At 40.8% G+C, this 144,179-nt stretch overlaps 2 protein-coding genes and 1 pseudogene across 5 annotated transcripts; 1 reads left to right on the forward strand and 2 right to left on the reverse strand.

The window, feature by feature from the left end:
* Positions 1-15,191: 15,191 nt before the first annotated feature.
* On the reverse strand, positions 15,192-16,030 carry LOC113181596 (ATP synthase peripheral stalk subunit OSCP, mitochondrial pseudogene; annotated as a pseudogene).
* Positions 16,031-37,767: 21,737 nt separating this feature from the next.
* On the forward strand, positions 37,768-66,543 carry Cep68 (centrosomal protein 68). 4 transcript variants are annotated; one of them, XM_026387155.2, is made up of 8 exons: positions 37,768-37,864; positions 40,198-40,354; positions 47,923-48,295; positions 49,878-51,398; positions 53,185-53,307; positions 57,550-57,646; positions 63,016-63,187; positions 64,066-66,543. In XM_026387155.2, exons 3-7 carry the CDS (start codon positions 47,966-47,968, stop codon positions 63,171-63,173), a joined length of 2,229 nt encoding a protein of 742 aa, XP_026242940.2. In that variant the 5' UTR covers positions 37,768-37,864; positions 40,198-40,354; positions 47,923-47,965; the 3' UTR covers positions 63,174-63,187; positions 64,066-66,543. The 4 variants fall into 4 exon arrangements, with proteins under 4 accessions (XP_026242940.2, XP_026242942.2, XP_026242939.2 ...); XM_026387157.2 differs by having other exon boundaries at positions 37,768-37,859; XM_026387154.2 differs by lacking the exon at positions 40,198-40,354.
* A 91-nt stretch (positions 66,544-66,634) lies between these two features.
* Rab1a (RAB1A, member RAS oncogene family) lies at positions 66,635-98,343 on the reverse strand. The gene is made up of 6 exons (XM_026387158.2): positions 98,103-98,343; positions 79,981-80,053; positions 76,869-76,964; positions 70,745-70,840; positions 68,724-68,855; positions 66,635-68,470 (listed from the first exon to the last, which is right to left on the reverse strand). Exons 1-6 carry the CDS (start codon positions 98,123-98,125, stop codon positions 68,273-68,275), a joined length of 618 nt encoding a protein of 205 aa, XP_026242943.1. The 5' UTR covers positions 98,126-98,343; the 3' UTR covers positions 66,635-68,272.
* Between the last annotated feature and the right edge of the window lie 45,836 nt (positions 98,344-144,179).

A 144,179-nucleotide genomic window follows, 5' to 3' on the forward strand; every position in this document is an offset into this window, starting at 1 on the left:
CAATAACCTCTCCGCAACTCAGTCTCCTCAGAGTTAAAATGGGGTTAATAAACTGGGCACTGTGGCCCACGCTTGTCATCTTAACGACTCAGGAGGTTGAGTCAGGAGGATCACAAGATCCAGACCAGCTGCTTAGCAAGACCCCCATCTCAAAACAAAACATAAAAAAGGCTGGGGAGGCAGCTCAGGGGAAGAGCGTCCCTGGGTTCAATCCTCAGTACAGCAAAAATAAATAGATGATATAATAAAATGGGGATAATAACTGTAGCAATGATGTAGGCTTTTGTGAGGATTAAATGAGTTAGTATATATTAAGTGCTCAGAAAAGCACCTGGCGCATGAAATGTATTGTCAGTGTTTGCTCTCAAATCGGAGTACATAGAAAGGTTCCCAACCAGCCTGTGTCCCTTAGTGCCTGGGCCCAACAAAAAGCATGTGTGCATTTTTTGGGGGGGCGGGGTGTGTGTGGCAGGGGTACCAGGGATTGAACCTAAGGGCGCTTAACCACTGAGTCACATCCCCAGTCCTTTTTATGTTTTATTTTGAGACAGGGTCTCACTAAGTTGCTTAGGGCCTCGCTAAATTGCTGAGTCTGGCTTTGAACTTGCCATCCTCCTGCCTCAGCCTCCTGAGCCACTGGGATCACAGGCATGCGCCACCACGCCCAGCTCTGCATGTGTGCATTTGACCCTTTTCCCTTTGGAGAGATGGAGAGGAAAATCTGCCCAACTCGTAGGCCTCTCGGCTCATCCATCCTTATGCAATACAAGAGTGAGTCTAACATTTTGTTCTAAAAGCATTTGGACATCTGCTTTAAAGGAACTGGGCCTTGTTAGGATGCACTTGGATGACTCTTCTTCACAAAAGGAGTGTTCCATTCACCATTTCCTCTCTTCAGTTATGTTCTTCCAAGTCGCAACCCAGAATGCAGACAGCTCCCAGCAACACGCTGTCTTCCAGACAGGGATTTGCAATCTTGGCCAGCACTTAGCCCCTTAACCATCACGGAGGGACTCAGGGAAGGGAAAGACAGGCGTGGGTGTTGGGTTCCGATCTGCCTGCCAATCTCAGGGCTCTTGATCTGCAGGCCTCCAACTTGGGGATCTCAATGAGTAAGGCAGCACGTATCAAGAGGGAAGTGATTTAAATAAAATTTCCCCTCTCAAAGGAAAACAGTCATGAGCTCTCATGGTTTTTAACTATATTGAGAATTGGAGCTTAGTGTTTCAAAATTTCTCTGAATTATTTGTCATAGGAGCTGTATTTTTAGCCTGTTTCCTGTTGCTAATCCCACAATGCCACAGACTGAGTTAAAAGATAAAAGGTTTATTTGGGCTCATGGTTCTAGAGATCCAAGGTCAAAGGCCCAAATGATGATGACCTTCTTGCTGGAAGAGTCCTGATGTGGTGCAAGACATCATATGGCCCAGACAGACAGAAACACCCATCACTGGATTAAGTTACCTGCATCTTAATACCTCTCAGTGGGGATTATATTCAACACATGAACCCTTAGGAGTCACACCCAAACTGCATCTCAACCACAGCAGGATCAAGACATAGAAGAACATTGGGGGCTGGGGTTGTAGCTCAGTGGTGGAGCACTTGCCTAGCACGTGAGAGGTGCTGGGTTCGATCCTCAACACCACATAAAAATAAATAAATATATTCCATCTACAACTAAAAATGTTTTAAGAAAAAAATAAAACAAAAAAGAACATTGGGCTGGATTGTTAGCAAATATAAGATTATTTGGAGCAAGATGTGATCTTGGGATTCTTAGGGTGATTTATAACAGGTAAATTTGTTCCAGGACCAAGGGCACATCATGCCCAATATCTGCCTTTAAGGGCAAGAGAAAACCATGCATGAAGTTCAGAAGTGTTCCTTCTTTGAAAAAAAATAGCTCCAGGGATGTCCTAAAGTTAGTAGATCAGTAAGATTCGGCATCTCTCTTTCTTTCTTTCTTTCTTTCTTTCTTTTTTTTTTTTTTTTTTTTTTTTTGCATGCTGGAGATTGAACCTAGGGCCTCTCACACATGCTAGGCAAGCCCTACCACTGAACTATATTCTCAGCCCCCAATTTTTTTTTAATAATAGGGATATAATCCACATGCCATAAAATTCACTCTTGTAAAATGAGCAATGCCATGGTTTTTAGTATATCCACAGAGTTGTGCAATTATCACCATAATTGAATTCCAGAAAGTTGTCATCACCCCAAGAAGAAACCCTGGACCCCTAGAAATAAAAGTAGATTCTACTTTCTCTCTCGTGAATTTGCCTATTCTATACATTTCATATATGTGGGATCATAACATCTCTTCCTTTTATAGATGCATCCCAGGTAAAGAGAATTGATGTTCAGAAGGAACCACTGCCCACCTTCCCACTCACTACAGCCTCCTCCCCACACACTCAAAGGAGGCCTTACAAGAGAAGATCCACTAAAGGTTCAGTCATTTTCACTTGTTCTCTATCTATTCAGAAGAATTTTTTTTTCATCGGGAATTAGACCCAAAAAGTGGGAGGGGGGAGCAACGGGGGAGGTGAAGATTTCTGGTTAATGTATTAACCAGAACACTTAACTGAGAAGATTCTTTGGCCCAAATATGTATAACAGATGTTGGTCTCTGTATCTGAACCACATGCCAAGTTAAAGTGTGGTCTGCATCCAGGCAACTGATTCTGTTAACACTGGCAGGGCTGCCATACTGCGTAGTACCATGGGGGCATAATTCACATGGCATTCTGGGTGAATGATGCTCACAGTTGTGCAGTGTGAAGACTTCCTGTGTGCACATGATAGCCCTGGACTCTAGAGGGCAGCTATAATTTAAAAGTTTGACTCAGCTGACCACAGTGGTGCACGCCTGTAATCTCAGCAACTCAGGAAGCTGAGGCAGGAGGATCACAAGTTAAAGGCCAGCACTCAGCAACCTAGTAAGACCCTGTGTCAAAATTAAAAAGTAGAAAGGCCTGGAGATGTAATTCATTGGTAGAACATCCCTGAGCTCAATCCCCAATGCCACAAAAGAAAAAAGAAAGGTTTGACTCACATTCAAACACAAAGCATGTTGAATATGTGTGCTCTATAAAAATGGTGTTGCTATTCTTGTTTTTCCTTTTAAGAAGTGTGGGCTAATGAGTCTCCAAGGCAAAGGGGTTGTGGTCAAGAGGAACTTCCTTGCCAGACACAGTGGCCCACTCCTGTAATCCCACCTGCTTTGGGGCAGGGGGAGGGCTAAAGCAGGAAGATCACAAGTTTGAGGACAGCCTCAACAACTTCGCAAGTCCCTAACCAACTTAGAGAGACCCTGTCTCAAAATAAAAACTGAAAAGGGCTGGGGATGTAGCTCAGTAGTTGAGCTCCCTGGTTTCAATTCTTGGTACAAAAAAAAAAAAAAAAAAGAGGAACTTCCTTAACCAGCTGCAGGTCATATTGACTTTCCATTTGCATGTGCATCCAGGTTTGTTGCTAGGCACTTATAGAATCAACATACCTTTTATCTCTCTGTTCTCTGAGCACCTGGCTGTCTGGCTGGATTGCCTCCAGCCAAGCCCCTTTAAGACCAATCTCATGACAAAGGGTAGTCTCAAGATCTCAAGACTGGTAGACCCTTTCATTCAGTCTTCTCAGAAACACAGCACAGTAATGGCCAGAACTGAGAGAGGCCAAGTGTCAAAGAGTGCAATAGCATCTTTGGTTTTATTCCATTTATTCCAGGTCAAAATCCAACAGAACTGATCTATGGAGTCAGGAGTCCAATGAGCAGCATCCTATGGGTGAAGGAAGAGGGTAGTGATTGGAAATTGACAAGAGGGCCCACTGAAAGTTCTAGCAGTGTTTTATTTCCAGACCTGGATGAGCGTTTGCTTTGTGATAATTTGTTACATTCACACTTAACGTTTTATGTACTTTTCCAAAATTAAGAAAACGGGGTTTTATGAACTTTTCCATAATTGAGAAATTTTTTTTTAAAAAATGAAAGAGCTGCTAGGTATGGGGGCACACGTCTATAATCCCAGAGACTCAGGAGTCTGAGGCAGGAGGATCACAAGTTCAAAGCCAGTCTCAGCAATTTAGGACCTAAGCAACTTGGCAAAACCCTGTCTCAAAATTTAAAAAAATAAAATACAATAAAAAGGGCTGGAGATGTTGCTCAATGGTTAAGCACCCCTGGGTTTAATATCTGATACCAAAATCAAAAAAATTAAAAAGTAAACCAGTGCAAATAAAAGTTGTCCTTTAGCCACAGATGCTGCTAACTAGGAAAACCCATGTGGTTACTCAGTCTTAAAACCTCAAAGGACACCTGTGAAGAGGGGAGAAAAAGCCACATTCACAGGGATATATAGGGCAGAGCCGACAAACTCTACCCCTGGTTCTCAACCTCGAAGGCTCATTAGGATCACCCAGATTCAAAAACTTGCCAGTGCCACACCCACAAAGATTCTCATTCAATTGGTCTAGGCTTGCACATGGATATTGATATTTTACAAAAAGTTCAAGTGGGACAGGCATGATGACATTTACCTGTAATCCCTGTGACTCAGGAAATGAGGCAGGAGGATCACAAGTTTGAGGCCAGACACACAAAAAGTTAAAAATAAATTAAATTAAATTAAAGAGACTGGGGTAAATTAAAAGAGCTCAGTGGTAGAGCACCCTTGGGTTCAATTCCCAGTACCATAAAAAAAAAAAAAAAAGTCCAGGTGATTCTAATGGGCAGTCAAGGCTGCAAACCAAGGGCTAGGTGTGATACCGCCCTTCCTGACCCAGGTACTTTCTCTCACTGTCTAGTCAGTGCTATTTATATGAAAAGCTCCAGATGGTGTTCCATTTTCCTATATTCACATTTCCTACCATTTGCCCTTTTGTACAATTAAAGGGTGCCACACGCGGTATTGTTGCATGCAAAACTGACAGCCGTGTTCACACGAGAGATGACAGTCCTGAAGAACAGACTTGGCATGACTTTTTCACAATACCACCAGCCGGTACAACAAGCATCTTGTTGGTGACATGCATTATCATATGCATGTCATCAACAAGAGCTCTGGTGGCACTCCATGCAGTGGGGTGGGCTCTGATCAATGTGCACTTGTCCTCAGTTCTTTTGTTTTGAATTATGCAAGTAAGATGTGTTTCATTCCCCAGATGTAATAGCCGTCAAAAAAAAAAAAAAACACATGTAAATGACAAAGGTGGCAAAGGAGCCATAAAAGTGCCGAGGAAGTATATCAGATGGATATCAAAATGAACACAAAGAACTGAATGAGGAAACTGAAGATAAAAATCAACAACTAGGGAGTACAAGGAGCCCTCCCATCAAGAAACATCAGGGCAGCCAGAAGAGAGGTCAAAACTGTGAACAAGATTAGAAGACAAGGTAACAGGACGACTGTCACAACTAGAGATTTGGGGAGAATGATATCAAGACACATTTCCTTGGGCTCATGCCCAAGTCTGTCTTGAAGTCAAGTGTATCTGCCTTGAATAAAGAACGCGCTCTCTGGTAAGGGATTCAAATTGCAAACAACAGAATCCACTAACTACAAAAAGCACAACAGCATTGATGACAGGGCATTACTTAGGAGCATACAGAACTTCCCGGAGGGACAGGAAAACAGATGGGTTACTAACAGTCTGGAACAGTGCAGTTAAGAGCCCTGACTTCTAGAAGAGCTGCTCTAACACCAGTTCCATGGCTGCCACAGCCCACCACTCTACACCTGTGACACCCCCTCCAAAAGCTACTCCAGTGGGATTTTTCCAGGGTACCCCCACTCCATAATGCTCACGGCCACCTTCCCAGGTGCACCTTCACACAGGAGCCACTGCTTGACAAAACTGCTGGGAATTCTGGGAAAGCAATGTCCTGGTTTCGGCCTTTCTAGCTCAGGAAGCACACCTGTGGGACCTGGAATGGCTTTGAGTAGCAGACCTGCAGTGTCCGCCACCATTCCTATTGACAGGGCACATCCCTCTCTTCTGGACAAGGTCTGGACTCTTCTGAATGCCTATTAGATGACAAATGCAGACTTTCGTAAATGATTACTTCAAATCCTCTCATGGTGCTCCTGCCTACCAGCCAATGGATCTATTTCTGCATTGTCACCATGTTTGTTGAGCAATATTTGTTTCATAGCTCTTTGAGTGTTTTATTGTACTTGCCCTTGTTCTCTCCACCCTGCTCTCTCAAGTGGCAAACAGAGAAATGAAAGTAATGATATTTGTAAATAGAAACATACATCCCATAAATTCAATAAAATGGAGATAAAGATTAAAATTACTAGTAGATGCCAGGCACAGTGGTGCACGCTTGTAATCCCAACGGCCCAGGAGGGTGAGGCAGGAGGATCACAAGTTCAAAGCCAGCCTCAGCACCTTGTGAGGCCCTAAGCAACTCATTCAGGCCCTGTCTCTAAATAAAATATTTTAAAAGAGCTGCATGTGTGGCTAAGTGGTTAAGCACCCCTGGGTTCAATCCCTGGTACCAAAAAAAAAAAAAAAATTACCAGTAGAATCAGGCATGGTGGCCCACACTGTAATCCTAGCAACTCAGGAGGCTGAGGCAGGAGATCACAAGTTTGAGGCCAGCCTCAGCAATTTAGCAAGACCCTGTCTCAAAATAAAATGAAGAAGGATTGTGGTTGTAGCTCAGTGGTAGAGCCTTTGCCTAGCATGCATGAAAGCCTGGATTTAATCCCTAATACTGAAAAAAAAAAAAAATACCATAGTACCCAAAGCCTCAATAAGATTTTCATTGGGCTGAACAATTTCTTCACATGTCAAGAGTACATTTCTACTGCTAAGACTGTGTGAATGGAGAACACGGCTTGTGGACAAAGTGTCTTTAAGAATTTCATAGTCTTTCTGAGAGAGGACCCCTCCTCTTATAATATGGAAGACTGTTTTGCAGTTTTGCCCGTCTTTACTTGGATGCATTTTCCAGACTCCGTCCATGTATGAGACGGGGCTTCCCTCTACAGAGAGGAGAAGAGAAGTGGAAGGGGATGAGGAAGGACCCCCAGGTTGGGTCCTCTCCTGTTGGTCACCTGAGACAGCCCCCAGCACCCAGCACCTTGGCCCATCAGCTACCAGCCCAGTTTCCCGTTCTTAGTACCAAGACCCTGCCTGGCCCAACAGTCCAGGAAGGGGACAGCCCAGGCCCTTGGTCCTCCACTTGTTGCCTATTCTTGCTCATCCTGACCCCCTGGTCTGGCTGGCAATGAAATGAAGACACTGAGAACAGCTGGAAGCAGAAGGGAGAGGTCCTCTTTGCCACAGCAGGAAGAGATTCGGAGGAACCTTCCAGGTGAGCTGAGCAGTGCTTGGGAAGTATCCATTGTAGGGCACCAGGCACTACTTGGGGGTGGGTATTTGACCTGGGCATGGCTCCTTCTTAGGTGGCTAAAACGAAATACTTTATTTTCTGATAGAATGTCCTACACTTACAAACATGTCATTTCCATCTGGGTGACAGTAGTGACTTTCAGCAGAGCACAGACCCACATTGCTGAGGGCAACACCAGCATGTCCCATGAGGCTGCTGACCTGTAAACTATAAACTGCTGAACTTAGACTAAATTCACTTTTTTTTTTTCCTAAGAGAAATGGCTTGGAACTTCTCCAAATCACAAAAGATGTTTTAATTGAAGCCCAATGAAATAATTACTGGAGCTAGAGGGCCACCCTGTGGTTAAGTGTTAAAAAATGAGGTCTGGGCTTTTCCTCATCCTTTGCAATTCTGCAATTAGAATAGTTCCCCCTTATCTCTGGTTTTGCTTTCCCAGGTTTCAGTTACCTGAGGTCAAGCACTGTGCAAAATGATTAAATGGAAAATTCCAGAAATAAATTGTCCCAACCGGCAGGACACATCAACGTGGGCAGTGAACCTAGATGGGGAGGAATGAAGGGATAAGAGACATGAAAGGTGACAGCAAGACAGGAGTTCTGATCAAGCTGCAAACTTTTATTATTCACACAGGGGTATTTATGTGCTGGGGATGGGGAAGCTCTCTTATTGGCAGTTGCTGGATGTCTTCACAAGGTGAGATAACGCAGGATGTTTCAGGAAGACAGATGGCCGCAGGATGTCTCAGGGAGATGGATGGCTGCAGGATGTCTCCCAGGCAGGATGTCTCCCAGGGAGCTGTTTCTTGTAACTGTCAGGTTATTCTTTGAAGGAGAACTCCCTTCTAGTCCCTGGCAATAAATAATTTATATTTTTGTTTATTTGTTCCAGTACTAGGGATTGAACCCAGGGGCACTCAGTCACTGAGCTACATCCCCAACCTTTTTTATTTTCTATTTTGACACAGGGTCTCACCAAGTTGCTGAAGCTGGCCTCAAACTTTCATTCCTCCTGCCTCAGCTTCCGTAATCACTGGGATTACAGAGGTGTGACACTATACCTGGCAAATGTATAAGTTTTAACTAACTTTTTATTAGATTATATTGTTATAATTGTTCTATTTTATTATTAGTTATTGTTAACCTCTTACTGAGCCTAATTGATAAATTAAACTTTATCTTAAGTATGTATGTACAGGAAAAAAACATACTATATATGGGTTAGATACTATCTGCAGTTTTGGGTCTTCACTGGAGGTCTTAAAACAAATACCTTGAGGCTACTAATAATCTTTTCACCCAAAGAGGCAAACAGGAACACTAAGCCAATTTTTACCAATTTTCTGCTTAGAATGGTCAATTAGCTTTGCAGACCAAAGTACATTCCTGGACCTCACCTCACACCTGCTCAATCAGATGCTCTGGGATGGATCCCAACCACCTGAGTTTTAACAAGCCTTCCAGGTGCCAGGTTAAGACAGAGGACCGCCAGTTTAGACCAGTTGGGTAACAAAGAATCTTTTGCTCTGGGTTAGCATAACAGCCTGAATTAACTGAAATTGATTGTAATTATTGTAGAATTTGTTCATTCAGCAACTATTGTATTTCATTCTATTGCAGGGTGATCTGTACCCCAACAGGGTAGGTTCCTGCTCAGGAGGTATGAGCTGCCTGGGAAATAAAAAGTCTGAAATAATCAATAAGAAATAAGACAGAGGGCTGGGGTTGTGGCTCTGTGGTAGAGTGCTTTCCTAGCATGTGTGAGGCACTGGGTTCGATTCTCAGCACCACATACCAATAAATAAATAAAATTTTTTAAAAAAGAAAAGAAAAAGAAATAAGACAGAGCCAGAAATTAGATTCAAAGAGGAGCACCAGATGGGTCTTTCAGTCCTGATAGGAGCTGGAACTGAACAAGGGGAAAAGGGCCCCTTATTCTTTATTTCAGGGGTAGTACATCAAAGGCAGGGATAAGGTTTCAGGGGGAGGAGTCTTGGTTCCAGACTTGCTTCTCCATATGGCAGAGGTCTTGCAGGAAACAGGTTGATTGGCATTTTGGCATCTCCAAGAGGTTGTGTGGCTCCAGCAGGTCACCCCATCTCTGGTGCTGTGACGAACTTGATTGGAGTGAGCCAGGACCCCATGTGAACCAGGCATTCTCAAACCAGCAGGGTTGCTACTGGGAGTTCCTGATACCAGGCTTTCCTGCCTGATGGCTTCCACATCACTTTAGTTCATGCACTGTTCATGGATGGCTCCCTTCACCATTCATTTAACAAACGTGTTCTGTGCTCAGCTAGAAGGCCTGCGTGATTGGAGAAAAGTAGCTAGAGGAGAGAGCAGAGGAAATGAGTTCTGAGAGGTAGGCAGGGGCCAGGTTGTGCATACAAGGAGAGCATGATGAGGACTTGTGCGTCACGGGGCACTGGATGGTACTGACCAGGGAGTGGATATGATATGACTGTCCTGCTATAAATAACCAGTCCAGCTACTGCAGAGAGAACAGCCAGCGGTGGAGCAGGAGGCCAGAGAGAGGCCCACACAAAGCTGAGAACTTGGCCTGGGCCTAGCCTGGAAGCACTGAGATGGCTGAATTCTGTGTAGATTTTGAAGATAGAGCCAACTGGACTTACGTGTAAATTGGATATGAGATGAGACCAAGAGGAGCCCACAATGATACCAATGCTTTGAGCCTAACCAAAACTATATTTAGGAAGGATAATGAGATACCCACCACGGATACACTTACAATGTTTCTCCAAACTTAGTAGTTTATGAACATAGTTAAAATGTTTTAGTAAGAAAAAAAAACAACAATGAAATTAAGATTATCGGCCAGGCGTAGTGATGAATGTCTGTAATCCCAGCCATTCAGGAGGCTGAGGCAGGAAGACCACAAGTTCAAAGCCAGCCTCAGCAAATCATTGAGGCCCTGAGCAACTTGGCAAGACCCTGTCTCAAAATAAAAAATACAAAGGGTTGGGGATGTGGCTTAGTGGTTAAGTGTCCCTGGGTTCAAGACTATGGGTCATTTGGGAGTTCCACACTATTTACCTAATTCTTTGTTTTTGTTTCAAACAATAGTTCATCTTCTTTTCTGAAAAGGTGTTTGAACTAAAGATTGCTGAATTTCAGGCAGTACTTTTGTACACCGATACCTATGATGAAGGTAGGGGCTATACTGAAGGTAATCTATAGGTATTCTTCATTATAGATAGAAAAATAGGATTCCTTTATTAGCTTGCTACTTTATTCTTCCTGCTGTACCAATTAGCAGCAATTATGCATGCCGGCAAACATACATTTTAATACATAGCAGATACCTACTGCCTCTTAGCAGCCAGATTCCTTACAACCTCCACCTTTTGGAACTCAGGCATGAATTCCCAAGCCACACTCAAAGTTGAGCACGGTGGCACTCACCTGTAGTCCCAGCTGCTTAGGAGGCTGAGGCAGGAGGATCTTGAGTTCAAAACCAGCCTCAACTTTAGTGAGGCCCTAAGCAATTCAGCAAGACCCTGTCTCTAAATAAAATACAAAAAAAGGGCTGGGGATGTGGCTGTTTTGCTCAGTGGTTAAGCGCCCCTAAATTCACCAGGACCAAAAAACAAAAAACAAAAAACAAAAAAACCCTCCAAGCCACACTCAATAGCTTAAGGGATGCATCTAAAATTAAGGTTAATGATTTAGCAAGTTTCATTATTTGGTTTTCCCTGGCAACCACCCAGACTTCCCCAGGTTGAATCTAATTCAGTCCGTGGTCATTGAGTGCTTACTGTGTACAAATATACAGGATGAAAACAGCAGATGACCACGAACTGCAGCCAGCAGTGAGGAAAAAGAAAGGTCCCCATCTAGAAGAAGACAAAACTCTCTGAGCTTCTGAATTAGCACTGATAACACAAGACAATTAAATAGCCCCTCAGCTGGATTATAGCCTAAATTACAAAATACAACATAATACAATGCCTAAATTACATAATAAATTTTAAAAAGGAAAAAGAAAAAAAAAGTGAAGATGTTAGTAACTGTAGGCAAATATATAAGATATTTTAGAAAAAAGTAATCAAAACAATTAGCACTTCACTTAAAGGGTTTTTCTGTTGGTTTTGTTTTGGTTTTGGTTTACTAGGGCTTGAATTCAGAGGTGTTCTGTCAGTGAACTACATCCCCAGCCCTTTTTGTTCTTTATTTTTAGACAGGTCTCACTATGGCTTTGGGCCTCACTAAAGGTTACAAGTTCAAGGCTGAGGCTGCCCTCGAACTTGCAACCCTCCTGCCTCAGCCACCGGAGTCACTAGGATTACAGGTTTGTGCCACCATGCCCAGCTAAAGGAGTCATTTTTAGTTGTCTCAATGATTAATTAAATTCAAACTATCTCATTTCCATGAGAATTAATATGATGTTATTATAAATGGGCACAGAAGTTTCTATTAAGAAAGAATTTGAAAATTGAATTTTGACTGGCCAAATAGACCCCTAGCCTTTGGATCTTTTTATATGAATGGGCTATCCTGGAGATGAAGGGTTGGAAAGAGACAGAATAATTGCTAGGCCTTTCCTCCCCTTGAATTCTATCCTCTTCCTTTTTTCCTTCTCTTTGTCTTCTTTTGCTTTTTATTTGGAAAATTTAAAAATATACACAAAAGTAAGCAAAATAGCATAATAGAAGCTTTATATATTCATCATCCACTGGTCATTCTACCTTATCTAGACTCATCCAGATCCCTTTCCTGAATTATTTTGAAGCAAATCTCAGACATCATATATTTTTGTACATAAATATTTTACTGTGTATTGTTTAGCAACTAAAGAGTCATTGTTTTGAAAATACCTCAAATTCCATTATTATATCTAAATAATTAATGGGTTTTTTTCAGTACAGGGATTGAATGCAGGACTTTGAGCGTGGTAGGCCAGGATTCTCCTGTAGTGGCACCCCCTTTCTCCACAGAAAAGTCTTAATTGGGCTTTCCAAGAAATCTTCACCATGGCTGATTTTAGAAGTGTCAGCAAGAGTCTCTATAAAAGAGTTCAATGTAGATAAACTTCCAATTTTCATGTTGCCCTGTTTTACTTGGTCACTGGCCAGGAAGAAATCAGCACTCCAGGTGCTGGACACCCCCTTACCAGTTTCTCACAAACATTTATCCAGCATAGTAGTTTGTAAAAATTTGTAAACAAGGCCTCTGGCCTTGAGCTGGGCTTCACAGAGATGTCTACATTTCTGAGATAAGAGAAGTTACCAATTGGGCTCAGTGGTAACAGCTAGCAGGAGGAGGAAAGAAAGGGGAGAAGAAGCTCTCCCCTTCTCAGGTATTGTCCTTGAAGAGTTAACTTGCCCAGAATAGTGAAAGAAAAAGCTGCTTTTATGTGAATTTCTGCAGTCTGTGAACTTCTGAGCCCCTCCTCTTACATGATCTGAAACTACCTGAACTTGAGATTCAGGGGATTGATTGATTACAGCAAAAGCTGTGCCCTCTGAACCTGACTGCAGCCAAAAAAAACTGTTTCCTGCTGTCTTTGGTGCCCTGCCTCATCTGTCCCTACAACACTCCCACTAAGCTACATTCCCAGTGGCTATTGAAAATTCTTTAATCTGATCAAATCTCTACTGAGTTCAGATTTCCAATTGCTTAATAAATTAAGCTATAAAAAAGAGGTTTATTTTGGCTTGTGACAAGTAATAACTTTCTATAAGAATCAGACTCTGCCATTGAGACTTAGTCCCCCTGTTCCCCCAGCCCTTAAAGTTTTTTTTCACTGAAATTAATTGGTTGAACTCATCGGGGCCTTTGGCCTGGAGAATCCGCACAGTCTGGATTTTGCTGATTACAATTCCATGACAACCTCGCCTTATGTGCTCCTCTCTCCTCTCCTTTGAGCACCTATGAATTGCTGGTTGGAATTGATTCAGGTTCAGTGTTTTTTCAAGACTCTTTTGTGGGTGGTGATGTGTTATTTTAGCAGGAGGCTTCTCATGTCTGGTGCTCTCTCTTTTTGGTCTGACAAAACGAAAGGATCATGGGTCCTGAAATACAGACAGGGTTATAACTCAGAGATAGTTTAATACCAAGTCCTTATAACAGCACTTACAGAGGAAAGGCGCTGGGGATGCAGCTCAGTGGTGGGGTGCTTGCCTACCATGCATAAGGCCCTGTGTGGGATCCCAGTAATGCCAAAAAAAAAAAAAAAAGGAAAGGGAGTGGAGAGAGAATGTTCTGCATTTACTATTTGGTTCCCCAGTGATACAGTTCATACAGAAAAACAGGATAAATGATTGAATCTTTTTCTTTTTTCTTTTAATTTGTTATATATGACAGCAGAATATATTATAATTCATATTACACATATAGAGTACAATTTTTCATATCTCTGGTTGTACATAAAGTAGAGTCACACCATTCAGGTCTTCACATATGTACTTAAGGTAATGAAGTCCATCTCATTCCTGAATCTTTTTCTTTATCAATCAGTTTTCAAAATAAATGGGTTGGCTTTCTATCATTTTCAACAGGGAACAATTTATTTCTTCTTAGGAATATCATTAACCGTAGCTTCAACTCTATTTGATGTGTTTTAATTCCTTGCAGTTTTTATCCTCACTGATGCTGAATTCATCCTGCCTTTAGCCAGTGGAGGCTTTCAGTTGGCTTCTGAATTCTTTTGGCATGACCCAAGTCATCTTTGAAAGTTTCCATACTCTCCAGTACGAAAAGACCTTCCAGTCTCATTTCATAATTTCCTGCTAAAGACATGAACAAAGATTTCTCCCAGGCATCCTGGTTTCTTTTGGTGGGAAATAATCATTTGATCCCATAATCTGGAGGTTAGGGGTGCTCAGTGCTATAGGCTGGGTCATTGCTTCCAGGTCTTTTGCAGACAGGGCCAGGAGATACATTCTGAACTCACACTGATGGTCCCCATTTAGAAGCCCCACTATAGGGTTTTGACTTGACCCCTCTCTCTTATATACATCTCTTCTTTCTCCTACACTGAAACTTCTAGTTTTCATTGACTCTTGGAACAACAGAATTATAAGGTCACAATAATGTGTTACCATTGGGCTAAACATTAATCAGTGCCTAGGAAAGCTTGCAGTGAGAATTTTAAAGTCTTTAAAAGAATGTAGTAAGCCAGGCATGGTGGTGTACACCTAATCCAAGCTACTCTGGAGGCCTGAGATAGGAGGATCACAAGTTCAAAGCTAGCCTCAGCAACTTAGTGAGGTCCTAAACAACTTAGCAAAACCCTGTCTTAAAAAAAAATAAAAATAAAAAGGGCTGGGGATGTGGCTCAGAGATACAGCACCCCTCAGTTCAATAAATAAATAAATAAAAGAATGTGATAATGAGGGAAATGGAGAAGGGAAGCTGGCATTCCCCTTTAATCCTTAGGAGAGGATCTGAACAGAGTGACCTTAGTTGTGAAGTAAAGCAATGAACTCAAAACATCTGAAGAAAGTCCCCTGCACAGTGGGATATAAATGCATATTCTCTACATTTTCCCCCAGCTTGTAGACACTGCGGTGCCCTCCATTGTGGCCTGGCCCCCGCAATAATAAAATATCCAAAACCTCTCCGTATGCTTGGGATGTTTACAGCCTGGGGGGGGGAGGAATTGAACAATTTATCACACGGCAATAAAATTTCATAATCACATAACAACATTTCTGAAAACAAAAATATGATCATTTGGTTTTTGTGTGGTTTTTTTGGTTGTTTTTGTTTGTTTGTTTGTTTATTTATTTGTTTGTTTTTGTCTTTTCAGGAAACATTTTTTTGTTGCTCCATGTTTAAGAATTGTCACTGATGATAGAAAATCAACACTTTTAGATGCTCTCCTGCATAGCCCAGCTCAGCTTCTGAATCTTGATTTTTGCAGACATATCAACATATTTCTCTCCAATATGAACAATCATTTAACTCATGATTGCCACATCAGTCTTAACCTCCAATTTCAATACTTGGCCTTGACTTAGAAAGCTCTTCAGGACTGTCCTTAATTCAGAGAAAACAGCTTCAGGTAAAGGAGGCGTGGTGGTCACTGTGCAAGCTACTTCTCCGAGGTACACACTCACAATGGTAGAAAAGGCAGAAATGAAGCTATGGGCATTGCCTAGGCGACTGTTTTTAGCAAGCAAGTCCATCAGGTTAGACCTGATGGGGAAAACCTCCCTTTTGTTGTCATGTCATATAGGTTTTTTGTTTTTGTTTTTGTTTGGGGGCGGGGGGAGGCGGGTGTGCCAGGGATTGAACTCAAAGGCACTTGACCACTGAGCCACATCCCAGCCCTATTTTATATTTTATTTAGAGACAGGATCTCACTGAGTTGCTTAGCGCCTTGCTAAATTGCCGAGGCTGGCTTTGAACTCTGGATCCTCCTGCCTCAGCCTCCAGAGCTGCTGGGATTACAGGCATGTGCCAACCACGCCCAGTCTAAGTTTTTCATTTTGATGGAACGCTTAATATAGGGATTCAGAATAGAAGCTGCCACATTGGGTTCCCTCATGAGTCATGCTACTCTCAACAACTCTTTTCTACTTGTTCTGGTTTATTCTGTTTAGATGCAGTAGAACAAAAAGCATAGCATAGTGGCCTTCAATGCCGTATATCTGAACAGGAGGTCTTCAAGCTTGGTAAATGTTCTGACCACAGATGTGCGGAAGCATCACCTGCCTCAAGAGCCCCGTCAGCCATCTTCTCTCCTGATCATTTGGTTTTTAAAAATGTGTTTTGTTTTGTTTTTCTGTCCTGGTGATTTAACCCAGGGCACTTTTCCACTGAGCTACATCTCCAGAACTTTTTATTCTTTGAGACAGGGTCTCACTAAGTGACTTAGGGCCTCAGTAAATTGCTGAGGCTGGTCTCTGATTTGCAATCCTCCTGCCTCACTCCTGAGTCACTGGGATTATAGACATCTGCCAACACATCCAGCTGTATGTGTGTATTTTTAAAACACAATTGCATATTCTCTCCATTTTTCTCTATCTTGCTTTTTTTACTTCACAATATACCTTAGAGATCAGTCCATGGTGGTATTTAGAGATATTCTTCATGTATTTTTATGTAGACAACTGCCAACTGTGATTGAGTGTTTATTGTACCCTGTGCCAGCATTGTTTCAAATGGTTTATACAAATTATCCCACTTAATTTTCCTAACAACCTAGTGAGATTGAAACTATTATAATTGCCGTTTTTCAAATAGGAAATTGAAGGTTGAGTAATTTGTCCAAAGGAGCCCAACTGAAAAGCAATGAATCAACTTTAAGATAGAAGGAGAAAACTGGGACAGGCAGGATGGCATACATCTGTAATCCCAGCAACTGGGTAGGCTGAGGCAGGAGGATCACAAGGTCAAAGCCAGCCTCAGCAAGAGCAACTTAGCAAGACCTTGTCTCAAAATAAAACATGAAAAGGGCTGGGGATGTGGCTCAGTGGTTAAGTGCCCCTAGGTTCAATCCCTGGTGCCAAAAAAAAAAAAAGGAAAAAATTGGATAAATTTTACATCTTCATTTTTCATATATTTCCTTATCTTTAGTTAGAGGAAATTTACACTAGCATACAATTAGTAGACATCAGTGTCCCAGAATACTCAGAAGCTATGCCTGATCACAAAGATTCCTGGAGAAGTTTCCTTGGATTCAGATGGCTTGCAGAGCAAACAGAACATTTAAATAGACACAGAAGGTAGATTGAAAACCGCTTTTAAAAGCTATTCTAGTATGTGAATAAAAGCAGCCTCGATTAACTATACAAATGATGAGATGACTTGGAATAAATGAAAAATTAAAGTAAGCACAATGTCACAGAAATCATCGACAGGGTGTAAATTCTCTCTCTTTTTTTTAATATTTATTTTTTAGTTTTTGGTGGACACATCATCTTTGTATGTGGTGCTGAGGATCGAACCCAGGCCGCACACATGCCAGGCGAGCGTGCTACCTCTTGAGCCACATCCCCAGCCCCTCTTTTTTTTTTTTTTTTTTTTAAATATTTTAGTGTTTTTTAGTTTTCGGCAGACACAACATCTTTGTTTGTATGTGGTGCTGAGGATCAAACCCGGGCCAGGCCTCACGCATAACAGGTGAGCGCGCTACCGCTTGAGCCACAACCCCAGCCGTAAATTCTTTGGGCACAGACAGAGGGACCTATCTACTGACACGATCCATCTCTTTCCTTATTTTGTTGTTCTTTTTTCTGTTGTGTCTTTTTATAGCAGGATCTTTTTCAGTCATCAGCTTTCCACCCAGGGGAGATGGAAACGTTCTAGAGAGAGGGAGCTAGAGAGTTAGGAGGCAAGCCAAATAGCATCTATTCCAGGCCTTATTTTAATGCTTTGTATTCTAATTGTTTATGTGCCTGGTTTCTCCTATTTATTTATTTATTTATTTATGAGCTGGCAATTGAACCCAGGGGCGCTTAACCACTGAGCCACATCCCCAGTCCTTTTTAATATTTCATTTAGAGACAGGGTCTTGATGAGTTGCTTAGGGCCTCGCCGAGTTGCTGAGATTGGCTTTGAACTGGGGCTTTGAACTATAAAAACAAAAGAAATTCATCTTACTAAAGTAGAGTAACTTGTCCAAATTCGGAAATTTTATAAGGATTGTTTTAGAATGTGAATTTAAAAGGAGGTCAACAGCTAAAAAAGAGATGAAACGGTTTTAGGTATGAAATATATATTTTAATATAGAAAGTAAAAGAAAATTTTTTGGATGAAAAAGTCTTTTGCCTGGTAAAGGAAAAAGTTGTAAAATGTCTAAATAAGTTATAGAAGGTTTATGGAGGGTAAATTTCAAAAAGTTTGTGTGTAACTAAATTGGTTATATATAATTAACACAATTAGGTAAAGTTACATAAGGCTTTTTTTTTTCTTTTTTTATAGTGTGGGGGATTGAACTCAAGGCTTTATACATGTGAGGCAAGCACTTTACCAACTGAACTATATCCCCCACCAGGCTTTTTCCTCTTACAAGAAGATTTCTAATCTACAAGGCTAAAGGTTTATGAAGGGGGAAGGGTGTGTCTGACATGGAGCATGCTTACAGAAACAGATGAAAAGAAAGGGCTCTTTTCAAAGACATCTGATACATTTCAGGAGGGAGTGGTCAGACTCCTAGGACAGTTATTTACAATCCAATATGTAGGGACCCATGGGTTAATTAGGCTTCCTGAAAAAGGGCTGAGAGACTGGAGGGGAACTCACCCTTTCTCCAGACACAAGTCAAATATACTGATATAAACCAAAGTTTGACTCTCTATGTATTAAAGTAATAAGGATTTCTTAAAACTTTAATCTGTTCTTACTTATCAAGTTAATTTCTTATGTCTGTTAAGTTTTGTAATTTAGAAAAACTAATCTTAAAGGAATTATTGTTTGTCTAACTCTGGTTAAACAACAACTATTATTTTAGAATATTCCACTACATTCCAGAGTCTTAAGTTTTTCTTCAAAAGCAAAATTTCGTTAGTATAAGAACATCAGTGTAATTGTCATGTTATTACTAGCTTCTTTGTATACTGGATGTATTTGTATTTTCCAAATGTACAAGCCTTTAAAGTATAAGATTTTTTTTACCTTTATTTTATTTATTTTTATGGGGTGCTGAGGATCGAACCTAGGGCCTCACATGTGCTCTCGGCGAGTGAGCGCTCTACCGCTGAGCCACAACCCCAGCCCCTAAAGTATAAGATTTAAAAGAACATTTTACCGAGCTTGTGTTCTCAAAACTAAAGTTTTTCATAACAGTGGTCTCTTACAGACTTATATAAAAATAACAAATTTAGTTGGGAATTTATTTATGCCATTTAATATCTTATAATTAGATAAAATAACTTGTCATAAGTTATAAAATTTTGTGTTAATCTTTACACCATGATGGTAATTTGAATACATTTTTGAAAGGTGATAGGACAGCCTGGTTTATTTAAAGGTTGACAATTTGGGATAGAAAGACATCTTGCCACTTTCTCATAGAAGGGGGTTAAAAGCTCTTTTAACTTGTTTGATTCATGTTTCAGATGTTGAATTATGTTAATGTTGAATTATGTTAACTGATTCATATTGACTCATAAAATGATATATAAAAACTTTATAAAATCATATTTGAGAGAGAGACAAAGACCAGTTTCAGAAATAAAACACCTTACCTAAGCTTTGTCAAGAGGCCACCTCACCCAAATTAAGACTCTGTGTCTCACTTTATTCTATGTTAAGATAATCATTCAAGTTCATTTAAAATTAGGTTCAAAAGGTAGATTTAGTTATAAGGATTACTGTAATCTTGAACAGGAAATATATAACTAAGTAAAGATTTGAGATTACAAAAATTATATTTCTTGGTTCCTAGCTATGATACAAACTAAATATGTTTTTGCTCTTGTTAATCTCGTATTCTCCTTGTAAACTTTATAACTATTGTTTTCTTAGTGCCTTTCAGAAGTATGACTTCTAGTATAACAACCTAAGTGAATTTGAGATAATTAGGCCATCACCTATAGGACAAACAAGGTGTGAGGCTGACTTCCAGGACTTAATGACCCCATTTCAAAATTTTGTTGCTCATCTTATTATAAAAGGCATAAGTTGAGTTGTACAATTGTGAAAGCTGAGCCTTCTTTCATTGTGATACCCTCTTCAGTTCAACAACAGCATTGGCTTTGACAATTCCTCACCTGCTTGACAGGTGACTTTTGCTAATTTTCCTAGCCAAGTAGAAAATACACATCAAGTCATTTCTCAGTGTTTGGCTACTTCTCCAGTGCTAGGCCATCCTCTATAAACTAAGACTGATAATACTCTCACTGATAGCAGTGCTTCTTTTCAACCGTTTTGTGATCAGTATCATATTGATCACCAAACTGGTATCCCTTATAATCCCCAAGGCCAGGCCATTGTAGAACGGGCTCACTTGTCCCTTAAGTCACAATTACAAAAACAAAAAGGGAAAGATAGAACCCCACAAAATTGGAGGCTGGGGTTGTAGCTCAGTGGTAGAGCTCTTGTCTAGCATGTGCGAGGCCCTGGGTTCGATCCTCAGCATCACATAAAAATAAACAAAATAAAGGTATTGTGTCCAACTACTTCTAAAAAAGAACCCCACAAAATTGTTTGAATCATGCTATCTTTGTTTTAAGATTTTTTTAATTGTGATTTTTTAAAATTTTTTTAATTGTCTCACTGCTCAGAGTGACCCAATGTACCTCCCACTGCAGGAGGCCCTCAGGCCTAGTCTGGTGGACAGACTTACAAACAGGACAATGGAATGGCCCAGATCTGGTAGTGATGTGAGGTAGAGGCCATGCTGTGTCTTTCCAGAAGGTGCAGCTAATCCTATCTGGCTACCTGAGTGTGTTGTTTGTCATCACCATGGAGGATCTCAAGCCACCATTCAGAAAACTGAAGAACCTGACACATCAAGCTGAGCAGATCGTCAAACAGCAGGGAGGTACTAAATCTTCAGCCACCATGATTGTGGCTATGCTGGCTTTGTTGAGCTGTCAGATAAGTAGGGTTCATGGGGCAACTTATTGGATTTATTTCCCAGATCCACCTTTAGTGCACCCAGCAGTGTGGACTGGAGAATCCATTCTAGGATTTACTAATGATACACGCAGAATGGGAGGTTTTTCAGATAAACATATAGCCCTTGTTCATACAATTGGATTTAATTATACTGGATATAGTGGGAGTCTACCTATAGGTTAGTCCTACTATTTAAATGTGACCCCAGAGAAGTCAGAATATGGGGAAGCCAAAGTAGCCATTGTCATTGGCCCCTGGAATTTTAAAGTGTATGTCCAGTTAGAAAAATAGGACTCCCCAATGACATAAAGGTGTTTCCCACAGAACATCCCCCAATAAATTTTTTTTTAAAGAGAGAGTGAGAGAGGGGGGAGAGAGAGAGAGAGAGAGAGAGAGAGAGAGAGAGAGAGAGAGAGAATTTTTTTTAATATTTATTTTTTAGTTCTCGGCAGACACAACATCTTTGTTGGTATGTGGTGCTGAGGATGGAACCCGGGCTGCACGCATGCCAGGCGAGCGCGCTACCGTTTGAGCCACATCCCCAGCCCTCCCCCAATATCTTATTGCCCTAATCACACTACAACAGAATCAGGAGCCTTTTCTAAATGCGTGGAGTGTGCCAATATTTTGCCACTGTGACATAATGTCTCCAGCAGTAGTGGATATATTTTGGACTGGTCTCATAGATTTGATAAGAGGCACCCACATCAGGAACTTTGACTCCTGGAGGATTTGTTAGTAATGTTCTGACCTTCAGTGGTGATGGCATACAAAGAGATCTGTGGCGTTTGATAGCTGCCTTAGATTTCATCTATTATCCTGGCAGCTCCCTAACTGATCTTGTGGACAAGAGCTGTAAAGTGGTTCCCTGTTACAACCTGAGGGCTTGTGTATAATCTCCTTATGTTTTAATTTCTGGGAATATAAAAGTAAATAGAACTGGAGAAAAGTACTATGTAACTTGTCCAAGTTGCAATCTGACTGATTGCATTACTAGGTATAATAGAGGACAAGGAGTGCTTGTGTTACTCCAACCCTCCTTTGTTTAATCCCAGCCAACATTTCAAAGCCCTGGTACTCTCATGCTGGAGTGCAATCCTACAACAGATTCCCATCTAGCTGAATAGACACCAGTGTGCTCTTGGTCTTATTGCATTTGGAGTAGTCATTTTGATATCTGTTTTGGTCTCTGCCGTGACATCCACCCTATCCTTATCCAAAAGCATTCAAAATGCACATTTTCTATGATTTGGCTCAAAATACTTGTAAGTCTCTACAAAATCAGATAAATATTGATGAAAAAACTAAATGATGATTGATGAAAAAACTATTGATGACAAAAACTAAATCAAATATCCTGGAAGCTATGGTGATAAATATGGGTAATGAGCTTATTGCTCTTAAATTCAGACAGTGGCTTTGTTGCCATATTGGCTACCAATCTGTTTGTATTACAGCAACAAGATACAACATTTCTCAATGGGACTGGGAGAAAGTTAAAAATCATTTAATGGGCATTTGGCAGAAAAATAATGACAGTCTAGACCTTATGGAGTTACATCACATCCATGATATTCAGGAGAGCAGGAATGATCTTGTGGATCCCGCATGACTTGCTGAACAAATACTTATTGATTTAAAGGATTTTAATCCTTGGAATATGTTAAAATATCCGATATGGTACATTTTTGGAATTATGTGTTTGCTACTGATACTCTTTTGTGTTATAACATTAGGATGCCTCATCTTCCGAGAAGAAATCCGACAACTCCATATCATAGCTCATCATCAAAGTGGGGGAGATGTTGGGAGTGGTGATCCCAGTCTCTGACTGTCATGCGACAGGAGTATGCCTGCGCTAGGAACTCCTTGTACAAACGCACAAGTTGAGACTGCTCAGTTGCTCTGGTGACACTGTTCAAAGGAGGTTCTGTGCATGGCACAACACTATCAGTCTTGACCATGAATTCAGATACCACCTGCCAGGGGTAAAGAATTATGAGTGCAAGTTGATAATTACAATTGGGGCTGCCCAGAACTTCTTCCTTCATCCTGCATGCTTTGAAGAAACTCCCCCCCCAAAAAATAAAATAAAATAAAAAACACAACAACTTTGATGTTAAAACCTATATAATAAACATGCCAAGCTAGCTCTGGGTCATTATATCTCCATCAGAGTACAAATGATCCACCTGGTCTCAGCTTTTTCTCTCTTTGTCTGTCTGTTTATCTTTTCTAATCCCCCATCACCCCTCACTGGTTTCCTGAATTAATGGCTGCACAGGTCATAGCAAGAGCACCTCTCCTTCCCCTAAGCTCTGTGGTGTGAAGGGGATAAGCTGGCATTGGGGACCTCCTGTGGCACCCCCCAACAGGGATTGATCTTCTGATGCAGGTGAACTTCCCCCTCAAGCTCTGCCAGAGATCCCACGCAGCACCTGAGATGGGTGTGACCTGCCAAGATGTCAATCAACCTGCTGACTCCAAGATATCTTGAAGCAAGACTCCGGCCTTGAAACCTTATCCCTGCCTTTGATGTCCTCCAATATAAGGGCTCCATTTTTCTTTTTCCAGTGTGGAAGCTCCATCCCTAAGATTGGCTAGCCCGTCCTGACCCTGCTTTCTAAAAATATTTCCTGTGTTCTATGGTTTTTTTCATCGCTTTATCTTTCTTAGCCTTTATTTCGCAACCAGCCCATTTCACCCAGGGGAACCCCATTTCTAACAAGCAGAAGTGGGAAAAGAACTTTCCAGGAAAGGGGAGCAGGTCAAGCAAAGACAAAGGTAGGGAAAAGAGGGATATGTCCAGAGATTGATGAGTAATCAGCCCACTGGGACACACAGCCCAAGCACAAAAGCACTGAGAGAAGACACCAGAAGGCTTGGTTGGGTCTGTGGAGTGTCGGCCTAGCACTGCCAGGTCCTGGGGTAGGGAGCTCCTGCATTGGCAATAGGGAGTCGTGAAAAGTTCCATGTGTTATAATTGTTATCTTCTTTATGGCTCTTTCAGACTCCTAGCGGGTAGGAGAGCTGGTGTATGCAATAGTAATTGATAAGATGAAATGTCAGTCACAAGGCAGGAGGACAAGGTTAGACAGACTCACCTGTAGAACTAGACCAAGGGCTCTGAGGCTGCCGTGGGAATCTGATACTGGACCCGGATAAGCCCCTCTTCTGCCCAGGGTAAGCCATTCCCATTTAACATGTCCTTCCACACGGAAAAAAAAAAAAAGTTGCCCCCTGAGGGTAATGGCAACTGTAACCATAACACACCAAGGCCGCCCCCAGTGCTGAGAAAGTGAACAGTCATGAAGTTCCCATCTAACCCTGTCTTACACTCCCTCTCCCAATAGCAACTTGACTACCTACTTCCAGGATTGAGAGGAAATATTCTAATATATATATATATATATATTTCCATCACTTTAGTGACCTTAGGCAAGTCACTTAACCTCTATGTGCCTCAGTTTCCTTGTATGTGAAGTGGGGATAATAAAAGTACATGAATGTCAATAACATTTTATGATAATAATAAAACCGTTGGTGAGATTAACTGAGACTTATTAACATGTAAATTGCTCATTCTGCCTGGTACATATTAAGTGTCCGTTAAATGTTATCTATTGCTACTGTAATGAGTATTTGAAGTTTTAACTGAAGCATCTGGGTGCAATAGACTGTGGATACTACTGTGAGCTGTGAATCCTACTGCAGGCTTTTCATAGCAGAGGACTGAGATCTGTTAGCAAATTACCTAGATTAAGGATCTGAGAGCACTGGCTGCCGGAAACAAAAAAGGCAGAATCACTGGAGCATTTCTTTGGAGAAAAAAACAAGGGGTGTGCTTGTCATTGAACGCTCAGCTTCAAACCCACCCTCCATACACTTCTCTATGGGAACTCCACCAGCCACATTTTTTTCTTTGCCAACTGGGGACAATAGAGGGATATGACAGGGCTGTCTGCTTCACCACAGGGCCACCATCACCCTAGCAAACATGCTCCTCTCCTGCTCCTCTTTGGCAGGAGCCATTGGTTATGGTAGCAGTGGTTAATTCCCACCTCTCACTGATCCAACCTAATCACATCTGCAGGGCTAGACCACAAGCTTCTGTGTTTGTCACTGCAGCTGCTCTGCTTGTGCCCCAGCCCTAGGGGATGCCCTTGCTCCCTGCAGGTGCTATGTCAATGGCAACTTAGTGGGATTTTTTTTTTCCTTTTTAGTTCTTCAATGCCTAGTTAATGACTCTTTATGTTAAATTCTCAGTTAAAATAAATGATTTGGTTTCTGTTTCCTATGGCTTCTGAATGATGGAATGGGGTAGTGCCCACCTTTACCCAGCCTAACAGAGAGGAGTGTCAAGATTTTGTAAGAAGGGCTGGGGTTATGGCTCAGTGGCAGAGTGCTCGCCTAGCATGTGCAAGGCCCTGGGTTCGATCCTCAGTACCACATAAAAAAATAAATAATAAAGTATTGTGTCAACTACAACTAAAATATATTTAAAAAAAAAAAGATTTTGTAAGAAGCCAGGCATGGTGGTCCACGTCTACAGACTCAGCTACTCGGGAGGCTGAGGCAGAAGGATAAATCAAGCCCAGGAGTTCAAGGCCAGCCTGGGGCAACAATAATGAGATGGTCTCAAAAGGAACGAAAGATTTGTTGGAGACCCTGGATTAGGACTGGGCACCTGCCCTGCCCTGGGCCCAACAGACCAAACCACTGTAGTTTTATCTTAGTCACAGCTTTGGCTTGTTGCAGTTGACTATGAACAAATAGTTAAACTTAAAGCAGTGGACTGGTTTACTGACCAGGCTATTGCAAACTAAGGAATCTTCTGTTTCACTTCCATTTTTCTCTCAATGCTGTCTGAACACATGGTTGGTGGGGATTTTCAAACCCTGCTCCAGTTCTGGGAACTGCCTACTTTGTGAGTTGTCTTTGGTTTTGGTTTTGTTCAAATAAACTCTACGAAGTTTAATTGGTCTCAGGAATGTTCCATTTAATGAGTAATTCAGCTAGAGCCCTTGATGAACTTAATAAGTATCCCATACAGTTATTGGGACAAAGCAGACGAGTGGCTTGTCCCCACTGGGGAACTTCAGAGGTCAGAGGTGAGCTGATGAGCTGCTCAGGGGGGAGCGGGAAGAGCTGTTGGCACATTGGGATGGACCTGCACTCCCAGATTCTAAGGTCACAAGGAGTGAGAGTGGCTCACAGACCCAATTCAAGCCACATTTGGTGAGGGGGAGTGGCAGAGATGGAGCCAGTGGGGTTATCTAAGCCAACCAGGGCCAGCTAGAGGAGCCATGCACTCTCTGCCCAAAGGAGGCTGGAGTTGATTCCTAGGTACTGTGGAGGGAGCAAAGAAATGTCTGGAGTGCCAATCAAGGGAATTCAGATGGGACCAGCAGTGTTTAGCTTCTCAAAAGAAAACCCCAAGGGAAAATTGAATTTTTTAACACCTCCAAACTTGGGGAATACAATGCCATCTTACAACAGTATTACTCAGGTAAAAAAAAAAAAGTTGCTGGGCCCCCTCCCATTTTTACCTCCTCAGGGTACAATCCTGAAGGATTAGAAAATTGGGATAGAAACCAGGTGATTTGGGAGGCGAGGCAGGGGGATTGCAAGTTTGAGGCCAGCCTCAGCAACCTAGAGAGACCCTGTTTCAAAAAAAAAAAAAAAAAAGGCTGAGATGTAGTTCAGTGGGAGAGCACCCCTGGGTTCAATCCCTGGGGGCAGGGAGAAAGTCGGGCCGAGGTGGGTAGACTTGAGCTGGGGACAGAAAATAATTACACCTTTCCCCTTATCCCCACATCTCATAGCAGGCTCCTGTAGGGAGAGGGGAGAAGGCTTGAAATTAAGTTAGGAATTCTGATTACTTAGAACTGACAAAAGGGCTGAATTGAGACTGTGTTGATGACTTCAAGTGATGACTTCTTAAAAGTAACCAAAAAAATAATGGGGCTTGCTGAGTTTAATGCAGGCCAAAAAGAAGAATTACTGCTCCTCCCCCAGAGATGAAAGGATTTAAACTAAAGTTAGGATTATAACTCATAAATCCTGCTTGTTCAACATGCACTTGGATTAATAATGCTGATAGTTGTGTAATTTCTGTTAACAAAGCATTTTATTTTTCTCTATAGATTGTTACTGTCCCCCAACACTCTGCAAAAATTTGTGCCTTCTGTCAGCTTTGTCCTTGTTAAATGTGCCCATGAACAGGGTTTGGTGATACAAACCTGTAATCCCATTTACTCAGGAGGCAAGAGATTGCAAGTTCAAGGCCAGCCTGGGCAAATTAGTCAGAGCAGAGTCTTGGAATAAAAAGGCCCAGGGATGTAGCTTGGTGGTAAAGTATGGGCCTAACATGCAGGAGGAGGTCTCCAGTCTTCAACTCTTTAGGGCACAATAGACTCCACCTTGTGGTCATACTGGGGAACTGCACTACTGTTGTCCATGGTCCTACCCATGGTCACCACCCACTCTTTCCTGGTCCCTCTTTAGGTCTCTTTAAAAAAATAAAAATATACCAAGATAAAGTCTATTTAATGGGACCTCATTCATCTTAAACATAATTGACCTCAAAATAAATATATATTTCTTATACATCCTCTTCGATCAATATTATGTTTTCATCGATGTCTTCAAAGCCACATGGGTCAGGTAGGTAAACACATTTTCACACTAAATCCTTATAGTAACTGGGAGACACAAATGTTACTAACCTCATTTCACAAATGAGGAAATTTAGGCCTGCAGGGTCAGTGAGTTTCAAGAACTTACCCAAGGTCACACATCTTAATTTTGGGAGAAGTCAAAATTTGAGTCACATCCTAGTCCTATTTTGTATTTTATTAGAGACAGGATCTCACTGAGTTGCTTGGAGCCTTGCCATTGCTGAGGCTGGCTTTGAACTCACGATCCTCCTGCCTCAGGCTCCCAAGCTGCTAGGATTAAAGGTGTGCGCCACCATGTCTGGCTAAAGTTGGATTTTTTAAATTTGTTCTTTTATTATACATGACAGTAGAATGTATTTTGACATATTGTACATATATGAAGTATAGCTTTCCTTGTGGTTGTACATGATGTGGGTACACTGGTTGGGTATTTATATATATAAACACAGGAACATTATGTCCAATTCATTCTACTCTCTTTCCTATTCCCATCTCTCCTCCCTTCCCTTCATTCCCCTTTGCCTAATCTAGTGAACTTCTATTCTCTGCTCCCTCTGCTCCCCGACACCACCATTTATGTTAGCATCCAGATATCAGAGAGAACATTCAGCCTTTGTTTTTTGTTTGTTTGTTTGTTTGTTTTTGTTTTTTTTTTTTTGGTTTTTTTGTTTTGTTTTGTTTTGGTATTAGCTTATTTCACTTAGCATGGTAGGCTCCTGTTCAGTTCCATCCATTTAGAGGCTGAGTAATATTTCATTGTGTATATATAACACATTTTCTTTATTAATTCATCTGTTAAAGGGCATATAGGTTGATTCCAGAGCTTAGCTATTGTGAATTGAGCTGCTATAAACACTGATGTGGCTGCATCACTGTAGTATGCTGATTTTAAGTGCTCTGGGTATATGCCAAGGAGAAGGATAACTGGGTCAAATGGTGGTTCCATTCCAAGTTTTCTGAGGACTCTCCATACTGCTTTTCAGAGTAGTTGCACCAATTTGCGGTTCCACCAGCAATGGATGAATGTACCTTTTTACCCACATCCTTGCCAACATTTATTGTTGCTTTTATTCTCTCTTTTGGTGGGAAAATATCAGGGTTGAACTCAAGGGCACGTGACCCATATCCTCACCCCTATTTTGTATTTTAAGACAGGGTCTCACTGAGTTGCTTAGCACCTTGCTTTTGTTGAGGCTGGCTTTAATCCTCTTGCCTCAGCCTTCTCAGCTGCTGGGATTACAGGTGTACATCACCACTACCAGCCTTGGAACTTGTATTCTTTTCTTTTTTTTAACATTTATTTTTTAGTTGTAGGTGAACTCAGTACCTTTATTTTATTCTTATGTGGTGCTGAGAATCCAATCCAGTGCCTCATGCATGCTAGGCAAGCAGTCTACCTCTGAGCCACAACCCCAGCCCATACTTGTATTCTTGATAATTGTCATTCTGACTGAAGTTAGATGAAATCTCAGTGTAGTTTTAATTTGCATTTCTGTAATTGCTGGTGATGTTGAACATTTTTTCATATATCTGTTGAGCAATCATATTTCTTCTTCTATGAAGAATCTGTTCAGTTCCTTTGCCCATTTATTGATTGGATTATTAGGCTTTTCAGTATTAAGTTTTTTGAGTTCTTTATCCTAGAGATTAATGCTCCATCTGAAGTGAAGGTGGCAAATATTTTTTCCCATTCTGTAGGCTCTTCTCTTTGCATTCTTGATTGTTTCCTCTGCTGTGAAGAAGGTTTTTAGTTTGGTATCATCCCATTTATTGTTTCTTGATTTTACTTCTTGGGCTTTAGAAGTCTTGTTGAGGAATTCAGTTCCTAAGCCGACAGGATGGAGATTTAGGCACAGAGTCTCTGGTCTAATGCCTCGTCCTTGATCTACTTTGGGTTGATCTTTGTGCAGGGTGAGAGGGGTTCAATTTCAATTTGCCACATATGGATTTTCAGTTTTCCCAGCACCATTTGTTGAAGAAACTGTCTTTTCTCCAATGTATGTTTATGGAGCCTTTGCCTAGAATGAAATAACTGTATTTATGTGGGTTTGTCTCTGGGTCCTCTGTATCTTTTATTCTATACCAGTGGTCTACGAGTCTGTTTTGATGCCGTACTATGCCACATTTGTTACTGTAGCTCTGTAGTATAATTTGAGATCTGGTATTGTAATGCCTTCTGCTTCATTTCTCTTACTGAGGATTGCTTTGGCTAGTCTGGGCCTCTTTTCCATGACTGCCTTTTCTTTGCTATGAAGAATGTCATTGAAATTTTAATGGGAATTGCATTGAATCTATATAATGCTTTTGGTAGTATGGCCATTTTGACAATATTTACTCTGCCTATCCAAAAACATGGGAGATCTTTCCATCTTCTGAGGTCTTCTTCAATTTCTTTCTTTAGTTTTCTGTAGTTTTCATTGTAGAGGTCTTTCAACTCTTTTGTTAGATTGATTCCCAAATATTTTTTTTCAAGTCTATTGTGAATGGTATAGTTTTCCTAACAGTAAAGGTATCTTGATTGTTGCTTCCTCTACCCATAAGCAGAAACGGTTTCTTGATATCACCTCCTGAATGATACTGGAATCTGTGCTTTCCTCCCTTTCTCTAAAGCCTTAATCTTACTTCAGCTATTACATTGCATATGAAATACTACAATAGCCTCCCCACAGGTTTCTATGGCTCCCCAATCCTGCTCCATTAAAGAGAGGAGTCAAGCTCAGTGGGGCACACCTGCCAGTCCCAGATAGATGAAGCAGGAGGACTGCAAGTTTGAGACCAGACACTGCAACTTAGCAAGACCCTGTCACAAAATAAAAAATTATAACAAGGGCGGGGGTTATAGTTCAGTGGTGGAGTGCCTACCTAGAATACATGAGGTCCTAGATTCAATCCCTAGAGCTACAAGAAATAAGTAAACAAATATCCAAACCCGAAGGCACCGTCCATTCAGAGGACATTTAGGCCAGAAGTATCAAGAGCTTTAAAAATGGATACACTCTGGAAGCTGGGGTTGTGGCTCAGTGGTAGCTCACTTGCCTGGCCTGTGTGAGACATTGGGTTCTATTCTCAGAACCACATATAAATAAATAAAATAAAGGTCCATTGACAAAAATATTTTTAAAAAAGAATGGTTACACCCTTTCAGTCAGCAATTAAACAGATTGTTTGTGCTATATGCACAAAGATGGTCAAGGGGTATTACTGACACAATACATCCATCCTTTATAACTTTCTAAATACTCTACATAGAATAAATTATTTAAATCAACTTAATTTCAACTCCAAAACAACAGGATTTTCCATCTCAGGCTATGCTTGGGAAGTCCTCAGAATGCCCTGCAATTATGGGACATTCATTTGTCACTGACAAGGTCATCCATGTCCCAATTTACCTGGTTCCCTCAGTTCTAATAGCCCATTAGTTTTAGTGCCACCCTTGAGAAACATGGCTACTGGTGAGTCAGGAAACAGCTGTGGAGACAGCTGTTTCTCTCTGAGGTCTGGCCACCCCTGGGGTATTGTCAGAAAGCCGGACATGGGCCTCAGCTTTGCAGAACACTGGAACCACCACCTCCCCTTGAAGCAGTGTTTTAGCCTGGGCAGAATCTACCACAGCAGCCTGTTGGGCTTCCCCTGGAGTCCTTTCCCGTCTCTCCACGCACTCAGGGGGTTAGACTTCTGAAAACAAAGCCAGGAAGGGAGGTGTTTTGCTGGCAGCTTTTGCTTTCAGCCTGCCACAAAGCACCCCCGAGGAAAGCCAAACAAAGCTTGCTACCTGCTTGAGGAGGGGAAAGAAATGGGAAAACACAGGGGAGAAATCCCACATTCATAGCTCAAAAAATTACTATACTTAAAGAAGCCCCAGGATGACACAATTTCATAAAACATGAGTTGAGACATGAAGTCTGTGGGTCACACATGGATGCTGACACAGTCTGGCCCTATCAATGAGCAAAATTGTTTATTTTAGTTGTGCATTTCCAAAGTTTTAGTGAAAATGGCTGAATGAATAGATATTACAGTGACTGACCCGGGCTTTCCAGCTTTACCCTCCCGTCCACACCTATGGAAATCGATTTCCTGTCTGTTATTTTATCTATTACATCGACAGGATCGATCTGTCGCTGTGAGGGGAGTCTGAGAAGGTCTGGAGGAGATCTATATTTGAACTTTCCAGGTCCTTGACTCCATTGTAGGAAAGAATTTAAGGGTGACTCAGATTTTAGTAAAGTGAGGAAGAGCTTTATTAGAAATGAAAAGCAATGGTGCATGCTTTCAGAACGGAATGTGGGCAAGCTCAAGACTATGGTGCTGACCCGCTGTGGTGGTGCACACCTGTAATCCCGGCAACTCGGGAGGCTGAGGTAGGAGGATTTGCAAGTTCAAAGCCAGCCTCAGCAACTTAGCGAGACCTTGTCTGAAAATACAACATAAAAAGGACTAGTGAGGTAACTCTCAGTGGATGAGCACCCTTGGCTTCAATCCTCAGTATGTAAAAAAAGGGGGGAGGGTGAGATGTTCCACCAAGGCTTATGGCTTTTACTGGAGTACATCATTAGGTGGACTATGTATGATCCAAAGGGACTGGACTTTCCTCAGAATTGGGAAATATTAAGATCACCTTTCCCCATTAGGGGGCCTGATACATAGATTTCAGCTTACATCAATGTCTGTGGTGGCTCAGTGGTCATTAGGGTGATTGGGTCAGAGGGTCATGGTCCAACTAATATTAGTCAAGAGGTTAATGGTATCTTTCTAATGAGGTCTTGTTCCTGTTTCGCTCCATTCCGGAAAACCTATAGGGAACTAGAGAGTTACAAAATGTTCAGTGCATTCTTACATTTTGATCCTTTTCTGTCCCTTCGGCTTCTTTGTCTGGCTCACAAGTTGTTTAGGAGTTGTTTGCTCTGGATTTGAACAGGGATATTTTTCCTATAGAGACTCAAGTGTTCTCTCCATATCCCTAACTTTCCACCTCAAACCAACCCTTCTCCCTCTGTGGCCCTGCCTTCCCAACTTCATTCTGTGCATCTCACTTTCACTTCACACCCCAAGTCCACACAGTCTTCACTCAGGTCAGCCTCCTGTGCACACATTTCACTTTTTGCCAGTGAAACAGGAGGGGAAGGTCTGAGCAAACTCATTCCTCTTCAACATCCCCTGGTGGAAGTATCCTATACAGAAGTACTTCCTCTACAGAAGTTGCCACTTGCTACTACCATTTAGATGAATGGATTGGAATGAGCCCCAGTCACAAGCACAGCCATGCTATTGGCCAACCAGACCTACTGAAGTAGCTTGGAGTGAAAGTTCCGACCAGCAAGTCCACCTTCTATTAAATAGTGACCAGCTGAATAATCTGATCATTTCTCAGGAGCTTTAAAGACACATAGGTGTTGGTATTGCAGGAGGGTAAAAGCAGAGGTAGAAAGAGATGGTAATTTAGGTACTATAATGGGTCTCATAGATAAAGTCAATCAGGTCATCAGGAACTCTGTTGGTCTCATTCACTCCTATAGCAGGTGAGCGTTCCAGTGGTTGGGGAATAGAAGGAAGTATAGATGTTTTTCTCTATACTTCCTTCCTCCCTTCCTACTGCCCACCCCCTCAACATACTTTTCCTTTTTTTTTTCTTTTTGGTGGTAGTAATGGAGTCTGAATGACCTCCCTATATGAGTTTGAGGTGAATCCCCATGAGTCTTGGCAAAAGGGAAGGCCATAAATCCCACAACAGAAGCTGAGAGGTTCAGGTACTTTCCAGCCCCACATCCTGGAAGTTGGAGCTTGAGCACAAGATGATTGTGATACCGAATCAGAGACTCAAAGTCCATTGAGAAAAACTTTACTGCAGCAGCATCAAATGTAAACAGTGGCCCGAGCTAACAACAGTATGCTAGCCATACTGTTTGTCTTTTTAATAATTCTATTACAGACTTTAATAAAGACAATCCCTGGATACATGTACAGTGCATGTATACATATAATATTTTAAGTATTATCAATCCTTTAAAATACAGAGTATTTGCTTTCTCTAAAAATAATTATAGTAGCACATTTATTGTTTCATTCACAAGCACACTTTAGTCAAATAAAAAGATCTGTGAAAAGTGCCTCTTTGCCGAGATGAATAAAACCCCACACTACACATACACATAAAATCTTAGATATGGATTTCCTCCAAATAAATTTTTTTTTCATTTCACTTTTAGTTATGTTTTAAAAAGTTAAAGTCAATAAGTACTTTAAAATATATATCACATCCAGGGCTGGGGAGTAGCTTAGTGGTAGAGTGTTTGCCTAACATGCACTAGGCTTTGGGTTCAATCCCCAGTACCCTTTGGCTCTGGCATGATCAAGGGTGTGCATTCTCATTAAGGTTCAGCTGGCAACCACCAACATGGAATGTAAGCAAAGACCACAGGGTACTTTTGTCTTCAGGTGACACCTGAGAAAGGCAGGCAGTGATTTAAAAAAAAAAAAAAAATCAGACATGACTCTGGAGAAAAATTTTACTGGCAGAAGAGCTCCACACTATACAAAAAAAATTACCCACGAAGCCTTTAGGACAGGGAAGTCAAAGACTTCTCAAGCTTCTCCAACCAGGGGATCATCCCATTCTCTGAAATTACGTGTGAGGCTAGGGCATTGTAAGAGACCTCCTTGGCTTTTCCAGCCTGAAGAGGCTGAACCTGTGGTTCAATATCACCCACCTCACAGTACTTGACCTAGTGGAGCATCTCCGAAACTTCAGGCACCGGGCCCAACATAGGGGTAGCGGCCTGGATGGCTGCAGTGACCAGCCAGACTATTCTTGTCATGAGAAAAGCTGCAAACCTATAGAAAAGTTGAAAGAGTGCAATGTAGATAGCCTTAGTATGTACATAGTTATTAGTGATTAATTATCTATTGCTGAAAAAAAAATCTCCAAACACCATAGCTAAACAGTACAATGCTCCAGGTGTGTATCTCAGTGATAGAGTGCATGCCCTGAGTTGATAAAGTGCAATCCCCAGTACCAAAATAAAGTGTTTCATGATGGTTAACTTTAAAATTTAGTCTACACATTACAACATTAAAATGGGATGATGTTGAAACTTAGAGGAAGAATAGACCATCACCTACAGATGTTGCACTTAGGTCAAATACAATAAATGATAAGACTTTGAGAGATCCTACTCAGGAAAGTGATAAGTACATTTTGCTGTTGTAGGAGAGATGGTTGATTATGTTGTAAGGGAGTATTTTTATTTAAAATTGAAAGCATAGGGTGAAGCTTGTCTGTGACTATTGGGCAGCCTAAGGGCTAAACTATAGTGGGGTTATTTTTGGCTACCTAGGATCTAACTATTCTTCTAGTTGGAGGGTGAGTCTTAATTAAGTTGGGCCCCTCTTCCCCACACTAGAAGCCAACAGGTTGAATAGAAGCCACAGTAGAAACCAGAACTCCCCTTCCCTACTGGCAGTTAGAACACAGGCATATAATACTAGACTAGACCCAAACTAGACTAGGTCCTTTCCAAAACACGAATCCTGAGTGAAGGCATAATTTCACAGAAAAGGTAAAATATAATTCACGGCCACACCAAGGTGCAGGCATGCACCCTAATCAAGGTTGGAGCAAACGGTTTGGCTAAGTAACTTGCTACTGGATCTCCCTGGGTTTTTATTTCTAGGCCTGGTTCTCTAGCTTTTCTGATGCAAAGAGTATAACCACATACAGCCTCCAGGCTTACTATACCTGCACTTATAAGTACCAGAGGAAAGAGCGAGCCTCTCTCTCCCTTCCTCATTCTCTGATATCCCTGACAAGGGCTCAGACCATGTCAGGTAGGCTCATATACCCATCCCTTGGGAAACCTTTCAGAACAAGAGGAGAGGGATTATAGTTGGCTAAGCCTGGGCTCCATGCTGCCCTTTCTCCACACCATCTTAAAGAATTGTGGTACAAAAGAACCATCTGATTAACTGAATGCAGACAATTTCTCAAAGGAAAGATTACTGTCAGGCAAAAACAAAAGATGCTCACAATATTTCAGAATTTCAGAGCAAAAAGGAAGATGGAACTCATCTATTCTATTCCCTCTCTCACAGGTGAGAAAATCATACAGGGTACAAAATGACAAAGGTCATACAAAAAACAGATGACTACGGGGGGGGGGGGCAAAGGAGAAGAGAAAACACCTTTGGCTGAGGATCTCAAGGAGGGCTGATGAAGGTGGGGAGATTTGACCTGGGTCCTGACATACACAGAGTATAACATGCTTGTCTTATACTTACAGTAGAATTACTAACTTCCTTTCTGGTCACAGTCTATTTATCTCAAGTTCCAACACCCATAACTTCCTTAGCTTTTTTGAGTACTTACTCACTTGGCTTTGATTCTCTTTCAAGTTCCCTTCACTTGATCTAGTGTCCCAACTCTCCGCTGGCCAGACCTGGCTGCCTGTTTGGACTTGTTCCAGTTCTGTGTTCAGCTATGTTGGAAAAGTCCCAAATCTCAAGTTTGTGGGATTAAGTGACTCATCTGGAGGTCTCCTATGAGTACTGAAACAACCAAGGGCCACAAACACAAATGCCTTCAGATGTCAGGTAAGTAACAATAATATGTGAAATCTCTGGCTACTACTTAACATACAAGTGGTACTTGTGGATTCATTTATTTGGTGTTGGGAAATGAACCCAGAGCCTCCCATAGGCTAACAAATTCTTATTTAAAAACAAAAATCAGCTGGGCATGGTGGCACACGCCTGTAATCCCAGCAGCTCAGGAGGCTGAGGCAGGAGGATCGCAAGTTCAAAGCCAGCCTCAGCAAAAGCGAAGCACTAAGCAACTTGGTGAGACCCTATCTCTAAATAAAATACAAAATAGGGCTGGAGATGTGGCTCAGTGGTTGAGTGACTCTGAGTTCAATCCCTGGTACCAAAAAAAAAAAAAAAAAAAAAACGGTTTGCAACTTCAAATCCAGCTTCAGCAACTTAGTGAGTCTCTGAGCAACTTAGACTCTGTCTCAAAATAAAAAATAAAAAGGGTTGGAGATGTGGTTCAGTGGTTAAGCACCACAGGGTTCAATCTATAGTACTAAAAAACAAAAAGCAAACAAATCCATCTGAGGGCTAACTGCCACTGTCCTGATAGGTTCAGGAAAACCTAAGCCCCTTATCGCCTAACTACAATGGGGGTCAAGGAGCTGCAAAGGAATTCAAATCCTGCTCATGGTTCACGTTTACAGACTGTTTTTATGAACTGGGGGGACATTTTGTGGAAATCAGAAAATGTTGATGAGAGAAAATCATAAGGGAGGGTCTGAGATAGGTTACAAAGTGACCCCCTTCCCCATGACTGCCAGGTAATAGTTCCTCAATGATTCAGGGGCTCAGTGGTAAAACGTTTTTGCCTAGCATGCCTGAGCCCCTGGGTTCAATCCCTAGTACCCCCAAAATACAAAAACAAACCCTCTATGTTTCAATATTTTACTCGGTGGTAATTAGGCTCCTAGGCATCTTGGCTCCCACTTCCCCTCGGACTCTATCACCGACTCCCCATTAGACCAGGCTGCTCAGAGTGCCACTAAGCCGCTCCTGGTTCATTTATCCCTTCTCTCCCTCCCAAACCAGCGTGCGTCCCACCTCTTCCTTAATGCTGACACCAGTCGCCGGGCTGAGCGATCGTCCAGCGGCGCCTGCTTCTGACAAACCCTAGCTAGCACCTGTTGCCGCCTGCGTCAGGCCACCAGGTTTAGACGCGAAAGTAAACAGACGCTCCAAGCAAGACAGAGCCCGCCTCCCCGGCAGCGGCGTGTCCAGAGCACGTCCGCGCGCCCAGAGCAAAACAAATGAATGAACGCCTGACTCGCCGCCCCGCCGACAACTAGGAGAACGGGCCTCCTGCCTCGAAGCTCCGGGCAGTCCCCCGGTGCCAGCCCCTGAACCACGCGCCCTCCCACGACCCCGCTACCCGCGAAAAAGTGAACCCGAGCCGCGACCGCCTAAGGCGAGAATGCGGTCCGCCAAAGCAGATCGGGTCTCCCATAGGCCAAGGCGCCGTAAGGGGCGGGGTCTTTTCGTCGGAGCGGGCTGTGTATTGGTGGAGTCTCCACACTGAGGGCTCAGATTGGCTGCTCCGGCCTCCCGGCGCGGACGGAGAGTGGGAGGGCCGAGGGGCGTGGCCGGTGCTCGGTCCCGCCCCAGCGTTCCGGGCGCCAGCGGGAGGGCCACGGTTGTTGCCTGGGATCCCGGGCTCGGGCTGCCGCATGGGACTGCGGGGCTGCCCAGGACGTGCGAAGGTTCGAGGTGCGGTGAGTAGGCAGTATCTGACGTACGTGTCGGGGTGCCGGGCGTTGGAAATAGCGTCCCGGGCAGCCCTGCGCTTGCGGTGCGGCTCCCTCCGCTCCGAGATCTCTCCTGGGCGGCCTGAGAGGCCCGGGGCCGTGCGGGCTGGAGGGCACAAAGGCTTCCTGGGGGTGGGGGCGCCTCGTGCCTTCGCCTCCATCTTGCATACCGAACCGGGCCGAGGTGAGGGGCGGGAGAAGGGCTGAAGAACGGCTGGGAGCGGCAAGGGCCTGCGGAGCGAGCGCGTGTCCACACATCTGGTGGCCCCGCAGCTGCGCCGCGCGTCTGCCTCCACGCGGGGGAACCCTGCTTCTCGATCCGGGGGAACGCAGCCCAGGGTCATTCCCACTGGAAAGATCGAGACGAACGATTCTCTCGCTCGTTTTCTGGATATTGATGCCGGGGCTAGGAAGAACGCTGTCCTATCGCTGTGACCGTAGCAGAGGAAGAAAAGCAAAATGACTCGTTTTTTAACCCAGAAGAGCTATCCTTTCCAGCTGTCATCACTAGAATGGTTCCTAGCAGCCCAGGGGCGCTTGTCCAAAACCTATTCCAGACCCTTTATAATTACTAGGTTGCGTTCAGTGTATTGTTTGTAATAAAATGAGCGGAAACCTGCCAGAGCCAGGGCAGACTGGACTTCACTGGGAGTCCCAGGTGGCAAGGGAGCTAGCTTTGGCATATACCCCATCAGCTCTCAGATCTGGGGTGTAAGGGATCTTGTTAAAGGGCATGACAAAGGGTTTTGTATCAGTTTGCTTTGGGATTGATTAAAAGAAATGCAAGTCACTATTTCTCCCCTTGTCCCCTCCAGGCCCTTTCTTCAACATCTGGGTAAATTCTGTTCCACTCAGTACAGAAAAGAGCAAGGGACTCAGTTTCACCTCTTCTAGGAAGCTTTTTAAAAGTTCTTCCCCATCCTAAAACTGATGATCACTGCCCTCTTTTGGACTGCTTTCTATAACCACTGTTTTTACACACCGCCCTGTGTTGTGGTTTCCCCAGCCCCTAGCCTGATGAAGGCACTCAGTGATGGAAGGAAGCCGGAAGAAAACAAAAAGCAGTAGTGGGGCCAAAAGTTGAAAAAAACAGGAACTTTTATTCTTTTAACTTGTTGGGCCAATTAATTCTCACAGCTGAGCTTAGGCTAAGTCAAATCAGACTAAAGCTCTGCTGAATTAACAACTCTGTGTAAATTAACTTCTCTGAGCCTCAGTTTCCTCATTTGTAAAGTGGAGTTAGTAATAGTACCTATTCCATGGGTTTTGAGGATTGAATAAAATACTGATAATGAAATGCCCAAGATAGTTCCTGGCACAAAGAAAATATTTAGTAGCTGTCAGCAGTTGTTAGGATAAAAATAAACAGATACTTGAACAGAGTCACCAATACTAACTTTCTGTAGAGTACTTGACCCTTCAGATCTGCTTTTTAGTCTTTATATGATCCTTAATTTTAAAAAAGAAAAAAAAATCCCTTAAACCTTTTCTGATTCTCTTCCCATGGTGAAAAGTATTCCATAGATTATCTGTTTATGTTTCTACAGTCTTACCACTTATTAGAGATTGGGTGCCAAATAACAGTTTGACCAAGTATCACAGTAGAATTTTTTTTTTTTTTAGCATTTATTTTTTAGTTGTAGGTGGACACAATTTCTCTATTTTTTATGTGGTGCTGAGGATCGAACTCATTGCTTGCTAGGCAAGCACTGTACCTCTGAGCCACAACCCCAGCTCTAAAAGCATTTTATTTTTATGATTATTGTTATTTTTTAGGTATGGGGGATTGAACCCAACAGGGCTTGACCACTGAACTATTTTGAGACACGTTCTCACTAAGTTGCTGAGCCTGGTCTCAAATTTGTTATCTTCCTGCCTCCAGAGTTGCTGGGATTGCAGGTGCACCACCATGTCTAGCCACTGTAGACTTTTAATGTGATGTATTACTCAGATTGGTCATGTGATAGGGCAGAGGCATGAAATAGATGGTGCCTGATGTGACTGCCAAAAAATATTTAGGATGAGAGACAGAAAAGGTCTTTTTTTAAATTATTTTTGAGACAGGATCTCACTAAATTCTGTAGGTCCTTGATAAATTGCTGAGGCTGGCATTGAACTTGCCATCTTTCTGCCTCAGCCACCTTAGCTGCTAGGATTATAAGAATATGCCACCACATCCAGCAAGAAAAAGTCTTTGGCAAAAGGCGAGTTTGTGTAGGTGAACTTTGAGTGGCTTTTCTCCTTAGAACTAAATCTATTCTCATGAAGAAACTGCTTCCTGTCTTTAAATTTGTTTCTAGACATGTGAAAAGTGGAAGAAGTCTTCCTGTTGTCTTTGGACTGTTTGCTGACCTAGAGGTGCCACGTGCAACCCATGGGGGTTGCTACCTCTCTTCCAGGTTTTCCTGTGCCTCATCTGGTTGCAGGAAACAGACTGAAGTGTATTTCCTTCCAACTGTAAGCCCCCCTTGGCATGTCAACTTCTCTTTAAATTATTTCACATCTCCAAAACAAGTATCTTCGTTCCTCTTCTTACTTGTAATTCACAGGAGAAATTCAAATATGTGATTATGTTTTTAGTATAGCCACAGTACTATTCTTTCTGGGAACATCCTTATAGCTTTGATATTTCATAATTAGCATTAAAAATTTGCCACAAGATGTGAGCTTTTTCAAGTATCTTATTGCAGAAGATTTCAGGACAAGGACCATACATTTCCTTCTGTGTGCCTGGCATGTGTGCGCTTCCTTGCTCAGTGATCATAAAGCCATTGGACAAGACCATCCTACTTACCAGCCTGGTGTTTTCTGAAACATTAGTGTGCCTCGCAAGTCATTAGGAGATTCTGCTAAAATGCAGGTTCTGCTTCCAAGGCTGTAGGTGAGACCTGAGTGTCTGTATTTCCAGAAAGCTCTGAGGGGATATGGATGCTGCTGGTCCTGGATCACATTTTTGAATAGCGAAGTACTAACCTAAGTATCTTTTTGCCTTTTTCGTGTGTTTAAAGATTGATTTTATTTTTTCAATTCTAGAATTGGGCAACATTTCCTTCCATAAAATAAAATAAGTGTTTCTTCTGTGCTTACCTTTTAGAAGGTTCTGTTGATGTGGTGTTAGTGCTGGTGGTGGTGGTGGTGATTTGGTACTGAGGATCAAACCCAGGGCCCGGTGCATGCACCCTGTGAAGCATGCACCCTGCCATCAAGCTACACCCCCAACCCATCACATTTTATTTTCTTAGGTATTGGAATAAAATCTTATATTTAGGAATTTTTTCTCTTTATTCTGTTCTTAGCAAGTCCATTATCTTGTTAAGTGATTTTAGGAATCTGAGGTGCTTGTATTGTAACAAGATTTTTAATAAAAGCAATTGAGGCAGGTAGGTTGAAAGAAAAGAAGAAATCAAGGGTGAGATTAGCACAAAAGTGATATGCCTCTACCCTGTACATTTTAGTTATATGGGACTGCTTTTCTAGCTCTGGCCTTCATAGCAGCCAAAGCACAGAGGGAAGTTTTATAAGTTTTGCTAATACCTATAAAGTAAAAATGGGTTGCTCAATAGAAGCAGCTCTTTCTGTTAGTGAGACCATAGAATTCTTCTTTCATGGGTTCTCCAAAGAGGACATTGTAGTGTACTAAGTGGCATTCTTCATAGTATCTTTTGAGAAAATTGGTAAGATTCTTATCAGTCTTTATGTGTGTAGCCTGATGGCCTCCCAGAAAACTGTCAGTATAGTAAATCCAGTGGCCTGTGAAATGCAGCCATGTGGAGCCAATACAGCTTCCTCTGACAGTAGGAGCAACTTGTGTTCCAGGAAAACTATTTTTCTGCTTGGCTCTTTGGTGGGAAAAATTAATTTGAACACATTTATTTCGCATTTAGACCTCAACATCCTTGTTCTTTGAACTTTGATGCGAACACACTACTGCCTGAGGAGGAGGCCCAAGAACTTGGGATGATGGGAGGGGTGACTGGGCTCAGCCATGCTCCTTGTAGATGTGGCAGTTGCATGTCTCTAAAGCCATTTACAGACCTTGGCTTTGCTGTGAGGCTGGCTGGTGGTTCTAGTACTAGTCAGTCAGCCAAGAGGTGAGTGGGTGAGAAAGCAAGGGGACTATTAGCCTGGCTCATGCACTCCCCAGCATAATGATCTACAGGAACCCACTGTCTCCTCCCATAGCTGGGGGGACTCCTCCTGTTCTGTGAAACCAAAGCAGAACTTTAAGAAGCATCCCAAGAGAGGAAGAGAAGAAGGATATCAATGCCTAAGGGTTCAGGAAAGGCCTTACTCTACCCTTCTGTAGCTTTGAGCCTGGTCTTCATTTTCACTGTGCTTCGATTTCACCTGCAGGGAAGGATGGGCTGGTGGTCCTGAGGACTGAGGGACTCCAGGCAGCCTTCTGCAGCCAGGGAAACAGCAGTTGCTCTGGGCCATTGGCCTGCAGTCACAGTTTTCCCTGCACCAACCCTGCTCTGAGGCGGGCCTCAAAGTCACCTCTTGTTGCCTCCTTTGTGTGCCACCCCAATATGTATCTTTTCCCCCTTTCATGCATCCACCTTGCCTGATTAGCCTCTGCCTTGATATTCTTTTCTCCTATAAATCCAGTTCCCCCCAGGAGTCTTGAACACAGCCACCTGCCCTGTGGGTCCTACCCTCCCACCTTTCCCCTTGCCTTGGTTCATACTTGTGGAGGAGGAGAAGCAGGCAGAGCCGCTTCATATGGCTCATTGGCCACATTCTGCCACTGTGTATTCATCTCTGTGTGCATTTATCTCTATGCCTGTGGCTCCTGTGAAAACAGATTTCACCCATAGGGGCCCAGAACTGGTAATGCTTGCTCTGTGAAGCAGCACCTGGCCCCTGCGCCAGCAAAGGTGGCCATCTGTAGACTTGGATGCAGGGACCAGGCCCCTGCCAGAACGGAACTTCCTGGACACAGTTGGGATAAATGGGATTGTTATAAAGAGAATTCATGATGAAAGAATCTGTATGCTCCCCTACTGGATCATTTTTCTATTTGAATGATTTAGTCAAGAGTGGACAGCCTCCATCCCCCTTTCCCATTCCTCTTTTCTCTGTCCTGGACAGGAATGAGTGGGAGCAAGCCTGGCAGCTGTGACAGGACTGCCTTCGAGTGATAAGCAGATAGCATGAGGGTCAGGTGGCCAGGCTTGTGGAGTTAACGTTACCTCATACGTGGTGCTGAGCATATTTTTACTGTAGGACAAGAGTAAGCCAAGCCTACCTCACTCCTAATTATATCTTGTAGATCATACAGCCTTTGTGGGTCCTGGAAACTATGGAGGATTTTAATAGCAAAGTCCAGGTGGTCCCTAGAATATGCAAAGCTTATGTGGCCTGTCTCGGTTTGGACGGGGACCGAGCAGTTGTAGTTAGTGGGTTCAGACATTCTCAGGCAGTGATGTATTTCATTGCTCATTGTTTATATTCTTTTTTTAATATTTATTTTTTAGTTTTAGGTGTATACAATATCTTTATTTTACATTTATGTGGTGCTGAGGATTTACATTTATCAGTGCCTCATGCATGCTAGGTGAGCACTCTACCACTGAGCCACAACCCCAGCCCCTCATTGTCTATATTCTGATGCCTCCTTTCACTCAGTGCCATCTTCTGATGCTTCCCTACAAGGAAGGAGGCCAGCTAAGGAGGCCATCATGGAGCCGCTGTAGTGCAGCAGCTAAAGTTGATGAACCAGCATAGCAAGTGATGCTCTTCAGTGTGAGCAGTCCTTTCGGCTGTTCTGAGAGGGACACACTGTCTCTAGAAGGAAGGTCCAAGCAGGCGCCCCACCCTCAAGCAACAGTTACTACATCAGGGATTTTTCCCTCGTTATCTCTATCCCTGTCGATTTCTCCCTTTCTTTGTATTTAGTATCATTTCATGTAAGATTTGGAAGGCATAATTGCTTTTATTCTTTTATTTCACATTTATCTAATTCTCAGAAATTATGCAGCGTAGGGGAAGGACATGATTTATTAGGCATATCAATAAAATAAGATTGTGAAGGGACTGCTTAACCACCTGTATTCTGTTTTTTTAATATATATATATATATTTTAGCTGTAGTTGGACACAATACCTTTTATTTATTTATTTATTTATTTATTTATTTATGTGGTGCTGAGGGTCGAACCCAGCACTTCTCATGTGCTAGTCAAGTACTCTACCACTGAGCCACAACCCCAGCCCCTTGAATTCTGTCTTTTTGTAAGTACTGTTTCCATGAAAATTATTGGTTTTCAGACCTCCTTACTCATTTAATGAAGGGCCTCTGGTCATGCTGGTAAACCTAGATTAGGTTTGTGTGTGCCCTTGTGAATTACTCAAGGGTGTCTCCTGAACAGCATAGAATAGTTACTGTAGTTCTCCACACTCCCTTCCCCAGGATAAGAATAATGAAGTCCAGAAAAGACAACGCATCCTCAAAGCAAAATGTTTTCACTTGTCTTCCCTGGCTTCATCTCACTCCAGCACTGACTCAACACTCCTTAGTGAGGGGCATAGGGAACTCTGGCCATTGAGAGAGTTTTTAGGACTGGAGCAAGAAGGAGCAATCAGGGGTTGTGGGTTAGATTCGGCCTTCACCCTAATTTCTCCAGCTCGTGGGCTCAGCTTGTTCCCACAGTTGTGAAATCACAACTTACCCGCAAATGTCTTCATATGCAGTTTCTTAAAGAGCCACAAGGTGAGGATGTGGCTTCATGAAAATCCCTCTCAGCAGGACTTGGTCACTCTGTCCTTCCATCCATCTTCTCCACCAGTCTTCTCCTTCTACTCTGTGCTTTTCTTCTGTCGCTGGTTCCCTGCTTGATCCATAAAGAGCTTGGGTTCTAGAGTCAGACAACCCTTGGACTTGACTCCTGAGCTGTGGTTTCCCCATCTGAAGTGAGAAGGGGCCCTTCCTGCAGTGGGATGCCGCACTGGCACATGCCGGTGGGAGTCTGGATTGACAGCACCCAGAGGCTCCTGGCAACGTGTGCGGGTCCTCTGCACCTCAGGATGCCGGCGTGCGTGCAGATGATGTGCTGTTCTCAGAGTATTATTTGTAGAAGCAAAGATTGGAAATAACCCAACTATCCATTAATATAAGCGACTGGTGATGAAAAAGAAAAAGGAAACCTGTGCGTTGGTAAGGAACAGTTTCCAAGGTAGTTTGTTTTAAAATAGCAGCTAAAATAGATAATCATGTTTGTGTACACATTGGGATGCAGGAGTCATCCACAAAAACTACTAAGGCTGCTTACCTGTGTTTGTGGGAGTATCTGGTGGTAAACGTTTTTGATTTATATGAAAGGTTGACTGCTGTTTCTCCTGTGTAACTCCTTTGTTCCTTCCTTGTAAGGTGACCTGTTAACACTGATTCTGTCAGTGCCCCCATGACACTATTGTTAATAGTTGATGCTTAGTACATGTGCTGTGCCAGCCACTGTTTGAAATGTTCTGCATGCACTGGCTCATTTATTGGAGGAACAGGGGACATGGACAGAGGGAGACTTTCACATCTGTCGTGCATTTTGTATTTGAGCCATATATTACCTGTCCAAAACTTGTTTTTCTAACTCCTGCCCTGTCTGGTGCTTGAGAGAATGAAATGTGCATGCTGGTAAAGTGCATGCTCTTCTGAAGGGTCACCCCTAAAGCAGGGTGGAGCCTCATGTGCCTAAGAAGGACACAGTGAGGACTCTAGTATTCTGGGATCGAGTGGTCTCAGGTGTATGTGGTTCTCTCCCTGGTTGTGTTTCCTGACATGTGAGCCAAGTGTGAGGAGCATGCAGCTGCGGCCTCCTCCCCTTTGGCAGCCTCCCCTGCTGCCAGCAGCGCCTGCTCTTTCATGCTTTGCCTCCAGTCTCTGAGGAAACAAGGCTATTTCTGTCCACATTTGAGCTTTGAGGTTGGCCTGAGTCACTGCAGGTGGCTGCCGACATCCTGGGCATTCATAGTTGCCTTACCTCCTCCCAAGCCCTCCCAGAGCTGCTCTTCTGTCAGCTCTTCAGCCCAGCACCATCCTGCCCTAGCAGCAGCCCCAGCTGACCAGCTCAGGCCCAGGCTTGTCCTAGATCTCTTCCTATTTGCAGGTTCATCTCAAATTCTTTTCCTCTTCTCTGAGTGCCCACCTTGTGTTCTTCTGCCTACCTGGCTCTCCTCACATGGACTAACTCCGGTCCCACCATTACCCACCTGGTTTCCACAGCTTCCCTCAGCCATCAACATCAGCATAAGCCCAGGCTAGTGCCAGGCACAGTGAGTACACACCTGTAATCCCAGTGATTTGGGAGGCTGAGGCAGGAGGACAAGTTTGAGGCCAGTCTCAGCAACTTAGCAAGACCTTTAGTATCTTAGCCAGACCTAATCTAAAATTAAAAAGGTCTGGGGATATAGCTCAGTGGTAAAGTGCTGAATTTAATCCCTAGTAACAATGACAAAAAAGACCAGGTTAGATCCATTGACAACTAAAAAAATAAAAATAAAAATAATTTTTTAAAAAGCCAGGTTAGCCTGAAAAGGTTACTGATTTCTCCTTTAGGTCTCTGACCATCCTTAGAATGAGAGGCCCAGCCTCATCCATACCCTGGGCATAAGGTTCTGTGTGCTGAGAGGGCCCTGCCTCCTCTGCCAGGCAGAGCCAAGTCCCATAAGAAGTATCCTTTCTTGGGCCCAGTGGGAGGCAGGGCATGCCCTGACTTGCTATTCTCCAGGGTAGAAGGGATAGAGATAGGCCCAATCACCTGCCAACAGACAGACAGGCTGTTGTGACACAGAACCACTGTAGGCTGTGCCCAAAGAGGGCCCAGCTGGGCCTCTGGTTCAGTGGGGTTGGGTCAGAGGGACTGTATGAAAAGGTGACATAGGCAGGACCCTAACCTTGACTCTGACTCGGACTTGAGAAGCTGAGCGCTGAGGCAGTATCTCCCCCAGTCTCCCTATTGAACCTCACCTGACCCTAGTCTTCCACAGTCATCAGGTGAAGTGTGTTTTCTTTCTTTGCTGTGAGTTTGGTGCTCAACAAGAGGGCCTGGGGCAGCTGCCCCCTCTATCCTGTCCATTGTGTAAGATGTCAGGAACTGCATGGGGGCAAACCAAGCAGTGACAAAAACAGCCTAAGGAAATAAAAACCTTTGCTCTTTGTTCTTCAAGTTGCAGAACTGAAGAAACACCTAGTGATTAGGATCAGGATTGGGTGATTAGGATCAGGATTGTGTCTTTTGGCCACAAACCTCCACCTGTCAGAAGGCCTACCATCATCCATCTCCTATATAAGTTGTCCCTAACTCAGCCTCACAGGAGTGTGACACTTTAGGACAGAAGGGTCCTAGCTAGCTCACCACCATAGAGTTCCTTCTCTGCCACCGCCTTGCTCCTCCACTAGGCCGGTGCTTTGTGCTGCAGGCCCACCAAGCCTTTTGCACCTTAACACCTGTACTGACCTTCCTGGGTTCCTTCTGCTGGGGGCAGAATCAGCTGCCATAAAAACAGAGGACAAAATGTGCTTCTGTGTTCCCTCTGAAAGTTCTGAAGCCGGGGAAAACCTGGACCTTAGCACTCCCTGTGGACATAGTCGCTGTTTCTTTTTCCCTTTGGCCAAAATGTTTGTCTTAAACATTAAAAACCAAGGTTTCCAGGGCTGGGGTTGTAGCTCAGCAGTAGAATACTCACCTAGCATGTGCGAGGCCCTGGATTTGATCTTCATCACCACATAAAAATAAATAAATAAAGGTATTGTGTCCAACTACAACTAAAATTTAAAGTTAAAAAAAAAAATTAAATTAAAAAAAAAAGAAAGAAACTGGGGCTGGAGTTGTGGCTCAGTGGTTCGGCACTTGCCTGGCATGTATGAGGCCCTGGGTTTGATCCTCAGCACTGCATATACATAAAACAAAAGATCCGTTTACAACTAAAAAATATTTTTAAAAAACCAAATAAAAGAACAACAACAAAACACAAGGTTTCTTGAACACAGATGAAAAAAAAAAATCTTGTTTTTCTCTCCTGTTCTGTAGGGAGTAGAAGGCTTCAGGGGAGCCCTGACCTAGGGACAGCTTGATGGCCCTGGGTGAAGAAAAGGCAGAGCTGGAAGTATCTGCAGATGCAAAGGCCCAGTCCTGTGGGAGATGGAGCCGCGGGGAGCAAAAGGTGGATGTGCCGGGGCCCATGAACCAGGAGCAGCCCCAATGCCTAGAGGCTGAAGGAGGGCCGGCCTCTCCTGTGTGGGGGGCGGAGGGGCTACCTACCCCTGCCGGCACCTGCAGAGCTTACCTGCCACAGGCCAACGCTGCCAGCAGAGCAGCTGTTAGGTCTAGGCCTGCCCCCAGTGACCTGCTTCCTCCTGCCAGCGTGGGAACTGGAGACCTCTTGCACTCTGTGGAAAGCCAGGTAGGTAGGAAGGCAAACAGGACTGTGGGTTGACACAGTGCAGTCCTTTGGGGGTGTGGACGTTTCCTCACCGACTAACATCCTTTCCCTGCCATGGTGCAGGTTGGAGGGTTGGAGGAGCCTGGGAATGAGGATTTCTGTCTCAGGCTTACTTTGAGAGGTAGGCCTCCAGGCCAAGAGGGCACTCTGTCCATGGTGTCTCTTGTTCCTTAAGAGCATAACTGTTGACCTTGAGGACTGGTGAGGGTATGGCCAAGAGCCTGCTGCCCAGAGGGCTAGACCAGGGGACCTTTGACAACTGGAGCCCTATTGTGTTTCTTCTGAGTTGGTGATTTGAAGGATTCAAGAGGATCCTGGGGACATTTTGGGCTTCTGAGGGCCCTGAGACTTGAATTCCCTTGGGACCAGGAGACCTGTCAGAACCCCTGTGGGTGACAGCACTGTCTATGGCTAAGGAGAATTTCTTGGGCATCTGACTGCAAGGAACCCAATGAGAGGGAATCCTACTAGGTTCTGAGAATGTGGCCAAATCACTGCATCTTTCAAGGCCTTTTTATAATTGGAAGGTGACCCTAATGATCTGTCCCTTCCAGTTCTGACATTCTATATTCTGCTTGCCAAAACCTTTCCCGGGAATGGCTTTTGTTTGTTTGTTTCTTTTTTGTGGTGCTGGGAATTGAACCCAGGGCCTTGTACATGGGAGGCAAGCACTCACCCAACTGAGCTATATCCCCAGCCCGCTTTGATGTTCTTGATGTCATTGTGACCTTGGCTGCTGCTTGCTTCTCCATGGGCCCCATCCTGTGGGGAGACTCTTGAGTGTGACTGGGAGCAAGGGGCTGAGCTAATGTGGTGGGGCAGGTAGCAAGTCAGTCAGCACAGAAGTGGGCAGCGTCACTAGAGTGAGTTTGCTTATCGAGGTAGTACCTGGGATCTTCCCAAGTGCTTTGCTCCAAGAGTTCAGTGACCCTTTCCTCTTGAAGGGGCAGTGCTGTTACCCTCCCCACTCTACACACCAGCAAAGTGAGGCTCAATCTTAGTTCTGGAAGGTGGCAGAGCTTAGGAGTTGACTGGTTCAGGTCTGGGTTCCAAAGCCCATCCCTTAACAATTGTGCTGTCCTGCCTCTATGGAGGCTGAGTTTCACTGAGCTGATTAAAAATTCAAAGTGAAGAGGCTGAGGTGAGGGACTATGTTGTCAGAGTTCACCTACCACTGGGGAGCAAGCTGAGCAGGGTGCAGCCTGGTGGGGTTTGGATCTCCTGTCAGCCACATAATGATCAAAGGTAGCCCACCCAGGACTTGCTTCTCAAAGAATGGGCAGTGCTCTCCAGCTGCAGCATGACAGAGCTGGGTTTTGCTTGCTCACAAACTGGCCATCCATAGAGGAAGAACTTCTGAAAGGACTGGGGACAGGGATCTCTGCTGTGGGGGACTGCTGGGGCAGCCTGAATCACTCTGCTTCTTGCCTTAGGCCACAGACTTTTTTACATTTTGAGATTTTCCCTGCCTGCATTGTCGTGGGAAAAGAAATTGGGTTTGATTATTTTTACCCGAGTGCCTCTTTGTCCCTTACTATTGCAGATGGAGGAGACCAAGCCTTCTACCTCCCAGGAGCTACCTCAGAGTGTTGACATGCCCAGAACTACAACTCTTTGCTCAGGACATGAGGCTGATACTGAAGATGACCCTTCCCCAGTTGGTTCCCCCTGGGTGCTCAGCCAACAGCCTCAAATCTCACGTTTCCCTTTCCCATCACCGTGGAAGTCCGTCGTAAGCCCAGGGGCTGCTGCTCCTCAACTGTCCAGCTGCAGTGTCTCTGCCTCCTCCTCAGGCAGCAGTCTCCAGAATCAGCAAGAGAAGGTGGAAACCCAGAATGGCTCCCTTACCAAGATCCCCTCCTCCCTGGAGCTGGCTGTCCCTCAGAATCCCCCTTCTCTGGTGGGGTCAGGGCCTCAGCTCCAGTGGTCATCACAGTCTGCAGCTTCTGGGTGTGATGCTACTGGCTTGGGCCAGAGGCGCCTCTCCTTCCAAGCTGAGTACTGGGCCTGTGTGCTTCCGGATTCCTTGCCTCCTTCCCCTGATCGCCACTCCCCGCTCTGGAACCCAAATAAAGAGTATGAAGACCTGCTGGACTATACTTACCCCCTGAGGCCTGGGCCTCAGCTCCCAAAGCAACTTGATAGCCATGTGCCAGCTGACCCTGTCCTGCAGGACTCAGGTGTAGACCTGGATAGCTTCTCTGTCTCTCCAGCAAGTACTCTGAAATCACCCACTAATGTCTCCCCCAACTGCCCACCAGCACAGGCCCCTACCTTGCCATTTTCTGGGCCTAGAGAGCCAAGCCTTAAGCAGTGTCCCTCTGAAGTGTCCCAGAAGCAGGGCAGCATGAGCCTGGCATCTTGGAGCCAACTTGCATCCACCCCTAAAGTCCCAGGAAGTAGAGATGCCTCTTGGGAGAGCAGAGAGACAGCCTTGAGGGGCGTGAAGAATCGGCTTCCTGTGGGTGAACACCTCGAGGTGGGCGGTTCTCCCCAGCTGAGGACAAGGGACAGAAGGTGTCCTTCACCCAGACCAGAAAGGGAGAAGAGGGCCTGCCACAGTGTCCGGCACCCTGCCTACATGGATTCTAGATGGAAATCGGAAGAAGAGGTGGAGAATGACGATGAGTTTCTTGCCCTGCCCACTCGGCTGACACAGGTTTCTAGTTTGGTTTCCTATCTAGATGCCATTCCCACCTTGGTGACCCTGCCCCCTGGAGTCGCTGAGGGGCAGAGTTCCCTGGAAGTATCAGACACTGATGGGCCAGCTTCCCTTCCATCGGACTCCAGCCAGAGCCAGCTTCCTTCTGGGACTACTGTCCAAGGACCTGGATGCCCCAAGGGACAGAACCACTGCTGCCTGCACAACTTTGTCCAGGCCCGAGACTCGGCAGGGGAAGGCAATCTGGTGAGCAGCCACGTGCTTGGGGTCTCCTCTAGACTGCTGAAAACACACCCCTCCTTGCCAGCTGTGTTGGACAGGTGGCCATTCTTGGACCCAGATGCTGAAAGGCAGGATCCCAGAAAAGAGCAGGGGAAAGCCTCCCTGTTGCAGTGTGTGCAGGTAAGGACCTGGGGCAGGGCGGGGACGGAGGGTTTCTTGTCTTCCCCAGTCCACAAACTTCACAGTAAAACTTGCTGACAATGACTGGTACTTTTCACGTTCCCAGCACTGTGCTGCACCTTATTTAGTTCTTACAATTCCTAAGGCTGGGGTTGTGGCTCAGCGGTAGAGCGCTCGCCTAGCACGTGCAAGGCACTGGGTTCAATCCTCACTACCACATAAAAATAAATAAATTAAATAAAGGTATTGTGTCTAACCACAACTAAAAAAAAAAAAAAAATTTTTTTATTTTTTATTTTTTATTTTTGAAAAAATTCTTGGGCTGAGGCTATAGCTCAGTGGTAAAGCGCTTGCCTCGCATGGGGGAGGCACTGAGTTCTATCCTCAGAACCACATAAAAATAAATAATGATACTGTGTGTTCATCTACAACTAAAAAATATACATAAAAAATATTTTTTAAAAAAATCTTACCCCATAAGTACTATTATCATTTTGCTGTTTGGAGAAGAAGGCAGAGTGTGTGGGACCAATGCCAGGAATCAGACCCAGGTGGACCCTGCAGATCCTGATTCCAAACCACTAGTCCTGGCTGCTTTTCCTCTCAGGTATCCTGCACAAAGGGTTCCTGTGCAGGTGCCCTTAGGAAACACTGGGCTTTACAAAGGTAGCAGCTCTCTCAACTGCAGGACTTTTCAGCGCTTCCTCTACCACAGTGGTGTACTCCACAAAGTAAGAGGTGTTAGATGTCCCATGTCCTAGACTTCTTGGCCACTGAACCTTTTATTGGCTGCCTGTTAGAATCTGAAGATATGGGGCTGGAGATGGAGCTCAGTTGGTAGAGTACTTGCCTTGCATGCTCAAGGCCCTGGGTTCAATCCCCAGTACCACACACACACACACAAAAAAAAAAAAATCTGAAGATGTGATCAATACTGGGTGGAATAGATTGCTAATGGTCAGGCAGATCTGGACTGTAAATCATGGCACTGCTGCCTCTGGGATTTTGGCTTGAGTTTGCTTCTTTGTGAAATGTGGAGCCCTGCCTCTTTGGTATATTGTGTGGATTAAATTAAATAATTCACATCAGGACTTTGTGCAGTTACCGACACCCGGGAAAGGTTCAGGAACGTGCCTTTCCCCACTCTCTGGGCATCCCTCTGCCCTCCTTCCCCACCAGGTGGCAGAAGGATGCTTGCCTGCAGCGTGGCCCTTGGCCTGTGAGCCCATGCTACCCACATGTCCTAGCACATGTGGGGTTTTAACCTGCCTGAAGTCACGTGTGTTATTTTCTTTGTCCTGGGTAGCAGATAGGACTAAGGTTATTGGACATGTTATCTTTTGTGGTAAAAGATGGAGATAGCATGAGGTAAAAGTTGTTTTCAGCAATGGGTTCACGTTGGTCAGGATTTGTTCCCTTAGAAACGGTTTGATGGTAATGGTGCTATCCCAAGAATTGGTTTCCAGGACAGAACTGCTCCTCTCGGCTGTCCAATCCATTGCCTTTACAGTTCACTCCCATTGCAGGGGCTGGGTTTTCTTAGTCTCTCATTTGGTGTCACATCTGACTAAAGGGAGATAGAATCAAGAGGGGCTTCTCATTGCTCTGGCAGAGGAAGGTCTGGCGTCATGGGAAGGGAACAGGCAGGGGAAGGATAGAGAGGAGCCTGAAGGAAAGCTCTGAGAGGTGCACACCATTCCCAGAGCCATCCTGATATTTTTAGCCTTTTGATTACAAATAGGAGTTCAGTCACTAATACCATGTGTTCATTTATTTGTCTCTGCAGACGTTTTGCTGTCAGCTGGAAGAGCTGATCCGCTGGCTGTATGATGTCTCAGATGTCATTAACCTTGGGTCTCCACCCAGGTCTAGTCTTACAGGTCTCAAGTCTTCTCTGCAGCTTTACCGGGTAATGTGTGGTCCTGGCTTCTGGCCTTTTACTTTCGAAGAGTGATTGCAAAAGCACTTAATCACAAAATAAAATCTCAAATAACTGATGCCTAATATGTTGTAGGTCAATTATAGCTGAAACTAATCAGAGGGGCTTTTCAAATTGTAAGTGTAAAACTTTGTAAAATGAACTGGACTGTAATCCCAGCAGCTCCGGAGGCTGAGGCAGGAGGATCTGCTGCCTTAGCAGCAGCGAGGGACTAAGCAATTCACATTCTCTAAATGAAATTCAAAAAAGGGCTGGGGATGTGGCTCAGTAGTCAAATGTCCCTGAGATCAATCCCCAGTACAAAAAAAAAAAAAGAAAAAAAAAAAAACTTTTTAAAATAAATGAATTGATTCCCAGGCCAAATAGAATTAAGAAAATATACACTGTAAATACTTCAGGGTGTTCTGCATTATAATTTTCCAAATATCTCAGGGTTTATAATTATTGGCCTGCACTATTACAGAGCCACCAGTCACAGATGACTGTTGAAATTAAGATTTTTCACTTGCATTAGCTGCATTCCCAGTGCTAGTGGCTACCACTCCAAACAGTACAGATACAGAACATTCCATCTCAGAAGTTCTGATGGGCTTTGTTATTTTTTAAGTATCTGAGCTGAAATTTTCCTGACTTCAGAATGTCAACAGGGCATTCAGATGAAGCAGATTTAAACAAAAATCTGACATCAGTTTGCTTCTGTGTGTCTTTGGGCTTGGGTTTGGCTTTTTTGGGGGGAGGTTACCTCCTTTTCATTAAGATTCCATTCTTTTAAAAATACCTCTTTGTGAGATCCAGTTAACTTGATCCTAGGGTAAGCATATTGAATGAGATTAAGCATATTAAAATTATGTAATTTTTATCCTGAAGCCAGGGAGAAAAGACTTTACTGCTAATCAGGCTCCACTAAAACTCAGGGGGAAGGTTGGTGAGGGAAAAGCAGGTTTTATTCTAAACCAGTTTTGAGTAGGATAAAGGAGATGAGGGTAGAGAAGTCCTTTCTGTCTCAAAGACCATTTGGGGGGCTGGGATTGTGGCTCAGTGGTATTGTGCTCGTCCAGCATGCATGAGGCACTGGGTTCGATCCTCACCAGCACGTAAATGTAAAATAAAGATATTGTGTCCACCTAAAACTAAAAAATAAATATTAAAAAAAAAAAGACCATCTTGGAGAATGAAAATCTTTTGTGAGAGGGGAAAGGGATACAGTAGGACAAAGGTCAGGGATTTCAGGATTTCCCCCTCTTCTAAACAACCTGGCCTTTCTTATCTGAGTCACTGTTACCCTCTTATCACATCAAAGGGAACCTCTACCTCCTGGGGCCAGAATCTCCATCTTATTTAGACAAACCTATTACCTTTTTAACTGAGAGAGGGAGAGGGATCATAGAGGGCTTTCTTTAGAAAGAGAGGTTAAAGACAGAGAAATAGATTCATTTAAGGTAGAGAGTAAGAAGTACTCCAAGAACAAAAAAAAATTTGTGGAAATACTTTGGTTAAAATAAATAACTAAATAAGCAAGCCTCCCAGAATGTTCTATTAAGCAGCTAACACATTTAACCTCTGGTTGGCCAAGCCTTTGTAATTTCTTCCTGAGGGGCAGAGACAGCATTTGTGGTCTGAGTCTGATGACAATCTAGAAGGGGTCTTCTCTAAATCTGTACAACCTTAAAACCTGACATTAACTTCGACAGAAGAGGGCGTGATTTACAAGTTCCTCAGGCTGCACCACACTGACTCAGAGCCTGGCCGGAACCACACCCAGGCTGAAGGGAGGACCTTTGTTTTCTATCTCTGAGCCAACCAAAATCTGGCAGGCAGGCCAGCTGCTCCACCCTCAGGAATGTTATTTACTGCACTGTGGAGAGAGGTAGCCTGAGTTCCAGAAAGAGCTGGAAGAAGGCTGAGTCTCAGGGTCCTCTGTAAGCCGACTCCATGACCCCACGTTGCATATATCTGTAGAGAAGAGGAAATGCCCTGTTAGACCTCAATGGTCTTTGTAGCCTGTCATTAACAGGTACATATAGGCTAACCCCATTTCCTTCATTTTATCCCTCATGCCATTCTCTGCACCTCACTTCCAGCAACTATCTTGCTTTGTGAGTTCAGTTGAGATCTGAGCTAGGAGTTACTCCTGCAAGTCAGTGAGGCCTAAGCCTGTGTCACACAACTGTCACAAAGTGAGATTGCACTGAACCCCTTCCCCACACAGAATACTGCATGGCTCACGTATATGTATGAGTTAACCTTGGCTCCTGCTTAAATCAAGACTTAGTATAAAAGGGGCAAGATGGTGCTCACCTATAATTTTAGCTACTCTGAGGCTGAGGCCTAGAAAAGTTGGAGGCCAAACCAACATGGTGGCACATGCCTATAATCCAAATGTAATGCTAAGGCAGGAGGATCATAAGTTTGAGGCCAGCCTGGGCAACTTAGCAAGACTCTGCCTCAAAACAAAAAATAAAAAGGGCTGGGGATGTAGTTAGGTGATAAAACACCCCTGCTTAAATCCCAGTATTAAAAAAAAAAAATTCCAACTATTATAAGCAAGTGTGCATGCTCACATATTTAATTTACTTACTTTTAAGGTGTTAGCTGTGGGTATGGCTTTTTTGAGGGGGAGCGCCCCGTTGGGGATTGAATCCAGGGATGCTTTCTCACTGAGCTACGTCCCCATCCCTTTTATTTTATTTTTACAATTATAATTACCATAGAATTTTGTGTGATTTGACAAATAAGCCCATTGAGTTCTTGAGGCAGAAAGAGGACAGTGGTATACACAGTCATTAGTATGTTCTTGAGTAAAGCCAAGAATATTTCCCCTAGTACTTCACAGATTCTCCATGTTAAGAGAATAAATCTGAACACTTGCCAAGTTCATTAAAAGAGTCTGGGATCCCAGACCCTGTATGTGTTTCTGGGCTTGCAGGTCACATTTCTTCAGTATGTCACAGAAACAATTTTTGTTGACATTTGGGTTTGTATGAAGTGGCCCAGCCCTTTTATTTTTTTTGAGACACGGTCTTGCCAAGTTGCCCAGGCTGACCTCAAACTTGCAATCCTCCTGCCTCAACCTCCTAAATCACTGGAATTGCAAACACTAGCCATCACACCCAGTTCTGTGTTCACATATTTTAACTGAAGCCTTTTCCATACTCTGCCTATCTTAACTCAGTGGGGTTAAGGCAGCATCTCAACTACATAAGAGTACCAAGGAATAAAATAAGTGTAGATATCAGGGTAGAGGAAGACTGAAACCAGGAAAAAGGTAAATCCAAGAGTGAAATTATGGCTCAAAAAGTTAAGCACCAGGGGCTGGGATTGTGGCTCAGCTGTAGAGCGCTCGCCTAGCACGTGTGAGGCTCTGGGTTCAATCCTCAGCACCACATAAAAATAAATAAAGATATTGTGTCCAACTATAACTAAAAAAGAAATATTAAAAAAAAAAAGTTAAGCACCAAGCTGAGCATGGAGGCTCATGCTTGTAATCCCAGCAATTTCGGAGGCTGAGGCAGAGAATCACAAGTTCAGGACAGCCCCAACAACCTAGTGAGACTCTGTCTTAAAAAATAAAAAGGGCTGGGGATGTGGCTCAGTGGTTAAGAGCTCCTGGACTTAATCTGTAGTACCTAAGGGAAAAAAAAAAGAAAAACAACTAAGCACTGAATTATGCCCCATGGATTAAATGTGGCCATAGTTTTGACCTAATGTTTCTTAGCAACTAAAAAAAGATTAATAAAACAATTGACTACAAAGTTTGGTAGCTATGAGGGCAAAACAGATGGGCCTCTTGGGAAACTTGCCACTTCCCTGGTCGAGGCAGTAACCCTAAGGTGGAGGCCGAAGCTGCCAGAGGTCACTAGCCACATTGCTTATTCTTACTTATCAGGTCCAGTAGAAAAGAGTTTATTTTGGGAAACCCATACTGTTGTGAGTTTATGAGAACCCCATAAAATAGGGCACAACAATAAATCTGTTCATGAGCCAGCCTCAGTCAGGGAAAACTCTTGTCAAACTAAACAGAAGGAAAAAAAAAAATTAGGCTCAAGGAAGATGAACTTAAACTAGTACACTCTTTACTTGAGGAATTCTGCAGACCAAGTGGTATCTTCCATGTTAGAGGACTCAAGCCACTTTGCATGGTGTTCATTTAAGTTCTATAAAACAATAGTAATGAAGTTTTGTTTTCCCTTTTCTTTCCCTATATGTCTTAAGCAATTTAAGAATGATATAGATGAACATCAGTTCCTGACAGACAGTGTCTTACAGAAGGGGGAGATTCTTCTTCAGTGCCTATTAGAGAACACACCAGGTGAGATGCTTGAGAGATTATTGTTTAACCTATTTTTTTTTTAATTTTTGATTGACACACAGTTGTACCTATTTATCGGATACAGTGTGACATTTCAGTACATGTGTACAATGTGGAATGACCAGATCAGGATTGGTATATTGGTTATCTCATTTATCATTTCTTAGTGTTGGGAACATTTAAAATCCTCTGTACAAGCTATTTTGAAATAAACAGTTAATTATTGTCAACCATTGTTATCTTTCTGTCCTGTAGAACACTTCTGAAGTGGGGCTGGGGATATATAGCCTAGTGGCACAGTGAAGCTCTAGGTTTAATTCTTGGCACTGCAAAACCTGAGAAATTATTTCTCCTATCCAGCCGCACTCCAGAACCATTAATCATTCTATGATTAGAGATACCTCCCTTTCTGTAAGATCTGCCTTTTAACTTCTACATAATGAGAACATGCAGAATCAGGTTTTTGTTGTTTGGTTGTTTTTGTTTTCTTTGTGTTTGTGGAGCTGAGGATCCAATCCAGGGTGTCATAAACTCTGGGAAAGCCCTCTAAAACTGAGCCACAACCCCAGCCCCCAGAATTTGTCTGCATCTGACTTATTTCACTTAATATTCTATCCATGAATATGAAATGACATACTTTTGTTCTTTTTTATGCTTTCAATATTCCACTCTGTAAATGTACTTTCCTTACCCATTCATCCACCAGTGGACACCTAGGTTGATTCCATATCTTGGGTATTATGAATGTGTTGAATGTGAACATGTGAGTGCAGGTGTCTCTGACCTGCTGATTTCCTTTCCTTTAGATGTGTATACACAGTAGTAGGGCTGTTGAATTACATAGCAGTTCTGTTTCTAGTTTTTTGAGAACTTCCATACTATTTTCCATAGTGGCTCTGCTGATTTACATTTCCTACCCAGCATTATCTGAGTGTTCCCCCTTTTCCAAATATTCACATTTAATTTTTTTGTCTTTTTGATAGTGGTCATTTAACTACAGTGAAATTTTATTTTATGGTGGTTATGATTTGTATCTCCCTCATGATTAATAATACTGAGCATTTTTTTTATATATTTCTTGCCATTTGTGTATCTTTTTTAAAATGTCAACACTCAGTCTGTTGTTATTATTTGAATTCCTTTTATACTTGAGAGTTAATCCCTTGTCAGATGACTAGTTTACAAATACCTTCTCCATTCTGTAGGTCTCTTCATTCTGTTTTTTCCTTCACTGTGCAGAAAATTTTCAGTCAATGTAATCCTGTTTGTCAGTTTTGCTTTTATTGCCTAGGCTTTTGGGGTCATATCCAAAAATTGTTTGCCCAGACCAATGTCCTGAAGCCTTTCCTCATGTTTTATTCTAGCAGTCTCATAGTGTTAGTAGTTTCATAGTATTCTTGCTGCCTTTGTCAAAAATTGACTGTAGATCTATGTGTAGATTTCTTGAGATCCCAATTCTGTTCCATTGGGTCTATGAGTATGTTTTTGTGCTTGAGGGGTTTTTTTGTTTTGTTTTGTTTTAATGATTTTTTTTTTTTCTATTTTGTTTGCAGTCTTAAGGATTGAACCCAGGGTCTCACACATGCTAGGCAAACATTCTACCACTGATCTATATCCTCAGTCATTTCATTTTAATTTGGCAGGGCTCAAAGTTGGCCAGGCTGGCTTCAAATTTGAAATCCACCTGCCTCAGCATCCAGAATAGCTGGGACTGTAGGCATGTACATCTGTGCCCAGTTTATGTGCTTGAGCTTTTAATTTAGCTAGAGCTTAATCCCTCTCAGCAGCAGGCCTGGTGAGAATACAATGTTGCAGGAACCACCCCCACCTGCCTTAAGAATCACATGGGGACTTCTGCCAGGTCTTTTTGTCATCATTGCCCTGCAAACCCAGGTTGAGGCAGTTGTCATTAAAAGTAAATCTGTCAGAAATCCAGCTTAAGCTTGCAAGAATGGCGCTCATTTGCTTATATAGTTTCTTGGTAGTGTTCTGGGTGGGAATCGTGATTGTATTCTAACAATCCGTAATTGTGGCTGGAGTATTCAGTGGGTAACATTCAGGGGTTCCTCACTTTACTCAGCTTAGGTTGAACTCTAGTTTTTCTGCCTTATTTTCTACTTTAGGGAAGGAATTGTTCCAGAAATCCTTGACCAAAAGGACTTGAGAATAATCTATTCTCATGGATTAGACTGAATGAAGAATTAAACTGATGAAAGGGAATGGGGTTGCAGTGGCATGCAAACCAAGCTCAAACCCATTTTGCAGGATGAGTTCCCAACTGGTGTTGTGAGAATCAGAGACTAAAGAGGACTCCTAGCTGGGAGTGATGGTACACTCCTGCGATTCAGGAGGATCACAAGTCCAGAGCCAGCCTCAGCAACTTACAAGACCCTGTCTCAAAAAGGGATGAGGATGTAGTTCAGTGGTAAAGCACCCCTGGGTTCAATCCCCAGTGCCAAAAAAGAAGAGAAGGTCTGAGTGTACCAGGTGCCTACAGTTTTACACACATCTTTGTCCTTATAGGGGAAGAGGTGTGATATGGAGGTTAAAATCTTGAACTGAGGGAACTCCCCAAAGTAGTCCCTAATTTCCTGTAAGACTATGTACAAACAATTGCTTTAAGATCTCATCTATTTTTTGCTTGAGCTTTGGAGTGAGATGAGATTTATACTGGAATCCAAGAGTACGCAAAGCCGAGCAAGACCTCAGGAGCTTGAGAAGGCACTTTTTTTTTTAAGGCACTTTTAACAGAGTAGTGGGTGTAGACTAGGGAGGTAGTATAGACCTAGGCTCTCAACCCCAGCACAGTTGCTCTATGTTATAGAGGGTTTTCCCTATGCAATTGCAGGATGTTTCACAGCATCCCTGACCCCACTAAATACCAGTAAGCCCTTCTACTCCCACAGTGTGACAACTGGCAGCACTTGCAGATACTCAGTGGTACCCTGGGAAGTACCTGTGAATCAGCAGAGGGGTTCTGATGGACAGTGACCCCTAAAGGGTTTACAGTAGGAAAATGATTATCTCTTGTGAGTTATGCGAACCCTTTGCAATTCTCTGCCCCTTTAAAGCCTTTGGCTCTTCCCTGGTTCCCTTAGACTAGGATCTTTAGGTTTTATATTGGGGCACAAACTCGGCATGCCAAGCTCCTTTGCTGCTGTAACTACACCAGCATTTTACTGAACACTTAGCATGGGCTGAAACAGTTGGCATCTTTTTTTCCCCCCATTTAATCACAGCTCTGTGAGATAGATGCTATTATTACCTTACAGAATTGTGAATTTGCCTCAGGCAGCCCCATGTGCTGACTCTATACTGCTGTCAGTGTCTGGAGGTGTGAGGCCTGAGCAGGGAAAGCTCAAATGCAGGAGCCTCTTTTCAGAGGCCACATGTGAAAGTAGGCCTCTGTAAAGTGACTGACCTTCACTTTAAAAAGTTTTCCAGTAGTTTTCAGTAGCTAGCCTGTAATAAGAACACCCCACTTGACGCTGCTCTCAGAAGGGATCCTGGGGTAGTACTGGCCAGAAGAGGAGGCTTTCAGTTAGAATCTATGGTTCATGGATATGTATCCAGGCTCTTTCAGATTGGTACAATGCCCCTCCCTGTCCTCTGCCTGGAATAATCAGAACTCTTGGCTGTTTTGTGAAAATCACAAGTTCCTCTTGACACTTCACACTTTTCTTCTTCCAGGAGCACCTTATCAGAGTGAGCAGAGGCCAGCACATGCCCACTCCCGCCCAGCCTCACAGCCCGCTTTCTTACTTGACTCCAAGTATAGCCCAAGGGATTTTCCCTTAAAGAGTTGCCCATCTCAGCCTCCTGCCAAAGGCCTCCACATTTTTACCCAGTTACTTGTACAGATTGACAGTTCTGTCTTGCATCTCAACCCTTATAACTGGTCAAATGACTAGAACCTGTTAATGTTAAGCTGTACAAGGCCCCTGTTTGTATTTAGTTAAAACACAAAAGTTAGAGGTGGGTGTGTTGGCACATGCCTTGTGATCCCAGTGTCCCAGGAGGCTGAGGAAGGAGGATCACAAGTTCAAGACCAGCATGACTCTATCTCAAAATACAAAATAAAAGGGTGGGGATGCAGCTCAGTAGTAGAGTACCCCGGGATTCTATCCCCAATACTGCCAAAAAAAAAAAAAAAAATCCTACTGGGAAATTATTCTGTACTTCATTTCCCTTTCTAGCTTCTCTTTTCCTTGGCCCCTACAGTCAAAGATTAAAGTATAATCAAAAAGTTCCCCTGAATTCCACTGACAACACACAGGAAGGCTGAGCAAAGTCTAAAGGTGGAGGGGAAACACCCAGCTCAGCCACCTTTATGACCAAGCTTTACTGCACATCTCCGCCACGCCAGCTCTCTAGAGTTGTCAGAACAGCTCACTGCCCTGATGACATGGCACTCTGCGGCTTCCCCAGGGGCTGATCTCAACATAGCCAACCTATATTCCTCCTTCTGCCCATCCAGTCAGCAATGTCTGAAGGCATGCAGCTTCCCCTTTCCCTTCCTCTGCTGGCAGATGTTGTAGCTGTGGCAGGAAACCAGAAAGCATGTTAACACAGCTGATAAAGGCACCGGAAGCTAAGGCAGCCTTTGTGCTTAAATTTTTTTTTTATCTTTTGAAGGAAAAAGTCTGCTGTGCGTGAAATACTCTGGCTATATATAAAGCCCATCATAGCACCGCTGTAGGAATGAAGCCCAGCCTAATGATTTTGTCCTAGCCTGCTCTCAGATCATTTTCTTTTTAAGTCTGTTCACTTAGGACCCACAGAAGGACTCATAAGCATCCCCTAATACATTACCAAATCACTCATATATGAAATGTCCTCAAGCCAACAGAAGTTGATAGGAGCTGGTAGCATCAGCATTTTTATCTTGGCATGTTTTTATATATGTGCCCGATCTCATCTCTGAAGTTAAATTATACTATCTAACAGAAAGCCATGTCTGTGTGCCCTATTGTCAATTATGTAATTCCAGAGTACAGCTGGCGAACTACTAGCTTTAACTGAGAGCTAATAATGTAGCCAGGTGTTGTGGTACACACCTGTAATCTCAGCTACACGGGAGGCTGAGGCAGGAGGATTCCAAATTCCAGGTCAGACTAGGCAACTTAGCAAGACCCTGTCTCAAAATAATAAAAAGGGTTGAGGAAGTACTCAGAGGTAGAGTGCCCCTCAGTTAATTATCCAATACTGCAACGACAAAACAACACAACAAACATTAACAGACCCTCATTAAAAATTAACAGTGCCACAGAAGTCCTGGGAACATCACTGTTTTAAAAAATAAAATGGGTGGGCATTCTGAAACTACTGCTACAGCAGAATGCTGTATCTTTGTATAACTTCATTGTTAGTTTTAAAGGATGTCCTTGGGAGGATCGCGAAGCAGTCTGGTGAGCTGGAGAGCCATGCAGATCGCCTTTATGACTCTATCCTGGCCTCTGTGGACATGCTGGCTGGCTGCACCCTTATCCCTGACAGTAAGCCAGTAAGCAAAGGAGCGCCCATGTGAAGGGGTTTAACCCGGTAAGTAGAGGAGCCCAAGAAGAAAGTCTGCCCTGCAGCCCTGGTGCTGATTAGGGATTAGAGCTGCTGAAATAGTACTGGAGGAAGGCTGCCTGTGGTGCTGAAATAGGGGTCACTAACACAGCCTGAAAGGAGGGTGTGAGTTTTCCTGTAGCAACGAAAGCCCATTTTGGTGTCTTCCTTACCTGGTTTCACTCCTGCTGCCTGCTGAGAACAAAAGTGCTCTGTGCACCCATCTTTATTGCATTACCTTCCCCAGTCCTAGCCCCCAGCAGCAAAATTGTCCATACTTAGTTTGTTTCTGCACATGAACGCCTCTCCTTTATGGGGCTATGGTCAGGTTACCTCTGCCCTCAGGTTCTTCTCACCAGCTTATTTGATGCTCCATCTTTAAGCATTGCTGACAGCACTAAGTGCCCATGGAAACCTAGAATTACTGCTACTTCTCCCAATGTCCCAACCCCCTTCCCACAAAGGGTTTCTGCAAATTTCCCACACTGCTCCTTCCAAAAAGGGCTGGGGGACAGAATAAAATACATCTTGGAGACTTACATAGTACAACTTTCTTTTTATCCCTCGAAAACTCAAATAGGGAAAGAGGAAAGGAGGTAAAACAAAAGAGGGGCTAACTGGTACCAACCTTGGGTTTGCACTGCCCAGAACATCGTAATTTCGCAACGTTTTTTCTGAAATTTCCTCTCCTACAAAATGATTTTCTAGATGTGAATTCACTGTAGCTATGTCAAGAGCAGGGAGTCCCTGCATTTTTACATCAAAGCAATTTTAGTAATTATCTTAGTTCTGAAATGGATACATGTGATTGCTATTATTTCTTCCTGCAACATTATGCCTGTAACAAATGCTGCTTTCTCTTTCAGGCATCTTTGCAGGCAGAGATGAAATTGTCAGCCAAAAGTTGACTCTTGGGAAGGAAACTGTCAAGAAGTACTTGCAAGAGCCATTTAACAGTTAAGTCAAGGGAAAAATGTTAATGTATTTTTAGCTTTAAATGCCTTTCTCTTCTCTGAAGTAAGGGCTATTAAATTACTGGTTTTATTTACAAAGAATCCTTCCAAACTATTCTTTTTGGTGCTTTTCCACAGAAAGCATGTGGCTTTGCAACTTTTATTAAAATAAGATTTACAGTTACAGGCCTTGCCTCCCCTATGTCCAGTTTTAAAAAAGAAAAAAAAAAAAGACAGAGCTCCTAAACTCTTCTTCCTGCTGAGATTATTCACAGAAGCCTGCTTTGAGAAAGAAGGTTCCAAATACTTGGTATTCTCGGACACAAAAAGGGGTCAAGTGAGGCTTAGTAAGTTCCTTTTTGAAAATTTTAGCCCTCAGTCTGCAGAAGAAAAGGGGTAAATGAATAGAACTTCTACAGATTACTTTGGGCAATTGTGACATCTTTTGCCATCTTCAGGGCTTGGGTCTCCACCTTCCTGGCCTAGTATCTTAAAATAAAATGTGCCTGGGAATTAGAGAACTGCCATTGTGCTTCAGCATGGCTAAGGAGCTAAGGATCAAACTTAGGGTATCTCTGGGAGGAGGATCCTGTTCCTCCACTCCTACTCCCTTGGAAGACTAGTGCAAGGTCAGGGAAGTGAATGGATAGGATCACACCGCCTGTTTCACTACAGAAACTAAAAGTGTCAATAAAGGAAAAAAGGGAATTCTTTGTTGCTTGGGAGTTGGCCTGTTAAGTACCTTGTCAGAAAAGGGGAAAATATGCATGGATATAAATATATTTAAAGCATTATCTGTAGCTTTTTGAAGCAAAGCAGTGTTTTGCTAGTGACCGCAGAATCTTAATTTTGACATTGAAAGAATATCAAAGAAACAACATTAATAGGATCCTATTCAATGTGACTTTTCTGCCTCTACATTTCTCAGACTTTACAGTCACTGGAAAATAGCTGTAAGTTCTAATAATGAAAAGTGAACCATTCAAAATTAACTAACTATTCAGAGCTGGGGTTGTGGCTCAGTGGTAGAGCACTCACCTTGCACCTGTGAAGCACTGGGTTCAATCCTCAGCACCACATAAAATTAAACAAAGGTACTGTGTCCATCTACTAACTATTCAATAGTAGCTTCACAAAAAATAAGTTCTTAAAAAGATAGGTATGCATCACTGACATATTTACATTTGTTAATGTAGCTATAAAGTGGAACATGCCTTTCACTGAGTATGTTGCTGTTAATGAATTAAACCCACCCACTTAAATCAGTCTGTATTAGCATTAAAAAGTTGGGATAACCTTATAAAAACAAACTGACCAGTATATCAATTGAATTCATATTGTGGCATTCGTCAGCTTCAGCTGACAAGATATTCCAAAATAACAGAATCTGAAAATTCCTACTTCCCAAGAAAATGGTGCTTTAGTTTTAAGTGATAGATTTTGTTCATCCTCTTTGAAATAAGTTGTGGAATAAGGTGCTAACTTTCTGAACCTGGCTCTAGCCACTGAGGAATATCAATATAACTGTTAATTTTACCTTCAGTTTGAGACCTCCCTTACAACTCAAAAACAAATTGTTTCAACCTAGGAAGATGCTGGCCGGGTTAGATTCAAGTAGCCATCCCTTAATGATGAATGGAATTTGAATCCACAGTGGAGTTGCAAAACTAAAGGGTGGATTGGGTTTTTGTTGTGCATCCAGGGTGAAGTGCTAATAAATGAGAGACTGTTACAATACAGGGCTGTTCTAAAACTTAAACATGAGCATGAAGGGTTTATGTGAGATACAGTGGAAAGATAATGTACATGCTGAAGAAGATTTCTTCCTATCCAGCAGACAGCGAGTTAACTGCTCAGACCATAATCACTATTACTCTGTAATGACTTCCCAGAGTGTGCCACAGCTCAGAACACTCTTCATTACCTAAGCTAATTTATGGCAGCCAGTTATATTTAAAACATAGCAAGTGATAATTCCCTATATTTGTGAACAGGCCCATAGTAACCTTGAAATGTTTGTACTTGAAATAGGGTTAGAAATGGGAATTTGTTTTTCTCAAAACCATAATTATTGGTATATACATAAAAGCAAAGAGTACAGCATGCTGAAATATGTTGTAGTCCCAATTTTTGACTGCCATGGGGGGAAGAACACTACAGTTCTCCCAAACTAAGTCTGTAGATATGCTTACATATTAAATTCATGTAATGTTTTTCTGCTAACTCACCAAGAATAAGCTAACCATTTAAACATCTTTTGCTGTATGAAACTAAAGTGCATGGCATCACATTGTCTAGTATCAGTTTTATATCATTTAGCTATTTTAGAAAATATTTTCTGAACTTTATACTGTATTGATAAGGCAAAAGAAACTTTTTTTTTTTAAAGCATTAAAAACAAGATATTCACCCAAATAACTATTGGTGACTTCAGGAATTTGTCAGTTGCCTTATGTAAGGATGAATAGATCCAACAAGCACGTCTATAATACAAAGTAAACTATGATTTTATTGTGAAATTCTCATAGATGGAAAATTAAATTGAATATTTATTCTGTCCATTTCATTTTTACAATAATCTTACCACTTATTTTTGTACCATGTATTTCAATTGCCTGTTTAGTGAAAAATAAAAATTAAAAAAACCTATAATTTTTGGCTTGTTTTTTAACTTAAGTTTTCTCATTAAAGACCCCACAATAAAATGTGTTGCCAACAGCCACATCCCAAGCCCATATGTGAAGAATGTTTTGGCTGTTGCTTCAACCTAAAGAAACAGTCCTTGACTTCTGTCACCTTAAAATGGTAGTGTCAGCAAAAGACTTGTTTTCCACAATAAAAATAAAAACAAACCCTAGAATCCTGAAGGTCCTATTTAACAAAATTTTCACACATGCAAAATTTCACTGAAATAAATATATTTTTCTCATTTATAATTCCCACCCAGCATTTATGTTTTCAGTTAATTTTTAGGGATATAATTTCTAAAATTAGGGCACTCAAGTTTCCTGCTTTCTCCTTTAATGCTTAAACTCTCCAACATGAGTTATACAATTGTGAAGGACAAAATAGTTGACATCTGACTCAGAGCATGGAAGAAACTTCAGCACACATTATCTGATCATTTGCCAATTATGAAGGGTGTGCCGCTCTTCGCTGCTACCACAGATGAATTAACAAACTCTTGATCAGTGGAGCCATTTCAAATGATTTTAGAGAAGCATCAGAGATGGTGGGCTAGACAGCATACATTCTAAACTTGTTTTCCATACAATTTGAGCTTCTTGAACCACTAAAATTGATTAAATCCCTACACAGCACAGAAGCTGCCCTAGGTCATTTATCAGGTTTATAATCTAGAAAGCAAATAACTGGATGCTGCGCTACAGGTAGGTCTACAATGCCCTGGTTGCACACACAAATGTCTGTTTTCAGTATAATGCAAGGCTCTATTTCCCTTTAACCATAAGAATTAAAACAATACTTATCACCATACAGTTTGATATTACTTCCAATAAGTACAATATTTATTAAACATATCTTCAGTTGTTTTGTTACATAGTGTGCAACAAATTACAATATTCTGCAGCCACAAATTATATGCAGAGTATGAAGAAACTATTAATCAGATAGTGTAATCTTTCCATTTATAACTCTACAAGGAAGAACTAGCAAATCAGATCTTACATAGAACATCTCACTAAACTTTATGCATGGAAAGTGACAGACACTGGTTGTGCTGTTTGATACAAAATGGCTGAACTTCATCTTCAGAAGACTAAACCCAACATCTAAACATGCCAATATAAACATCAAAACAAAATATATTCTAACCAACCACGGGAAACAGTCTGGTATCAGGAAAGCAACAAGGATTACACACATTATTTTATAAACCAGCACACAAAGGTTTAAAACAGTTCTGAAAATGAAGTTAGCTGTCTTGAGTCAAGGGAATAAAAAAAAAGTCAGTATTGACCATTTACAATCTCTGACCTTTGTGGAGACGGTAAGAATCTGTTGTAGTGCAGCTACATACAGTACAATTCAGGCAATTTTGTTTTTTCACTTGGGTTCAGATTGCAAATTCATTGCTGTGAGAAAAGGACGGAGGCAAATTTTAGCAGCAACCTCCACCTGACTGCTTGACTGGAGTGCTCTGAATTTTAACATTGGACTTCTCTGCGCCACCAGCTGTTGCTCCAGGGCCCATTCGCTTTTTAATCTCAGCTGCCATCGTCATGAAAGACTGTTCTACATTCGTTGCGTTCTTAGCACTGGTTTCCAAAAATGGGATTCCAAGGGAATCAGCAAATTCCTAAGAGAAATAAGACACAATGAACATTGAAAAACCTTTTTCACTTAGTCCATTTCTGCCATATAAAATGTGAGGAAAGTCTAAAATTTCACTGGATCCAAAGACACTACATGTACAACTGTTGTCAGTATCCTAGTATACATTTTTAAGTATTAAGGTGGTTGGTTGTATGGCCATCATGTGACTTCGTATCCATTCATAATTAAAATTCAACAACTTCAAATTCAATTTGAAAATCAAACTTTAAACATACCTTTGCTGTTGTGTAGTCTACTACTTTCTTTGTGGTCAGATCACATTTGTTCCCTACCAACAACTTGTTGACATTTTCACTAGCGTAACGATCTATTTCCTGCAGCCACTGTTTAACATTATTGAAGGACTCCTAAAAAGACAGATATTTTTAAGAATGATCATACATACAATTCTGGACAGGATAAAATATAAAAATATTAATAGAGGAAAATACAGCTCTACATTTAAACTAGCAAACCCAAATTGTTTTTGAGATGTGCAAATCAAATGTACTATAAAGCATAGTTTTTGAAATTCAATAGTTTTGATTTATGAATAAGTGTTAAGTATTACTCCCAGATGCATCAAAAAATGCTATTTGGGCCAGTGCAGTGGCGCACACCTATAATCCCAACAGCTTGGGAGGCTGAGACAAGAAGATCGAAAATTCAAAGCCAGCCTCAACTGTTGAGAGGCTATGCAACTCAGACTCTGTCTCTAAATAAAATACAAAAGAGTGCCCTGAGTTCAATACCCAAATAAAAAGGGCTGGGTATGAAGCTCAGTGGTGTGTGCCCCTGAGTTCAATTCCCAGTACCCCAAAAAACGTTACTTGGGCTGGGACTGTAGTTCAGTGATAGAGGGCTTGCCTAACATATGAGGTCCTGGGTTTGATCTCCAGCAAAAAAATATACATTTTTTTTTTAACATCTCAGTAATTTGAAGAGACTTTCAAACTTAGCACTCTTCCCCAGCTTTTCTGGAGATAGGATCTTGCTATGTTGCTCAGGCTGTCCCCAAATTATTGACCTCCCACTTTAACCCCTCCTAGTATCTGGGACTGCAGGTGGGTGCTGTGCCACATAACATTTTTTCTCTATGCTTCTAATGGCACTGAATCTGAATCTAAGTGTAAGATAGATATCTCCTTAATTCACAGCTGAGATGAGATTTTAAGATTTAGCATTTGCTACAAGAAAAATGAATTGCAGGGCTGGGAATGTTAACTAGCTCAGTAGTGGAATGCTTGCCTAGCACGCACAAGGGCCTGCCACAAATAAAAACCCAATTTTATTGGGTTTTTATTCTTTCTCATAGGGGAAAAAAAAAAGTGATCCTGAAATCTGCTAAGTTTCTGATCAAAAGAAAACTTAATAGCCCGTGGACCACATTCTCCCCACATCTTCCTGACTTCTTTCAGACATTCACTCTACTAAAATCCTCTTATAGCATATTCCATTCAAATTCTGAACCATAACCAACACATCTCACTTTTGGCAATTCTGATAGGAAGAGTCTAATCACCAGGTATATTCTTGTTTCTTTGTTTTTTAAATATTCTTTTAGTTGTAGACAGACACGATACCTTTATTTTATTTATTTTTATGTGGTGCTGAGGATTAAACCAGTGCCTCACATGTGCGAGGCAAGCACTTGCCACTGAGTCCCAACCCCACCCCAGGTATTCTTGTTAATATATAAAATGAAGATTGCAATACAAGAAACCATACAAGCCATAATTCCTTACAATTCTTACCTTAGATCATTTATTTAGTTGTTAATGACTGCCAGAGTCTCTTGAAAGCAAATGTAAAAATAATTACTAAATTGTCTCTTTACTAAAGGGAAATAAATATCTAAATGATTCACTGGGGGAAGAGAGGGCAGTACTAGGAATCAAACCAGGACCTTGAGCATGCTAGACAAGAGCTCTACCACTGAGCTACATCCCAGTCCATGATTCACAGTTTTATCTGAAGAGAGTTGTGGCCTTTTTAAGTATCAGGGATTGAACCCAGAAGTACTTAGCCACTGAGCCACATCTCCAGCCTTTTATTTTTTGAGACAGGACTCACAAAGTTGCTTAGGCCCTCGCTAAAGTGCTGGGATTAACAAGCATGCACCACTGTGCCAAAGTGAGAAAAATCTTCTGCCATAAAAATAATATTGATGTCTTATATTAAAAAAAAAGAATCTGACATTAGTCAAATAGTAACTTCATGCTTTGTCACTATAACACCAACTTCTCTTGGAACTTACCTGATCTGTCACATCATACACAACTATGATGCCATGGGCTCCTCTGTAATAACTGGAGGTGATTGTTCGAAATCTTTCTTGGCCTGCTGTGTCCCACTATTGCAAAACAATCAAGAAACCAAACAGTCCCATTAAAACAGAGTTGGGGAAGGTTCAGAAGGGAAAATAATCTAGTTGTACAGATTATCAGGATGTGATATGGAAACAACAGTCCTTAACATTCACATTAAACTGCACTGCCTAATACATGGAAGTCCAGAAAAGAAAGTAATGCCTGCAATTTATCCCGTGGTAATGCTATCAAAATTATAAGCTCTTTGTGAGCACAAACCATATTATGCTATTCATATTCTGTATAGCGCTTAACACTATGCTAGGCACACAGGTTGACTTGGTTAAGAAAGGGGCCCAAAGCCCCATGAACAGAAATACACCCTCATGAGGCAGAGTTAATGGCTAGCATGTTTTATCATCATAGAAAGAAAGAAAAGGATCTACTTCAGGTAGATCAAAATACTCATCAAAATAGCATTTTAACCACTGCAGCCAAGTACTATCTTAATCCTAGAAAAAGTAATGTATCAAAGACACTTACATTATAACATTAATACTGTGAATTTTAAAAAAACTATTTTGAAAAATACCAAGAAGAAAACTCAATTTTTAAATTTACAAAGCCTTGTTTTTTATGCAAGCTCAGTTTACACAAGCACAAAATTGTGTAAACTATACCCTGGTTCTAATCAGCCCCCATTACTGTCTCTCTATAAACATCAACATCCATGACCAAGGGGTTGCTGTTTCTCCTTCTAGAGATAGCCTATATTCTCCTTTGAATGTGTTGGTGCTTTCCAAAATAAAAATGTGTGCATGTCTAGAAAAAAGGAGGGGAAAAAAAGGACCTGTTTATAACAGGATACTGGGCATTTTGTTTGCTCCTAAACAATGGCCTCCTCTTTAAAAGTGAATAATTAACCAGGCACCATAGCCCATGCCTGTAATCCCAGCAGTTTAGGATACTAAGGCAGGAGAATCACAAGTTCAAAGTCAGCCTCAGCAATTTTAGTGAAACCCTATCTCAAAATAAAAAATAAAGGCTAGCAATGTAGCTCAGTGGTATAGTGCCCATGGGTTCAATCGCCAGTACCCAAGAGTATATAATTAGAATAGTTACTCTACCATAAGTTACTGATAGGGCTGGGGAAGTAGCTCTGTATTCTAACATGCCACAAAACCCCAGGGTTTGATCTTGAGCACATAAAAAGACCCCTGTAATTCTGGTAAAATTTGAAGACCAGCTGGATATTAACACATAAGTGTTAACTTTGTTAAATGTGATTTTAAAAAATAGTAATAAAGTAAAAGACAGTTGCATTCTGGAGCAAAGAAAAAAATCACAATGTCTATAAATTTGGGGGGCAGGGCGTGGTACTGGGTATAGAGCCCAGGGGCACCTACCACTAAGCTATATCCCAAGAGTGTTGCTTTTTTTTTTTTTTTTTTTTTTTTTAATACCAGGGATTGAACTCAGGGGCACTCAACCACTGAGCCACATCCCCAGCCCTATTTTGTATTTTATTTAGAGAAAGGGTCTCACTGAGTTGCTTAGTGCCTCACTTTTGCTGAGGCTGGCTTTGAACGTGCAATCCTCCTGTCTCAGCCTCCTAAGCCATTGGGATTACAGGCATGTGCCACAGTGCCCGGTTACCCCAAGCCATTTTTATGATTTTTTTTTTTTTTTAATTTGAAAATAGGGTCTCACTAAATTGCTGAGACCAGTCTTTTTTTTTTTTTAAGAGAGAGAGAGAGAGAGAGAGAGAATTTTTTAATATTTATTTTTTAGTTTTTGGCAGACACAACATCTTTGTTTGTATGTGGTGCTGAGGATCGAACCCGGGCCGCACGCTTGCCAGGCGAGTGCACTACCACGTGAGCCACATCCCCAGCCTCTCTGAGACCAGTCTTGTACCTGAAATTTTCCTGCCTCCTCCTCCCAAGTCGCTGGGATCAAGGCATATAAGGTGGTGACCACACCTGGCTTGTAATTTATTTTAAAATACTCAATCCTCAGAAGAAAAAAAAAATGCATATAATGAAGCAAATAATCGAAAAGATTAACAGTCATTATCTAAAACCAAAAACAGGAGGCTTCATTTCTTTTTCTGTCCAAATTACTAAGTCTGAGAGCTCAGAAGACTAATTTGAGCTATTGTTATCAGTAAGGAGCCTCAAAGTTTTTAAGAATAACACTGGAGAAGCATGACCTCTGAAGTCAAGCCAACCTGACTACAAAAAATCAAATCCAATTTCATGGTTCCTGTTAACACCAAAGAATCATTTACCAGTTTCTTCAGCTGTAAATCAAAGATGCCACTCATCTCATGTAACTGCTGAAGTTTAACTAATGTTTTAAAATGCATGGCAAGGTGCCTGACTATAGAAGCTATTCAGTAAAATATTAATATTTCTTTCCCTTCCATGCCCAAAGACTCCTTTCACAAGACAGTATAAGAAAAGAAAATTTTCTGACTAAAAGTTAACAAGGAATTATAGCTAACTAAAATAAGAAATGGCATCTAAAGAGTACCATTTCTGATGACTCTTTGCTACCCTGAAGATCTTCCTGACTCAGTACACCAACAGCACTAATAGTACCCTCTCATTATCACAGGGTAACTGTTTTTTTCTCTTCAACTGAAACATGATCTTATGACTGTTTTTCTCTGTAACTTCAACTATCCAATGCCTGGTATAAATGTAGGCGTTTCCATATTATGTTCCATGAATGAATGAACAATTACAGAAAGAGGCCTTTCTATGACTAGACTCCACACCTATCCTATCCTACCCAATGTTTTGTAAAATGTTTCTTTAGGGAGGGTTGGGGAGGGGGGTGTTGAACCCAGAGGCACTTTATATCACTAAGTAAGCCACATCCCCAAACCTTATTTTTTATTTTGAGTCAGGGTCTCAATAAGTTGTTTACAGCCTCACCTAATTACTGAGACTGACCTTGAACTTGTTATCTTCCTGCCTTAGGAGTCTCTGGGATTACAGGTGTGTACTACCCATGCCCAGCTTAAAAAAAAAAAAAAAAAAAAAAAAATCACTCATTTCACTAAAGACCCAGATGTCACAATTGAATAAGAAAAGCTGAAATGAAAACATAATTAAAATATAAGTCAACAGAATCAAGAGTGTGAAAGACCTAGAAGAATACCTGGAAAGATAAATGAAGCCAAGCAAGATGAAATGTAACAGAGTTAAAAGTAAAATTCTGCATGCAGATTTTAAAAGCACTAGTCACAGAAATATAAGATAAAACCTTTTTCTTTTTTGGTACTAGGGACTAAACTTAAGGGTACTCAACCACTAAGCGACATCCCTAACTCTATACGGTCCCACTGAGCTGCTTAGCACCTCACTGTTGCTGAAGCTGGCTTTGAACTTGAAATCTCCTGCCTCAGCCTCCCAGCTGCTGGGACTACAGACATGTACCACCACACCCAGCTCTATTTTTTTTTTAAACTAAAAACAAGCAAACCAAAATTTTAAGATATGCATTACTAGGGTAATATGGCTATTGGACAGCAAAAGTAAACTAACTTTCTTTTTATCTCCTCCAGAGGATTAATGATGAGGAGGGACATGAGCCCCTAAAGGCCAGAAAGAAAACTTTGTAATCTTGAGTTACAGGTTTTAAAAACATATGCTCCAACAAGGAATGGCTGACCAGCTTTAGAGACAGAAAGGCTGTATGATAAGCTCAATCTACATGGCAGCCTGCACCAGCAGACAGGAATCAGGATTCAGGTAGCTTCAAAAGAGAGAAGTAAGATAAAGGAAACTGGCTTTAGCTCAATAGAATTAAAAATTAGGTTATAAATAGGAGTAGATGCTTTGAAAAATGATGAATTTCCCAAAAATTTAAAAACAAAACAAAAAAACGTAGTACCAGATATGGGAAGGAAATTCCTAATGAAAATGAAAGGCAGAATGAGTGACCTATAAGATCCTTTCCAGGCTTGGGATATATAGCTCAGTTGGTATAGTGCTTGCCTCGTATGCACAAGACCCTGTTTCAATCCCCAGCACCACCAAAAAAAAAAAAAAAAATCCTTTCCAGCCACTGTCACCTAAACAAAATGTGAATGTTTCACAAACATACACTCAAATCTTATGATGATATCATCACACTCATAATAATCCTTAGCTTATAGGCTTAAGCAGGTCTTTTTGCAGTATTCTCTACAATGGCACATATAAAGCTCATACTCTAGCTATAATGTGAAAAATCAATATGGAAAGTAACCTGTTCATTGGTTCAAAACATTTCAAAAGCTATTTCTGATAACTATATCCTTAGAGTATCAGTATCAGCATCTGGGACTACAGACATGTGCCACTTTGTATTCACTTGTACCAAAATCAACAGATCTTTTCCCATCTACCTTCCTTTCCTCAATACAAAAATAATAATAAAAATAAATAAAATAATAAAAAACCTATCAAACATCCATTTATCTGAACATGCATCAGTAACATCTAAATAGTACACAAAAGTTCAAAACAGGCATTCACATCTCTCATACTCACCTACAGAGCTACTACATTTGATTCTCACAGCTATCTTATAAATTGATAAAAAAGTCTGATGATACCTAATTTTTTTTTTTTTTAGAGGTACTGCATATTGAACTCAGGGCTGCTCTACTAATGAGCTACATTCCCAGCCTCCACCTCCCGGCTTTTTAAGACAGGGTCTCACTAAGTTACTAAAGTCTTGAATCTTGAACTTGTGATCCTTCTCTCTCAGGAGTCATCTCTGGGATTAAAAGTATGTGCCACAATGCCCAACTCATCAGACTCATTTTAGAGAGGAAACTGAATTATCAAGGGAAATAAGTTAAACCCACAACTAACATAACTACCAGAACCAAGACAATAAATATAAACTCTTATTCAAAATTCAAGACTGCTTCCAGTTCACTGTGGCATCAGCTTCAAGAAAAGAAGTTACTGGTTTTCTAGTTTATCTCATACTAATAGTCAACTCTAAAAGATACTGGCATTTATTTTTTTAAGTTCACATATATGACCACAATGGTAGCACCAAGATCCATATTAAAGAAATGCAAGTAAACTTACAACTGCCTGCATTTAATTGGAGGTTGGGGATTGATATGGGGGTTAGGATAACCTGGGAACACAACATACTGAAGACAGAGATATAGGTCACTTGGTTCTGCCAGTAACTTTAGCCAATCATTAAATCTCTCAGCATCCATTTTCTTAGAATAAAATGACCATGTTAATTTCATGGTCATTTTAGTCTCAGTTTCCTTCCAACCAAATTTTATGTTTCTATAAAATTGGTGCATACTATCTAAAAAAGTACAACTAAATAAATACTTCTTTTTTAAATAATTTTATTTATTTATATATCTTTATTTTATTTTTATGTGGTGCTGAGGATTGAACTCAGTGCCTCCCGCTTGCCAGGTGAGCGCGCTACTACTTGAGCCATATCCCCAGCCCCTAAATAAATACTTCTTTTCAACAAAACTACCTATGACGTGCCTCTCCTAGGTTTCTTTTAATGTTCCACAGCACTCTTACAAAGTCATACAGAAAATGCTCAGTAACACTTTCACCATAGACAAAGTAAACTTAGCTCTCCATCAATGAAAAGAAAGTGAGACTAAGACCAAGTTTGACTTAAAATGTGAAATTCTCTGCCTTATAAAAATCCTAACCCTTGGAAATTATTTTTAGTCTAAACAATTATTCTACCATCCTATCACAGGTGCATGATTCTTAAAGATATTTTGAATCCAATTTTGTCAGTATTGAGAGGCCCCGAGTTCAGTCCCCAGCACAAAGGTCTGAACAAACAAGGAGGGAAGAAGAAAGGATAAGAAGGGAGAGAAAAATGTCAATGAGAAAACTAATCCTAGGAAATTATAAGTATCAACAATTATTGTACCACACTTATCATAAATGCATGACTTAAAATACTTTTCTGTTCAATTTTGTTAACATATTAAATATACATGTATAAAATACTACATTCTAAATTTACCAAAAATTTTCCCAAAGGAATTTCCAACTGAAAGCCACTTACTATTTGAAGCTTGATTGTTTTCCCATCTAACTCTATAGTTCTTATTTTGAAATCCACACCAATTGTGCTGATGTAGCTTTCTGTATATGTGTCATCCTGCAGTGGGAAAAAAGTTAATAATGAACATTGTTCAGTAAATTTTTAAATGTTTACTTTTACCTATAGTCAAAGTTTATTCTGTTTTTGTTTTTTGTGGTGCTAGAGATAAACCTCACACATGCTAGGCAAGCAATCTACCATGGAGCTTCATTCCTAACTCTGAAGTTAATAAAGTTTATAAAATGTTGACAAGAGCCCTCTACCCTGGCTCTAGTACTCACTTCATGTTCTGAAGACAAAGTGTTGACTAGTTAACAGTAGTTTCTTTTGTCCTTAAGATTTTTTCAATAGCAAATCATTTTGTTCCCAAATACCTTTTTACCAATTCCTTACACATATCATAAATAAAAATATTTTATAAGTGTGATTATAAATGATTTTTCTATTTATTCCATCCATACATCCACCTACCTACATTTCTGAAATAGGATCTTGCAACATTGCCCACACTAGTCTCTTGAGCTCAAATGATCCCCCCACCTCAGCCTCCCAAATGCTGGGACCACAGATGCATGCCCAATATAAATACTTTCTCTAATTGCTATCCAGCAAAACTCTTGCTCCCCACCCACCCAATTTATTCACCACAAAGTATGATTACACTTCACTCCCTCCTGGATTTTTTTTTTTTAAACAAATCAACTGTATTTGCTAGTTATGATTTTTCCCCCAGTACTGGGGACTGTACCCAGAGGTGGTCTACTACTGAGCCACATCCTCAACCTTTTCATTTTTTAAGACAAGGTCTTGCGAAGTTGCCCAGGTTGGCCAAGAAATTCAGATCCTCCTGCCTTAGTCTGCTAAGCAGCTGAATTACTAGTGTGCACCATAGTTATGGTGGGGTTTCTTTTGGCTGCACTAGAGATTGAACACATTGTACTAGGCAAGCTCTCTACCACTGAACTATTATGATTCTTTAAATTGATACATAAGGCGCAAAAAACTCACCCTTCTAAAGTATACAACTGGACTTTAGTATATAAACAAGTTTGCATAATTGTCACCAGTATTTAATTTCATAATATTTTATGACCCCAAAAGGAACCCTATACTCATTAACAGCCCCACAGCCCCTCCCTATTTCTACTTTGTCTCTGTAGACTTGGACATTATGGACATTTCATATAAATGGAATCACATAATATATGGTGTTTTGTGTCTAGTTTCTTTTACTTAGCATGTTTTCAAGCTTAGTCCATATCGTAATATATATCAGTACTTCATTTTTATGGATGAATAGCATTCCATTGTATGAATACAACACATTTTGTTTAACCACTCTTAGATATCTGGGTTGTTTCCACTTTTTGCTTTTTGTGAATAATGCTACTATGAATTTATGTACACTAGTTTTCGTGTGAACATTATTTGTCAATTTTTTAACCCAATGTTCAACTTTTAAAATTGCACCTGTTTCTCTAAAGTCATAACATTTTACTCAGAATGAAAACACTTTTAAGTGGGGGAAGGAAAAAAAAAGTATTTTGTGAAGCCAGGTAAGGTGGTACATCATGCTTATATTCCAGCAACTCAGGAGGCTGAGGAAGGAGGATCATAAGTTTGAGGTCAGCTTGGACAACCCAGCAAGACCCTGTCTTAAAATAAAAATTAAAAGGGTTGAGAATGTAGCTCAGTAGTAGAGTATATAAGAAAACGTCTAAAACCGAATACAGTGGTGTACACCTGTAATCCCAGAGACTCAGGAGGCTCAGGCAGGAATATCTCAAGTTTGAGGTCAGTCTGAGCATCTCAGTGAAACCCTGTCTCAAAATAAAAAATATAGCTCAGTAGTCAAGCACCCCTGGATTCAATGCCCAATACTCCCAAATGAAAAAAAGACAATCTCACTCCATTTGAAAAAATGTCTGCCCAGCTACCCAATTCTGCGTAACTACAGTTTATCTGTCAACTGGTTCTTTAATGCTTAGAGGGAAAAACCCAACAACAACAACAACAAAAAAGCTAATTCAACTCAAATCAACTATTCTAATACTTTTCTGAGACAACCAACACACCCTAGTATGCAGTGAAGTGCTTTATGTGTACTTCCTATTTCTTCACACGGGTCTTTAAGAATCAAATTTTTTTTAAAAATTAATAATTTTTACTATTTTTGTTAAGGACATTCTTAGGTGAAAATGGCTTTTCAGGTTTGGGGAGCATATCAGTGCACAAAGGTGAAGAATATCATGACTGTGAGTACAGTTTGGTTTTTAACACTACCTTAATGTGTACCCAAGATGCCAGCAGCAGTTTTAACCACCAATGCTTTTGCACCATCACAGCAAATATCAGCACAGTGAAAAAGGTAAATGTTTTTTGTTGGTATAGTTCCTAATTAAATATTTACTTACGGTTCAATGATAAAAGAGATTGCCTAGCATGCATGAGGCCCTAAGTTTGATCCACAGCACCATAAAAAACAAATCTAACATTAGAATACTATTACAAAGACCCTGAGAGGGTCTTGATAACCCCTAGCAGTCTTTAGTCCATATTTTAAGAACCAAAGATCTATACAGTGAGAAGGGAAACATGCTAAATTTAAAGGTAGTTTTTAATCATTAAAAATTAAGGAGACTGTGGATTGTATTATGCCAAAAGTCATATTTCTGTGAGTTTCTGCATACAGAATGCCATGCCATTGTCCAACAAAGTTTCTACTAGGTCCTACTTTTTCTCTTTGTTCTATTAAAATTTAACTTGAAGGTTTCTTTTCATGTCAATTTCAACACAAGCCAACTATTTCCCCTTAACACCTATTAGAATGAATCACTGTGTGACTTCTACCAAAATATCAGACACTCTGATTTTATAACCACATTTTGGTGTATTTCTTTAAAGGGCAACATTTATTTAACAATACCAGTATACCACTAGGGATGTACAACTGTAGTTTTAAATGTGTATTAATTCTGGAAGAAATAAATTTACTCAGAATAAAAACCTTTTTGTCTACATAGAAAATACAGCATTAACTGTATTATTATAAAACATTTTAAATTCAACTTACTGCAAACCTAAGGAGGAGGCAAGACTTTCCAACCCCAGAGTCGCCAATCAGAAGTAACTTGAATAAATAATCACTGCAAAAAGAAAAAAAAAAATCACATTAATAAAAAGTATATTGCATTGTAATTTCCATAATGATAAGAACATGGTTTTTAAAAATTAAAAAAATCTAAAAACAACAACACATGGATAATATTAACAGCTCACTGTGAGGACTATAGCTCCTGAAAAACCCATGGGATGCTTAAAAGAAGCCAAAACTAGAACCAAAAGCAACTCTTACTAAACATGACAGAATTACATAAAAGGAAGATAGTCAATAAAACCCATGTCACTGAGACCCCTGAACTTCTTCTTCCAAGGAAAAAATGAAAGGAAATATATGTGATACACATTCCTGAAGAGCCCAAACAAATTCCAGTTCCTCTACAGAATTAGAAGAGAAAGTCAAATGTCTATTGTTCCAACCAATGAATGTATTAGGGTTTCCTTCAAATTCCAAAACCAAATCATTACTTCATGACATTCCTCCAATGAAAGGGATTTTATGATCCTTTCCCAGCATCCCACCTGGAATTTTCCCTCAAAAAACAGATCATTTCTGAAAGACAATATTATAAACATTTTGTTAGAAATGTGATAAAACCAAAGGTGATTTATTCAAGCTCAGAACTTTACCAACATTCTAAGCTTGTACTCAAACATCCTTCAAAAACACTGAAAGCTAGACTCTGCCTATGTCCTCTATTATTGCCAGGTCTAACTCAAAAACCAGCCCCCAAGAATTCCTCCTGGGACCTGAACACAACAATAGATTAGGACTCCAAAGAAATCATAAATCATTACCAACTCAGACAACTTCCATATGTTCTCAGCAAATTAAAAAAGAGCAGGGGTCTTAGCTCAGTGGTAGAGCACTTGCCTACATGTGTGAAGCACTGAGGTCGATTCTCAAGGCCACATATAAATAAAGGTCCATCAACAATTAAAAAAAAAGTTTAAGAAACATTCAAAAGGACAAGAGATCAAGAATTTACAAATTCTTTTTTATTGACAAAGTATATATGGTTTTCAATTTTCTCATTTTAGTTTTAAAAGCTAGTATCTACTTAAAGGTGAAAAACAAAAGTCACAAAATTTAAATTAGGTTATATTAGCATTATTTACATAAAATGTAAAACTTTTAGAACTGATTATCTGTGAATATTCACAGAATGTTACCTAGGTTTAGAGTAATAATGCATTATTTTAAATATCAATTTGGTTTTACCAAATTATGATATGCTTATTATTCCTAATTATAACTGAAGAATTAAAAAAAAAGTTCTAGCAGTAGCAAAATAGACATACAAAAGGATATTAAAAGCTTAGTAATAAAGATATTGTGCCCACCTAAAACTAAAAAATAAATTAAAAGCTTAGTAAATCAGAAGCACAACTAGGGTTGTAGCTCAGTGTTACAGTGCTTGCCTAGTACTTGTGAGGGCCCTGCATTCAATCCCTAATGCTACAAAAATTAAAACAAGAACAGAATGAATCATAGTATGAACTAAATAATTAAAATCCTTTCAATTTTAGATTATTTGAATAAACAACCTGAGTCATCTGTACTGAACCCCAAGGCAATAAAAGGACTGCATTAGGCCACAGATGATGTCTAAGGTATGGTACCATAAAGATCAAATTCTCTACTTTCAGAGCAACCATAAGGCTGGAAAAAACATGAATACTTCCTAATTGTTACAAGTAACAAAGCTTCTAAAACTTAGATTTTAGTCTTAAGCAATGGTGCATGCCTATAACCCCAGCGACCTAGGAGGCTATAAAGCAAGTGGATTGTAAATTCAAGGCCAATCCAAGGCCTGCCTGGGCAACTTAAGACAGTATCGAAAAATAAAATTTTTTAAAAGGGCTAGGAATGTACTGCAGTGGTAGAGTGCTGCCTAGTATGCAGGAGGCCCCAGGTATGATCCCCAGTAATACAAAAAGGGAAAGCAAAAGGAAGGAGGAAAGAAAGAAAAAGTAAAAATCTTTAAGTCACTTTTTTCAGTTAATATTAAAGTTTTAAAAACAGTATTTTTATTAGAGAGATGAGTTTCTAGACATTTCTGTAACTATAATTTACAAAACAACATTAAAACTGTCATAGAAAATATACAAACCTAGTAAGCGAGGTCCAGTGACACATGTCTGTAACAGCAGCAGAGACTTGGGAGCCTGAGGCATGAGGATCACCAAGTTCAAGGCCAACCTCAGCAACTTAATGAGACCTTGTCTCAAAATAAAAACTAAAAAGGGTGGCTATGGAGGATGAGAAAGGAGAGTTCAAAGCCAGCCTAAGCAAAAGCAAGGTGCTAAGCAACTCTGTGAGACCCTATCTCTAAATAAAATACAAAAAAGGGCTGGGAATGTGGCTCAGTGGTTGAGTGCCCCTGAATTCAACTGCCAGTACCCCCCCACACCAAAAAAAAAAAAAAAGGTTAGGGATGTACCTTAAAGGTAAAGCGCCCTTGTGTTCAATCTTTACTATACCCTCCCCCCACAATAAAGCACACAGGAACCAACCTGAAAATTCGCTCAATGAATAAGCCAAAATAATTTTGAGCCACAATCAGGTATGGTGGCACATGCCTATAATCCCAGCAGCCCAGGAGAATGAGGCAGGAGGATTAAAAGTTCGAAGCCAACTTGAACAATGTAGTGAGGCCATAAACAATTTAGGGGAGACTGTCTCAAAATAAAACATAAAAAGGGTTGGGGATGGTCTCAGTAGTTAAGCACCCATGGGTTCAATCCCTGGTACCAAAATAACATCATCAACAACAATGATAATTTGAACCACAAAGTAAACAACCATGTGTTGCTGGATTGTAACTCAAAGAACAAATACCCTTGAATCTACACTAGTATAAATTAAACAAATGGGAGAAGAGGGGGCTGTGGCTGTAGATCAGTGGTAGAGCACTTGCCTTGCATGTGTAAGACACTGGGTTCAATCCTCAGCACCACATAAAAATAAAGATATTTTTTAAATAAAATTTTTAAATGGGAAGAGACAAATCTTCCCTAATAGGAAAATTCCCATAATATATGTAGAAGAAATAAGAGAAATAGATCAATAGATCTCCACATTATTAACTGCTGTGTGGGGGATCTACTGCCAAGTAGCTTTAATTAGTGGATAAAATTTAGAAGGAGAAGCAAGATACAGTGGTGCATGTGTATAATCCCAGCTACTCAGGAAGCTGAGGCAGGAGGACTGCACATTCAAGACCAGTCTGGGCAACATAGTGAAATCCTATTTCAAAAATTTTTAAAAGGGTTGGGGATGTGACTCAGTGGCACAGCACCAGCCTAGCACACTTAAGGCCCTGGGGTCAATCAATCCCCAGTACCACAAAAATAAACCTTAAAGGAGAAACAGGATATTTGCATAGCAAAGAATGTCCCCCAAAGTGTTTATTTCTGGTGGCTTTAACATATCCCACAAGTTATTTGACTATTCCTCCCACAAGGAGGAGTGAACTGTACAATACTTGATTGGTTTCTAATAAACAGTGTTATCAAAAGGAGAAAATTGGGGCTGGGGCCATAGCTCAGAGGTAGAGCTAGAGTGCTTGCCTCACACATGTGAGGCACTGGGTTCAATCCTCAGCACCACATAATAATAAAAATAAAGATATTGTGGGCTGGGGATGTGGCTCAAGCGGTAGCGAGCTAGCCTGGCATGCATGCGGCCCGGGTTCGATCCTCAGCACCACATACAAAAACAAAGATCTTGTGTCCGCTGAAAACTAAAAAATAAATATTAAAAAATTCTCTCTCTTTAAAAAAAAAAAAAGATATTGTGTTCATCTCAACTAAAAAATATTAAAAGAAGAAAATAATAACTTCACTGTGGAAAAACCTGACATTTCTTTAAGTATATGGTGAAGGTGGGGCTGGGAATGTGGCTCAAGCGGTAGCGCGCTCGCCTGGCATGCATGTGGCCCGGGTTCGATCCAGCACCACACACATACAAATGTTGTGTCTGCCGAAAACTAAAACATAAATATTAAAAATCTCTCTTAAAAAAAAAAAAAAAAGTATGTGGTGAAGGTAATCACCAGTAATGTTCCAGTAATAAGCCCAGAAATAATTTTCCATTAATGAGAATATCATCAGTATGACCAGCAATTATATCACATTGACATCACATGTCTTCTGATGTGATATGATGAAGACTTCTGTGGTTCCTGTGTTATTTTCCAAAAAAAATCTATAAACCCCATCTAATCATGTGAAAACAAACACAAACTGATGGACATTCTATAAAATCCAGTGCTTATTAGCACTCTTCAAAAGTGTCAAGATCAGCAACTTGAGAGGCTGAGGCAGGAGGATCTTAAGTTGCAGACTAGCCTCAGCAATTTAGCAAGGTCCTCAGCAATTTAGCAAGATCCTGTCTCAAAATAAAGATTTGAAAGGGGGTTAGGGATATGGCTCAGTGGTACAGCACCTCTGGGTCTAATCCTCAGTACAAAAAAAAAAAAGTGTCAAGATCATTTTTATATTGTGTGCATGTACAGATATGTAACAACAAATCCCATCATTATGCACAACTATTATCCACCAATAAAAAATGTGGGGGAAAAGAAGAGTTAAGATCATGAAAATAGGAGAGATTAAGAAATTCAGATTGAAGGTGACTAACATAACAAAACACCTAAATACAACATGGTATTCTGAATTAGATCCTAGCATAGTAAAAGTAGAAAACTGAAGAAATTAGTATAAAGTCTACATTTTAGGGAGCAATGAACCAAGGTTAATTTCTTAACTTGACAAATGAGCCATGTACACAAGATGTTAATATTGTGGAAAGCTGGATGAAGAATAACACACAGGAACTCTCTACGTTGTTTCTTCAACTCTTTGATGAATCTAAATTTAATTCAAAATAAAACAGTTAAAGAACCACTAACAATAATGAAGAAATGAACAAAATAGGTACCAACAACAATCCCTTCAAAAAGCAGCTCCTGCTGGGCACAGTGGCACACCCATGTAATCCCAGCAATTCAGGGGGCTGAGGCAAGAGGGCTGCAATTTCCAGGCCACCCTGGGCAACTAAGGGACAACCTGTCTCAAAATAAAAAATAAAAAAAGGGTTAGGGATGTAGCTCAGTGGAAGCATACATTAGATTCAACCCCAGTACTGAGGGGAAAAAAAATAAAGTTAGCTCCTGATTTTATTGATACACACACACACACAATGAGATACTTTGTTTTCCATTTTGTAATCAAATCATAAATCATGAATTTGTAAAATCACTTCTAAAAGTCGATTTTGAGGCACATTAAGGAATTCTTTTCAACTGCTTGAATTTATATTACCATGAGCAATGACATTAAATTTAAGTATCAAATTCAGAGGACAGGGGTTAGGGATGTGGCTCAGTACTAAGCCACCTGCTTATTAGTAATGCTTGAAGACTCTGGTTCAAACCAGACACCACAAAAAAATAGAGATCATTCAATGAGAAAGTTAAAACATGCAGGTAGGAATGGCATCACTTAAGGCTGAATGAAAAGGAAGAGACTGAAGGAAATTGGTAGGCTTTTCACAATTGAATGACTGAGTATCAAAGACAATAACAAGTGAAAAAAATATTTTTGCTATCAATTCCTCCTGAAGTCAGCTCATGGTCTACCTTAGTGACACTGGAGATTTCAAGAGTAAAATACAAACAATGTGGTCCAGTAAGAATGAATTTTATTCTATCCAGTTTTCATGAAGTTGAATGATAATGGCAAAAATGTATCCTTTTTTTTGGTCAACATGTTAGAATGATCTTTTGCTTAAATGAGATGAGGAAAACATGAACTATACATTCTATTCCTGATCAGCGAAAGGCTAACCCCAAAATGCTTGATTGAACTTTCAGATTAGAGCTTTATTTCCATTATTTATACAATATTCTTGAAAAAATTACTAAAACAAGTCAAGCATGGTAGCTCACACCTGTAATCCAATTATTCAGGATGGTGAGACAGAAGGAACACAAGTTCAAAGCCAGTCTGGGCAACTTAGATCTAAAAAAAAAAAACTTAGGCACACATAAAAAAGATTTGGAAAAATGCAGACTTCTAAACTGTAGCATCACAGCTGACCTTTTTTTTTTGGGGGGGGAGAGTTACTGGGAATGGAACTCGGGGACTCAACCACTGAGCCACATCCACAGGCCTATTTTGTATTGTATTTAGAGACAGTGTCTCACTGAGTTGCTTAGCACCTTGTTTTTGCTGAGGATGGCTTTGAATTCAAGATCCTTGAGCCAATGCAGAGGTGCACACCTGTAATCCCAGCAGCTGAGGAGGCTGAGGCAGGAGGATTATGAGTTCAAAGCCAGACTCAGCAACTTAGCGAGGCATTTAGCAACTCAGCAAGACCCTGTCTCTAAATAAAATATAAAGAGCTGGGGATGTGGCTCAGTGGTTGAGCACACCTGGGTTCAATCCTCAATACCAAAAAAAAAAAAAAAAAAAGATTCTCCTGCCTCATCTTTGTGGGATTGTAGGTGCGCACCACCCGCACGGCTTGACATTTCTTTTGTATATCTTTTTTAAGCAGCCTATATAGCCTTACCTCTACTCCTGTTATGTCACCATCTTAAAACTTACAGGAAACAAGGAGATCTCAGAAACACTTCTTGTTTTCTTTTGTAGTAATGGAATCAAAACCAGGGTCTTGCACATGCTAAGCCCATAGTCTATCACTGAGCTACACTCAAGCCTCCCAACTTTTTTGTTTTTTAATTGAAACTAGATCTCACTATGTTGTCTGTCCTGGCCTTGAATTCCTGAGCTCAAGTGATCCTCCCAAGTAGCCAGGACTACAGGTGTGTACCACCTCGCCAAACAAGAACAGTTTGACATAGCATTTTCTCACAATACAGCCTCTAAAAACAACCTAGGTTGTTAGGAGATGTAGCCCAGTGGCACAGCATTGCCTAGCATGCACAAGACCCTGGGTTCAATTCCCAGAACCACAAAAGAAGAAAAATTCAAAAAAAATACAAAATTAAAAATAGGCTGTCCCGAACTTCTAATGATAGAATTCTTTACCTTCATACCAAGGAGGTTGAAAAAGCACCAAAATCCATATGTGACACTTGCCCATGCTTCCAAGGGTGCTGTGAGACCTTAAGTTCTTATGAGATTGCCTAAAATAAAAAACATGCCAGCCAGGCCTATAGTGGCCTATATGTGTTAAAAGTGTCCGTGATAAATCCAAGCATTTTTTTCTTACTGCGGAACAGATAATCAATGCAAAAGTGTCAAAGGCACAAGCAAAAAGCCAGAAGAACTAAATATAGAAATGAAGCTTCTAGGCTGGGGGTACTGCTCAGTGGTAGAACACTTGCCTAGCATGCACAGGGCCCTGGGCTCAATTCCTAGTGGATGTATGTCTGTGTGTGTGTGTGTGTGTTGTGTATGTATACATACACAACACACACATAAATAAATCCCTGTTCCTATGATCAACCACTAAAATTACTTGTTTTTCTTTGTTAGAGACAATACCTTAATCTTCCACGTTTTATTTTAGTTGTGTTTAGAATATTTCAAAAATTCAAAGCTGAATTCTGAAAATGAAGGAAGCTTTGGTAAGGCAAAAGGAAGTGCTCAGTGATACAAGAGAACAAAAGATTAGACAGTTTTACAATACATATACAACAAACATTTGCTGAAAAACACCAATGAGGTGTTACCTCTCAAAGCTTGCATGGGTTTTGAAGCTAGAAACACCTTTATTAGATTCAGTTTCTATCCAATACAAGTTACTCAAAAGTTTGATTAACACCCACCACCACCCAAATTAGGTTTATCAAGATTAGGAAAAAGGTCTCTGATCAGCATAGTGACACACACCTGTAATATTAGCTACTTGGGAGGTTGAGGCAGAAGGATATCAAGTTTGGGCTAGTTTGGGCAACTTAGCAAGACTGTCTCAAAATAAAAAATAAAAAGGACTAGGTATATATAGCTCAGTAGTAAAGCACACCTGGGTTCAATCCCCAGTACCATGAAAAAATTAAAAAAAAAGGTCTCTAAAACACTTATCACAATGTCTGTCACAAGATAGGAGCACAATAAGTACTCAAGTATTTTTCCTTCCTCCCTCTGAAACACAAGGTAACTTACTAAAAACTTTCAAAGGTACAGACAAAAACTTTAAGGCTATTTTATTCAAAGCTTCTATTCAGATGAATGAAGAATGAAAAACAATCGCAGGAGTCTTCCAATTTAAAGGGAAAGTTTAAAAATCACTAGCTAATAGTTATATAAGTAGTGTGACCATATCAGACATAACTATCAAAGCCTAGTAACATAAAATACTAACATGGTCTATAGCAAGTGTGCCGTCTACAAGACAGTTCTCTGCCTCACTTGCTTTTTTAATCACAAAGACTTCCATGACTTCTAAGGACCCCAAGTATAAATATCCAAGAGCACTCAAGAGCGCGCACACACACACACACACACAAAAAAAAAAAAAAAAAAACTGAAAATGGATACAAATAACTTTAACCCTGGAGAAATTATAATTATCAATCAACACAAGACTTGAAGGACAAAGTCAAAGGTCCATTCACACCTAACATGTATTCTCCTAATGAACCTTTAAGGGTGGTGGGGGGGGTAATTAGGTAATCAAATTAAGGATTGAACCCAGGGGTACTTTATCACTGAGCTACAACCCCAGCCCTTTCTTCAAATTTTTATTTTGAGACAGGGTCTTACTAAGTTGCTTAGGGCCTTGCTAAACTGTTGAAGCTGGATATGATTTTTGATATCACCTGTGCCTGAGCCTCCCAAATTGCTAGGATTACAGCAGCGCTGGGCATCCTTTAACATTTCTAAAGAGACCTCTCTATTGTAGTGTTGTTATATGAGGAAACATTCAGAAAAGTTAATCATAAATTCTTAAATTAAGAGCCACAAACTTGGGCTGGGAATATGGGATATAGCTCAGTTTGTAAAGTGCTTGCCTTGTATACACCAGGCCCTGGGTTCTAGCCCCAGCAACACACACACACACACACACACACACACACACACACACACACACCAAAAAAAAAAAAGTCCACAAACTGGACCAGTCACTGTGGTACACACCTATAATTCCAGGAGCAGGGTAGCTGAGACAGGAAATCTCGAAATCAAAGCCAGACTCAGCAACTTAGCAAGGCCCTAAACAACTCAGTGAGACCCTATTTCAAAATAAAATACAAACTAGGGCTGGGGATGTGGCTCAGTAGCCGAGTGCCCCTGGATTCAATCCCTGGTACCCTGCCCCCTCAAACCAAAAAGACAGTCCACAAGCTGGGCAGGTTGGTGCATCCCTGTAATCCCAGTGGCTTGGGAGGCTAAGGCAGGAGAATTGCGAGTTCAAAGCCAGCCTCAGCAACTTAGCAAGGCCCTAAGCAACTCAGTGAGACCCTCTCTCTAAATAAAAATACAAAAAAAGGGATGGGGATGTGACTCAGTAGTTGAGTGCCCCTGAAAAAAAACAAACAAGAGTCCACAAAAATGGCAGGAGCCTAATTACCTGACTTGGATTTTAATTTCCCAGGGCTGGGGATACAGTTCAGTGGTTGAGCATCTAAAGGCCCTGGGTTCAATCCCCAGGACTACCCACCCCAACACACATACACACACACTGAATTCCTAAAAGTAACCATCTGTAGGAAAGTAGAAACAGCATACCAGGACTAAAATCACAGGCCCTTAAATTAAAATTCCAATTCTGCTGACAACTTCAAATGCCCTGGGCAAGTCTTTTTAACTCTTTAGTCTGATCTTTGTTTCTTCATCTTTAAAACTAGGACAATATGAAGGCTAGGGTGTAGCAGAATGGTAGAGTAAATGCTTAGAGTGTTGGAAGGCCAGGGGGTTTATTCCCTAGCACAAAACAACCATACAAAAACCCTCCTAGGACACTTTTTTAAAGAATTTATTATGAGGATAAAGGAAATAATGTATATATTTAAAGTTTCTGACTAGTGGAGGAAACTCAATTTTTTTTTCAAATTGTCTTTAATTGACTCCACCCCAAGACTAGCATATCAAGGTTTCTAGAGAATCCTCAATGTTGAGCTCCTCTCCACTTAAACTTCCTGTAATAACAGAATTCTCAGGCCCCTTCTACAAATTTTTTGCACTATTTCACTATCCTATTCTTTAAATTTATCACAGTATTTAACTTGTTGGCTGGGGGTGTAGCCCTGTGGTAGAGCGTTTGCCTAGCATTCATAAGGCCCTGGGTTTGAGTCCCTAGTGTCAGGAAAATAAGTAAATATGGACAGAACCAGGTTTTTGGGGGTTTTTTTGTTTGTTTGTTTGTTTTTTGACAGAGAAAGGGAGGACCAGATCATCAAAATAAAATCATGCCCCAAAACATCACATTTTAAAATTCAAATGAGGACTGGGAATATAGCTCACCAACACCATAAAAAAAGTAAAATATGTATTTTCAAATGTCCCTAGAGGTCACAGGAGTACATATCTATAAATGGGTCAAGAATATGTGTCCGAAAATGGAAAATATCTATAGGCAAAGTAGGAAAAAAAATAAATATTTCTACTTAAGTACTATTATTATGCAAGGAAACACATTCAGAAAAGTTAAATGGATTCTTGTGCTTGGAAAAATTCAATTATATAATTCACTCAGTTTCATTTTTAAAGTAAATTTGAGAGGCTGACCCTCTTAAATGCCCTTTATAAAAACCCTAGTCAGCCAGGTGTGGTGGCACACATCTGTAATCCCAGCAGCTCAGGAGGCTGAGATAAGAGGATGGCAAGTTCAAAGCCAGCAACAGAAAGGCGCTAAGCAACTCAGTGAGACCCTGTCTCTAAATAAAATACACAACAGGGCTGGAGATGTGTCTCAGTGGTTGAGCGCCCCTGGGTTCAAACCCCAGTACCAAAAAAAAGAAGGAAAAAAAAAACCCTAGTCAAGTGGCTGGCACAAAGAGTAGTGGATACTTCTTAAACAATACTTGTCATTAAAAAGTGATGGTGGCCAGGCATGGTGGCGCACACATGGGAGACTGAGGCAGGAGAATCACAAGTTCGAGGCCAGCCTTTAGGCCAACTTTGAGAGACCCTATCTCAAAATAAAAAATAAAAAGGGCTGGGGATGTGGCTCAGTGATTAAGCGCCCCTGGGTTCAATCTCTGAATCTCTTTACCAAAAAAAATTAAAAAGGTGATGTTTCACCTCTGAGCAAATGCAACATAATTACTTGTCAGAATTAAGAATCTGCAAACACAAGAAAATAAACTTAATTGGACTTTATCATAATCTTGAGATTTAAATAAGGCAGGATGTTCTGGCCAACTGAGCCAACCAGTCACAAAAGTAACAAGGAAAACTTCATTTCCTAGTTTTCCTTCCAAACCCTATTTCTTATGCTTTAGTAGGCCAACAAACCAAGAAACACTTTGTTCTCTGGCTCCTCAGGGGCTCAGAACCCCACCACCACCACCTACATATATCATTCCACCATTATCCTTTTATAATTTGAAACATTCCCAGGGGTGGTGCCAAAGAAAAACCAAGACCTAGGTTTTCTTCCCTAAATTCTATTCCTGACATCAAAGCAGCAATCTCAGCCCCACCTTCTACAGGAAAACAGAGTAATAGTCTGACCAGTCTCTCCCTCTAATGGGGAAAAAAAAAAAATCTGGGCATTTTGCCCAAATCTCTTACTAAAACTCCTAAGTGAAATTAGACAAAGAATGATAAAAAGCTGATAAGCTACATGTCTAAAATATCTTATGCATTAGCAACCCTAGTCTCAATTTTGGTTTAAGACATTCTAAGTTGATTATTAGCAAATCTTTAAAAATCTCAATGCCTTAAAAAGTCTTTTATTTTACTCTAAACATCTTCAAATTATCAGAAGAGAAGGAAAAGTAGACAGCATTTGCAAAAAGAAATTATTCTTTACTACTGGAAATAAAACTTAGCAGCTCAGGAGGCTAAGGCAGGAAGAAAGAGTTCAAAGCCAGCCTCAACAATTTAGTGAGGTCCTAAGCAACTCAGCAAGACCTTGTCTCTTAATAAAATACACAAAAGCGCTGGAGATGTGGCTCAGTGGAGTTAAGTGCCCCTGGGTTCAAACCCCAGTATCCAATCAATCAATCAATCAAATTTAGCTGGCACAAGCTGTAGTCCCAGCTACTCAGGTGGCTGAGATAAAAGGATCCTAAGTTTGATGGAAACCCTATCTTTAAAAATAAAATAAAATAAAAAGCACTGGGGATGCAGCTTAGTGGTAAATCCACTAAGGTTCAATCCTTAGTACCACCAAACTAGAAAATTACCAAAGTAACACTTGATTTCAAAGCTCTTTCATCTTTAAAGCAACCTTTATTCTGCTAATTGGGTGTGGGGTTGTGGTTCAGTGGTAGAATACTCCAGGCCCTGGCCTGGTTCAATTCCCACCACCACCAAAACAAAAACAACAACAACAAAAAAAATTAATATATAAATTTTATGGCACAAAATTGTCAACTTTCCTATTTTAAGTTAATTATGATAAAAAAGAAAAAAAAACTTGGAACCTGGGATTTAACCCAGGGACACTTAACCACTGGGCAACATTCTCAGCTATTTTTATTTTGAGGCTCGGTTTTGCTAAATTGCCCAGGCTGGCTTTGAATTTGCAATCGTCCTGCTTTAGCCTCCTGAGTAGCTGGGATTACAGGTGTGCATCACCACATCCAGCAAAAAGTAAATTTTTAAATGTAAGATTTCAGTTCTTATCTATAAATGATCCCATAAGATCATCCCATTCACAAACACACACACACAAAAAAAAATGTGAGTACATTTTGTGGAGACTCTTATAAACTTAAATTACCCAAAGAATTACAGATTTGATTCTTTGCTGACACTTAAAAATCATATTCTGGACCATAAAAATACAGTTATTGGGCTGTGATTGTGGCTCAGTGGTAAAGCGTTTGCCTAGCACATGTGAGGCACTGGATTTGATCCTCAGCACCACATTAAAAAAAAACAAATGAAATAAACTTATAAAAATGACTTTATTAAAAAAGAAGAAGATAGTTATTTTTCTTCTTTAAACTTTTTAGAGGGGAGAGGTGTATAGCTTAGTGGTACAGTGCTTTACCTACCATGTTCAAGTTGTGGGTTTGATCCCCCAGAATCTCAAAAATAAACAAATAAATAAATGAAAAATACTAACAAAAAAAAACTGTATAAAAGCCAGGAATATTATTAATGAAATCATATTGTCAGATAACAAAACTGACCTCCTTTTTACTTCAAATACTTAAAGGAAATAATGAGGGTTGGGAATGTAGCTCAATGGTAGAGTACTCGCCTACCAAGCCCAAGGATCTGGTTCAATCCCCCTGTACTGCAAAAAATAAAAACAAGACTTATTTGAAACAGGTTTGGTTAAAAAAAAAAAAAAAAAAAAAAAAAAAGGTCAAATGTTCCTTGAATCCACCATTGCAGAAAAGCAATTTAAAAACTGAAGGGCTGGGGATGTGGCTCAAGCGGTAGCGCGCTCGCCTGGTATGCGTGCGGCCCAGGTTCGATCCTCGGCACCACATACCAACAAAGATGTTGTGTCCGCCGAAAACTAAAAAATAAATAAAAATAAAATAAAATAAAAACTGACAAAATTGAGACTGAGAGACGTAATTTTAAAGAGGAAAAGAAAAGCTAAAGACAAAGTAATCCCTTTAAAATCTGTATTTAAAAACTACCATTTAAAAAATAAATAAATCAGGCCCAAGAGCACACATCTGTAATCCCAGCAGCTCAAGGGGCTGGCAGGATCTTGAGTTCAAAGTCAGCCTCAGCAATTAGTGAGGCTCTAAACAACTTAGCAAGATCCTATCACAAACAAATAAAATAAAATAAAAAAGGAGTAAGGATGGGATTCAGTGGTTAAGTACATCTGGGTTCAATCCCAGAACCAAAAGTAAAAATAAACTACAATAGACAGAAGTAGACTACTACTTTTCTACTATAGTTCACTGGTACATCCAAGATGGGTCCACGCGTTTTATTTTCAATACATTTATTAAGACATATCTAATATATTCTTTAAGACAAAATTATTTTCTTGACACTAAAAAAATTCACTAGAAGTATTATGAAAAATGTTTCTGATATGAAAATAATGTTAAGTACTTCTTAACTAGTGCTTCATCACCTGGTTCAGAAAAATCAAAATTTTTTTTCCTCAAGAAAAAGGAAAGTTTTGACCCTTTCTGCCTACTTTTCCACTGTTAGGATTATACTTCCAGTTGCTTTTCTTATTTGCAGTTGAAATTGCTAACAAGCCAGTCATCACCTTTAATTTCTACCTTAAAGACAACCCTGGATTGTAATTTATCCCCAAATCAATCTAATAAAACAGAAAGCAGTCAAAGGGATTAAATACAACCATTATTTTGGGGCTAAGTAATGGTGACAGAACTCAGGGATGTTTCACCACCGAGCAACATCCCAGTCCTTTTTTATTTTGAGACAAAGTCTCCCTAAACTGGTCAGACTGATCTTGAACTTGCAAACTTCCTGCCTCAGCCTTCTGAGTAGCTAGGATCATAGACATGTACCACCATATCCAGCATAAAATTCTATCATCAATGCTCAACATTTTTTTCCTCCTCACCCCTAAACTAAAAGCTTACAACTTAAGGATCATAAAAGTAAGAGCATTCAGTAATAAAACTAGCAAGAAGTAATCTCATGTCAACCAATATAAATCTACAATCCTACTCCTCCTTAAAGAAATTTTTTTCTTTTGTCAACATCCTATTTTCTCACAAGATTCTTAGCAGCACCCATTCGGTACACCTTTAAGTTTCTAAAAAGAATGAGACAAATTATTAGCTGATAAACTAAAGCAAGTAAAGGAACACTTGGGATACAATTGTAAGCATTAGTTACTACTCCATTCATTAGTTACTAAATCAAAATTCTGAAATCAGGAAAAGACCCTGCCCCAACCAAGAGTTTAATTTAAGAAAAGATTTTAAAGTTCAGATAAGATATTAAAGAAAATAGACTTCTATCTGGGTGATAAACCACTAATAACAGCCAGGCACAGTGGTGCATGCCTGTAATTCCAGCTACTCAGGAGGCTAAAGGATGAGGATCATCAGTTGGTGTCCAGCCTCAGCAATTTAATGAGAGCCTGTCTCAAAATAAAAAACAAAGATATGGGGATGTGGTTCGGTGGTTAAGGACCCCTGAGTTCAATCCCCAGTACAAAAATAAATAAAACTCTTAAAATTAACTTTTCTCTGTTTTCCAAATTGGTAAACATATTTCAAAGACAAAAAACAGGTGAAGACAGATTGTTAAAAGGCTTGTTCTCCTAGTGATGTTACCTTATAAAATATCCATCACCTCATATCACCTTAAGCAATTTTCATTAACACTTTTGCAAAGGTTTTTCCAAACTCCTGGATTATTTTATTAGGCAATCTAGAATACCAACAAAGTAAGCCAAATATTAGAATACTTAATTCTAGAAAACAAATATAACAACCATGGCCATAATCTCAACAACTCAGGAGGCTGAGGAAGGAGGTTTCAGGCTAAGCCTGTGCAACCTAGCAAGATACTGTCTCCAAAAAAATAATAAAAAGGGCTAGGGATTTAGCTCAGTGGTAAGGTGCTCCCGAGTTTAAGCCCCTGTACCCTCAAAAAAAAAAAATTAAAAAATTTCTGGGTTTGATTCTATTGAGATTATTAAACTAGAGACCTCAAAAGAAAGAATAATTTGGCACAGTCATATATTTCAGAATTATTGTCCTTGCCATTTATTAGTCGTTTCTCTTCCTCCCCCCTCTTGGAAAATTCTCCTTAATCTCTTATAAATGTAATTGCTAATAATTCTCTTACAGGTGTCTTTTCTACAGTTTTCCAAAACTCAACAGCCAACCACAACCCACTATCCTCTTCTGAAATTTTATTGCTCTTGATATATGCCAAGCATCTGGAACTTTATGGGTTTATAGGTATTTAACAAGAATAAAATCTATTTTCCATACTGCATTACAAGCTCCTTGAAGTTAAAAATCATATTCTTAAATCCTAGCACTAACAGAATGATTTATACCACCTAAAGAGTATTTGTGGGGTGCGGTGGCATGAGGGGCTCAGGAGGATCATGAGCTCAAAGCCAGCCTCAGCAACCTTGAGGTGCTAAGCAACTCAGTGAGACCCTGTCTCTAAATAAAATACAAAAATAGGGCTGGGAACTTGGCTCAGTGGTCCCTGAGTTCAATACCGAAAACAAAATGTGTTTACATACTTTCAAATCTCACCACTACCTTAATAGGAATGAGTCCTATGCTATTTTACAAAAAGAGAAACATTCAGAAACTGAGTAACTTATCAAATTTTTATTCAACTAATGAATCTTCAAGATTTATTTAGAGTACTAAATATATTTCACAAGTACAATATATTTCACAAGTACAAGAAACAACAGAGGTTTACAAACCTCCATAAAATGGTCAATCCATACTCCTGACTACCAGGAAAACTACTAATTAGGAACCCCAAGTTCTTCTCTGCTCTTCCATGCCAAACCCACAGTCCTTGAAGCCCTTGATAAAGAAAGAAAAAAACTGCCAACACAGCAAATATGTCACTGTAAAAACACTATCCTCAACTTCTTAAAATATACAGAATTCCAATAAAATACTATGACTTCTGTTGAGTGCAAAAGGGGACATTTCAGCATCAAACCACTGTATTACAAAACTTGAAATCAGAATGTATTTTGCAAGAGCCATGTGACAGACACATGACAGTCAGCTAAACTAATGGGTGGACCTTTTAGGGGGAAATCTTTAGCAGTAATTGACTAAAGGACAATTCAACTTTCAAGACAAATACTGATTTGTGCTTTAAAAAAACTTCCCCTAACCCCTAAAGGCTTCTGACGCTAAAAAGAAATACCAACTAAATCTCCTCTAGTTATTCATTAATTTATACCTATGTAAACTGGAAGATTTATTTTAACAGCCATTGAGGAGCCCCTAACAAAGTCTTTCCAAAGGAAAGTGAATACCAATTCCCATGAAATGTGCCAGGTATGTCACATCTGCTGTGGTGACTTCTTGAGTAAGCAAGAAAAAAAAATACATTAACTTTTCATGACACGTCATGGTACCTCTTTCCCTATCTGCAAGCATTCAAATAGGTAATCTAAAACCTACAGATCTATATAGGTCCCACTTTGAACTTGACAGCAACCTCTTCCTTTTAATTTGGTAGTATCAGAAAGACATTCCTTGGCTTCAGTTATTTGTTGTTGTTGCTGACCTACAGAAAATAAAATGACTTAAGTGTCCTCTACAAATGGAAAAAAAAAAAAATTAACAAATGCCCAGGTGTTTAGGAGGACAATGGACCGGCGAGTTCTTCGCAAACTCTTCCAAGAAACAACTCAAAAAGAGAACTAAACATTTTAAATCGCTCCTCACCATCTACTCATTCCCCTCAATCCCACGCAGTCCCGAGAAACATCCATATTACCTGAAACCTGGCGGGGAGGGTGGAAGAAGAGAGAGCCAACAAGCTCAGGATTTACAAGTAAAGCTGGTTTCCACCCTGACGATCCTGACAGCTCCTCAGAGGGCGTGCGGAGGGTCTGCCAGTGCCCTCTAGGAAAGCGCCCCCACCCTGCCCCCGCCCCTTAAAAACAAGTCCTCCTTCCAAAGTCACTGCCCTCCGGGAGAGGCTACCCCTTCAGACAGCCCTCCACCCGACGCCCAAACGCCTCGACCCCGCAGTACACCGTTCCTCCGCAGCGGCCGCGCACCCAGGCCCTCCAACCTGACCCCGGCCAGGCCCGGGAGGCTCACCCCTCCGGCCCGGCCCGACCCCTCCCCCAGGCCGCCCCTCAGCCGTCAGACAATGGGGCCCGACTCCCGGACGCCAGCCTCTCCCGCCCCAACAACCTCTCCTCACCCCGGCCAATGCCCCACTCCGGCCCCAGTCCTCTTCGCCCGCTTAAAGCTTCCCCAAGCTGGCCCAAGACCCAGCCGAACGGTGCTCTCCTGCACTCACTATTCGGGATTCATGCTGGACATGTCACTGCAGCTGCCGCCGCCGCCACCGCCGCCCTTGCTGCTGCAGCCGCCGCCCTGACTCTCCGCGCCACGGGTAATTGAAGGAAAGGAATGAGATAGGTTGTTCCGGGAGAGCAAACGTCTTCCCCCACTCCGTCCCCTTAGAACACAATCAGCAGCCGCCGCCACTCAGCTATCGCTTCCACCCAAAATGGCCGCCGGCGAACCAGGAAATAGGGAAGCCTTAGACCAAAGGGCCTTTACATAGCCCAGAGGGCGGCCGCACCGAGTGGCACGCCGGGAAATAGAGTCGCGAGCGCGCCTATGCTTGCTGAGGACCGACGGTGCGGCTCCGCGATCAGCACTCAGCTTCCCGCCAAGCCCTGCTGTTCTGGCGCATGCGCACTTTGAGGGCTTGTAGCCCACCCCATTCCCCACTCCCTCACCCACTAATCTCCTCCCCTCCCTACTCCCCTCCCCGCTGACTCGCTGGCTAGGACTTCGCTCGGACTCCCCCTAGCGGATTGGCTAAGGCCGAGCGGCCCTGGTGATGTCATCAGTGAGACGTGGCAGCCGGGCGAGTCAGTGCCGGACCCGGGAAGGGGGTAGGGAGGGGCGGAGGGCGGAGGGCGGTGCCCGCCGCGATAGAGGATGGGGGTGGGGGGGGAATGGGCTACCAGAGAGGAAAGGAGGGAGGGGTCAGAGCCAGAGGGACGACCCGACTGTGGGGGCGGGGAGGGAAGGGGGGCTCCAAGACAAGCTTGACTGGTGCGGCTTCTGCTGGCTTGACCAGCTTGAGGCCTGCCCCTCCCGGCTAATCTGAGAATGTCGGATCAAAGGACGGAAGGAAAGTCAAGGGGCCCCTGCCAAAGACTCTGGCTCTCTGGACTGCTTGAAGCCGTTCTTTCACCCGACCCCTACTAGGTTGGATCATCTCCAGTGAAGGCCTCAATTCGTATTGCAGCTCCTGGATATTGCAGTAGCCACCAAATGGACTCAGCCTCTATCTCTTCTCCACCCCACCCCATTTGCACACATAGCCAGATTTATCTTCCCTGAAACCACCACTATCACAACCCCACAACCTTCCCTTGTTCCATACTCTGGATGGGACACCGTCCTGAGTCATCCTAAATTTCCACTCTTCCTGCTCCGGCACTAGCCTTCAAGTTGAATTGTACAGCTTTTTTGTTAGTTATTACTTATTTTCTAGTTGTTCTGCAAGATTGAAAAGTAATAAGTGATAAAAACATGCAATTCATCACCTTATAGACCTACAAACTCCAGAAGTAACATTAACACTTTATTTGTAAGCAGTATGGTCTTAACTAATCAGCTCAGGAATTTAAATCTCCACTAAACTTTAACATATTATCTTGGGTTATTAAATTACAAAGGGCATAGTATAATACTTTGTCCAAAGTTTATCTTACAAGTTGCTCTAAGAACCAAGAAAAGTATCTCCTGAGACTGACCACAAAATCACTTAAAATTTCTGTGACACCAAACCAGGTGTGGTGGCTCTAGACTGTAATCCCACCCATAGGGTAGGCTGAAGCAGCAGTACCAAATTGTAGGACAACTTGGGCAGTTTAATGAAACCCAATCTCAAAGTAAAAAATAAAGCCTGATGCAGTGGCATAGGCATAATTCCAGCAACTGGGGAGGCTGAAGTAGAAAAATTTAGAAGGCTGAGGCAGGAGGATTGCAAGTTTGAGGGCCAGCCTCAGCAATTTAGCAAGACCCTGTCTCAAAAAGAACTGGTGTTGTAGTTGGCAATAGAGAACCCCTGGGTTTAATCCCTAGTACTAAAATAAATTGTTTTCTATGACACCAAAATATGGGGAAAATATGGGTTTTCATTTCTACTAATACCAGCTATACCCTTAGCTTCAAGTCCTCCATATGCCTTAGTTGAAAACCTCATCAAACAGTACACAACAGTTCTTTTACATCATGATGACCTTTTTCCCCTCCTACTGGGAACTGAAGTGAGGGCTCTCTACCACTGAGGTACATCCCCAGTCCTTTTTATTTTTTATTTTGAGGCAAGGTGGTGGTAAATTGCTGAGGCTGTACTCGAATTTGTGGCACTCCTGCCTCAGCCTCCTAAATAGCTTCAATTACAAATGTGCATCTCTCCCTAGCAAAGTATATTAAACTCATACTTTTAACAAGTTTTGCTGATTCAGACTTTAATATATTTCATGTTTAGGTGTTTAGGAACAACCACATTTATAGTTGAGATTCATACCTAAAAATAATTTATTAAACTAACATGAGCTCTGCTGACCACCCCACTGTTGAACCAGAACCTTTCTGGGGGCAGGGATTGTAAACTTGGTGGTAGAACACTTGCTTAGCAAAAGCAAGGCCCTGAATTCAATCACCACAAAATGACAACAACAACAACAAAACTCTTCTAGGACCTTTTCCTGGGGCCATTCAGACATTTGAACATTTGTTGGTTTTCTTTTTCTTTTTTTCCTTCTTTTTCTCTCTTTCTTTCATCATGTATTTCTTTCTAACACATGATAAATGTATTTGGAACTTCAGTTTGAATATCTTTGAGCAATACAAAGATAGATGATTACAGCTGTCTTCAAGATTACCATCCAGAGAGAAAGAACACAGGCAAAATCTATAAGAGCATAATACAAAAATAGGTTAAAATAATATAAACTGTATAGGGACAGAAATCAGATCAGTGATTTCCAGGAACTAGGAAAAGGAAGAGAGAATTACTTCAAAAAGTTGCACAGGAACTCTTTGATTTATTGGAAATATTACACACCTTCATTGTAGTGATAATTACTCAATTGTATGTGCTTGTCAAACCTTACAGTACTGCAAAGCACAGTGGGACACAGCCTGTTCTCTCAGCAACTTGAAAACTAAGGTAGGAAGGTCACAAGTTCCAAACCAACCTGGGAAACTAGTGAAACCTTGTCTCAAAAAATTTAAAAGACAGGGGATGTAGTTCAGTGGTAGAGCGCCCCTGGGTTCAATCCCTAGTACCTCAAAATCAAAAACTCAAGTACAGGAGTAATTTTAATTGTATATAAATTATACCTATTATGAACCATGTATTTTTAAAACCATAAGTAGTGAAAATAAAAGGAAAGAAACAATTCAAAAGTCAAACAACTGGGGACATTTGTATGAAAGAGGTGGTATTGAAATTAGACAATTTAATTAAAATTGACAACCATTAAAATTTTGATCACTGACAGAAATGGGAGGGAGGGAGCCATTTGTTCCAGAATAAGAGACGGTGAGCAAAGCCATGGAAGTATGAAAACGCACATGAGTTTAAGGATAGTGATCAACATGTGATCATAGGGTCCTTAAGAGATAAGGTGTTGGGGCTGGAGATGTGGCTCAGCGGTAGTGCGCTCGCCTGGCATGCGTGCGGCCCGGGTTCGATCCTCAGCACCACATACCAACAAAGATGTTGTGTCTGCCGAGAACTAAAAAATAAATAAATATTAAAAATTCTCTCTCTCTATCTCTCTCTCTCTCTCTCCTCTCTCACTCTCTCTAAAAAAAAAAAAAAAAAAAAAAAGAGATAAGGTGTTTAGGTTAAGGTGAGACCTTGCTGAGTCCCCAGATGCCTGTTAAAATATTTAGGCTAGCGAAGTAGTGCACTCCTGTAATCCCAGCGATTTGGGAGGCAAGAGGATTGCAAGTGTGAGGCCTTAAGCAATTTAGCAAAACCCTGCCTTAAAAGAAAAAAAAATAAAAAGGGCTGGGGATGTAACTCAGGAGTAAAGCTTCAATCCCCAGGACCAAAAAAAAAAAAAATTAGACTCTGCCTATAACAGTGGTCCACTTTATGCTTTGAATATAACCCTTGCTGCTCTGCCACTGCAACTTATTTTTCATTTTATTTTTTTTGAGAGAGAGAGAGAGAGAGAGAATGAATATTTATTTTTTAGTTCTCGGCGGACACAACATCTTTGTTGGTATGTGGTGCTGAGGATCGAACCCGGGCCGCACGCATGCCAGGCGAGCGCGCTACCGCTTGAGCCACATCCCCAGCCCGCAACTTATTTTTTAAATGGACATGTTTCTTTTTCTAATCTCTCCCCATCCCTAATCTCAGGGAAACAGGATTACCTTTCTTCCCCATCCTAGGCTGAGTTATCTGTCCCTATACCCACCAAAAACACCATAGGAAGGAAGTAATCCAGATTTTGGGGATGGTACCAGAAGATCTTAGAAATGACTATCTCCCAAATTAACAAGTGAATTACAACTCTAGAAGGAAAAAATGTGGAATGTAGCCTTTGAGTCACTTCTTTAAAATTCCCCTGTTCCTGATGATGGTCAGAATCACAGCCTTTGGCAAAGCAAAAACCTTCTTTTTCCTTTTTGTCAAAACCATGTCCTCGTTATTGAATTGGCATTAGGAACAAGGGACAGAGCTTTCAGCAACATGGCTAGGAATGTGGCTCAGTGATAGTGCTTGCCTAGCAGGTGAAAGGCCCTGGGTTTGAGTGAAATGTCAAGAAAAGTGAACTGAGCAGCTCAGTGTTTTAGGAACACTTGGGAGCTATTTGCAGCCTAGAGGTAGGAAGATTAGTAAAAGGTAATTATATTCCTTTGGGCAAAAGCTGATGTATCCTGGCCTAGGCCAGTTGCATCAAAATGCAAAAGAAGGGAGATTCCAGAAAGGAACAGATAGAATCTGAAGCCATGGAAGGAAGAGAGGTACTAATGTCAACTCAGAAATATCCAGTTTACCTACCAGCAGGAACTAGTCAGAGAACAGGGTGGGGATATATACAGTGGAGCCAAGACAGGCCAGTGGTATGATTGGAAGTGAGACATAGAGCTGCCCTGGTGAGGCAAGACTACCAGAAACTGTTCTGAATTGGCTTGTACGCATGTGTGTGTGAGCACAAACACACACACACACACACACACACATACACACACACACACTCAAATCTGTCAAAAGTAAACAGTTACGTAACCATGGTCCACTTTATGCTTTGAATATGTCCCTACTGCTCTAAAACTGTTTTTTTCCTCTTTCTTGACCTTCTCCCCACTGATCTTCTCCTTCGTAATCTTCTCCTTTCTGATCTTCTCCTCCCTGACCCTCTCCTCCTCAATCTTCTTGGTTTTCTCCTTCCTTGTCTCCTCTTCCTAATCTTGAAAAACAGAATTCTTCTGAATCTCCTCTTTAAAAGTCCCCTGTTCCCCTTCCTGGGCAGAATCACAGCCTCAGGGACAGGAGTCTCCTATGATTCTCCTTTGCTAGCAAAGTAACAAAAACTTTTTCCTTTCTCTCAAAACCATGTCCTCCTTATTGAATTGGCTTTGGGGACAAAGACCACGCTTTCAGTAACAGGCACTAAAGTGGTAAGATAAACTTTATTCAGGAATAAACCATTGCAATGGGGAAGAGGTCCTGATGGGAACTGAGCTCAATTTCAGGAGAGTAGAGGACAGCAAAAGACAGGAGATTTTTTTGGGGGGGAGAGGTAGCAGGGATTAGGTAGCAGGAACACTCAACCATTGAACCACCAGGCATGCACCACCACATCCAAGACCCGAGTACTTTTATTTATTTATTTTTTAGTTATTGGCGGACACAACATCTTTGTTGGTATGTGGTGCTGAGGATCGAACCCGGGCCGCAGGCACGCCAGGCGAGCGTGCTACCGCTTGAGCCACATCCCCAGCCCCAAGACCCGAGTACTTTTAAAGGTAGAGGTATGCTCCTGGCTTTGAAGAATGCTCAAGAATGTTGGTTCCTGGCAACTAGTAGGCCATATGGGTTTTTTCATTGGTATTTACCTGGAGCAGAAGCAAACTTTTTGCATCTTTTTCCCACAAGTTAGAGCAGGTTCCCTGGGCTGTGAGTGAGAGGGAGTTATCTCCTTGAACATTTGTTTACATTTCAAAGGAGACTCTCAAGTCCTAGAAGAAACCATCAAAGGACTGGAAAAAAAAAAAAAAATTCTAACCACAAACTTTCTGCTGCAAGAGAGGGTTCAGGTTTGAGCTAGAAGAAGTCATAAATTTCCCCAGTGGTACTGACCTAAGGCAGGCACCATAAGGCAGTGGTGGTAGGAGTCATTTTAAGGATACAGCCTTGAGCTATCAGAAATTATGCCAGTACTGGGCATGGTGGCACATGCCAGTAGTCCCAGCAACTCTTTCAGGCTGAGGCCTTGTCTCGAAATAAAAAATGGAAAGAGCTGGGGGTGTACCTCAGTGGTAAAGTGCCCCTGGGTTCAAAACCCAGTATTTAAAAAAAGAGAAAACCTACTAGAGTTTGGCTAAGGAGAGAGTTTCTGTCAAAACAGAACCCTTGATTTGTTGGGCTCAGTCCTTGGAATTCAGTCTCTGAAATTCATTAGCAAGAAAGAGCTGAATCATACCTCCTTGCCTTATATTCAATCTAGTATTTTCTTTATTTTTATTTTATTTATTTTGGCACTGGGGGGTTGAACCCAGTGGGACACTTTACCACTAAACTACTTCTCAATTCTTTTTATTTTTATTTTTTTTTTATTTTGAGACCAGGTTTTGCTGAAGAGCTGAGGGTCTCATTGAATTGCCGAGGCTGAACTTGAACTTGACATCCTACTGCCTCAGCCTCCAGAGGAGCTAGGATTACAGATCTGCTTTATCACACACAACTCAGTCTAGCATTTTTCTTATAATATCTTCAGTTGTTTTTTAAATGTTCTAAGTGTAATGCTTGATCCCTTGAGATCAGAGCACTAATTGCCATCATTGTCCTACATTAGTGGGATTTTTTTTCTCTGTGGTAATGGGGATTGAACCCAGGGCTTTGCACATACTAGGTAAGTCCTCTACCACTGAGCCACATCCCAGCCCTTTTTATTTCTTACTTTGAGAGAGGGTCTCAAAAAGTTATCCAGGCTAACCTCAAACTTCTGAACATTCTGCCTCAGCCTACAAAATGACTAGGATCATAGGTGTGCGACACTGTGTCCCTCTTGTCCTACCCATTTTTTGAGATGATTAAATTAAGATAGTGTTTTTGGAAGTGTCTTCTATGAAGGGGCCCTCAAAAATATACACTTTCTTTGTTTTTGTCACCCTTTCTAGAAATAACCTTCCTTTCTCCATTTCTCCAAGTCTTTTTTTTTTTTCTTTTTAGAACCCCTGCCCAGAGGCAAACAGATCTCTGGGAATCTCCAAGTCTTACCCATTGTAAAGATACAGTTTAAAATCCTCATTCCTTTACTAAAATATGTCCTGACTGCCACAGTGGAGAAAATATCCCTCCCTCTGAACCATACCTCCATACCACTGCGTACCCCTATTCTAGTGGCACACTTCTTGAAGATTTTCTACTTGCCTCTGGGGTTTAGCCCATAACAAATTTTCCTTAAATATCTGGTGTTTGCTTTATTTGTAAAATCAACAAATACATTTTAAAAAATACTTAGTCAATTATATTGAACACACAAGCACTGGTCATCTTTCTACATAAAAGAATAAATTCGGGGGCTGGGATTGTGGCTCAGTGGTAGAGTACTTGCCTAGCATGTGTGAGGCACTGGGTTCAATCCTCCAGCACCACATTAAAAATAAAAAAACAAAAAGAGAAAAAAAAAAAAAGAAAAGAAAAAAAATTTAAAAAATTAAAAAACAAAGTTGTGTCCATGTACAACTAAAAATATATTTTTTTAAAAAAAGAATATATTCAGGATGAAGGCTCTTAAAAGTGCCTTTAAAAATATCCATATATATGAGAACATTTCACACTTCACACAGTGACTGAAAGGGTAAAGTTTCTAAGCTGGAAAGCTTGAATTAAAATGTAAAAGATTAGGTATTATTAAATTCCTCTGTTACACCCAGATTCCTGAGATAGTTAAGACAAAGCCCTACTGGCCATTTAGCCTAGGGCCCTGTGCAGTTTGTCACAGGGCCCGAACAAATCAGTTTGAATGTGTATCCTGCTTAGGAGTGACCAATCACCCCTGCCCGACCTGTTCCCGCCAATGAATGTGCCAATCACGTCTCAGAGTTGTTGTTCAATTTTCCTGCGCCTCATGATGATTTGTTTTGATGTATGCGAAGCCCACCGCCCTCTCCAGAAGGTATACTTAAGCTCTGCTTGATCTCTGCTCTGGGCTCTGGGCTGCTCTCCCTTCTTGAGTGAGCACGGATCCCCAATAAATCTCCTTTTGCCAATTGCATGGAGCCAGTCTCTTGTGTGGTCTCTTTCTCCAACGCTCCACCGGACCCCTACAGTGACTAAGATGTTTTAAATGTTTTTTGGGGGGGTTGTTGTTTTTTTGTTGTTGTTGTTGTTTTTGTTTTTGTTTGTATCAGGGGTACTTAACCAATGACCCACATCCCCAGCCATGTTTTATTTTGAGACAGGGTCTTGCTAAATTGCTGAGGTTGGCTTTGAACTCTTAATCCTCCTTGCCTTAGCCTCCCAAATTGCTGGGTACAGGTATGTGCCACTGCACCTGGCAAGATGTTTTAAATGCTGAGTGAAGGGCTGGGGATGTGGCTCAAGCGGTAGCGCGCTTACCTGGCATGCGTGCAGCCCAGGTTTGATCCTCAGCACCACATACAAACAAAGATGTTGTCTGCCAAAAACTAAAGGAAATAAGTATTTAAAAAAAAAAAAAAGAATGCTGAGTGAAGTTTCTAGATAAACCTTATATAAAAGCAAGTCCCAGCCACCTGGGACTTGTATTCTAATATGTATATACCAATAACAACCTTTTATCAACCAAACCATTGATTGGTAAATCTCAATAATGGCTTCAGTTATGGGAAATGACCGTGGGTGTGACACCGTAGCAGTTCCCATGGGGTTACTCAGGTGTCACTTGTTTTTCTTTTTTTTTTTTTTTAAACTTGTTTTTCAATCAGCCAACTCATGCCAAGGCCTTAGGTGCTTTAAGGAATTCACTTATTCCCTCTCAAATAATGGCAAATGGTGGATAAGCTCCATTTGACCTAATGGCCATACCACATAACTAAGCTGGACAAATCAAAATCTCAGAACTAGTAGATAAGCAGCTACATAACAATATGAGGTCACCTTCAAAACTTCAGACAATATTCTTTTTTTTATATATTAATGTAATCATATAATATTGGTTCTTTTTTTAATGTTTTATTTTGGATATTGATGAACCTTTATTTTATTCATTTATTTATATGCAGTACTGAGAATCGAACCCAGTGCCTCACGCATGCTAGGCAAGAGCTCTACCACTGAGCCATGACCCCAGCCCCATTCAGACAATATTCTATATAGCCAGGCATGGTGCTACATGCCTGTAATCCCAGCGACTTGAGGGCTAAGACAGGAAGATCACAAACTTAAGGCCAAACCTCAGCAACTCAGAAAGACTCTATGTCAAAATAAAAAGTAAAAAGGACCGGGAATGTAGTTCAGTGGTAAAGACCCCTATGTTCAACTGCCAGGATCAATAAGGAAAAGAAAGAACAAAATCCTACATAGATCCTGGGCATGGTTGCACACCTGTAATCCCAGCAACTGAGGCAGGATGATCACAAATTCAAAGCAAGGGGCTGGGGATGTGGCTCAAGCGGTAGCGCGATCGCCTGGCATGCGTGCGGCCCGGGTTCAATCCTCAGCACCACATACCAACAAAGATGTTGTGTCCGCCGATAACTAAAAAATAAATATTAAAATTCTCTCTCTCACTCTCTCTTAAAACAAAACAAAACAAAAAATAAATTCAAAGCAAGACTGGAAAACATAGTAAGAACTTTTCAAATTAAAAAGATAAAAAGGACTGGGGATGTAGCTCAGTGGTAGAGGTGAAAGAATGCATGTGTAAGGCCCTGGATTCAGTATCCATGTTGCAAAATAAAATTAAAATAAAACAGAAAAGCCTTCACAGCTGGGTGATATTCCCTGGAATTGGGTGAGAGTTGTGAGAAAATGGAGTTACTTTTTCCTACTTACTTTGCCACAAAACACTCACCTAAAAAGTCTTATCAGGAAGAGTTGTCTTTGCATATTCCATGAAATCCATCTTGGTCTTCCATCTGGTTGGTTTTCCGGGGTTATTCATTCAGTAATTATGTTAAGCACCTATTCTGCTCTCACATGGAGATATATCTGTGATCAAAGCAGACCAGGTGTGTGCCCTCATGGAGAATGTAAATTCTCATGAGAGAGATCTGTCAGTCAACTACTACTATTTCCTGAAATCTAAAATTCTAAAGCATCATTGATTTCCATCATAGGTTTATTAATAACAGCTTTCCTTCCTTCTTTCTTTCTTCCTTTCTTTTTTTAGAACCAGAGATTGAGGTCAGAGGTGCTTAACCACTGAGCCACTTCCCCAGCCCCTTTCATTTTTTATTTTTAATTTTTTAAAAATATTTATTTTTTAGTTGTACACAATAACTTCACTTTGATTATTTATTTTTATGTGGTGCTGAGGATCGAACCCAGGGCCTCACACGTGCTAGGCAAGCACTCTACCGCTGAGCCACAACCCCAGCCCCTCATTTTTTATTTTTTGAGACAAGGTCTCCTTGAGTTGTTTAGCCAGCTGAATCTGGCTTTGAACTTGGAATCATCCTGCCTCAGCCTCCCAAACTACTGGGATTACAGGAGCACGTCATCATGCCTAGCTAATCACAGCTTTTCAGGAAATAAAAGAAGTTCTACAATACTAAATATACACATTTATTGGATGTTAGTATCAAAAATGCCTCTGACTGGGCACGGTGGCACATGTCTGTAATCTCAGCAGCTCAGGAGGCTGAACCTGGAGGATCATGAGTTCAAAGCCAGCCTCAGCAACTCAGCGAGGCCCTTAGTAACTCAGTGAGACCCTGTCTCAATATAAAATACAAAAAAGTGCTGGGGAAGTGGCTCAGTAGTTAAGTGCCCCTGTAGTCAATACCTGGTGACCCCCCCCCCAAAAAAAAGCCTCCCCTAAAATATCTCCAAAGCAACATGTTACTAAGATACAATTCAGTTTATTGCTTACGTGGAAAGACAGAATGCTATCTAGACAATCTTTGCAATATCTCAGAGTCAGATAAGGGCAAGGTTGGGCTATTCATTGGACTTGAAAAGTCTGGTTTAAGGTGGGTCTTTTAATGAGGGGAGTAGTTTAGGATTAGTGGACTCAGGAATTTAAAAATTTGGAATATATATTCCCTTATTTTGAATAGTTTATAGATCTTCCCGAAAGTTCCTGTAATCAACGATAAATGATAAATTTATTTACAACTTTTGTCTTTCTGGATAAGAGTTTCCTGGAATAGTATTTATCTTGATGAAGGCAGAAGAATAAGAATCATGTTATTAAGGGTAAACTATGGAGCTGGGTTTGTGGCTAAGTGGTAGAGCACTTGCCTAGCATGTCTGAGGTACTGGGTTCCATTCTCAGCACCACATGTAAATAAATGAATAAAATAAAGGTCCATCAACAACTAAAAATTAAAAAAAAAAAAAGCAAACAGTGATGGTCTCAAAAACATGTAAAAATGCGTTTAAGAGAAAGGATTACCCAATTAAGTCCATGTAATTATTGTGGAGAAATATAGAGTGCTTTGGGAGCATATAAATGGGGCACTTGGCCAGGCATGGTAATGCACGCCTGTAATCCCAGCGGCTCCATAGGCAGGAGGATCCCCAGTTCAAAGCCAACCTAGGCAACTATGAGGCACTAAGCAACTCAGTGAGACCCTGTCTCTAAACAAAATACAAAATAGGCTAGAGATGTGGCTCGGTGGTTGAGTGCCCCTGAATTCAATTCCTACTACCAATTAAAAAAAAAAAAAAAAAAAAAGTTTTGTTTTTTTTTTTTTTAAGTAACTTGTGTTAGAACTAAGGCAAAATGATGTTTGACTAAATGAAGGAATGAAGAAATGGGAAGATGAGAGAGTACCTGCAAAGGTCCTGTGGCAGAAAGAAACATAGTATACTTAAGGACTTGAATATCAGCAAAGCTACAGCACAGAATGAAAGAGATACACTGTGTAGTTGTTAGAGGAGGAGAGCATTGCTGCCCTTTTCTATGTTTCACAGTAACCATTTTTGAGACTAAGCCAGAACAAAACACTTTATGCTCTGAGATCTAAAGATTGTATTCTCAGAGTCATAATCAACATTTTCAAATCCTAAAAACCATGATGAACAAGCCTCCATTCCGAGCTGTCATAATCAAATCAGATTCAAACTGTTGCCCAACAACAGCCAAACCAGTTCCAGAATATCGAATTCAAACTTGTGGTCAAACAGGTTGTCTGGATTCTGGTCTGGAGGTCTGGCCATGCCCAAAAGAAAGCCAAGAGTGACCAGATAAACTTAAATTAAGGAAAAAGAATTGTTATTTTTGTGGACCTGGGAGTTGAATCCAGGGCCACATCCATGCCAGGCAAGGCCACTTTTTTGTGGGGAGGGGTTTACCAGTTATATGACCCCAAAGGCATATAACTACTGAGCCACACCTCCAAACTTTTTTTTTTTTTTTTTTTTTTGCTTTTGAGACAGGGTCTCACTAAGCTGACTACTGGGCCACATCCCCAGCCCCTTTTCTATATTTTATTTTGACACAGGGTCTTGCTAAATTGCTTAGGACCTTGATAAATTGCTGAGGCTAGCTTTGAATTTGCAATTCTCCTGCCTCAACCTTCTGAGCTACTGGGATTATAGACTAATAATGTTCTTTATACCAGCTTTACCACCTTATTGCTTTCCTCATTATAAATAAGGTGAGTGAAATCTTTGACATGTCATTTTATATGCATAAATGATGGTTTGAAAGATTTTTGAAAGTTATACATTGTTCCTAGAAGTGCAGCCTCATGGACACCAAAAGAATCCTTTATATTCAAGAAGAATGATGAATTACAACAAAATACTACTTCATGCCCATTAATATGCTATGAGTCAAAAATTCAGAAACCGCAGGCATGGAGTCGCACGCCTATAATCGCAGCAGCTTGGGAGGCTGAGGCAGGAGGCTCACAAGTTCAAGGCCAGCCTCAGCAATTTAGTGAGGCCCTGTCTCAAAATAAAATAAAAATAAATAAAAGAATTGAGGATGTAGAATAGTAGTAAAGTGCCCCTGGGTTCAATCTCCAATAACCCCTGACAAAAAAAAAAAAAAAAAAAAAAAAAAAAAAGAATGGTGTGGTTAGTAATGTCAAATGCTCAGAAAAAGCAAAAGGAGAAGAATGCAGAAGTGGGAGATGCAGGAGAGATGAGTTCAATGAATTTTTTCACAAAGTTCAGCTGTGAAGGAAGGGCAAAGGACCTGTATATGGTAGATGCAGTTTTGAAGAATATTTTTTAAGACTGAAGATAACAGAATAAAGATGTTCATAGAGAGTGAGAAGTTGGAAAGACAGAAGAGAGATTATTGCTAAATTGAGGTAGTGAAGAGCAGGGCCAGTCCAGGGCACTGGTATAATCTGACAGCATGGGGGATATTTCCTTTGGTCAAATGGGAGAGATGGAAAAAGGCAGGTTGTGGAACACGTGGGTTTGCAGGTTGGGTCATAAGAAGATGAGGAAATTCTCTGATGACTTAAGATCTTGCTGTGATGTTGCTCTGGCCATCTGAGGGAGTGAGGAGGAATGTAGTAGGATCAGGAAATGAAATGGTTGCTCCAAGTAGTGGGTTGGCTATGTGAGCATAGTGCTATGTGAGCATTTGTGCTTGTGTGTGTGTGAGGCCAGAGAGGCCTCAATGTGTTAGTTCTGTAAATACAAACAAAATCTGAACTGGGCACAGTGGTGCACACCTGTAATCCCAGTGGCTGAGACAGGAGGATCACAAGTTCGAAATCAGCCTCAACAAAGTTGAGGCACTAAACAACTCAGTGAGACCCTGTTTCTAAGCAAAATACAAAACAGGGCTGGGGATGTGGCTCTGTGGTTGTGTGCCCCTGAGTTTAATCCCCAGTACCCCCCTCCAAAATTTTTTTTATTTTTTATTTTTTAAAATTTTTTTTTTTAAAGAGAGAGAGAGAGAGAGAATTTTAATATTTATTTTTTAGTTTTCGGCGGACACAACATCTTTGTTTGTATGTGGTGCTGAGGATGGAACCCGGGCCACACGCATGCCAGGCGAGTGCACTACCGCTTGAGCCACATCCCCAGCCCCCAATTTTTTTTTTTTAAATAAATACAAAAAAAAAAAAAAAAAACCCACTATGGCCCATGTCACGTGAAGAAGGAAAGTCACCTCCTATCCTAGATCTCAAGGGACCTAAGGCATCTCTGATGCAAGAATGATAGTGACACACTAAAGCCTCCTTGAATGGGAGGGAGGAATGTGGAGGCACCAGAAGGGGAAGGTACTCCTCAGCACACTGATCCACACAGAGGCACAGCCAAAATATCACAAATGCCTTAGGCAGGGCATGCTTCTATGTTGCAAATCATGGCAGGAAATGAGTCCTATCTGGAAAGGATTAAGGAAACTAGAAGAGATGCAGGAGAAGGACACATTGGAGGCCAGCCTCACCAACTTAGTGAGGCCCTAAACAATTTAGAGAGACAATGTCTCAAAATAAAAAATAAAAAGGGCTGGGGTTGTAGCTCAGTAGTAAAGCACCCATGGGTTCAATACCTAGTACAAAAAGAAAAGAAAGAAAGAAAATGCAACCATCTCCTTTGATTTATTTTCTTCCTTCCTTCTTTTTTTTTTCTTTTTCTTTTTTAATACCAGGGATTGAACTCAGGGACACTCGACCACTGAGCCACATCCCCAGCCCCATTTTATTTAGAGACAGGGTCTTGCTGAGTTGCTTAGTGCCTCCCTGTTGCTGAAGCTGGCTTTGAACTCAATCCTCCCTAGCCGCTGGGACTACAGGCATGCACCACCACGCCCAGCCTTGGATTTATTTTCTATTGCTGCATTAATAATAATAATAATAATAATAATAATAATAATAAAAAGATTGGCTCATGCTAAGTAAGTGCATTTAAAGTGGTTTGGGGCCAGTATGGCAGCATACACCTGTAATCCTAGTGGCTTAGGAGACTGGGACAGGAAGATCAAGAGTTCAAAGCCAGCCTTAGCAAAAGCCAGGCATTAAGCAACTCAGTGAGACCCTCTCTCTAAATAAAATGCAGGGGGGGCTGGGGATGTGGCTCAAGCGGTAGCGTGCTCACCTGGCATGCGTGCGGCCCGGGTTCGATCCTCAGCACCACATACCAACAAAGATGTTGTGTCCGCCGAGAACTAAAAAATAAATATTAAAAAAATAAATTAATTAAATTAAATTAAATTAAATTAAATGCAGGGGTTGGGGATGTGGCTCAAGCGGTAGCGCGCTCGCCTAGCATGCGGGTGGCCCGGGTTCGATCCTCAGCACCACATACAAACAAAGATGTTGTGTCCCCCGAAAACTAAAAAAATAAATATTAAAAAATTATCTCTCTCTCCCCCTCTCTCACTCTCTCTTTAAAAAAAATAAATTAATAAAATGCAAAATAGAGCTGGGGATGTGACTCAGTGGTCAATTGTCCCCCTGAGTTCAACCTCAAGTACTCCAAAAAATTTTTTTAAAAAAAGTAGTTTTGGGTAGAATAAATTAGGACAGGTATCTTAAGTTATTAGACTAAGGTAGTCTACCCCAAGTCTCAGGAACCAAATTACTTTTTTCTATCTGGCAATTTTTATTAATGGATAAAAATTAAGGAGAGAAAAAAAGAAGAAGAAAAGCCTTGAGAGTTAATCTAGAACGTAGATTGTCAAAACTGATGAGCATATAAATTCACTGTTCTTATGACACCTGTCACCTGCCTAACATTGAGCCAGGTGCACCTGTTTTTCAAGAGAACTCCAGAGACAATGCATCTAGTCAGGCTGGCAAGAAAAGGAATGAGTGTCATACAGAACGTGTATTTATGGCTTAATGAGACACAAAGGATTATTATTTATAACACAATCACCATATGTAATTTACGAAGTGATTAAATCTTGTCCCAAAAGAACTCACATGGATCTAAGCCACAATGACCCAATTATTTAGAAGATTTTTTCCCCTTTTTTGTCATAATCTGTTTTCCAGTGACCAGGAAAGGATTTGAACTACTCTGAGATAAAATGAAAGGCCATAATGGCCTTTGTTTTCTCTGAAATTACATGGAAACAGAAACAAAGACTTAGCTTTAAAAAAATAAAATATAAATATAAATAACCTTACCATAAACTCCCAGATGGGACCATGCACATTTTGGGATTTTGATTACCAAAGTTTCATCCTTAGTATTTTCATATCCTTCCATTTCCTTAGCCCTTACATGTATGTGGTGGTTTTTCTTTGGAAAGTGTTTTCAGTTAATGTACAAGATCCTTCCAAACCCCTTGGGGTGAGCTATATCCACTTTCTATGGCGATAAAAAAATATTTGGCTGGGGCACCCACCAGGCCAATGAGGCATGAACCAATCAGTGTTGAGCTCTCAGTAAAGCTGGGGAGGAACCCATAAGAAAACACTAGCCCTGCCCATTTGTAGGAGGAGGAGATGGATGATCAGGAAAACTATGCCTGAGGTCGCATGCTCAATATTCTCTACTTCAAGGCAGCAGGACTGGTTCCAGGCTACCTGATTTCCAATCTGAAATCACCCTCCAGCCCTTAACCACTTTAAAAGAATGATGGAATTCCAAAATGAGTAAAGAAGTTTTTCCTCAGGCCACTACAAAAACAAAGCAGTCAGGTGTGGTGGTGCACACCTGTAATCTCAGCAACTCAGGAGGCTGAGGCAGGAAATCACAAGTCGAGGCCAGCCTCAACAACTTAGTGAAGTCCTAAGCAATTTAGGGAAACCCAGTCTCAGAATAAAAAATAAAAAGGACTGGTGATGTAGCTCAGTGGTACTGGGTTCAATCCCTAGTACCAAAAAAAGAAAAAGAAAATTAAAAAAAAAAAATGGTGGGCTGGGGCTGGGTCTCAGCAGTAGTGCACTTGCCTGGCATGTGTAAAGCACTGGGTTCAATTCTCAGCACTACATATAAATAAATAAAATAAAGGTCTACCAACATCATATATATATATATATATATATATATATATATATATATATATATATATATAGAAAAAAAGGGGAATGGGAGAGAGAAATAGTAGAGCCTCACTATCAATATTCAATATTCATGCACACCTTATGAGCACTGGAAGTATAGCCTCATTGTGATCAACTGTTTTTTTATTTATTTATTTATTTATTTATTTTTTTTTAGAGAGAGTGAGAGAGGGGAGAGAGAGAGAGAGAGAGAGAATTTTAATATTTATTTTTTAGTTCTGGGCAGACACAACATCTTTGTTGGTATGTTGGTATGTGGTGCTGAGGATCGAACCCGGGCCGCACGCATGCCAGGCGAGCGCGCTACCGCTTGAGCCACATCCCCAGCCCGTGATCAACTGTTTTTAAATACCAATTTTTTTTTTGTTTTTTGTTTTTAACAGGGGGCGGGGATACCGGGGATTTAACCCAGAAGTACTTTACCACTTAGCTACCTCCCCAGGCCTTTTCCTTTTTATTTTGAGATAGAGTCTCACTAAGTTAATTAGGGCTTCACTAAATTTCGGTCCTTCTGTCTCAAATACCGATTGTTTCTGGGTTGTTATATTTGTTTGGTATATTTGCTCACTTAGTTCTGCATTTTTCAACAGTAGCATTATTGACATCTTAGGCTGAATAACTCTTCTTTCTTCTCTTCTTCTGTGTGCCATGTGAGGGATATGAACACCAGATCTTCTGCAAGCTAAGCAAGCTCTTTACCACTGGGCTACACCACCAGCCCCTGAATAAATCTTTCTTGCAGGTGCTGTCCTATGGATTATTGGATGTTCAGCAGCATCCTGACTTCTATGCACTAGATGCCAGTAGCACTGTCCTAGTTGAGACAACCAAAAACTGTCTCTGACATGGCCAAATGTTTCAGATGGTTCTCCAGGTAAAAACCACTGGTTTGCTGGGCACGGTGGAGCATGCCTGTAATCCCAGTGACTGTGCAGGCTAAGATGGAAGGATCAGAAATTTGAGGTCAGCCTCAGCAATTTAGCAAGGTCTTAAGCAACTTAGCAAGACCATTTCAAAATAGAAATAAAAAGCGCAGGGGATGTAGCTTAGCAGTAAAATGCCAACGGATTAAACCCCCTATTATCAAAAAAAAAAAAAAAAAAACCAAAAAAACAATAAAAACAAAACACCTGCTAAACAAAGTGGAAAACAGTGGTTTACTAGGTTTGTTTTGACAAAATTTTGGATACAGATGGAATTATTAAATCAGCTAAGTTCCAGTAGCAGACATCTTTGAATTTTATCATGCATAGAGCTAACAACACATTTGCATTTTTTTTCATTATAATGATTGAATCCCAGGGCCCCGCATATGCTAGACATGAACTCTACCACTGAGCTATACCCCAACCTTTTTATTTTATTTTGAGATTAGTTCCCACTAAGTTGGCCAGGCTGGCCTTGAACTGATATTTTCCTGGCCAGAATCACATTTTCTAACCATTTGTAATACAAAGAATCCATTTCTTGATATTTTTCTAAACATCCAATAATTTCTTTTTTCATGTGATGGGGTATTGAACTCAGAGCTTTGTACATGCTAGGCAAGAGCTCTACCACTGAGCTACATCTCCCTAGCCCCTCCCTTTATTTTTATTTTGAGACAGGGTCTTCTTAAGTTGCTCGGGCTGGCCTTGAACTTGTGATACTCCTGTCTTAGTCTCCTGAGTACCTGGGATAACAGGTACATGTCACTGTGCCTGGTTTACATATCTTGTGTTTATTTTAGAGTTATAATATATCACCTTTATTTTATTCCTTTAAGTATAATAATTCCGTATTATCTTGGGAAGTTTATTTAAATTATTTTGCATTTTAACTTACAAAAGTTATTTCTAAAGTGCTTAGACAATTGAAAAGTGCTCCATGAGTCTGAAATGTACCTTTTGAGCTTGTCCTATGCTCATGTTCATAGTAGCATTAGTCACAATTGACAGAAGTGGGGTCAACCCCAAGCATATAGCTAACAGATGAATGGAAAAAGAAGATGTGGTCTATACATACGATACAATATTATTCACCCTCCAGGAGGAATGAAATTCTGCAACATGCTGCCACATGAATGAACCTTGAAGACTTTATGCCAAGTGAAGTAAAGCAATTACGTAGAATAAACATTGTTTGAGTCCAGATGATTCCCCTTAAATGAATAACCTGGAATAGTAAAATTCATAGAGACTAAAGTAGAATGGTGATTACCAAGGGCCAGAGGGAGAGAGGAATGAGGGGTTCTCTCAACAGGTACAGAATTTCTCTCTCTCTCCACCCCCACCTTTTTTTTTTTTTTTTTGATACTGGGTATTGAATTTAGGGGCCCTCAACCATTGAGCCACTTCCCCAGTCCCATTTTGTATTTTATTTAGAGACAGGGTCTCATTGAGTTGATGAGTGCCTCGTTTTTGCTGAGGCTGGCTTTGAACTCGAAATCCTCCTGCCTTAGCCACCTGAGCCACTGGGATTACAGGCATGTGCCACGGCTCCCGGCCAGAATTTCTCTTTCTGGGATGATGAAGTGCCAGGTACAGTGGTGCACATTTGTAATCCCAGCATCTCAGGAGGCTGAGGATCTCAAATCTGAGGCCAGCCTAGCAATTTAGCGAGGCCCTAAGCAATTTAGTGAAAACTTGCCTCAAAATAAAATAATAATAATAATAAAATTAAAAGGGCTGGGGATGTCGCTAAATGGCTAAGCTCCCCTGGGTTTGATCCCAATGAATAAATAAATAATCTAAAAAGAGCCTGGAAAAAAAAATTTTAAGGGAGCTAGGTACTCCCTGTAATCTCAGTGGCTCTGGAGGCTGAGGCAGGAGGATTGGGAGTTCAAAGCCAGCCTCAGCACCCCGTTTCTTTTCTTTGCAAAAAAACCCTATGAATACAAATTTGACACTATATCTCTGAAATTGACTTGTTCTATTGGAAATAGAAAAAAAATTGAGTGTCTGTAGTAGAATATGTCATAATAAATTTATGATAGTTGATTAAATTAAAAATTGGGGAAAAGTTGTCATGTGGGCGATGAAGGGCAACCAATATATAAACATACATAAAATAGGGCATTTGTTGTCTGATTACTGTAAACAGTGTAGACAACCTTCTTGCCCTTCCCAACCCGGTCCCCATCAGTTGGCATGGATGTGATTATATGTAAGTCAGTTTTTATTTTGTAACTAAGAATGCAGAAAGGAAGTCTGGGGAAGGGGGAGAGGCTGAGGTTAAGGAATTGGAGAATGGAAGGAGATAGAAAGGATTCCAGCATCTACCTCATTCTTTGAATTGGTTTTTTTTTTTTTTTAAAGAGAGAGGAGGGGGGAGAGAGAGAGAGAGAGAGAGAAAGAATTTATTTATTTATTTTTTAGTTCTCTGCGGACACAACATCTTTGTTTGTATGTGGTGCTGAGGATCGAACCCGGGCCGCACGCATGCCAGGCGAGCGCGCTACCGCTTGAGCCACATCCCCAGCACTGAATTGGTTTTGAGCTCATTACTAAGGGTGAGAGGCAGAAATTGATGGGCTATTCAAGACCATCTTTGGGGCTGGGATTGTGGCTCAGCAGTAGAGCGCTGGCCTAGCAGGGCGGGACCTGGGTTAGATCCTCAGCACCACATAAAAATAAAGGCATTGTGTTGTGTCCATCTACACCTAAAAAAAAAAAAAGACCATCTTAGACCTGTCAATAACAGAGGAGGAATGGGTTGGGCTCAGTGGTAAAGCACTCACTTAGCATGTAGGAGGCACTGGGTTCAATTCTCAGCACCACATATAAATAAATTTTATTTATTATTTATTTATTTATTTATTATTAATTTGTTAATTAATTAAATATTAATTAATTAATTAATTGATTGATTGAAGGTCTAAAGAAACAGGGAAGGAAGAGGAAGCTCCTTTCTTTCATTTTTGATGGTCCCCACCTGTTCTTGGCTGCTTCTTATTTTTTTAAAATCATGTTGAGCTCTATTTTTTGTTTTTTTTTTTTTATAAGGAGAGTCTGTTCTCAGATTCTGAGACCTGGAAGCACTGCGAGACCCAGAGACTCTAGCTTAGGGATAAGGAATCAAGGGATACCTCCATCAGGCCACAGTCAACAGCTGTGGACCAAAGGGATCTGGAGAAGCTGTGGGTAGCAGGGGTGTCATGACAGGCACAATCAGAGCATACCTTTGGTTGCTCCCAATAGTAATGCAGGGTCACTCGGAGGTAGGGGATGGGAGTCTCTTTTTATTTTTATTATTTTGTTGTTGTTGTTGTAGTTGGACATAATATCTTTATTTAATTTATTTATTTATATGTGGTGCTGACAATTGAACCCAGGGCCTCAAACATGCTAGGTGAATGCTCTATCCCTGAGCCAAACCCCAGCCCCAGGAGTCTCTCTCTATGAGTACAGCAATGCATAAAACCTAGTAGATATTGAATGACACATAAGTTGTTTTACTTAACTCCTTTAATAATTCTGAGAGGTGGGATTATTGTTATTCTCATTTTATAGATAAGGAAACTGAGGCTCACAGAGGTTAAATAACTTTCCAAATGCTACATGGGTCCTAAGAGGCCTAGCTGGGATTAGAACCAAAGTATATTTGACTCTAAAATCTGTGGGTTTTTTTTTTCTTTTTTGCATTCTGGGAATCGAACCCAGGGGTGCTTTACTACTGAGCCACATCCCCAGCTCTTTTTATTTTTTATTTTGAGACAGGGTCTCACTAAGTTGCTTAGGGCCTCTGTAAATTGCCGAAGCTGGTCTCAAATTTATCATTCTCTTGCCTCAGGCTCTGGAGTCACTGAGATTACCTTAAGCATGTGACTATCTTTTGTTTGCTACAACAGTGACTTTTAAAAGGGTCATAATAAGAGTGGGGGTCAGTAAACAATTCCAAAATATTTTCAGATAAAGCCATGTAAAAATAGACATTCTCTAAAGTATAACTGTAAAAAAATAAAATTAAAAACTTCCACTTATCTACCACTTTCTTTGCAATATAGATGTATATATAATTCACAAAAGACAGTTATGGGATTGGGATGAAGATCAGTGGTTGAGCACTTGCCTAGCATGTTTGAGATCAAACCCCAGCACAACAACAACAACAACAAAAGTAAAAAAGAAAGAAGAAAGCAAAGATTTCAAGGTTCGTTATTTTGTCTGACCCTTCTGATACATGCTGATACTTCTGGCTTACACAATGTCTTCCAGGACAAATCCCTCTGACTTGGTTAACACATTCCAAGAGTTTATTTAGCAGAACATGGCAGAGTGATCCTGGACGCCCTCTAGCGGGATCTCTTTTGTGTTTAACTTGGCTGCCTATTTGGTTGCAAAGAAAACCCTAGAATGGAAACTCCTGGAGGTCAGGGCCCTTATTTTGTACTCTGCCATATATCTGGACACCAGAACCAAAGAAACAGAGTAGAGTAGGTGCTGAATGAGTAAATGAGTGAATGTATCCAGTAAGTTTGACCTAAAGCTGGCTTCATACATAAGAATTTGAGTTTAGTTCAAAGGTTTCTCTATACACATTGAATTATAACCTAAGTGAATGATGGGACAGGATTCTGAGGAGGTCCCTCCAAGGGGACAATGGGACTTCAATTCTGCCTAATCGAGTTTTCAACTTATGTGTCATTGAAAATAATTTCAGGATGCCTTGAAAGAACAGTATAAGCAAAGATTTTTAAAAAGAGAGCAAAGCAAAGTATATGCTCTTTGCCTCTCACAGAAGAGAAGATGAGTAATGCACCTAGGTTTGAGCTCTCTGACTCTAAATCATTTTCCTTGGAAGAAATGTCCAAAAAAAGAAAAAAGAAAAGAAAGGAAATGTTCGGGTTGCCAGGAAAGCTTTTGTGAAAATCAAATCCCAGTCAATCATTTGATATTTGGGGTTTAGAGTGTTTCTTCTTGGTTAAGCAGTCTAGCCATAAATCAGTTGTGAGCACATTGTGTAGGTCTTTGAATCTGGTGACATTTAAGTTGATTATGTTTTTATTCTAGTTGATCTGATTCAAACATATGCTGGAGTTTTGTTCATCTGACTAAAGAGACAAGCATGGCTGGTCATGCTCATAGATCTAGGTAAGGATTTCTTTCTCTCCCTGAGAGCCCTTCAACTTGATGTGTAAAAACAATCTGTAACTCATGCTTGCAACAAGTTAACTGAGTCTCAGCCAATCATAAGAGACCAAGGGTTCAAAGCATTCAAATAAGACATATGGAGCTCCAACCAATCAGGATGCTTCTGCATCTGACTTTCTCTCCTCCATGTCACTTCCTTTTATCTGAGCCCATGTGGTGGGTTGAAGCATTTTAAACAATCTTGGGTCTGCACTGCTGTCTGATTAAAGAATGGCAAATAAAGCGAACCAAGATCTGCAAAAAAATTTTTTTTAATTTTAATGCCAGACTACGTGAAGAAAAGGGGAGAGGTGTTTTGGACATCCAGAAAATGGAACTACAGAACCTATCTGACCTCTTGAGAGTTAAGGCACCTCCTTTGGAGCATGGCCTGTGCTTATACAAATTCCTGGACCACAGTCCCCTTTTATCTTCCCCTAACCTTTCAAACCCCAGCCTATGGATGATCTCTCCTTCATGAGTCATCAATATCCTCTCCTCTCACCTCCTCAAAAAAGTCCTGCATGGGGCTGGGGATGTGGCTCAAGCGGTAGCATGCTCGCCTGGCATGCTTGCAGCCCAGGTTCGATCCTCAACACCACATACAAAAACAAAAGACGTTGTGTCCGCTGAAAACTAAAAAATAAATATTAAAATTTCTCTCTCTCTCTCTCTCTCTCTCTCTCTCTCCTCTATCTCTCTCTCTCTTAAAAAAAAAAAAAAAAAAAGTCCTGTATGGAGGACAGGCGCCGAGGACAGTTAGTTTAGCTAAGAGGGGTCATTGGGTAAGGCAGGTACTGTGGTTGATGTGGCCTGTACTTTGTTCTTTATTGTGGTCCCTGGAACCTGCAGCACGGACATCATCCAAAAGCTTATTAGAAAGACTCTCACGGAACATGGGTGCATATTTGTAACCCCAGCTACCTGGGAGACGGAAGCAGGAAGAATGCAAATTTGAGGCCAAACTGAGCAACTCAGAGAGACCCTCAGCATCTCAGCAAGACCCTGTCTCAAAGTAAAAATTAAAAAGGGTTGGGGATGTAACTTAGTGGTAAAGCACCCCTGAGTTCAACCCCCAGTATCAAACAAAGAATCTTTATCCTAACACAATCCCAGGAGAATTGTGGGAACATTAAAGTTTGTGAAGCACTGTTATTCTAGGCCATTCTTGTTGCACTCCTGTTAGATACCATGCAGCTCTTCTGTATTTATTTATTTTTACCTTGGTAGCACTGTTTTGGGACTCTTTAGTTTGCCTCTTTTTTAAAAAAACAATTTTTAAAATTTTAATTTATATATGACAGCAGAATGCATTACAATTCTTATTACACAGAGCACAATTTTTCTTTTCTTTTTTCTTTCTTTTTTTCTTTTTTTTTTTTTTTTTGAGAGAGAACTTCAGAACTTCAATATTTATTTTTTAGTCCTTTGCATGCGGTGCTGAGGATTGAACCCGGGCCACACGCACGCCAGGCGAGTGTGCCACCGCTTGAGCCACACCCCCAGCCCCAGAGCACAATTTTTCATCTCTGGTTGTATACAAAGTATATTCACACTAATTCGTGTCTTTATACATGTATTTTGGATAATAATGATCATCACATTCCACCATCATTTATAACCCCCTGCCCCGTCCCTTCCCCTCCCACCCTCCTGCCCTATCTAGAGTTCCTCTATTCCTCCCATGTTCCCCCTCCCAACCCAACTATGAATCAGCCTCCTTATATCAGAGAAAACATTCTGCATTTGGTTTTTTGGGGATTGGCTAAATTCACTTAGCATTATCTTCTCTAACTCCATCCATTTACCTGCAAATGATTTTATTCTCTTTTATTGCTGAGCAATATTCCATTGTGTATGTATATCACATTTTTTTTTACCCATTCATCTATTGAAGGGCATCTAGGTTGGTTCCACAATTTAGCTATTGTGAATTGTGATGCTATAAACATTGATATGGCTGTGTCCCTGTAGTATGCTGTTTTTAAATCCTTTGGGTGTAGACTGGGGAGAGAGTTATTTTGCCTCTTAATTTATTTTTATTATTTTAAAACGAGAAGAGCTGCTATTTATTTATTTATTTCATATTTATTTATGTCAAACTTGGGGATCAAACCCAGGGCTTCGTGCATACAAGGCCAGTGTTCTACCATTGAGCTTCTACCCCTAGACCTCAATTGCTATTTATTGACCACTATAATTTTTTTATCCCCTTTCTTTCTTTTCTTTTCTTTCTTTCTTTCTTTTTTTTTAATCCAGGAATTGAACTCAGGGGCACTCGACCACTGAGCAACAACCCTAGCCCTATTTTGTATTTTATTTAGAGACAGGGTGTCACTGAGTTGCTTAGTGCCTTTCTGTTACTGAGGCTGGCTTTGAACTGGCTATTCTGTCTCAGCCTCCCAAGCCACTGGGATTACAGGTGTGTGCCACCACACCTGACCTTTATCCCCTTTCTTTATAGATGTGGAAACTGAGGCTGCGATATTACACATCTGCTCAAGGTTGTAAGCATAAAGTCAGTGCTGCTGCATAATTCCTAAGCATTCTTTGCCACATTCAAAAGGTAAGTGCTTAAAATATAAGCATATGTCAATTTCCTCAGAAGGAAAAATGTCATTAGATTTTGTTTCTTCGTTTTCAGGTTCTTGGAGTTGATGTGAGGCAGCCTAGGTTCCTGCTGCTTGGTCCTACCTAGAGAGGTGCTACCTTAACAAGCTCCAGAGAGGAAACAAAAGCTTCCACCAAGTGTTTCCCTCCAGACCTCTCCTAAATCAGGGCTCTTGACTCTGGCACACTTGAGAATCACCATGGGAACTTAAAAAATACCATAATCTGTGCTCCATTCCCAGTTATTCTGAATTAATTGGTGTGAAGTGAGGGCTGGGGATCATTGCTGTTTCTTTCTTTCTTTTGTATCTGTAGATAATTATCAAATGCAACCAGGATTTAGAGCCTTGTGCCCTAAGACCAGTGAAACCAGTGGCCCCTAGGTCCAAGTGAAAGGTCTGAATATAGCTCTACAAAATGCTGTAAAAATGCTGTAAGTGGATACCAGGTGCCTCAGCTTTCCATAAACTAGATCAGTAAAGGACTTTTTCCTGATGTGATTACAAGACCAATTCACAAGCAGTTCTGTAATTAGAATTTATTTTTTATTTCATTTTTTTAAAATATTTATTTTTTAGGTGTAGATGGATACAACACAATGCCTTTATTTTTATGTGGTGCCAAGGATTGAACCCGGGTCCTGCCCGTGCTAGGCAATTTCTTTACCCCTGAGCCACAATCCCAGCCCTAGAATTTATTTTGTGGTGAAGAACACAGCAAAGGAACACAAGAAATAATGAGTGAGAATGAAGCCACCCTGGGCTCCCGCTGGCTAATGAGGATGAACTCCTTCCAAACTGCTGGGTAGCTCTGGAGTCTCTAGGAGAGAGCGCGCCCGCTGCACATGGCAGGGCCGCAGGACACGCTCATAATGTGGCTGGGTCAGTAAAGAGCTAAAGAGAAAATTTATGCTATTCCAAATCCTGAAGGTCTTGAGAAGTGAAAAGTATATTTTATTAATGGAACTCAGTATTTGAATTAGGAACAATGAATAACAAATGGTAAAAATGCTATTAATTTCAGTCCTAGCATTTCTGGGAAAGATAGCAAATAGTTTTGACAATTAAAACAACAGTATATAAAGTAAAGGGATTTTTTTCTTTCTTTAAAGGCATAAACCCAAAAGGAGGCTCGCAGCTAAACAGCCTAATTAGATCAATACAGACTCTCAGGCAGGGTCTGCATGTGCACCCAAAGCTTCAAATCAGATTTTTAGCCTCCCCACACCACATTTTCAAATGAGTATTGTAAAATGAGGAATCAGATAAGGATACCCACTTGTACCAGTTCTCATCAATGTGGTACTGGAAGTTTTAGCAAGAGCAATTAGGTAAGACAAAGCAACAGAAACATAAAGCATTTATGTGGCAAGAAAGGGGTAAAATTATCTTTTTTGCAGATGACATAACTAACATATAGAAAATCCTAACACACACACACACACACACACACACACACACACAGAGCTAATAAATGAATTTAGCAAAATATCATGATATAAGATCAACACAGATCGTTACAGGTTGAATCTAAAATGTTCCCCAAAGGCTCATGTGTTGAAGGCTTGGTGCCCAAGGCAACAATGTTCAGAGGTGGAGCTTTTGGGAAGTGATTGGGTCATGAGGACTCTGATCTCATCAAGAAATTAATAATTTGATGGCAATCCTGGAATGTGGTGGAAACTAAAAGGGGGGGGGGTGCTACTTGGAGAAATTAGGTCACTGGGGGGTGTGCTCTGACAGGGTATATCATGTCCTTGGTCCCTCTCTCTCTGCTCTGCTTCCTTACTGGTGAGGTGAGCAACTTTCCTCTACTATGTCCTCTACTATATCTACCATGATGCTCTGCTTCACCTCATGCCCAAAGCAATGGAGTCAGCCAACCATGGACAGAAACTTCCAAAACCATGAGTCCAAATCAATCCTTCCTCTTCTACCTGTTTTTCTCAGATATTTTGTCCTAGCAACAGAAAACTAACATAAAAGTGTGAATTGTGTTTCCCTAAGCTAGCAAGGAACAATCCCAAGATTAAGAAAACAATTATATTTACAATAAAATCAGAAAAAAAATAAAATGCTTAGGAATAAATTTAACCAAGAAAGTGCAAGATTTATACACTGAAAACTACAAAATATTTTTTTTCTAGAAAATTTTTTTGAAATTAAAGGAGATCTGAGTAAATGAAGAGACATTCTATGTTTATGGACTGGAAAACAGTATTAAGATGGCAATACTACCAAAAATGATCTAGAATTCAATGCAATCCCTATCAAAATCTCACTAATCTTTTTTGCACAAATGGAAAAGCTAATACAAAGACTCATACAGAATTGCAAGGAACTCCAAATAGCCAAAACCATCAAAAAAGAAAACAAAAATTTGGAGGACTCACACTTCCGGTTTCAAAAATTTCTACAAAGCTAATAATCAAGACAGCAATAAAGATAGACATATAGATTGATGGAATAGAATTGTTCTAGAAATAAACCTATACAATTGATTTTCTTTTCTTTTTTCTTTTTTTTAAGAGAGAGGAGAGAGAGAGAGAGAGAATTTTTTTAATATTTATTTTTTAGTTCTCGGCAGACACAACATCTTTGTTTGTATGTGGTGCTGAGGATCAAACCCGGCCGCACGCATGCCAGGCGTGCGCACTACCACTTGAGCCACATCCCCAGCCCAACAATTGATTTTCAACAGGGGTTTCAAATGATTTCCAAAAATAGTCCCAAGACTATTTAATAAAGAAAGAATAATCTCTTAACACATGGTGATAGGACAATTCTGTGTCCACATGTAAAAGAATGTGGACACAATTCACACCATTTACAAAGATAAACTCAAAATAGGTCAAAGGCCAAAATATAAGAGCTAAAAATATAACACTCATGGAAGAAAACATTGAAGGAAGTTTTTATGACCTTGGATTAGGCATAGATTTATTAGAAACACCAAAACCACAATCAGAGAAAAAATAAGTAAATTGAACTTCATCAAAATAAATCTTTTTTTTAAATCTTTTTTTTTTTTTTTTTTTTTAGTTGTAGATGGACAGCATGTCTTTATTTTATTTGGTTATTTTTATGCGGCGCTAAGGATCAAACCCAGTGTCTCACATGTCTGGGCAAGTGCTCTGCCACTGAGCTACAACCCCAGTCCTCAAATTGACGTATATTTCACTATGGAGAAAGTGAAAATGTGGGCTAGGAATATAGCTCAGTGCTTACCTAGCATTCCCAAGGTCCGGGGTTCAATTCTCAGACCCACAAAAAAAAAAGTGAGGGCTGGGGATGTGGCTCAAGTGGTAGCCCGCTCGCCTAGCGTGCGTGCGGCTCGGGTTCGATCCTCAGCACCACATACAAACGAAGATGTTGTGTCCGCCGAGAACTAAGAAAAATAAATAAATGTTAAAATTCTCTCTCTGTCCCTCTCTCTCTCTCACTCTCTCTTTAAAAAAAAAAAAAAAAAAAAGTGAGAAGGTAACCTACAAAATGGGGAAAAGATTTGGAAATCAGCTGAGAAACATCCATATCAAGGATTTTTTTAAAAACTATAAATCAACAACAAAAAGCCCAATCAATTAAGAGCAGATACCTAAGGATCAACAGAGGGAAGTTTCTAATGTCAATGAAGTTTCTAACGATATGGACCAGGACAAGTAAATGGGGGAAAACAACGTGTAGGAAATAGAGATTCTACAGGGAGAAGGCAATCAGCAACCATGAAATAACAACAGGGTACAACTGGTGGGAAAGCCAAAAACAAACGAAAAACACTATTCCAACAATAGTCCTGGAAATCAAAAAGTAAAACTACTCAATAGCAGGTTCAGAAAATAAAGCAGAAATTGTCAAAGCTGTCATCTGAAGCCAAGTTAGCTTGACCCCAAAGCCCACAGAAACAAAGGAAAGATACCTTACCTAAATTATTCATTAACTTATATTTTCTTATGATGGATAATAGGGCATCTTATATTGCCACACTTATTAAAAATTAGCTTCAGACTCTTAATTGTTTGGAATCTACTCAATGAAAGCCAGAGGTAACCGAGTGCTTTTTTTCTGGAAATATGCACAATGCAATAATTCCTAGTTTTAATCTCTTTAATTAATGTAATCATCATATGCAATTGTACATAGCAAGGCAGTTTCAGGTTCTCACTTCCAAGTTGAAAATAATAATAATAATAATTCTAAAAAGGGCTGCATTGGAGCATGCCTGTAATCCCAGTGGCTTCAGAGGCTGAGACAGAAAGATCTCAAGTTCAAAGCCAGTTTCAGCCCTAAGCAATTCAGTGAGACTTTATCTCGTGGGGGGTAGCTGGGGATGTGGCTCAGTAGTTAAGGGCCCCTGGGTTCAATCCCCGGTATCCCCGGTACCAAAAAAACCCACAAAGGCCATGTGCAGCCAACCTAGTCTCTGCACAAGCTGTGCCCAGTGCAGTGCACCCTGTGCCTGTGCCCAAGGACAATGCCATGAAGAAGTTCTTCATTTGCAACTTAAAAGAGGCCACAGTGAATATTTTAGACTCTTACTACATACTTTCCAAGCTCTGTGTGAAGCTGCATTTCTGCATGAGAAGTGCCATTCCCAGCAAGGTGGCCAGGAATCCAGGTCATGAAGCCTGGAAGGACCCAGCCCCCACTGGATTTAGACCAGCTGGTGCTGCCCCATGACCTCCAGGAAGGATCCTTAAAGACTGAAGAAAAACCTCCTCTGGAAAATAAATAAATAAATAAATAAATAAATAAATAAAATGAAATTATAGTTTTTTAAAAATATGCAAGGCATACAAAATACTACAGGGAAATATATATGTGAGGTTATATTGTTAATTTTTTTGGCTTGGAGAATTCATTTTGAGTAAAATTTATTTTTTATCATCATCATCATCATCATCATCATCATTATTTTGCGGTGCTGGGATCTCATGCTAAGCAAGCACTCTATCACTGAGCTACATCCCTAACCCTTTAAGAGTTCAGATTTTTTTTATGGTCATATCTTTTCCCAGACTTTTGAAAAATTCTATAATAAAAATAGCCAAATGCTATTGCAACAGAATAAACTGCCATTCGTGGTGCGTTTAGTTGTCAGTGTCAGCCTCCCAAAACGTCGGCAGCCATAAATGCTCCTTCATCCCCTATTTTTCCCCATCACTACTTATTGTACCATCATTTTATATTATCAGTCAAATTCCATTTCCTTTTCATTTATCTTTTTTTCCTCCCTGCCTGGCACTGGGGATTGAATGCAGGGGAGCAGGGGAGCTCTGCCAATGAATTGTATCTCAGCCTTTTTAAGTTTTTATTTTGAGACAGGGTCTCGCTAAGTTGTCTCTGGCTAAGTTTATTTTTATTTTATTTTTTTAGTTGAGCATGGACACAATACCTTTGTTTTACTTGTTTATTTTATGTGGTGCTGAGGATGGAACCCAGTGCCTTACTTATGCAAGGCAAGGGTTCTACCACTGAGCCACAACCCCAGCCCCTAAGTTTATTTTTTATTAAAAACGTAAAAGGGCTGGGGATATAGCTCAGTGGCAGAGCACTACTGAGTTCAATCCCCACTGCCCCCCTCCCCCATATAGATACATGTATTTATATGGAAATTTGGGAACTGGGAGGAATCCTAAATGTCATCTAGCTTTTTTTTTTTTTTTTGGTGTAAAATATGTGAAAAATTGAGCCAATAAGAAAACTGGAATTCAAGTATGCTAGCTCCAAGTCCACCACAACTTCTGCCTCATAGAACTTCCAGAAGTAGATATCGCAATAGTTCTGATACCAGCATATAATTACTTTAAAACTTTGAAAGCTCTATATGGTGGTGTGGTGGTACACGCCATAATTCCAGAAGCTCAGAAGGCTGAGGGAGGAGGATCAAGAGTTCAAGGCCAGCCTCAACAATTTATCAAGGCCTTCAGCAACTTAGGGAGACCCTGTATCAAAATTAAAAAAAAAAAAAAAAAAAAGAGCTGGGGATGTGGATCAGTGGTTAAGAGCCCCTGGGTTCAACACTCAATACAAAAAAAAAAAAAAAAAAAAAAAAAAAAACTTGAAAATCAGGAAACAGTAACTGGGTCAGCTGCTACAACTACAGCATAAAATAAACACATGATTTTGCCCTGTAGTGCTGATGATCAAATCTTCCAACCTCACATCTCCTACATATAATAATCAACAAGTATTTCTTAAGTAACTGTGAAATACATGACAACAAATAAAGCAGCTAGACCACAGTGTGAAGCACAGTAGAACTGTTGTGCAGAAACTGACCACACTGCTCAACACCACTTGGGGCGATTAATTTTGTTGAATAGCATTAATTTAGGAGTGTTATATATGAAGTTGAATTCTCAAAATTAACAATGTTTTTTTTTAAGCTGGTATTATTTTATTATAGTGAGTAAACCATCAAAAGTTATAGGGTTTGGGGATGAAATGGAGTAGAATCCAGATGATTGGGGTGGGGCTGTGGCTTAGTGGTAGAGGGCTCACCTGGCATGCATGAGGCACCACATAAATGTAAAATAAAGATATGGTGTCCATTAAAAAAAAAAGAAGAAAAAAAAAGAAAGAAAAGAAAAAAAATGATTGTTTAAAAAAAAAAAAAAGAATCCAGACGATTGAAGACAAAAAGGGTTTTCTTTGCTTTGGTGCTGGGAATTGAACAGAGGCCCTTGCTCATGCTAGACAAGCCCTGTACCTCTAAGCCACAACCCCAGCCATTTTTTTTTTTTTTTTTTTGGTGTTTGTTTGTTTGTTTGGTACCAGTGATTGAACCCAAGGGCGATTTATCACTGAGCTAAGTCCTTAGTCCCTTTTATTTTATTTTATTTTATTTTTTTGAGATAGGGTCTCACTAAATTGCTGGGGCTAGCCTAGAATTTGCATCCCCCAGCCTCCTGAATAGCTGGGATTACCGGAGTACACCACTGTGCACAGCAGGAGATTATTCTTAAACTGACTTTAACCCACACCAGTTGTCCTGTATTGAGTCATGTCTTTTCACTTTAAGGGAAGTGCAAAGTGAAATCAATGAAACAGCTGAATTGATATGAGTTCCAAGAATTGCAACATAGAGAACAATTAAATCATTCATAGAAGAAGCCATTCAAAAACAGCCTAGAACCACTGTAGTAAGAAAATAAGGAACAGGGCTGGGGGTGTAGCCCAGTAATAGAGCACTTGCTTAGCATGCATGAGACCCTGAGTTCCATCCTAACACAGCAAGAAACAGAACAAAACAGAAGTAGAAAGAAAAAGTGTCACTCAGGATTCTCTATTTTAAAAAGGTTTTAATTATTTTTAATTTATGGCCTAATGGAATTCACATTGTAGGGTTTTTTTGTTTTTGTTTTTGTTTTGTTTTTCCTGTTTTGTTTTGTTTTGGTACTGGGGATTGAACTCAAGGGTGCTTTACCACTGATTTACATCCCAATCCTTTAAAAGATTTTCTATTTTCTTTCTTTCTTTTTTTTTTTTTTTAATTTTGAGACAGTGTCTTGCTAAATTGCTGAAGCTGAGACTGAACTTGCCATTCTCCTGCCACAGCTTCCCAAGTTGCTAGGCTTGCAGATGGGCACCATTGCACCCCACACATCATAGTTTCTTTTGCTGAAGAAATGCAACCAGAGTATGACCATTCAGTTTATTCATTGCATAAATATTTATTGCATGGCACACGTCATACTGGGCAAGGTACTATTGTAGATACGTAGCATATAATAGCAAGCAAAACATCCCTATCCTCACCCCAGCTGACATTTAGATGATAAACATCATGCGTAAAGAAGTTAGGTAATGTGTTAGAAGGCAGTAACTGCTATAGGGACATAAGGGCAAAGTTAGATGGATCCAGCATATGTGGAGGTGCAGGCTGGGATCTTAAACGGTAGGCTTTGATGAGAAATTATTTATTTGTTTAGGTATTAGGAATTGAACCCAGGAGCACTGTACCAGTAGCTCCCCAGCCCTTTTTATTTTTTTGAGACAAAGTCTCACTACATTGCCAAGGCTGGTTTTGAACTTGTGATCTTCCTTCCTACCTCAATCTCCTTGGAATTACAAGTGTCTGCCATCATGCCTACCTTGAGAAGTGACTTTAAAAGAAGATTTGAAAAAAGGTGTGAATGGGAGAAAAGCATTTCAGGAAGAGGTAACAGCTGGTACAGAGTCCCAAGAAAGCAGGAACATCTTGACTTTTCCCAGAAACATCAAGGTGACCAAGAGTGGGAAAGGAGCATAGTGGGCCAGGAGGGAAGTGGAAGGAGATCTCAGAGGGCCTGGAGCTGTTGCAAGGTTCCTGCTTCCATTTTCCTTATTTATTCTAAACTTTGCTTTTGAACAGAGAAGAAATTCAATTTAACTTTCATATTAAAACAGTCTTTCTGGCTACTCTGTTGAGAATAGACTGAAGGCAACAAAGCACAGAGACCAGTGGGAGACCACTGCAATAATCCCAGCAAGGGCTGGAGGTGACTCAGGCCAGGTGCACAGTGGCAGTGGAGAAAAGCGATCGATCACATTATGGTTGAGTTCTGCACAGGATTTCCAGAAAAATCAGATGTGGGTCAGAGGAAAAAAAAAGAGAGAGAGAGTGACCCCAAGATTTTTACTCTGAACAACTACAAAAAGTGGAGTTGTCCTCAACATAGGGGAGGGAGCTGCCAAAGGGGCTTTAAGGAGGTGAGTCAGGAGTTTGGGATATATTACTTTGACATCCAAGCAGGAAGTCAGTGGGCAGTTTGAAGTGTGAGAATGGAGTTCAAGAAAGAATTCTGGGGGGCTGGGGATGTGGCTCAAGCGGTAGCGCGCTCGCCTGGCATTCGCGGGGCACTGGGTTCGATCCTCAGCACCACATAAAAAATAAAATAAAGATGTTGTGTCGGGCTGGGGATGTGGCTCAAGCGGTAGCGCGCTCACCTGGCATGCGTGCGACCCAGGTTCGATCCTCAGCACCACATACCAACAAAGATGTTGTGTCTGCCAAGAACTAAAAAATAAATATTAAAAATTCTCTCTCTCTCTCTCTCTCTCTCTCTCTCTCTCTCTCTCTCTCAAAAAAAAAAAATTAAAAAAAAAAAGATGTTGTGTCCACCGAAAACAAAACAAAACAAAAAATAAATAAATATTAAAAATTATCTCTAAAAAAAAAGAATTCTGGGATAGGAGACACAGTTTGGGTGTTGTAAGTATATGGATAATATTTATATATTATCATTCTCTCAGCATGAACATTTTATATATATATATATATATATATATTTTTTTTTTTTTTTTTCTTATGCTGAGTGCAGTGGTACATGTCTATAATCCTAGTCAGTGACTCAGGAGGCTAAGGCAGGAGGATCTCAAGGTCTAAGTTGGCCTGGGCAACTTAGCAAGATCTCATCTCAAAATAAAAAAATAAAAAGAACTGGGAATGTAAAAAAATAACAAGTACTGGGCAAGGTACTATTGGTAAAGCACCCTTGGTGTCAACACCTAGTTAAAAAAAAGAGAGAGAGAGAATTTTACTACATTGCTCAGACTGGCCTTGAACTTGTGATCCTTCTGTCTCAGCCTTCTGGATGGCTAAAACTAGAGTCATACACCACCATGTCCAGCCTATACATATATCTTCTACCTCCATTCAAAAATTAGCCATATTAGCTCTATGTTTTTCTATTTATACATGCTTTTACTTTGTTGGTTTAACAGATCCATTTCAGAGTTGGAAACATCTTGTTACTTCATTCTTGAATATTCTTCTCCCTGCCCCCAACACTGGAAATGAAACCCAGAGGTGTTCTACCACTGAGTTACATCCCTAATGCTTTTTTCTTGTTGGGTACCAGAGATTGAACTCAGGGGTACTTGAGTATTTTGTATTTTATTTAGAGACAGGGTCTCACTTAGTTGCTTAGTGCTTTGCTTTTTTTTTTTTTTTTTTTTTTTTGATGAGGCTGGCTTTGAACTTGTGATCCTTCTGCCTCAGCCTCCCGAGCCACTGGGATTACAGGTGTGTGCCACTGCGCCTGGTTCCCTAATGCTTTTTAAAAAAAACTTATTTCTTATTTTGAGACAGGGGCTCTTTAAATTTCTCAGGCTGGCCTGGAACTTGTGATCTTCCTGCCTTAATCTCCCCAGTCACTGGGATTACAAGTGTGCACCACTGTACTTGTCTTATAAATTGTTTTAAGTGAACCTAATAAACCCAAAGACATGGATTCCATAAAGGAAACTCACGCCTTGTACTAGTTTTTAGGCCTAATTCTGAAAAGATTAACTTTTACATTGGAGATGGCTAAGTGGTCAGGAAAATCTCATTCTTTCTTGGGCTTCCTGAACATTGGGCCACTTCCCTTCATGAATCAGGAAATAACAAACAAAATAAATCGTGGAACCAAGATCAAACAGTCACAATCAAACAGTATTATTTATAATAAATAATAAAATAGTTGACATTGGCCACAGCTAGAAACCCAGAGATAAAAGACTCTGGATTAAAGACTAAAGGGAGCTGGGGTGAATTGTGAATTTCATTTGACTCTCAGAGAAACAATCTGGCCCTCCTGGGAAGAAGAGTTAGGCTCCAGGAAAGCACCAATGGGCGATGTCTCTAAATCCTTTCCTGGAGTCAGGGCTTCTCTCTATACCTCCAGTTTTCTGCCAAGAACCTTTCCTGTCTCATTTTTCAACCAAGCACAGAATTCAGAAAAAACTACTTCAGACTTCAATCTATGAGTTTCAGAACAGTATCAAATCCAGAAAAATATCAGCCCCATTCTGAGCCATGAGGAGGTATTTTAAACAACAGAGGGAAAAAATAAATAAAAGTAGAAAAAAAAAAAGAGTCCCAGAAGAAAAGAGAAGGAGCAGACAACAGGGAAGAAAATGGAAGAATTAATTATGATGACTATTTTCCCACTTAGTATACCTACACTTTATGTAGTAGGACCAAAGTAAAAATGTCCTATATAAAAATGGGCAGCATCCCACATTCCAGGAGGATTACCAAGGGATGTATCTTTTTTGTTTTTTTTCTTATACTACAGATTGAGCCTAGGGATGCTTTACCAGAAACTACATCTCCAACCCTTTTCATTTTCTTTCAGACAGGATCTCGCTAAACTGCTTAGGGCCTCACTTGATAGCTGAAGCTGGCTTTGAACTTGAGATCCTTCTGCCTCAACCACCTGATTTGCTGGGATTACAAACTTGTGCTGCTGTGCCCAGCAAAAAATATCTTGTTGAAAAGAAAGGCAAGGAAATGGGCTCTGTTATGCAGCGGTTGGTCCCCAGGCCAAGCTTAGAAGCAGGAAGTTTGGAAAAGAGGCATGGAACCACTTTGTATAATGACCTCAGAGGTTATCTACAATCAGGTCAGGGAAACCTATGCACATTTGTTCCCTTGACGCAAACTTCCTTTTTCCGGTTAATCTGAACTTAAACTGTTGTCATTAGGAATTATTGTTAGTCTTGGAAAATTGAGGATGTTGAGTTCTGTCCAAGAGCTACCCACAGTAACTCCCCACAGAGCTGCAGGAGGGAACTGAGAGAATTAAGCATTCCTATCTGACTGTTACAGTGGCAGAGGGTTCCTCAAACATACTGAGTGTTTGTTTATGTGTGACACACTGCTTAAGGGCTTTATCCATGTTAACTACTTTATTTTTCACAATAAAACCTTATGAAATAACCATTGCTTCACTTTGTGGATGAGGAAACAGGAACAGGACCTGTTTGAGGTCACTCAGATGGCAAGTGGGAAAACCAGGTTGAGATCAGGCAATCTGAACCTGAATTTTTACCATTTCACCATACTTTTTGTTTTGTTTTGTTTAAGACAGGGCCTCATTAAGTTTCTTATGGTCTTGTTAAAATGCTGAAGCTTGCAATCCTCCTGCCTCAGTCTCCCAAGTAGCTGGAATTAGAGGCAAATGCTACTCTGCCCATCAACACCTGTTTCTTGTAAAAGCCCACACATGCATTTTGTGAGCGCCTCCCTGCAGGAACACTCAGTCCAACATGAATTGCAGTTCTCTCACCCTCACTCCCTTCCTACCAACCTCACTACCATTTCCTGCCTCAGCATCACAATTCCTGACACTGAATAACTTTGGACCTCACTTGATCTAGAAGCCTAACATTAAAGAAACAGAACTTTACTAGAACATATGCATATTCTATGACCTAGCAATTCTACTCCTAAAAACTTGCATAGAAATGCAAATATGTGCTCACTAAAAGATGCAACTCAACTTTGAGAACTCTCAACCATCTTATGTTCACTTTAAATCTTAAAATGTTTTAATAAAAAAATAAATTATTGCAGTTGAAATTGAAAGCCTCTTTGCCTTCCAATCCCAGTCCTAATAATACCCTTCCTTAGACCCTCTCAGCCAATCATAAATTGTATGTTTTCATACCTTTACATAAAAATACTTGTATTTGTTGCATTTTTCTTACCCTTTGAGACTGAGCATCTTCTCCTATTTCCTCTTCTAAGAATTTTCTTGTCATGGTACTCTTTTTTGTTGTTGTTGTTCGTTTATTAATTGTAGAAGCTTTACGTATTAGGGTATTTACAAAACATTTCTGTTCATATTTATTGCAAATATTTTCCCTCACTCTTTCTTTTTTTTTTTTTTTAGTTGTAGTTGACATAACACCTTTATTTTATTTTATTTTTATTTTTTATTTTTTTTTTTAAAGAGAGAGTGAGAGAGGGGAGAGAGAGAGAGAGAATTTTTAATATTTATTTATTTTTTTTTTTAGTTCTCGGCGGACACAACATTTTTGTTGGTATGTGGTGCTGAGGATCGAACCCGGGCCGCACGCATGCCAGGCGAGCGCGCTACCGCTGAGCCACATCTCCTGCCCCCTTTATTTTATTTATTTATTTTTATGTGGTGCTGAAGATCGAACCCAGGCCTCGAACGCCTTGCACGTGCTAGGTGAGTGCTCTACCACTGAGCCACAACCCTAGTCCCCCTCCCACTCTTTCTTTTCACATTGTTTGTAGTGTCTTTCGCTTTGTCAAAAAAAAATTAAATTTTAATGTAGTCAAACATGTCTATTTTTTGTTTGTTTGTTTGTTGTGGGTATTGGGAATGGAACGCAGGATCCCCCACATTAGGAAAGTGCTTTAGCATTGAATTACATCATTTAACTTCTCTGTGTTTTTGTCTTGTTTAAGGAGCTCTCCTCATGCCCCCAATATGCAAATGTCCTCTTGTATGTTATTTCCATGTTTTATTTTGTGTTTAGATTTATTCACAAAGTGCCACATCAGACACTTCCTGGAATGCAGAAGAATACATGGGAGTGAATAGGGAGAGATTTTCCCATTTATAAGAGATGAAATTGGAAAATAAGTTGGAGGCGGTTTTGTCTTCAAACTTTTCCTATGTAGTTGATGAAAAAGAAAAACGGATACCACAAAAATAATTAGTCCAGCAGCTAGCCCATTTGACATCTCGTTAGCAGGAAGTGCAAAAATATTAACTATTTTGTAAAATGAATTCTTTTTTCAAGTGATACTCAAAGAATGTGATTAGTCCTAGAAAATATTCTAGTTTCTTTCCAGGTAATGACAACACCTAGGGATGAGTGTTGAGAATACTGAAAATAGGGGCTGGGGATGTGGCTCATGCGATAGCGCGCTCGCCTGGCATGCATGCGGCCCGGGTTCGATCCTCAGCACCACATACAAACAAAGATGTTGTGTCTGCTGAAAACTAAAAAAAAAAAAAAAAAAAAAAAAAAAAAAAAAAAAAAGAATATTAAAAAATAAAAAAAGGAGAATACTGAAAATAATTGCTTAAATTAAAATACAAGAGGTGGAGTGTGATGGTTCAATCTCCAGAGACTAGGAAGGCTGAGGCAGGAAGATCACAAGTTCAAGGCCAACCTGGGCAATTTAGCAAGACCCTATATCAAAATAAACTGAAAAGATTGTGGGTGTGACTTGTGGTAGAGCACTTGCCTAACATAACATGCAAGAAGCCCTGGGTTGGATCCCCAGTACCCCCCCCCTACCACCCCACACCCAGAAGAAAAGCAGGAGGAGGTGGAGGAGAAAAATCCATTTTTGGTTTTTGTTGCAAAGCTCTCTTTCCATTGTTCCCATCAGAACCTTCTTCAAGAGCACTGCACTTTTTTGTAAATAGCTACAAATTGGAGGACATGAGGTTGCTAAACAAAAGTTGTTGTTGCTCCTACTACCCACACTCCTATAATGTATGGTATCTTATTTCAGGCTTTTCCAACAAAGATCAAAATACATCATATCCTTAATTGAATCAGTCATCTTGAGCTAAGCATGAATTTATAGAGTAAGAAGTTTGCATTTAATTTAGAAAGTGGTGGAGAGATGCTTAAAAGTCTTCGAGGCTGAGCACAGTGACACATGCCTGTAATACCAGTGGCTCAGGAGCCTGAGGCAGGAAGATTGCAAATTCAAGGCCAGCCTCAGCAACTTAGGCCCTAAGCAACTTAATGACACCCTGTCTCAGAAATACAGGCAGGAAGAAATAAAAATAAGAAAGGCTAAAATGTAGCTCTGTGATAAAGTGCCCCTGGATTCAATCCCCAGTACCACCCTTCCTGCCCCAAAAAATAGTCTTTGAGGAAGTCCCACCCTAGCTCATTCCAGATAGTTTAATCTGACAGTCAAAAATGGAATAGAAACAAGATATCAGAGAGTCTTGGGTTGCTGTTTCTAGTAGCCTCCTTCTGGCTGAGTAAGCTCTGTTCACAGTGATCTGTTTTATTACTTGGCAGCTGCTGAGAATGCAGCTGACTAGAAGAGCAGAAATTGCTGCTGTCAGCCATGGCAGGGAGGAGGGGACACTCATTTTGAAAATGGATAAAATGTGAACGTTCATTAGATTATTTTTTCAACATTTGCTGGTAGATAAACCAACAGCCCATTCCAATCCCCTGAAATATTCTTAGAGGTTAACTAAGGAGGTTGGGGAAGGATTTTTCTTTACAGCCACTCCAAAGTGTTTCTTGGGGCTGGGGATGTGGCTCAAGCGGTAGCGCACTTGCCTGGCATGCGTGCGGCCCGGGTTCGATCCTCAGCACCACATACCAACAAAGATGTTGTGTCCTCCGAGAACTAAAAAATAAATATTAAAAAATTCTCTCTCTCTCTCCTCTCTCACTCTCTCTTAAAAAGAAAAAAAAAAAAAAAAAACCAAAGTGTTTCTTGAAGGTGTTTTCTCTCAAATAGATCAGAGAAAAGATATTTTTAGTTAGGAAAACCAAAAGCTGGATTAAGGACACATGCAGCTTGGAACTCCTCACCAAATTCTTCTTTTTTTGTTCCTTCAGGAAAGAAGGCAGTCACAGTCTTTAGTTTTGCTCTCTGGCTACATTGACAAGGTTAGTCAAATACCTTGTACAGCAGAGTTCCTGGGTTAATGATTGATCTAACCAGGGTAAAAGCCATCTGCTACTGTCAAGCTGCATTTTATTCTATTTTTCCAAAGTAGTTAGCTATTGCTCACTGGTGATGTAGCTTAATGCTCTGTCACCAGACTGTTTTTTTTTTTTTTTTTTTAATATTTATTTTTTAGGTGTAGATGGACACAACACAATACTTTTATTTTTATGTGGTGCTGAGGATCGAACCCGGGCCCCGCTAGGCGAGTGCTCTACCGCTGAGCCACAGTCCCAGCCCTGTCACCAGACTGTTCTAGAATGTAAATATAGATTATGTTCTCACCGCTCAGCAAGAAAGAGAATTTCCCTTCGTGATAGTGCTATGATCCTTCTGATAACCCTGAAAAGGAAAAAAGAAAAAGTTACCCAGAGAATCAAGATCGCATTTGGGTAACGTTTAAGTCAGATTGAATCTCAGATTTGAAGGCATTTTTAAAGTGAAGGTTGATTGAGGTATTATGTACATACAGAGAAGTGCACTGTACAGATCATTGGTGTTCAGCTTTATGAACTGCCACCAAGTACACACCGTAGTGTACTGCTCCAAGATCATAAAATGGAACATTATCACAATCCCAGGAACCCTCTGAATCTGTACCAGTCACAAAATCTCCTGAGGTTAATCATATCTTCTCCTTTCCTTTCTTTCTTTCTTTCTTTCTTTTTTTTTTTTTTTTGTGTGTGTGTGTATGTGTGTGGTGCTGGGTATTGAACCCAGGGCCTTGTGCATGTGAAGCAGACACTGTACTAATTGAACTGTATCCCCAGCCCCTCTTTTTTTCCTTTTTCTGTAGTGTTGGGGATCATACCCAGAGTCTCTATGCAAGCACTCTATCACCGAGCTTTATTCTAAGCCCCAATTTAGCCTATTTTGGAACTTTATATAAAAGGAATCATATATTTTGATATCTGAGTTCTCAGCTTTAAGGGTGAAGCTCATCCATGTTGTGTGCAGCTGTCGTTGGTTTGTTTTCATTGATAGAAAGCATTCCATTGTGTGCACATGCCATGATTTATCCCTTCTACCATTGATGGGAATTTGGGAAGTTTCTAGCTTTTGGTAATCATGGATACTGCAGCTATCATAATTCTTTTGGTGCGGGGGATGGAACTCAGAGCTTCTCACCAGCTAGGCAAGTGCTCTACCACTGAGCTACATCCTCAACCCACAACATTTCTTTTTCTTTTCTCCACCCTTTCTTTCTCTCTCCTTCCTTCCTTCCTTTTTGTAGTTCAATATGGGAATTGAACCCAATGGGAATCTACCATTGAACTACATCCCCATCCCTATTTATTTATTTATTTATTTATCTATCTATTTATTTATTTTTGTGGTGCTGGGGGTTGAACCCAGGGCCTTGTGCATACAAGGCAAACACTCTACCAACTGGGCTATATCCTCAGCCCTTAATTTATTTTTTATTTTGTGACTGTTTCATAAAATTACCCTATCTGGCTTTTTAAAAATTTTTTTTTTAATATTTATTTTTTAGTTTTCGGCGGACACAACATCTTTGTTTGTATGTGGTGCTAAGGATCGAACCCGGGCTGCAGGAATCGAATGCCAGGCGAGCGCACTACCTACTGCTTGAGCCACATCCCCAGCGCCCCCTATCTGGCTTTGAACTTGAAATCTTCCTGCCTCAGCCTCCTGAATTAGCTGGAGTTAACAGTGTGCACCATTGTGGGGAGCCATTCTCACACGTGACTGGGCGACTCCCGGTTTGGGTCTGAGGCGTTCTGGCTGTGTCAGAGCTTTCCCGGCCCTCTCCTGATGAGAGAACCCGTCCGTGTGGGGGTGTGACTGACCACTGACCCTGGGGGCCCAATCACTGACCCTGACCTTGGAGTGCGGTCCCCCCTCAACCTTCATTGGATGGAATTCTCTCCTGAATCTCTTGTTCCCCAATAAAAGGCTACTCCCTGGCGTGCTCTCTCTCTCTCCTGCTAGCCCTGAGTAATCCTTGCTGCCCTGCCGGGTGGTTAGAGGTGGGAACCAGAGAGGGGAGCCCTCTCGGACCTCGCAATAGAAATAAGGTAACTGAGTCTGTGTGTTTTATTTCGATCTCTTCTAGCTAACTTTTATGCCAAGAACCTCATTAATGAAACCATTGCACTGGCCACATGGTGGACACTATCAGTGTCCAGCCAAGATGAATTCTAGAAAGCAATGAATTTATCAAAGGTTTCCAAAGTCATGTCAGAATGACTCAGGAGAAAATTGGGTTCTCATTAGCTAAAGATGGAACAATTTAAGCATCAATAGTTATAATGAGTTAAAACGCATTTAGTATGTGTAAATATTAAGCCCGAAATTGTGCCTGAAAAAAAATCTCATCGGGAGCATCATGCTAAGTGAAATAAATCAGACTCAAATGTTTTATCTCATATATGGAGGGAAGAGAAGAAAGTCAAGCGTCAAATGTTTTATCTCATATATGGAGGGAAGAGAAGGAGAGAAAAGGAAAAGGAATAAGAAAGGGATCTATGGAGTAGTGTGGAAGTGGAAAGGGGTCAGGAAGGAGGAAGAAGGGGAGGGCATGGGGAAGTAGTGGGGAATGAAATCTACCAAATTATGCTATGTCTATATATGAACATACTACAATGAATCCTGATTTAATATATAATTATAATGTACTCATTAAAATAATAATAGAAGGGATATCGGTGGAGTAAAACAAATGGATAGGGGGAGAGAGAGGGAAGGAAAAGGGAATATACTAAATATACTAGGAAATGAGACTGACCAAATTATGTGTACATGTGAAAATGCCTTAATGATTCCCACTATTGAGTATAATTTAGTGTACCAATAAAAAAAATTCGTTGGTTATCTTTGGAGAATGCTAGAGAACCAATTCATTATTCTGAAAACTCATAAATAAAGGGAAAGAATCAAACAGTTCTTAAAAGGAGACTGTATATAAAAGAGCCTATGGATGCTAATGACTTTGTAGTTTTTAAATAAAACAGGAATATGGACCTTGGACATTAGGATGGAGACAGTTCTGTTCTATGCTATTAAGAGTTTACTAAATTCTATAAAATGTATGGAATAGGGAAGAATGCTTGTATTGTATTTCTAATAAATTTTCCCCTTAGATTCATAATCCTACAGATTCATAACCTTGGATAGCCATCAATAAATGTTAATAGATGATGACAAATATAGAGAAAGAGACATCACCATACAGAGTGAAACAAAACATTTTAATTTGTTCAAGCATACTACAACCCATTAGTCATTTGTGTTAGTTTTCCAGGGAAGCCACCATTTAAACATGCTCTATATATTTCTCAGTTATATCATGGACCTTTATTTGCATATATTTATTTTACTAACTGCAGGAGAGAAAAATATTACAGCATAAGCTTTTTTTTTTTTAAATGACCAAGCAAATTAAATGCCATGACCTTTTCTTCTCTCTTGTCAGTTTATTTTAAAATTATCACTTTATCCCGTAAAAAAGGATGATTTTCCAATGGCATGTGATTTTTCCATTCTAATAAACTTCTTCAGAATACCATCATACAGAGAACTGACCTGTCTACTTTATGTCCTGCTCTATAATCTTTAGACCTATCTTATGGGTGGGTGATGATTACCCCATCAGCTCAACCCCTCATTAGGATAATTCACAGTAATTGCCATGGCTAAGATACATGACCCACTCCAGAATAAACGAGATTTGGGGATGCAAGTCATATCTGTTCCACTCTTCCAGGAAGGACAGGGAAATGGACCCTGAAATGCAAGAACTAACAGAGCAGGTGTCTTCAGTCTGCTCCTGATGATGAGGTCTGCAAGGGCTTCACATCAAGGGTACATGTCTCAGCTGGGCGTGGTTGTGCACACTTGTAATCCCAGCAGATCAGGAGGCTGAGGCAGGAGGATTACGAGTTCAAAGCTGGCCTTAGCAAAGGAAAGGTGCTAAGCAATTCAGTGAGACCCTGTCTAAATAAAATACAAAATAGGGCTGGGGATGTGGCTCAGTGGTTCAGTGCCCCTGAGTTCAATCGCAGTACAAAAAAAAAATAATAATAATACATGTCTCATATCTTCACCAACATCAACAGTATTCACAGATAAGGGTAACCTCAAGAAAACAGAAATTGCAAGGTGCCACATTTTGTGTTAAACATCTCTTCCATGGCACTGTGCTAATTGTTAGGAGTTACAGAGGAGTGTGAAATAATCAACATTCTCAAGACCTCCACAAATAGCAATGCATTTTGATTGAGTGCTTCCTCTTGCATGCACTGTGGAGGAACACAAATAAATATTATTTATTATTATTATAATAAATATTTATTATGATTTTTTTGGTACCAGGAATTGAATTCAGGGGCACTCGACCACTGAGCCATATCTTCATCCCTTTTTTGTATTTTATTTAAAGACAAGGTCTCACTGAGTTGCTTAGGACCTCATTAAGTTGCTAAGGTTGGCTTTGAACTCGTGCTCCTCCTGCTTCACACTCCCGAGCCACTGGGATTACAGATGTGTGCCACCTGCCTGGCCAGATATTTATTTTAAATATATATATATATATATATATATATATACATACGTATATTACCTATATTTATATCCATCCATATATATATTTGCATGACCATATATATGGAATATATATATATATATATATCACACATATATATCTTCAGATAGGTATTATTCCCATTTTGAAGACAAAGAAATAGAAGCTCAGAGAGGTTAAATAACTTGAAGAAGGTCACATGGCAAGTTAAAGACTCGCACGTGGGGCTGGGGATGTGGCTCAACTGGTAGCGCGCCCGTCTAGCATGCACGCGGCCCGGGTTCGATCCTCAGCACCACATACCAACAAAGATGTTGTGTCTGCT

Source organism: Urocitellus parryii, chromosome 12 (assembly GCF_045843805.1).
Source record: "Urocitellus parryii isolate mUroPar1 chromosome 12, mUroPar1.hap1, whole genome shotgun sequence".
Lineage (NCBI taxonomy): Eukaryota > Metazoa > Chordata > Mammalia > Rodentia > Sciuridae > Urocitellus > Urocitellus parryii.

Bases quoted from the DNA above. Each gene is read 5' to 3' on its own strand.
- Cep68 (XM_026387155.2), top strand. From the start codon at position 47,966: ATGGCCCTGGGTGAAGAAAAGGCAGAGCTGGAAGTATCTGCAGATGCA. The intron at 48,296-49,877 runs GTAGGTAGGAAG...TTACTATTGCAG, and splicing joins TGCACTCTGTGGAAAGCCAG to ATGGAGGAGACCAAGCCTTC. The intron at 51,399-53,184 runs GTAAGGACCTGG...TTGTCTCTGCAG, and splicing joins CCCTGTTGCAGTGTGTGCAG to ACGTTTTGCTGTCAGCTGGA.
- Rab1a (XM_026387158.2), bottom strand. From the start codon at position 98,125: ATGTCCAGCATGAATCCCGAATA. The intron at 76,965-79,980 runs GTAAGTTGAATT...TTCCCACTGCAG, and splicing joins GCCTCCTCCTTAGGTTTGCA to GATGACACATATACAGAAAG. The intron at 68,856-70,744 runs GTAAGTTCCAAG...CTGTCTTTTTAG, and splicing joins TGTATGATGTGACAGATCAG to GAGTCCTTCAATAATGTTAA.